Source organism: Tamandua tetradactyla, chromosome 13 (genome assembly GCF_023851605.1).
Source record: "Tamandua tetradactyla isolate mTamTet1 chromosome 13, mTamTet1.pri, whole genome shotgun sequence".
NCBI classification, from domain to species: Eukaryota; Metazoa; Chordata; class Mammalia; order Pilosa; family Myrmecophagidae; genus Tamandua; species Tamandua tetradactyla.
In genome coordinates this window covers 9,291,698-9,410,147 of record NC_135339.1, presented here as the reverse complement: position 1 = coordinate 9,410,147, position 118,450 = coordinate 9,291,698, and the positions used below count along the sequence as shown (strand labels likewise).

General features: G+C 46.8%; 2 protein-coding genes, 1 long non-coding RNA gene and 1 pseudogene across 7 annotated transcripts in view; 3 read left to right on the top strand and 1 right to left on the bottom strand.

The window, feature by feature from the left end:
- Nucleotides 1–19,806: 19,806 nt before the first annotated feature.
- Nucleotides 19,807–46,140, bottom strand: LOC143653576 (uncharacterized). 2 transcript variants are annotated; one of them, XR_013161376.1, is made up of 4 exons: nt 46,053–46,140; nt 35,507–35,647; nt 28,132–28,193; nt 19,807–19,889 (listed from the first exon to the last, which is right to left on the bottom strand). It is a non-coding gene; the product is annotated as an uncharacterized LOC143653576 (long non-coding RNA). The 2 variants fall into 2 exon arrangements; XR_013161377.1 differs by having other exon boundaries at nt 46,048–46,132.
- LOC143653573 (anthrax toxin receptor-like) lies at nt 41,938–77,308 on the top strand. 4 transcript variants are annotated; one of them, XM_077124699.1, is made up of 17 exons: nt 41,938–42,313; nt 42,602–44,095; nt 48,242–48,313; nt 48,979–49,050; nt 51,011–51,092; nt 51,201–51,234; nt 52,280–52,359; nt 52,437–52,505; nt 52,831–52,911; nt 53,028–53,088; nt 56,770–56,868; nt 59,826–59,895; nt 60,228–60,306; nt 61,730–61,990; nt 63,555–63,584; nt 67,725–67,808; nt 73,987–77,308. In XM_077124699.1, exons 2-17 carry the CDS (start codon nt 43,863–43,865, stop codon nt 74,212–74,214), a joined length of 1,635 nt encoding a protein of 544 aa, XP_076980814.1. In that variant the 5' UTR covers nt 41,938–42,313; nt 42,602–43,862; the 3' UTR covers nt 74,215–77,308. The 4 variants fall into 4 exon arrangements, with proteins under 4 accessions (XP_076980814.1, XP_076980813.1, XP_076980815.1 ...); XM_077124698.1 differs by having other exon boundaries at nt 41,938–44,095; XM_077124700.1 differs by lacking the exons at nt 41,938–42,313; nt 42,602–44,095 and adding an exon at nt 44,109–46,559.
- A 6,402-nt stretch (nt 77,309–83,710) lies between these two features.
- LOC143653011 (ras-related protein Rab-11A pseudogene) lies at nt 83,711–84,243 on the top strand (annotated as a pseudogene).
- Nucleotides 84,244–103,071: 18,828 nt separating this feature from the next.
- The window catches only part of LOC143653572 (annexin A8-like protein 1), a 15,984-nt gene continuing 605 nt past the window's right edge, over nt 103,072–118,450 (top strand). The window contains exons 1-11 of the mRNA XM_077124697.1: nt 103,072–103,210; nt 107,173–107,263; nt 108,807–108,901; nt 110,105–110,218; nt 111,007–111,097; nt 111,788–111,867; nt 112,295–112,354; nt 112,800–112,893; nt 113,107–113,202; nt 114,757–114,815; nt 115,927–116,049. Of these exons, the coding sequence (XP_076980812.1) occupies nt 103,190–103,210; nt 107,173–107,263; nt 108,807–108,901; nt 110,105–110,218; nt 111,007–111,097; nt 111,788–111,867; nt 112,295–112,354; nt 112,800–112,893; nt 113,107–113,202; nt 114,757–114,815; nt 115,927–116,049 (924 nt within the window). The 5' untranslated portion in view covers nt 103,072–103,189. The remainder of the gene's footprint in view (nt 103,211–107,172; nt 107,264–108,806; nt 108,902–110,104; nt 110,219–111,006; nt 111,098–111,787; nt 111,868–112,294; nt 112,355–112,799; nt 112,894–113,106; nt 113,203–114,756; nt 114,816–115,926; nt 116,050–118,450) is intronic.

Here is a 118,450-nt window from a genome sequence, read left to right as displayed (position 1 = left end):
AAGGGGGAGGGTATTTGGGCCAGGCCACTCCAACTAAGCCATTCTGTAATTTATACACCGACAAAAGCTGCCTAGACCTCCAGTTTGGAAGCTCAGAATGTCAGGAGGTTGCCACAGTGGGTATTTAAAAAGAAATGGGAATATAGCCAAACTTCAGTAGAGAAGGATGGAGGGTATGCAGCCACACAGGTGGAAGCTGAGCTCTGGGCCATTGGGCTGTCATCATCCTATTGGGCACCTGCCCCAAGTATGCCTAGGCCACAAAGCCGGGAGCTGCCATGCTCAGGTGGGTATTCTGTTGTGCTTTTTAAAAACATAGCCCAAAAAAGTGTTGCAGCAGCCTAGTTAAATGTTTTTTCCTTTTCTGGCAAAAGTTATAAAAAACTATATAAAGTTATATTTTATAAAGTATAAAGTTATATACTTTTCTTTTACTGACTCCCTTGGAGGAAAAGATCATATAGAACATGCTTTCAAGTTACTTACACATTATAAACAACCTTATTCTCTGTAATTTCTTATAGAAACATGTATTATGACAGAGCAAGTTGTAGTGTCATTTCAAGTTCATTCAGCAATAGATTTAGAAGACAGAGCATGTGAGGCTTTGGTGACCCAAGAAAGTAGCTGGCTCAGTGAAGGGTAGGGTCTGTTTTAATAGTGGAAATAAAAAGGAAAGAAAACCTCAATTTTTATCTTAAGCATTTTGATTTTTGAAATAGGAAAGGTTGCAGTTGGGGTTTCTTTCCCAACCCTCCAACATGCATTAGACAATTATAAGTTGCCACACTATTCTGTTTTTGCTCATAAAATGTTTCAGAGCCTCTTAGGGGTGTTGCATTCTTTGAATCCAATGTGACTAGTTGTGTGAACAACTCCAGAAATATCCTAATATAGGAGAATGATACTGGTTTTCTAAAGTAGAACTTGGCAACCTGGGGTAGAATTAGCTGAAGCTTAATATTCACTATTTTATAAAAATAGGATGGCTTCCTGCCCAGTCAGTCACATCCCACCCACAGCCTGGCAGAGGTGGAGAGCAGCTGCAGTAGGCCAGGTTCCATGGCAGCAGTGTGGATACAAACCAGGTCTACTTGTCAACTTACCTACGATGACATTATTTTATATCAGGAATCTTGCTGGTGAAAACTAATGCTTGTTTGTACTAAAGTTACCACCTTTAGTATTACTATACTTAATAAACATTACTAATAGTGGGTGCGTAAGAGGGATGTAAGCACTTAAACAAAACAACTCATAATATACTCTATTAGGTAAATATTTAATGATAGAATGCCCAAATTCCTTTCATTCCATTTCAAGTGACCATATTCCTTGGTCTGAAATGGTGCAAATTATACTCCAGTATTAAACACAAATCAAGCAAATGAATGACAAAAAAAAAAAAAAAAAAAAAAAAACCTCCCAACTTAAATCCCTTCCGCTCATTCTCCTCCTCTCCTACTCACTCTTACATGCCTGAAATTATTTCAAGATACCTGGTTAAATCTTTAACAGACAACGTGGAAGCAAAAGTTCTGTTAACAAAGGCTGAGGTTGGCCATAGGCCTGTGCAGGGTACCGTGGACTCAGTGCCTGGCCATTTTCTACTGATTTAATCCATTCAGCTCAGATGAAGCAGCGCTTGGGAGGTACTGACCATTTGAGTATAGAAAGAAAAGTAAAATAGGAAACTGTTTTCTTTTAGAGAGAAATCAAATGGAAGGCCAGCCCACAGCTCTGGAGCACCTCAGGTACCAGGCTGAGCATCCCCTCCAGAATGTCCACATGTCATGTCCATGTGTCTGCAGCAGCTTGCTTCTCTGACCCTCTTGCTTCTGTCACTGTGGGCATAGCTACCAAAGAGGCCTCACGGAAGGCAAAAAGTTTTAGGGAAACTGGAGGTCTGCGACAAACCGGCAGTGACAGACACATGTGGTATGGCTTGTATTAATCGTTAGCCCAGCTGTTATGAACACTTTTTACTGAGAGACTCTGCTGGTCTTAGAGCAGCATGGAATGATGAGGCTTACTTTAGTGGGGTGACAAGAACAACCCACTTAGAGCACGGCCAAAAAAACAGCTATCCATCCCCAAGTCTGTGGGGTTTTTGTGTCGGTACACATATGCATACATATGGGAAAGTTTAAAAGAATTGCTTTTCTTTTGTTTCGTTACTTATTAAGTCACACCCTGTATAAAATCACCATTAAAATTCACTGACTTCCGGTATCCAATTTTAGAAGGTTCCAGCATGGCAAAGAATTAAGGACCTCAAGGTACATTTTAGGATGGACTAACCCTGACATTACTCACTGCCTAACACAAGCCCTAAGGTCCATTTACTCCTATCTGAGAGGAGAGGACTTCATCTACGAGTACTGTCACTCCATAACTAAACAGGGGACAAAGACCTCTTGAAGGTTTGGCCACTTTCCCAGGAAGGGTTTATGATTGGTAGAGGCAGTGAGGCTAGAAGGTGGTCCAGGGTAGCTCCATGACTCCTAGATGGGCCATCAGGAACCAGAAGCTAAAAGCTGCCCTCAGTCATTGGGTCTACATCCCAGCAGAGCATCATGGCCCCTCCCCTAAACTCCTGCTGCGATTTAAAGCCCCAGCAGAGTAGAGGTTCTCTGGGAGAGGTAAGAGAGGAAGCTGACATGGGTAAGGGTCATGCTGGTTCCCAGAGGCCGGATGCTTTAGGCCACACCTAAGAACACAGGCCGAGTGAGGAAGACGATCCCACTTAGGAACTAAATTGGCACTATTTCAGTAAGAGTGGAAAATCTTGGGAAAATAAGATGCCTACCCCAAACCTTTAATTCAAGAATATGGAAGCCACAACAGTAGACAGGTATACTCCCCCTCTTAAAAATCTAGATGCCATCTGGAGAAGCCTCTGTTTGTTCCGACAGCCCCAGGGCCAAGAGGGTAGGATGTGGATAAATAGCATATTGTGGATGGGGGCATGCCACACCTGCAGCAAAAAGAGAACACACTATTCATTCAATCTAGTGCTGAGGCACCATTCAAATCTAGGGTATCCTTGTCCAGGAGGGAACCGCTGTATTAGTAAGGGTTCTCCAGGGAAATGGAACAGACAGGAGAAATATACATGTGTATGCAAGTATTATGAGATGCATTATAGTAATAGGTTCACAATGACACCATGTCGGGGTCCAAATTTCATAAGGCAGGTCACAAGTTGGGAACTCCGATGAACGTTTGGATGAATTCTCCAGGAGAAGCTGGCTGCCTGAAGTAGAGATGGAAATTCTTCTTTCTGACTGCTGAAATCGGCTGACTGAATGAGACTTCTCCCATTGCTGAAGGCACGCTCTTCTGTTGATTGTAGATGCAGTCAGCCATAGATGCAATCAATTGACTATAGAACCATCTATGAAATATCCTCCCAGGAACAATCAGGCCAGTGCTTGACCCAACAACTGGACACCATCACCTGCAAAGGTGCACATGAACTTCACCATCATACCCTCCAGACTGTTACAGGTGATTTATAGAGCATGCATCCTCAAGTCTTTGTGAATTTGGAACCCTTTTCCTCATCATCTAGGCTATTTCCAATTTCATGACTGTTGGCGACTTCTCAATTCAACCCTGCCCCAACTTTCTCCATTTTCCAGAATGACCTCTAGACCCTTTTGCAAAAAGCCCTCCCTCATGATTCAAAGACAGCAGCCCTGGAAGGCTTGATGGCATGCCCTAGGCAGATGGTGGAAACCCAGATTGGGTTCTGTTGGTTTCCTGTTTATAGCCACAGCTGCCATTTCTCATCATATCAAGACTCTAACATGGGTATTATAGCTCTACTTTTATTCATTCATTCATTCATTCACTAACTGGCTGGTTCAGTTTCACCCTTTCTTTTATTTTCAGCATTTCTTCCTTGTCAAGAGCAAACTAATGAGGTAGAAGTAGATACAGTACGTGTTCATATGATGCTTTCAAATTAGTCAGGAAGCTTAAAACACACTTTTAAAATCTCATAACTACAAGTTGACATCAGATGAGAGGTATAAAAGGAAGAGGACACCAAGGGGAGATGTGGCAGGAACTTAACCTGGTCTTAGGGCTCAGGGCAAGTGTCCGGAAAGACGAAGTGTAGGAGTTGAATGCTGCAGGACACATAAGAGGTATTTTCATGACACGAAAGCGGTGCTGGCTGAAGAGAACAGTGACAGCAGCCTTCCCCAAGGTCCCCGCGAGGCGGAGGACTTGGAAGAAGACCCCGGCCTCTGGGATGTGGGCTGCGGTCATTGGCTCCTGTTGCAACGTAAACTATAATGAACAATTTGTCCCTTGTGGGAAGTAAGAGACAAGGCCTTCTGTGCAGGGTGAGGGGGAGAGAAGATTCCAAATAGTCATTTTGAAGGGCTGGAGAGCAAGTGGCCAGGAAGACCTGGTTAGGCTTGAAGGGCAGGGCATTTGAGATGGTCGGCAACAAGGATTCAGTGTGGAACCCACAGGGCCCAGGACGCAGGTGTGGAGAAGGCAAGACCAGGGTTGCTGGGTGGGCGGTTTTTTAAAGGACACAGGGAAAGGCTAGGCAAGGAGTCGATGGCCTTGGCATGAGTTTCAGTTGATGGGTGATGATAGAAAATGTGGGAGGAGGGCAAGCATGTTGAAAGAGGATTTGGGATTGAGAGAGAAAAAGAGTGACAAACTTGAGGGCACGGGGAGGCGAAGGGTGGTAATTGAGGAGCTCCTGGGTCATCTCATGTCACAGAAAAGAAACATGCTGCTTTCGTGGTAAAGTGAAATCACGGTTTTCACAAGAGCCAAAAGTCTCTTCTACCATTCCCCTTGTCTGTTCTCTGCTTCCTCTTTTCTGTGAAGCACAAATGTTACTTGGAGCCTACCTGGCCCCCCCGAAAGGAAAATAAACTTGGCTCAAATGCCTAACGTCGCAGGTAGCCTGAGTCTAGGGTCCTTCCTCAGTCTTTGTGAACTCGGAACCCTTTTCCTCACGGTCGGGCTAACTCCAGTCCTACAATCATGGGTGCCATCTCACTTAAGCCCTGCACCAACTTTCTCCATTTTGCAGAAGAAATCCAATCTCATTCCCAATTCTGTCCATTTAGTAGCCGCACAAAAATTCTGAGGCGCTCCAGGGGAGGTCAGGTTACATGCAGTGTGATCTTCCCCGCCTCACGGGTAACATGCCCCAAACTCCTCCTTCCCAAAGCCCCTCTCCTGCACTGGGTCCACCTGCTACGTGGAGACAGCAGGTCCCCTGAGCCAGTTGTCCACCCTCTAAGCTCCAATCTCTGCTAAATGAAATCCTCCACTCCTCATATCTATGTTTCTGCATTGCCATATTTACTGAGCGAGTGAGTGAAAGAGAGAGAGAGAGATTGGTCTTCAGGTGAAACAGGTAATGTGAGAAAAGTTGCAGAGGCAAGAAATGATGGCCATGCAGTGCCTTCTGGGAGCTGCAAGGTAGTCAGCATGGCTGGAGCTAAGGGCGAGGGGGAAGGAGCAGCTAAGATGATGTCCCCCGGGGGAGAGTACAAAGGAGTAGATGGGACATATTAGCTTTGCAGGGCAAAGGTCACCTTAATTGGAGGCTCAAGGATGATGGCGTGTCACTAAACTAAGTGATGACCTCCCGGGTGTGATTTGCAGGCTGTTGGAGGGCCCACCTGTGTAAGCATCTCTCTTTGACTAGGGTTTGAAACCACCAGCCCCATGAGTCTGAAAATTAAATAATTTAAAGAAAAGAGTCAAAGAAGTTGCAAAGAAATGCTTCATCCTCCCTTCTTCTCCTTGAGAGTCATGTCTTTATTAAAGATTTCCTTGGAGAAGTTCTGCAGTTCAGCAAAACTGTAACTTTAGTAATCCCAGACTCAACCTTGCTTTTTCGTGCAGGACACCCCAGGAAGCTTGCATTCCCTGAGACAGGAACCACCAGACTAAGATGCCCTGTTTCCCAGAAGCTTCTCTTCAAATATGTTACCTGGGGGTAAGATGTTGGCACCTTCACACACATTCATTACTGGGGATGAGCGCAAAGTAATTCAATCTCAGAGCATCTGGTATCAGTTGGAGGGGGGGAGGGAATGGAGTGGGGGCCTCTGCCCCATCCCCCACCCCCAAGTGAACAGCTGGGACCCTCCTCGGGAAGCTCACATGGGGCCAGGAGACGGATGTGCAGAAGGCTGAGCGAGGCTGGCACAAAAGTCAGCGGCTGCCAGGATACAACTGCAGGGGAGATCATCATTGAGATGGGTTTCCAAGAAACTCCGGCACTATAATGGGGCCTTGAAGGAAAGCTGGGTCTTCTATTAAGGTGGGAGGGGGGGAGAAAGCCTGCCAGTTGTAGGGAAACATGGGGTGTAGGTGCAGGAACAGCAGAAGAGAGGGACGCCACATCAGCAGTACAGGGGAGCCTGAGGTTAAGGATAGAGATTTGAAAACAAGGTCTTAGACCTACCGTGACAGCATAAGCAGTGAGGGTGGGAGCATGCCAAGCGCTGGTTCTATACAGGTTTTCCTTTTTCCACTCTACTCAAGGGACATGGCCCACATGTATCAGCCACTGTGGCTCAGAAAGGTGGTCATTCTTATCTGGGGTGGGAAAAGGAGAGAGCAGAGGAGTGGAACAGGCACTTCCTGGAGAGCCCTCTTTGGTGACTCCGGGAGTCCTCTGCAGGTGGGGTGACAATTCTTCTCAGTTTCTCCAAGACAGTTGCTTCAACATAATCCTCATGGTGTCCCTTTCTCTCACAAGTATCCCAGTTTGGAGAAAAAGTTGCAATGAGCTATGCCTCCCCCTCTTGAGAATCAACAGGTGGAAAGTGGCAAGATGGAAGGAGCAGGGGCAGAATTCTAGAGGATTCTCCAAGGATGGGAGGTGGGAGGGGAGCCTGCCCATGTCACGTCTGGGGAAACCGAGACTGGGAGCTCCTGGGGAGATGGTGAAGAGAATGAGAAGGTCAGGAGCGTGAAGTGGAGCCTTTTCCCAGAAATCTCCTTTCCCATGGGGTCTGGACCCCACTGCCCTTGGACCCAGGGCCGAGGGCGAGTGGAGGGTGAGGCACAGGGAGTGACTGCAGAGTCACTTTTCCTCTTTATAATCCTGAAGGGAAGGAGCCAGGGAGACGGGACTGAAAAGCTACAGGCTCGAGGGAAGGTTTTGTTTTAAAAGCGTAATTTCATGAGGTTTGTGGAGGAAGATAGGAGTTATAAGACAGAAAGATGGAACAAGGTCAAGAAGGAATGGGGAAGGCAAGAGATCCAGAGTCCAGGGGGGAAAGTTTGTCTAGAAAAGAGGAAGGATATGTCTCAATAAAGGGGCGCTGGGGGAAGATAGAGGCATTCTGAGGAGAAGGGGAGGGAAGGTGAGTGCGTCGTTATCAGGTGAGATTCTCAGTAAATTATGACACACACTCATCTGCTGCAAGTTCAGGAAGTGGGGGTGGCTTGTGGGCTTGGGGAGAGCCGGGAGACCTGGAACAGCTGCTGAAGGAACTCTCCAGGGAGGCCAGCGAGGGCCAAAGAACTGGCTGTGCACAGCCCTGGGGCCCAGTGGTGGGTAGCAAGGACTGGCTGGTCAAAGCTGAAGGTGCAGAGTCATACCTTGTGCCCGGTCAGTGCTGAGGGGCCAGCAGGAGAGAGGAAGGCAGGGGCTGGGCTGGTCCAAGGTTGGCGCCTGACAGAGTGGGAATGGAACCGTGGCAGGAGGGCCAGGGATGTTGACAAGTGTGTGAGGATAGGGTTGAAACTGGTTTGGGGACGAAAACCCAGGGCGACCATTTGGGGCTCAAAAACCTGGAGAAAGGACTAGGGAAGAGGCAGGTGATCGAGCAGGTTGGGGCCGCAGGGCATGACCTTGGAGCCGGGGCTGTTCTTGAGGACTGCAGAGACCAGAGTGTCGATGTATGTGTGTGGCTGGAAGGAGGGGAGCAGAGGTCACCTGAGTGCCTGGGACGCAGTGAGCCAGAAGTCACCAAGGCATAAGATGACGTCCTGTCCTCGCCCTGCCCTGAGATTAATGGCAGTGAAGAAGAGACCCAAGGGCTTGGGGTTCCTATCCTCTGAGAATATGGCTTGGTCATCTGTGGGGTGTCAGAATTTCCTCTGAAAACTTTATGAAACCGATTTTATGTGGAATCTTCACCAACCCAGGAAGAATTCAGGACTCTCAGTGCCCCACAGTGGCATCCAGCTGGCTCTTTGGCAACAGGCTTCTCGCAAAACTTTGGCTGGGTAACACCATGATGGACAGGCTTGCCATAGGTTGCACCCTTAGGAACCGGGCATTTGCGGCCACCATGGCACACTCAAATCCTATAGATGACATAACTTTGCTTGGCTTTTTATCCCAGTCTGTGTGCTTTATCAGGCCAGGTGGGATGGGGGCCGCTGTGGATACAGCGTGCTGGCAGTGCTGCCAGCAGTGGACCTTCAGGATAAAGCGCATCACATCAGACTGCTTCCTCCTCCATAGCTCCCGTGTGTACTTAAAAGCACCCATCTTGGCTTACCAAACTCGCACCCCACAGGAGCTATGAAGACACAGGGTCTGAGAGTCTGGATAGCTGAGGCGAAAAGTGATTAGCGGCAGATGGATGAGCATATGTACCTGCCACGGATTTATAAAAGGGATATAAAACCCTTTTATAAAGGGGTTTATTAGGTTACAAATTTACAGTTGTAAGACCATGAAAATGTCCAAATAAAGGCATCCGGAAAAAGATACTTTGACTTTGAATAAAGGCTGCTGGCATCTGGAACACCTCTCTCAGCTGGGAAGGCATGTGGCTGGCATCTGCTGCAACTTGCTCCCGTTTTGTTGCTTTCAGCCCTTGATCCCAGTGGCTTTTTCTATAGGCATCCGTGGGTCCTCACTTAGCCTCTCTGGGACAAACTCTGGATTTCATCTCTTAGTTTAGCATCTCCAAACATCTGTGTCTGGTTTCATTTTTCTGGTCTCTGTGTCGGCCCTCATCTGTCTGTGTCTGTTCTTTTAAGGACTCCAGTAAACTAATTAAGACCCACTTTGAAAGTGCGGGTCACATCGCCATGGAAACAACCTAATCAAAAGGTCCTACCCCGGGCGGGCCACAGTGGCTCAGCAGGCAAGAATGCTTGCCTGCCACGCCAGAGGACCTGGGTTCGATTACCGGTGCCTGCCCAACAAGATTGGATCAGGATGAAAAGAGCATGGCTTTTCTGGGGTACATAACAGTTTCAAACCTGTACACCTACTGTCAACATTTGTAATGCTCTCAAATCCTATTTTATGTTTTTCTTTATTCTGTTTTGAAAATGTCCTTCTAGAGACATCACTTATTGTTTATTTACTGGTGTTCCTTCTAGTTTAGTATTCATTTAAAAAATGCTTTAGCCCCATTCCTTTGATTTATATTATGACTTGTTTTATGACCTAGAATATAGTCTCTCTTGGCGAACTGTGCCATATACACTTGAAAAGAAGGAATCCTCTGCTGCAGTTCCGTGCAGTGTTCTGCAGGTCTATAAATGGTCGATGGCGGTATTCAAGTCTTTTATATTCTTACTGATTTTCGGTCTACTTTTGTCTCAATTCCTGAGGAAATAATGTTGACATCTCCAGCTGTCCTTATGGATTTGTCTATTTCTCGTTTCAATTTGATCAGTTCTGTCAGTTCTGTATTTGGAAGCTCCGCGTTGGTAACATTTTACCTTTAGCGTGTGACAAACTCACAAGCATATACTAGTCTGTCGCACTTGATTCCTGACTCTGTTCTGTCCCGCTGACCCACTTCACACCCCTACAGCAGAGTTGCACTGTCCTACTGCTGTGACTTTAGACAAGACTTTGGTTATTGCTAAGGCAAACTCCCTCCCCTTCCCCCAATGAAATTTTCTTTTTCAAAAATCTTGGTTCTGGAAGATGGCGGCTTAGTAAGACGCGCGGATCTTAGTTTCTTCTCCAGGACACCTACTAGGGGAGTAGAAACGATACAGAAAGCGCCCAAAGCCACAACAGAGATAAAAAAGACAGCGTACCCCATCCTGGAACGGCTGGCTGGCTGAGAGAAGCAGCTCGGGTGAGATCGCCGAGGCGCGCGGGCCTTACCGGGCGGGGTGGCAAGCGGCCGGAGTTACTCCCTTCCCCCTTCCCGGGCCGGCTGGGAGAATTGGAGAGGCGGTCCCCTGAAACAAAGACGGCTGGTGCCCACACCACGCGCAGCCCCCGGAACAACTGAGAGAATTGGATCGGAAATCCCCAGCCCGCGGAGAACGGTGACGGGTGGGGGAGGCCCCTTCCAAACCCGTGACTCCCGGGGAACGTGCACTCTCTCGGGCGGGCCGCTGCCGCTGGCGCCCTCCCGCCACGCTTGTTGCCCAGGGCCGACTAGGAAATTCGGACGGGCTCTTTCCCTGGCTGCGGCGACCAGCAACCCTCCCTGCGTTCGGACCGAGGGCCGGCTCAAGCCGCTTCGGCTAGAGAACCCCCAGGACGGCGAGAGTTTTCCAAAGTTTAAGGTCCCACAGCACCTTTTACTGGTGGGACCCGCAGACAAACGTGTGCCACGAGCGCCACCTACTGGGCAGGATAAGAAAAACAGAACCCAGAGATTTCACAGAAAAATATTACAACCTTGCTGGGTCCAACACCAAGAGAAATCTGAATAAATGCCCAGACGCCAGCAGCAGAAGATAACTGTCCACGCTCAAAAGATTGAGAATATGGCCCAGTCAAAGGAACAAACCAATAGCTCAAATGAGACACAAGAGCTGAGACAACTAATCCTGAATATACGAACAGAAATGGAAAACCTCTTCAAAAATGAAATCGATAAATTGAGGGAGGACATGAAGAGGACATGGGCTGAACATAAAGAAGAAATAGAAAAACTGAAAAAACAAATCGCAGAACTTATGGAAGTGAAGGATAAAGTAGCAAACATAGAAAAAATAATGGATAGCTACAATGATAGATTTAAAGAGACAGAAGATAGAATTAGTGATTTGGAGGATGGAACATCTGAATTCCAAAAAGAAACAGAAACTATTGGGAAAAGAATGGAAAAATTTGAACAGGGTATCAGGGAACTCAAGGACAATATGAACCGCACAAATATACGTGTTGTGGGTGTCCCAGAAGGAGAAGAGAAGGGAAAAGGAGGAGAAAAACTAATGGAAGAAATTTTCACTGAAAATTTCCCAACTCTTATGAAAGACCTAAAATTACAGATCCAAGAAGTGCAGCGCACCCCAAAGAGATTAGACCCAAATAGGCGTTCTCCAAGACACTTACTAGTTAGAATGTCAGAGGTCAAAGAGAAAGAGAAGATCTTGAAAGCAGCAAGAGAAAAACAATCCATTACATACAAGGGAAACCCAATAAGACTTTGTGTAGATTTCTCAGCAGAAACCATGGAAGCTAGAAGACAGTGGGATGATATATTTAAAATACTAAAAGAGAAAAACTGCCAACCAAGACTCCTATATCCAGCAAAATTATCCTTCAAAAATGAGGGAGAAATTAAAACATTCTCAGACAAAAAGTCACTGAAAGAATTTGTGACCAAGAGACCAGCTCTGCAAGAAATACTAAAGGGAGCACTAGAGTCAGATACAAAAAGACAGAAGAGAGAGATATGGAAAAGAGTGTAGAAAGAAGGAAAATCAGATATGATATATATAATACAAAAGGCAAAATGGCAGAGGAAAATATTATCCAAACAGTAATAACACTAAATGTCAATGGACTGAATTCCCCAATCAAAAGACATAGATTGGCAGAATGGATTAAAAAACAGGATCCTTCTATATGCTGTCTACAGGAAACACATCTTAGACCCAAAGATAAACATAGGTTGAAAGTGAAAGGTTGGGAAAAGATATTTCATGCAAATAACAACCAGAAAAGAGCAGGAGTGGCTATACTAATATCCAACAAATTAGACTTCAAATGTAAAACAGTTAAAAGAGACAAAGAAGGACACTATATACTAATAAAAGGAACAATTAAACAAGAAGACATAACAATCATAAATATTTACGCACCGAATCAGAATGCCCCAAAATACGTGAGGAATATACTGCAAACACTGAAAAGGGAAATAGACTCATATACCATAATAGTTGGAGACTTCAACTCACCACTCTCATCAAGGGACAGAACATCTAGACAGAGGATCAACAAAGAAATAGAGAATCTGAATATTACTATAAATGAACTAGACTTAATAGACATTTATAGGACATTACATCCCACAACAGCAGGATACACCTTTTTCTCAAGTGCTCATGGATCATTCTCAAAGATAGACCATATGCTGGGTCACAAAGCAAGTCTTAACAAATTTAAAAAGATTGAAATCTTACACAACACTTTCTCGGACCATAAAGGAATGATGTTGGAAATCAATAATAGGCAGAGTGCCAGAAAATTCACAAATACATGGAGGCTCAACAACATACTCCTAAACAACGACTGGGTCAAAGAAGAAATTGCAAGAGAAATTAGCAAATACCTCGAGGCGAATGAAAATGAAAACACAACATATCAAAACTTATGGGACGCAGCAAAGGCAGTGCTAAGAGGGAAATTTATTGCTCTAAATGCCTATATCAGAAAAGAAGAAAAGGCAAAAATTCAGGAATTAACTATCCATTTGGAAGAACTGGAGAAAGAACAGCAAGCTAACCCCAAAGCAAGCAAAAGGAAAGAAATAACAAAGATTAGAGCACAAATAAATGAAATTGAAAACATGAAAACAATAGAGAAAATCAATAAGGCCAGAAGTTGGTTCTATGAGAAAATCAATAAGATTGATGGGCCCTTAGCAAGATTGACAAAAAGAAGAAGAGAGAGGATGCAAATAAATAAGATCAGAAATGGAAGAGGAGACATAACTACTGACCTCACAGAAATAAAGGAGGTAATAACAGGATACTATGAACAACTTTACGCTAATAAATACAACAATTTAGATGAAATGGACGGGTTCCTGGAAAGACATGAACAACCAACTTTGACTCAAGAAGACATAGATGACCTCAACAAACCAATCACAAGTAAAGAAATTGAATTAGTCATTCAAAAGCTTCCTAAAAAGAAAAGTCCAGGACCAGATGGCTTCACATGTGAATTCTACCAAACGTTCCAGAAAGAATTAGTACCAATTCTCTTCAAACTCTTCAAAAAAATCGAAGTGGAGGGAATACTACCTAATTCATTCTATGAAGCCAACATCACCCTCATACCAAAACCAGGCAAAGATATTACAAAAAAAGAAAACTACAGACCAATCTCTCTAATGAATACAGATGCAAAAATCCTCAATAAAATTCTAGCAAATCGTATCCAACAACACATTAAAAGAATTATACATCATGACCAAGTAGGATTCATCCCAGGTATGCAAGGATGGTTCAACATAAGAAAATCAATTAATGTAATACACCATATCAACAAATCAAAGCAGAAAAATCACATGATCATCTCAATTGATGCAGAGAAGGCATTCGACAAGATTCAACATCCTTTCCTGTTGAAAACACTTCAAAAGATAGGAATACAAGGGAACTTCCTTAAAATGATACAGGGAATATATGAAAAACCCACAGCTAATATCATCCTCAATGGGAAAAATTGAAAACTTTCCCCCTAAGATCAGGAACAAGACAAGGATGTCCACTATCACCACTATTATTCAACATTGTGTTGGAGGTTCTAGCCAGAGCAATTAGACAAGAAAAAGAAATACAAGGCATCAAAATTGGAAAGGAAGAAGTAAAACTATCACTGTTTGCAGACGATATGATACTATACGTCGAAAACCCGGAAAAATCCACAACAAAACTACTAGAGCTAATAAATGAGTACAGCAAAGTAGCAGGTTACAAGATCAACATTCAAAAATCTGTAGCATTTCTATACACTAGTAAGGAACAAGCTGAGGGGGAAATCAAGAAACGAATCCCATTCACAATTGCAACTAAAAGAATAAAATACCTAGGAATAAATTTAACTAAAGAGACAAAAAACCTATATAAAGAAAACTACAAAAAACTGCTAAAAGAAATCACAGAAGACCTAAATAGATGGAAGGGCATACCGTGTTCATGGATTGGAAGACTAAATATAGTTAAGATGTCAATCCTACCTAAATTGATTTACAGATTCAATGCAATACCAATCAAAATCCCAACAACGTATTTTTCAGAAATAGAAAAACCAATAAGCAAATTTATCTGGAAGGGCAGGGTGCCCCGAATTGCTAAAAACATCTTGAGGAAAAAAAACGAAGCTGGAGGTCTCGCGCTGCCTGACTTTAAGGCATATTATGAAGCCACAGTGGTCAAAACAGCATGGTATTGGCATAAAGATAGATATATCGACCAATGGAATCGAATAGAGTGCTCAGATATAGACCCTCTCATCTATGGACATTTGATCTTTGATAAGGCAGTCAAGCCAACTCACCTGGGACAGAGCAGTCTCTTCAATAAATGGTGCCTAGAGAACTGGATATCCATATGCAAAAGAATGAAAGAAGACCCATCTCTCACACCCTATACAAAAGTTAACTCAAAATGGATCAAAGATCTAAACATTAGGTCTAAGACCATAAAACAGTTAGAGGAAAATGTAGGGAGATATCTTATGGATCTTACAACTGGAGGCGGTTTTATGGACCTTAAACCTAAAGCAAGAGCACTGAAGAAGGAAATAAATAAATGGGAACTCCTCAAAATTAAACACTTTTGTGCATCAAAGAACTTCATCAAGAAAGTAGAAAGACAGCCTTCACAATGGGGACAATATTTGGAAATGATATATCAGATAAAGGTCTAGTATCCAGAATTTATAAAGAGATTGTTCATCTCAACAACAAAAAGACAGCCAACCCAATTACAAAATGGGAAAAAGACTTGAACAGACACCTCTCAGAAGAGGAAATACGGATGGCCAAGAGGCACATGAAGAGATGCTCAATGTCCCTGGCCATTAGAGAAATGCAAATCAAAACCACAATGAGATATCATCTCACACCCACCAGAATGGCCATTATCAACAAAACAGAAAATGACAAGTGCTGGAGAGGATGCGGAGAAAGAGGCACACTTATCCACTGTTGGTGGGAATGTCAAAGGGTGCAACCACTGTGGAAGGCAGTTTGGCAGTTCCTCAAAAAGCTGAATATAGAATTGCCATACGACCCAGCAATACCATTGCTAGGTATCTACTCAAAGGACTTAAGGGCAAAGACACAAACGGACATTTGCACACCAATGTTTATAGCAGCATTATTTACAATTGCAAAGAGATGGAAACAGCCAAAATCTCCATCAACAGAAGAGTGGCTAAACAAACTGTGGTATATACATACGATGGAATATTATGCAGCTTTAAGACAAGATAAACTTATGAACCATGTAATAACATGGATGGACCTAGAGAATATTATGCTGAGTGAATCCAGCCAAAAACTAAAGGACAAATACTGTATGGTCCCACTGATGTGAACGGACATTCGAGAATAAACTTGAAATATGTCATTGGTAACAGAGTTCAGCAGGAGTTAGAAACAGGGTAAGACAATGGGTAATTGAAGCTGAAGGGATACAGACTGTGCAACAGGACTAGATACAAAAACTCAAAAATGGACAGCACAATAATACCTAATTGTAAAGTAATCATGTTAAAACACTGAATGAAGCTGCATCTGAGCTATAGGTTTTTGTTTTGTTTTGTGTTGTTTTGTTTTGATTTTACTATTATTACTTTTATTTTTTTCTCTATATTAACATTCTATATCTTTTTCGGTTATGTTGCTAGTTCTTCTAAACCAATGCAAATGTACTAAGAAATGATGATCATGCAGCTATGTGATGATGTTAAGAATTAATGATTGCATGTGTAGAATGGTATGATCTCTAAATGTTGGGTTAATTTCTTTTTTTCCGTTAATTAAAAAAAAAAAAAAAAGAGAAGGGATAATTGGAGATGAAGGGATACAGACTGTACAACGGGACTGGATATAAAAACTCAGAAATGGACAGCACAATACTACCCAATTGTAATGCAATTATGTTAAAACACTGAATGAAGCTGCATGTGAGGTATAGGTTTTTTGTTTTTGTTTTTTTTGTTTTTTTTTCTTTCTATTATTGTTTTAATTCTTATTCTGTTGTCTTTTTATTTCTTTTTCTAAATCGATGCAAATGTACTAAGAAATGATGAATATGCAACTATGTGATGTTATTAAGAATTACTGATTGTACATGTAGATTGAAATGATTTCTAATTGTTTTGTTAATTCTTTTTTTAATTAATAAAAAAAAAATGAAAAAAAAAAAATAAATAAAAAATCTTGGTTCTTTTCATGCATTTATTGCTCATGTAGTAGGTGAACATCAACTGGTTAAGTTCTAGTTAATTTAATCCTAGCTATTTTATCTATTTGTTGCTCAGGGATATTTTTTTCCAATCAAAGATGTACGACAGCAACTAGCAAAGCTTTCTTTAAAGGGCCAGATAGTATCTCAAGCTCAACAGAGCTTAAGATTTCTGTCACTCTGTGGCTGCTCTGAACTCGCCTAGCTGTTATGGCACAAAAGCAGTTGCAAACAATACGCACAAATGAGCATAAAACTTTATTTACAAAAACAGACAACAGGTCAGTTTTGGCCTGGGCTATAACTTCTGCCCCGATATGGAGAAAGATTAACTTTTACATAGGTATCTTGTATCTAGACGTATTGAATTTTCTAATAATGCTACTCTTTTTTTAGTTGAGCCTATTATTTCAATGTGGGCAAAAATTGAAACAAAAGATGACTTTGTTCTAACTTTTCAATATTTGTACCAATTTTTCGTGTTTGTAGTCTTGTGGCATTGGCTGGATAAGTCTAGAGCAACACTGGACAGTAAAGCTAATCGGAGAGATTCTTGTTTTGGTAACAGGAAGGCTCTATTTTTTTCACCATTAAATGTGATGCTGCAGTTGGTTTCTATTAAATGTTCTTTATTATGTCAAGTTTCAGATAGGATAATTGTGTTAGATTTCTTTTAAGATCCTTTCTAATTCAAATTGTTTTACTGGGAGTTCATTACTGACTGTTGTTTACTTACTGCGATGGACAAGGAGAGGACTCCACTGAGTAATCCATTTTCCCCAATGAATACCACGAAACCATTTCACTCAATGGATATTCTCCAAATCTTGTGGCTCAATTACTTGAACCTCAAGACAACCCAAAATAAAACTAATTATTCTTCCCAGAGATTAAAAAAAGTACGTAGGGAATGAAACTTTTCTGTTTTGGAGTTTTTCAAGGTGTCATCTTTTCCTTTGAGATTTTAAAATAAAAATAAGTTACTGAAATAAACTTTGAGTAGTAAGTGCAAACTTAAGTGCAAATTCTATAGTGTTTGGAAAAGACTGCATGGGGGGGAGAAGGGAAATCTAAAGGAAAATAAGTTTCTAAGACTTATGTGAGAATAAAATCTACAATATTTACTCTGAAAAACTTTGATCCAACATGTAAGCATCAAGCACAGACTTTAAAAATATTTGTATTTAAAGTTAAAAATTAATAAATGTATATATGGTTACATTTAAATCTTCTTAAAGTCCTTCTAAACCATCATTCAAATACAAAAGTATCAAGTAGAGTTTCATATCCATATTCCAGGCAGAAACTGATTAATTATTGATATAAAAGTTAGTATTTCAATTAATTAAACACTTTTAATTTGTAATTCACCTTCCAAGAATGAAATGAAAACAAATGCAATCAATATTTCCAAATGACTTATTTAATTTTTCTGGAAAACTAAAAATTGGTTCAGCTGTAAAAATATGAGGCACACATTAAAGAAGGGGCATGTTTAACATCAAGAATTATGGAATTTTTCTTTACTAGAACATTTCAAGGCCCAGATAAATAAAAATACTTCAAGCCATACAACATAAATATTTTCATTGGAATAAAAGCACAGATGCCTTTCTAGGAGATTGTTGCACATTAGACCTATTATTGTATAATAACAAAAGTAAGTAAAATTAGGGATACAGATATTAAGGGTTGATCATCAACATTAAATTACTGTCTAACATAGACTATTATTTATACTAAAATGTAAATTGCTGGAATCATCAATGTGATTTAATACAAAATGCATCTTAGGCATATAATCATTTTAAAATGAGAATTAACAACTTTTATTCAACCAATTCAAGTATTCATTCAAACAAGGAAACAAAATAACTCTTAAAAATTCAGGATTTGCAGAGTACTGTTAAAAATTTTCTCCAGAAAATAAATGCATAGAATATTCTGATCCTCACTGAATTACACTTGTATAAACAGGCATATCAATGGCTTTGTAGCTTAAAGGAAGTTATAATTGGTCACTAAAACTCCTAGACAAAAATTAGCACTATAGTTTCCTGAGGCAAAGTCCTAAAATAAGATGAATATAATAGTGGCTATAGTCTTTTCAAAAAGCAGAGTATGGAAGCTTCCCTTTTCACAGCTATGAATTTGATTTTCCAAAATTTGTTCTCAAACCCAACTTCTAAATATTTCAATAGTGGTGTGGCAGTAATGGAAAGAAATGATTTAATGGAACCCTAAGGAAAAAATGACTTCATAGATCTTAGTTTGGAAACTACATCTAATATGAGATACCATGAATGACAGAATTACTTAACTAAGGCTTTTATCAGTTTACTGATAGCTAAAGGGCAGAGTAAGTGTTGAGTAAAATGTGGTATTTGCTCTTACAAAGCAGACTGAATAATATATTAAGTGTTATGGTGCAACAGGAAAGAACTTAAGCCAGGCAAAAATTTCCTCTTGGACTTTCTATATAAGCAAGCATCTGTTTTAGTTTTGGATGCGTTTCCAGTGTGACAAAAGGGAGGAACTCTGCACCCCCACGAACTACTTCCCGGACCTACAAATCCTTGCCCAGCTGCTCTGTAAAGAGAGCTCTTCTCAGAGGCCCTGGGAGTCCATGGCCTCATGTAACTATATGAAGATGGAATCCCATTTGCTTCAAAAGTTCACTGGACTCTTTTGAAAACTGAGTTATTCAAATATTGGCTAGAACTACAGACTCTGGAGCTAAAGAACATGGACAAGCATCATGATGTGGTCTTCAGTTTGTGGGCCCTATGCCCTCCCAGAATGATGGAGATGTCATCATTTCCTGCCAACATGGCTGCCATGGTTAATGCAAGGCAACACAAAATGGCGTAGCCCGCAACTGGATTTCTTCCCGGAACTAGGGGTGGCTCGCGCCAGAAGTGCTAAACCTCGTGCCAAAAGCACTAACCTGAAACCTGCCATACGCCCTAGCAACAACGGTGACCAATCCCAGCCTGACACGTGTCCCTGCATGCTCCCAGCCTATATAAGCCTGTGTACTTCCTCAATAAAGCAGACGCCTTCGATTCACCCATGATGGTAGTCTCCTGAGTCGTTTCTCCATGACTGTGTGCTGTGTGCTGTGTGACTGACTCAGTACGGCCACCTACCCACACCAGAATAAGGAGTTTATAACTTCTTAGAAATCCTCAACTTTAGCTGCCTGTGCAAATCAAATCTTAATGAATACAGTTAAAGTCCTATATTGGGTTACATAATCCCTTCAACCAAAACAGCCAGGCTGAAGTCATTTTATATAACTTTTGTTTCACTGGAAAAAGAGGGAAATTATTTTGATATTTTCTAATAAATTCAATGGGTAAACACTGTTCACCCCAAGCCAAATGATACTGCTTTCAGGGAGTTTATAGAAAGCAAATCAATTGAATACACCACCAAGAAAGTACACGGTATACTCAGCAAATTTTATATATTGGCACAGTTACAACATATTCTTGAAGAGGAGGTTCCAAGCCAGTTGGAAATTTCTAGGGAGAGGAGAGAAGTCATCTTTAATTCAAAGTCAGAATTTTCTGAAGAACTTCAAGCACAATTTTATAGCAGAAGTGATACTGCTCCTATATACATATGAAAAACAACAGAATTTAAGTAATTGATTATCAATATACACTCAGAGAACACATCCATAGTTTTCACCATAAAAGAAAGTTCCTAAAAACAGCACATAACTAAACTTCTTAATGCAAATATATATATATATATATATATTTAAATATCAGTAGGATAAATGACCATAACACAATTCTTGGTCTAGAACTAGTTCACTGACTCTCAATCTCAATCTCCTTTTATCTTCCCCGGCTAAATCAAATTTAAAAGTGTCTTGCATTAACTTCGACATTTTGTTATTTTTTAAAGATTTAACTTCAGGTCTCTCAAGCAACTCTACTTCAAATTGTAAGAATTTGAGAATTTTGCCACGCAAAGGAGGACTCCAAGAGACGTTTTTTCATGCAACACGCAAGGGGTTTATTTTCCACACATGTGTGGGGCTCCCTGAACACGCAGGAACAGAGAGCCCCGAACTTAAGTCTGCAAAAGCTTTTTAAAGGGTAAGATGAGGGGGGTGGGGGTTGAGCATGGGTCACAGGTGCTGTTTTGCAAAAAGCAGATAAGAGCAGCTTTACAACAAGCACTTTTAACAGTTTCACAGCGAGCATTTCTTGAGCATGAGTCATGGGAGTGGCTATTGCAGATAGCCACAGTTTTACAACAAGTGATTTAGGCGCAAGGAGTCAGGGGGGGGGGAAGGACGAGAAACAGATAACCGCCTTGGGAAAGTTTCGGATTGTTTATTTTCAACCTGATGGGGCTCATAATTCTTTTCTTTATAATTCTTTTGCTGGATATTTCAGAAGCTAAAATATATGTAAATAGCTAAATTAAGCAGGAAAAATTAGCTACTGTTAAACTTTATAAAATCCCTTTTTACATTCCCCACTCTTTTTCGTATAAATCTCTAATCTTAGAGATTTTCTGGATTATTTAACACTGAGAACTGTTGTTTGATGAGCATTAATTTGACATTTCTAATTTGCCCCTGTAAAAACTGTATAATTTTATTTAGAATACATGGTCTTATAGTCATTATTAAAAGTAATACAATTAAAGGCTTAACGAGAGCAGATAATAGCGTCGTTAACTAGGGGGACTTAGTAAACTATGATTCAAACTACTCTTGTTGCGCTTCTCGTTCTTTTTGTCTTTCATGAAGGCGCTTTCTGAGTTTTGTCATGGACTTTTTAACAACACTAGAGTGATCCGCATAGAAACAGCACTGTTTTTTTAAAGCTGCTTATAGTCCCCCCTCTTTGAGGAAAAGTAAGTCAAGTCCCCGCCTATTCTGCAGAATTACTTCTGAAAGGGAGGTTAGAGAGTTCTGAAGGGCTGAGACAGATTTTTTTATTTTTTTTAAGTCTTGATTTATCGCGGCTTGTAATTGACTGGTTTGTTGATTGCTATGTACAATGGCAGCAGTCTTTGTGCTTATACCGGCAGTGACAGTTACCCCCAGAGTGGTAAGATTACAAGGGGTCACTAGAAAAGAAGGCTCCCCTGCTCCTTCTCAAGTTTTTATAGTCTTCTCATCATCTTATCTGGTTATTGTCCATTTCCAAGGCTTATGCGGGTTGGAATTGGGTTCTTTTAGGGGAAGGAGGAGAAGGAGTAGTAACTTTACGAACCCGCAGCTTGAGAGGATTGTCAGTCTTTTCCAGTTTTTACTGGGACTCAGAGGGCGAAGGCGCAGGTTTGAGATGAGACGCATGGATCCAGGATGCGATGCTATCAACTTTGACTGCGGTGGGGGTGGTTAAGAGTACTTGATACGGTCTTTTCCAGCGAGGTTTAAGAGTCTGTACTTGGTGGCAGCGGACGTAGATGAAGTCTCTCACCTGATATTGATGCAGAGTTCTGTTGTTTCCTGGCTGGTAGGAGGTGGAGAGCTGCCGCCACAGGAACCGCTGGGCTTTTTCTAAGGCTCGCAGCCTGTCAAGCAAGGGGGTATGAAGGGAACTATTAATCTCTAGAATGGAGGACATGTCCTTGACTGGAGGTGGCGCTCTATACAAAATTTCATAAGGGGTTAGATTACACAAGAGAGCAGAGGGGGTATTCCTGGCTCTGAACAGGGCATAAGGCAGGAGCATGGTCTAATTTTTCAAGCCAGTCTTTATAGCTAATTTGGTTAGGGTTTTTTTAATTGTCCTGTTCATTCTTTTTACCTGTCTTGAGCTTTGGGGTCTGTATGCGCAATGCAATTTCTAATTAATCCCCAATATCCTGGCTACACCCTGACTTACTTGGGCTACAAATGCGGGTCCGTTATCTGACCCTATTACCTTTGGTAGACCGAACCGGGGAAAAATTTCTTCTATAATCTTCTTGACTACGACCTGGGCCGTTTCTCTCTTAGTTGGGTAGGCTTTAACCCATCTTGAAAAGGTGTCTACAAAAACTAGTAAGTATTTAAGTCCATACTTTGCAGGTTTAATTTCAGTAAAGTCGACTTCCTAGAACTGCCTAGGTCGAGTTCCTCTTAGTCTTTTTCCGTTAGGAGTTTTTGTGGGGTAGGCGTTCACAATTTGACACGCTTGACATTTTTTAGCTACGCGATCTGCCAGCTTTTTCTTTTTTGAGGCTGTCAGAGGGTACAATTCTCTCTGGTCTTGCAGGAGCTGCTGTAGTTTCCCTGTCCCCAGGTGAGTGAGCTGGTGGACTTGCTGTATGTAAGCTAGGGCTTCCGATTCTCCTAGGGGTGCAACTTCAGATAGTGTTTCAGGGGGTTGCTGGTTTTTTTTGGTTACTAGGACTAAGTTCATAAGGTCCTTTAATGCTGCCGCTTTTGCTTCTTCATCTGCTTGTTTATTACTCATGGTTATTGGGTCAGAGCTTCTTTGTGTTTGATTTTTTTTTTACTAGCTGAGGTTAATAGCTTTCTTTGTTGGTAAATTGCCCCATGTACGTGGGCAGTAGCAAAGGCAGAACGGCTATCTGTATAGATAGTTGCTCGCTTTTTTTTTGCTAATTTTAGAGCTTTTGTGAGGGCAATTAGTTCAGCCTTTTGGGCAGATGTTCCCTCCGGGAGGCTAGATGATCAAATAACTTTTGTCCCACTGACTACCACCGCTCACGCTCGTCTCTTACCGTGTTGGAGAAAGCTGCTTCCATCCGAAAACCAGGTTACTTCCGAGTTAGGCAATGATTGGTCTTTTAAGTTTCTGCGGATTCCGGTTTCTTCAGCTAATATTTTTTGGCAAGTGTGCTGCACAGGTCCTGCGGTCTCGTCCGGGAGCAGGGTAGCGGGGTTTAAAGCTGACGGGGTCCCGAAAGTCACCCTGTCTTTGTCTAGGAGGATGCTCTGATAGTGGGTAATTCTGGCATTTGACATCTATTTATCTGGAGGCTGGTGGATTATGCTTTCCAGGGCGTGAGGGGCTATTATGGTCAGCTTCTGTCTTAGAGTGAGTTTGTCTGCGTTTTTTGCCAGGAGGGCAGCTGCCGCGATGGCCTTGAGACAGCGTGGCCATCCGCTGGCAACTGAATTTAATCGCTTGGACAGATAGGCTACCGGTCTCTTCCAGGGGCTTAAAGCTTGTGTTAGGACCCCTCTAGCCACGCCTTTCTTTTCTTTTATGTAAAGCGTGAAAGGTTTAGTCAAGTCTGGGAGGGTTAAAGCTGGAGCTGACAGGAGCGTTTTCTTAATGCTGTCGAAGGCTTCTTGCTGTGTTATTCCCCACTGGAAATCAGCGCTCCTTTTGAGCAAGGGGTATAATGGGGCAGCAAGGGCTGCAAACCCTGGGACCCACAACTGGCAGAATCCCGCTGTCTTTAAGAACTCTCGCAGCTGCTTTCGGGTTGTGGGCGGGGGTATCTGTGTTACAGTTTTTTTTCTAGCCTCGGTGAGCTATCGCTTTCTATTTTTAAGAGTATATCCCAGGAAGATTACTTCTTTTTTACAGATTTGGGCTTTTTTGGCCGAGGCTCGATACTCTAGTGCGGCTAGCTCACTTAACAGTTTTCGGGTTTTATACTCACAGTCTTCTTTGGTGTCTGCTGCCAACAGTAAGTCGTCTACATATTGTAGCAAGGTGACTTTGGGATGCTGAATTCTGAAGGAGCTTAAGTTTTTATGAAGAGCTTCATCAAAAATGGTGGGGGAGTTTTTGAACTCCTGGGGCAAGCGTGTCCAAGTCAGTTGGTTCGAGGATCCCGTCTCTGGATCGATCCACTTGAAAGCGAATAAGGGTTGGCTGTCCTTATGCAAGGGCAGGCAGAAGAAAGCATTTTTTAGATTAAGCACAGTATACTAAGTCTTTTCAGGAAGGAGAGTGCTGAGCAGGTTATAGGGATTTGGCACCGTAGGATGTATATTCTGCACTCTGCTATTTATTTCCCGTAAATCTTGCACCGGTCTATAGTTTCTAGTCTCTGGCTTTTTGACCGGCAATAAGGGAGTGTTCCAGGCTGATTGACAGGGCTTAAGTACTCCTAAGCTAAGGAATTTCTCTATATGGGGCTTGATTCTTTCCCGGGCTTCCTTGCTTAAGTAGTATTGTTTTACCCGAATTGGAGAAGCGGTGGGCTTTAGGGTCACTACTACTGGGGGCTGATCGACTGCCAACTTTAACTTAGCAACTTCTGCCCAGGAATTAGGGAATTTTTCAAGCCAGGCCTGAGGAATAGAACTGCGGAGCTGTTCTGATTTTACATACAGCTGATATTCTTCTTCGACTGGCAAGGTGAGGGCAGTTATTACAGGTTGGTTTACTAGCGGGTTTAAAAATTCCACCTTTGGCCCCTTAGGATTGAAGGTGATTCTCGCTTTTAGTTTAGTTAACAAATCTCTTCCCATAAGCGGGGCAGGGCACTCAGGAATGACTAGGAAGGAGTGTTGAAGCTTCCCCTTCCCCAGGTCCATGGTTTTTTTTGGTAGTCCAGGTGCAGTAGCGACTGCTATTTGCTCCCCGCACTAAGGACTTTTTTGTAGAGAGCGGGCTTATAGGTTCTTGGAGGGCCGATATTACTGTTCCCATGTCGACTCTAAAATTAATTGGTACCCCCTCCACATTAAATTTTACCCTGAGCTCGGGGAGGGGTGCCAAGCCCTGACTCCTCTAGTCTTCACTTTCTAGAGCCAACGTGGCCGGCTGTTGCCAATTTGGGGGCTTAGTACTTTTCCGTTTTTTTTTTTGGACAGTTTTTGGCCCAGTGCCTAGTTTCTTTGCAGTAGGCGCATTGGTCTGGATTAAGAGGGGTACGATAACGCTGACCTGAGGGATTTTTTCTAGCTCGTCTTTTACTTTCAGTGTTTTTTTCAACTACTGTGGCTAGGATCTTTGTTAATTCTTTCGTTCTCCTTTTTTCTCTCACTAACTCTTTTTCCTCTCTCTCTCTCTCGTTCTTTTGTTCTTTTTCTTCCTCTGTTTCTTTCTTATAAAACACTTTTTCAGCTTTTTTGACTAAATCTCGCAAGGCTAGGTCCTGCAACCCGTCTAAGCGCTGCAGCTTGCGTCTAATGTCTGGAGCTGATTGGCCGATAAAGGCCATGGCTACTGAGGCTCTTTGATCCTCTGATTGAGGGTCAAAGGGAGTATACTTGCGGTATGCTTCCATTAGTTTTTCTAAAAAGACTGGGGGCGATTCGTCCGCTCCCTGAATAACCTCTCTTACCTTGGCCAAATTGGTGGGCCGGCGTGCGGCTGCTCGGAGACCCGCTACTAGAGTCTGGCGATAGATGGACAGATGCTCCCTACCTTCAGAGGTGTTCGGGTCCCAATTAGGGCGGCGCAGCGGGAACCGATCGTCGATGACATGCTGCAGTTGGGTGGATTTCCCGTCTTGTCCAGGAACTTGTTCCTGGCTTCCAGTAGGATCCGATCTCGCTCCTCCGTGGTGAAGAGAGTCCCTAGGAGTTGTTGACAATCATCTCAAGTGGGCTGGTGAGAGAACATAAGGGACTCTACCAATCCAGTCAGCCTAGTGGGAGCCTCGGAAAAAGGAGGGTTATTATTTTTCCAGTTATATAAGTCAGAGGAGGAAAAGGGCCAGTATTGTAGAGCGGGCATTTCTCCCCCGTGTCCATCATCCACTGGAGGCCCGTACGGTCTGAGGGGGAGAGTGACCGCTACATCAGATGGGCTTAGTGCTTGTCTGCTTCGTGTACTATGTGCCGGTCCTGGTTCATCTGGGATCGTTTCTTGGTGAACTTGCGGGGAGAGAGAACTAGAGGAGGGAGAAGGTGAGCTAAGAGAAGGGGGGTCCTGTACCGGAGCTGAAGGGTAGAGAGGAGGGGAAGAAGGACCTGCGTCGAAGAGGAGTAGATCCGATTGGGATTCCAGTAGGACTGCAGGAGGCAAAGAAGGATAGAGTTTCAGAGCTTGAGAAGGACCCGGCTCTTTGATTGGAAGTACAGAGGGAGAGTCATGTTGACTACGAGGAGTAAGAAACGGCTTTACCCATGGAGATGGGTTTTCACACAGGTCCTGCCAAACCATGATGTAGGGCTGCTGGTCCGGGTGGCCATACGGGTCAGGGCGGAAGATGACTGACTTGACGGCCTGAATCAAGGGTAGATGAAAAGCTCTTTCACAAGGCCATTTCATGTTAAAAGAGGGCCACCCGGCTGAGCAGAACGTCTGCTATTTGCCTTTTTTTACAATAAAAGATAGATTCTGACCTCTTTCCCTGACCTCCGACCAGTGTCTTAAGGTCAGAGAAAGTGGAGTCGACATTCCCTGACCCATCTTCGGTAAAACAAAAACAATTCCTAACACACAAATACAGACAGACACACACAGAGCCGGCACACCACGTTTACACAGTTTCAGAGACACAGCTCAGACTGGCCTGATGACTATGATCGAGTTTCCCCCTGTCAGAAGGGAAACAGAATCAGAGTCGGCCCTGTAGGAAGCCTCCAGGCGTCCCCGGAGGTCCCCCAATTCTGAGGCGTCCTTCGGGAGAGTGACTTGCAACCCCGGACACGTCTGTCGGTTGCGGTCGGGGAGTGCTTACGCGACTCTCCGACAGTCACTGCCAGTCTGACAGACTAAGCGATCGCACTTCAGACAAAAAGGCCTCACTTACCCCGAGAGAAAGAGCTGTTGGAGCCTCCCCTTACGAAGAGCCGATCTCGGTGGAACCTCCAAATGTAAGAATTTGAGAATTTTGCCACGCAAAGGAGGACTCCAAGAGACGTTTTCTCATGCAACACGCAAGGGGTTTATTTTCCACACATGTGTGGGGCTCCCTGAACACGCAGGAACAGAGAGCCCCGAACCTAAGTCTGCAAAAGCTTTTTAAAGGGTAAGATGAGGGGGGTGGGGGTTGAGCATGGGTCACAGGTGCTGTTTTGCAAAAAGCAGATAAGAGCAGCTTTACAACAAGCACTTTTAACAGTTTCACAGCGAGCATTTCTTGAGCATGAGTCATGGGAGTGGCTATTGCAGATAGCCACAGTTTTACAACAAGTGATTTAGGCGCAAGGAGTCGGGGGGGGGGGGGGAAGGACGAGAAACAGATAACCGCCCTGGGAAAGTCTCGGATTGTTTATTTTCAACCTGATGGGGCTCATAATTCTTTTCTTTATAATTCTTTTGCTGGATATTTCAGAAGCTAAAATATATGTAAATAGCTAAATTAAGCAGGAAAAATTAGCTACTGTTAAACTTTATAAAATCCCTTTTTACAAAATGAAATACTTGGTATCATTGGGACACTAAACTAGGCTAACCTAAAGATTGAGAGGTTCGTGCATATGTTCATTATCCATACTTTCTTGACTCCTGTCCCAATGATTAATATCTAAATTGTGCCATAAAAATATATTTTTATTACATCAATGGCTTCGATATTTTAGTAGAAAGTAAATATCCCAAATTGATATCTAGAAATTTATTTAAAATAACTTCAGGTATGTTACTTAAATAATATAGCATTATGGGAAAAGCATCTTTACAGACAGCAGGGCACCTGAGTTTCTGTCTTGGCACCTCCAATGGCTATCTGGATGATTGTATAGAACGAATGCTATTTTTGTGAATAAGAAGTACTTCATCGGTGACTTTAGAACAAAATTAATGTCTCCCTCAAAGAGTGAGAATTAAATGCGATCATGAAGGCACATGAGCCTTATAAATTGTAATGCCCTATTCAATGTTAATCCTCATGTTCATTATTCTTCTTAGAACTTATGTGGTGAGAGCTTACCTTCGTTTGAATCATGCCAAACGCTGTTCCCTCATTTGAGCCACTATAGTCTTGATGTCGAACTGTTAACAGGATGGCAGTAATTTGTATTATCCACATGGGGGACACAAACCCCACAGACTGACAAATGAGCACTCTGTACTTTTTGCCAGTAAGAGAGATGTCAAGATTTAACCAAAAAAGCCTCATTTTCAGTCACAAGAAAATATACTATTTTTAACCTAGCCTACCAGATAAGACTTACATAAATAGGTTTCCAGGAAAAAGCAGGAAGCAATCATTTAATGAGAAATGCTCTCCAAAAGCAGTAACAACAAATGTGCCCCTAGTATTCCTTTATGTTCTTCCAAGAGTGAAACTGAAGCAGCATTGTAATTTGGGAAAAATCTGAATCACAGACTTTCCCTTTCTAGGAGAGTGACCCAGCTGCTCTTCACAAAAGAAGTCCCTCAGTTCAAACAGGAACCAGAGGCAGCTTTGCCCATGCTACTCAGAGCACAGTAGGTGAGCTGGGGTGGATCAGCAAAGGTTCTGGTTCTGGTCCAAGATGAGATTAGGTCAGGACTTGAGAGTAAGTGCTCAGAAACCTCTATGTGATCTTGATGTCAGTGCAGCATCCTACAGGGATCCAGACTGGACCAGGTAGTGCTGAGTCACCTGGAGCCCTGCAGGTGCTACAATCCCAGTGCCAGGCAGTATAGCAAGACCATGATGAGACGTGATGTCTTAAAATTAGTTTATCAACTGTAACCCAAAAGCACACAAAAATCTGAGAAAATGTATGCATTTATTTTTATAACTTGTCATTTTGATAATAATTTAAAGTTTTAATCAAGCCTTTTCAAAAAAATGTTTTATTTTGAAATAATTATTATAAATACAGAGAGCACTGCAAAAAAAGCACAGAAAAGTCTTGGGTATCCTTCACTCAGTTTCCCCCATTGATAACATCTTATATTTCTTGCATTACTACAATATAAATATCAGGAAAGTTACATTGGTACAATCCACAGAATTCATTCAGATTTCACAAGTTTTACCGGCAGCTGTGTGTGTGTGTGTGTTCTCTGCAATTTCATCACAGGTGAAGATTCACGTAAACATAACTACAATCAAGATGCTCTCTTTCCAGCTATGTCCTTGGCAACTACTAATCTGTACTACATCTTTGTAATTTTATTATTTCAAAGATATATGAATGCAATCATACAATAGCTAACCTTTCCCCTACCTCTGAGCACACTGCCTTGGGATCCATCCAAGTTGTTGCATAGACAGACAGTTCAGTCCTTTTTATTGGTAAATACTGTTCCATGGTATGGGTTGCTCCCAGTTTGGGGCTACTGTGCATAAAGATGCTATGAACACTGGTGTACAGTTTTTGTATAAAAAAAGTTTCCATTTCCCTGGAATAAATGCCCAAAAGAGTTATTGCTGGGTCATATGGTAAGTCTAGTTTAGTTTTAGTTAGTTTTTCCATGTTCCTACTTGCAGCTTATGGGTTATCCAGCTTCTCCAAACCTTCTCCATCATCTGGTGGTGCCACTATTTTTTATTTTAGCTATGCTGATAGGTATGCAGTGATATCTCATGGTGGTTTTCATTTAGTTCCCTAAAGGCTACTGAGATTGAGTATCTTTTCATGTGCTTATTTATTATCTTATAACCTCTTTGGAGAAATGTCTGTTTATGTCTCTTACTCATATACTAATTGGATTTTTTTACTGTTGAGTTTTGAGGGTTTTTCTATATTCTAGATATGAGATCTTTGTTGGATACATAGTTTGCAAATATTTCTCTCAGTCTGCAGTTTGCCTTTTGAACCTCTTCAAAGAGTCTTTCATAGAATAAATGGTTTTAATTTGCTTTCTCTATAAAACTGGAAAGAAGTCAAGGATGTCTCCTCTAACCACTCTTACTCAGCCAGCACAATAAGGCAAGAAAAGGAAACAAAGGTCATACAGATCAGAAGGAAGAAATAAATCTGTCAGTATTTGCAGATGGCATAACTGTCACTAGAGAAAAGCCCAAGGAGTCTATAAACAGAAAAACACATATCAAAAAACTCCTAGAACTATTTTGGAACCATATATCTGACAAGGGTTTGATATGCAGTACATACAAAGAAATCCTATGACTCAACAATAAAAAGACAACTTAATTTTAAACATGGGCAAAGGACACAGACATTTCTCCAAGGAGGAAATACAAATGGCTAAGAGATGCATGAAAAGATGATCAGCTTCACTGGCTTTTAGGGAAACGCCAGTCAAAATCACAATAAGACATCATCTCACACCTACTAGATCAAACAGGCAACTACAAATGTTGGAGAGGATGTGGAAAATTGAACACTTATTCACTGCTGGTGGGAATAAAAAAGGCTTCCAGCTGCTATGGAGGACAGTTTGGTTGTTCCTCAGGAAGCTAAGTATAGAGCTGCCTTGTCACCTGGCAATCCTACCACTCAGGATATACCCAGAAGATCTGAAAGCAGGGATGCAAACAGACATTTGCACACTGATATTCACAGCAACATTATTCACAATCACCAAAATACGGAAACAACCCGTGTCCATCAATGGATGAATGGATAAACAAAATGTGGTATATACATATGATGGAATATTATTCCACGATAAGAAGGAATGAAATCCAAAAGCATGTGACAACATGGGTGAACTTTGAGGACATTAAGTGAAATAAGGCAGACACAAAAGGACAAATATTTTATGATGTCACTGATATAAACTAATTATACAAGCTCATAAACATAGACTATAGGTTATCAAGATATAGAATGAGGCTACAGAAGGGGGAACAATTGCTTAATAAGTGCAGAATGTTTAGGTTAAGCAAACATTTGGAAATAGACAGAGGTGACGGTAGCACGTTACTGTGAGAATAACTGATGGTGCTGAATGATGTGTGAGTGTGGTGGAGAGGGGAAATTGAGAGTCATGTAAGTCACCAGAAAGAAAGTTGGAGGTGAAAACATGGGAATGCATAACACAGTGAATCTCATGGTGGACAATGTCTATGATTACTATACAGATAGAAGAAAGTTCTTTCATGAACTAGAGCAGAAAGATGGACGACACTATTATAAGGAGTTAATAAGAGGGGTATGTGGGGAAAATGTACCTACTGCAAACTATGGACTACGGTTAACAACAGTATCTTAATATTCTTTCATCAACAGTAACAAATGTACTATACCAATACCATGGGTCAATAACATGGGGATAAGGAGTATGGGAGAGTAGTTTTTTTCTCTGTTTGTCTGTATTTCTTTTCTGAAATGATAAAAAAGTTCTAGATTTGATCATAGGGCTGTATGCACAAACAACTATGTGATGATACTGCAAACCAGTGAGTGCATATTTCGGATAATTTCTATGGTGTGTGAGTATATCTCAATAAAATTGCATTAAAAAAACTCCTAGAACGAATAATGGTTTTTCAGCAAAGTCTCAGGTACAAGATCAGCACACAAAAATCAATCTCCTTTCTACATATTATCACAAACGTGGAAAATGAAAGTGAAAACCCAACACCACTTACAACTGCTCCAAAGAGGATGAGATACTTAGACATAAATACAACAAAACATATGCAAGAGTTGTATGCATAAATGACAAAATGCAGATGGAAGTGATCAAAGACCTAAATAAATACAGAGATATACTGTGTGCATAATTTGGAAGCTTCAAATTGATCAACAGATTTAACACAATTCCTATAAAAATCCGGGCAATGTTTTTGGTAGGCATAGACACACTTATTCTAAACTTTAAGTGGAAAGGCACAGGTCCTAGAATAGCTGAAAACATTTTGTAAAACTAGGATAAAGTGGAAGGAATCACTCTACCTAGTGTTTAGGCTTACTAGATAACTAGTAGTCAAAACAGTGTGGCCACTGCCGAAGGAGTGACACGAGGCAACGGACGGGAACAGAGAACCAGAAACAGGCAACTCAGTGCGTCCCACTGATTTCCCACCAAGGCATAGAGAGGAAGTCGGCAGGGGAAGAAGAGCCTTCTCAACAAGCGTTGTGGAGCAGCTGGACATCCAGGTGAAAACATGCTTCTTGGCCCCAGCTTATTCAAAATGAACTCAAAATGAGTCACGGACTTAGTGTAAAACATGAAATTACAGAACTTTGAAGGAAAAAATCTTTAGGACCTAGGGAATGAGTTCTTAAACTTGACATCAAAAGCACAATCCATGAAGGAAAACAGATACAATTAGATCTCATGAAAATTAAAAACTGTTGCTTCTGCGAAAACATATTTAATTTTATAATTTAAGATTGTTAGTCAAATTTTGGAAATACATTTGTATTATTAACCTTTTTTTTGCATTATTAACTTTTAACCTTAATTTAATGAAGGCAAAACAAGCATCACTGAACTGTTTCGTGATGAATGGACACTATGACTTTTCTGAATGTGGCTACAGCATTAAACCAAATGACGAAGATGAAAGTGATTGCAATGAAATGAAAACCAAAAGACCTCACGTTAATTTTACCTGGAACTATGATTTCTCCTATATGGAGTTTTATGGCCATTATTGGTTGTGAAGTGCTAAAATCATAGTGTATTATTTGCAGACGTACTGGCTAACAAAGCAAAGTTCAAAGCCCAAACAAATATTTTAATGAATATTAGATTAAAAAGCTGATGTTCAATCTTCCAAATGTAAAATTAATGCTCTGTTGACCTCTTATAATATAGTGCTTTAAATAAGTAAGACTAAAAAACCATATACAAATGCCAAAGTGAACAGTTACACAAAGCTATTTTCTTGGAAATGTGTAAATATATGGCAAAAAAGAAAGTTAAAGTAGCATTTTCTAACTTCTATGGCAATCTTGATGAATTCAGGAACTGGCTAATGACAGCAAAGTGGGACTCCCTCCTAGAAAGAGCAGAAGTTAAGTTTATCATCAAATTTAATGACTGCACAGATATCACTACCATTGCGATGCCTTCAGTATATGTGTGTACTGAAAATGTGATAAAAAGGAATAATTGCTTCCTTTTTTTCAGCTCAATTACTGATGAACACTAATTTTAAATTATATAAAAACTATGAAGTACTACATTGCCAAAAATTGTCATTTGGAGCTTAAACTATGTGCAGGATTCTTTTCTGATAGGATGGCTGCAATACCAAGAAATCACTGAGGTAGATCCACAAAGTAAGGGATCTATGTTGGAAGGTAACTCAACAAACTGCTACAAAAGATCCATCAGATGAACTAAACAGTGGGCTTAGTGACATAGTGAGATTTTTAATTATGTAAAGGCAATGTGTTAAGCTCTGTATTTCTCTCTTCATGGTGTGATAATATTGTAACCGATTTATTTTGTTAGTTCTTCAGAGGAAAGGCAGCTAACTTTCCACTGAGGTTCTTTCTTACATGGGAAGACTCAGGGTGATCTCGCTGGCCTTCTCTCCAGGTCTCTGGGTTCCAACAACTTTTCCCGGGGTGACTTCTTTCTGTATCTCCAAAGGCCTGGGCTGAGCTTTGAGTGCTGAGACGAGGAATGCCGAGCTGCTTAGACTATGCTATGTTGAGTCTCTCATTTAAGCACCAGCCAATTAAGTCAAACATCCTTCATTGCAGCAGGCACGCCTCCTAGCCGACTGCAGATGTAAATCAGCAACAGATGAGGTTCGCGTACCACTGGCTCATGGCCATAGCAACAAAACTAGGTACGCTCACCTGGCCAAGTTGACAACTGAATCTAACTACAATAACATACTGCACAGGAAAACCTACTAATAGTCTGGAAAGAGAAGTAAATGAGAGAAGCACAATGCCATGGTGCTAAATCCTAGGTTTGAAGCTGAGACCTCTTATTTGCATGTAACCATGGCGAAATTCCTTAGTCTCTTTTAGCCTCTGTCAAATGAAGAGAGGAAGACTAGTAACATCATAGGGTGGTTGGGAGGATTAAATAAGCTAGTGAAAGGACTAGATCAGGCAGTACTAATATTATCCCTACTAATCATAGACTACTACTAGTTTATTATTTACTATTTAATATTAATAACAGTAATTACTACAGAAACATACAGTGACTTCACTATAGTATGGATGCTTTTTAAATCTCCACCTTAAAGAGCTGGGATTTTTCCAGCAATCTACATTACAATGGTAAAGTTTGCCAAAGCTGTTTAAGTGTGATTTACCTTTTCTACTCAAAAATGGTATTTTTAAGTTTATTAAGATCAGACTGACACACATGTACACCCCCGAAACCATCAGTACAATGGAAATGGGGAATGTTATCTGTCACTGCACACCACACTCTAATGTATCCTTCCTGCTCTGTGCCTGCCTCAAGGCAACAGCGGATAGACTTCATGCCAACAGAGATTGGCTGGAATGTTGTAGAATTTTATATAAACGGAATTCACACAGTACGCACTCCGTTGACTGACTTATTCTACTCAGCAGAATTATTTTGGTATTCATCACTACCACTGAAGAGGCGGTTTGCATGTGTGTATTGCTGAAGAATATTCTGTGGTATGGGCACACCACCATGTGGTCATCCGCTCTTCCACTGGTGAACACTTGGCTTGTTCCCAATTTCGGTTATTGTAAATAAGGCTATAAACATTTATGTACAGATTTTTTGCAGACGTATTCATTTTTTGCAGATATTTTCACTTTGGTAAATATCTAGGAATGGAATGGCTGGACCATGTGGGAGATAAGTAAGTAATTTTATCAGAAACTATTAAACATGCTTCCATTTTATGGGTGTGAAATGGTATGTCACAATGGTTTTTAAATTTTTAAAAAATGTTTCACTATGGTTATTTTTAGAATTTTCAATAATAATTTTATATTAAATAAATTGATTTATAAAACATAATAAATAGAAGAAAATCTAAATAAACAACAACAAGGAGACCAGAAGTGAGACACAGAGAGATAAAATAACATCACTTCTTAGCCATGTGGCTCTAGACACCTCCCTATGGGGCCTCAGTTTCCTTATAAGTAAAATGGGGGTGGTTATCATCACTTTGGGGGTTATTGTTACGGTTACGTGGGGCTCTGTACCAAGCAGGTAGTAAGAGTTCAATTCCTGGCTGATCATATGACTAATAAAGTTAGAAAGTAGCAGCAGTCCCACAGCCAGGGGTGTCAGTTCCAGTGGGGGCCTTCAGAGGAAAGTCCACACATCAATCTGCTGAGCCAGACCCTCCCAAATGCCATCAAGGGCATCATCGACCAGAAGAAAGGACAGTGACATTCTAATCAGAGACACAGCCACTTAGGGAAGTAAGATACTCTTAAAAGCATTGTAGCTTGAGAATTAGGGTGGTATTAAAAAGTTGGTCTAATTACCTGTTTTTAAGAAAAGTTGCCACCTCTGGGATTTCTGGATCCTAGAATCCTTCTGCTAAGCAAAGCAGACGTGCTGATTGTAAAGCCTTTGAAAAGCATCCCTTTTACCTCTCACAATTAAGATAAACTGGAGGTCACAGGCTAAAGATTTAAAAGAGAATAGCTTGTCAAGTCAGAATAGTGTCCCCTAATGAAAGTCCCACATATATACCTATGAATTTGTCTAATGTTCTTTGATCTAATGTGAAAAAAACCTTCCCTCCTCCATCATGTCCACTTCTTCTGCGTGATTTATCAACTGTCAAGTTCCTTTTCTACATCGCTATAGAGTCAAATAAGCTGATTATCATTAAAGACCATCACAAACTAAAACAGGTCAAAATGTTCATATGAAGCCAAAGCTTCAAGATTTAGCTGATAATTAACATTCTTAAAACAAAAAAGCTTTCTTTATATAACAGCATACATATCTCCACATATTACATATGTCTGTGCATATCTGTGTTTGAATATATATTTTCAGACATACGAATCCCAAGGCGTTTACTACCCACACAACCTTGGTGAAATAGTTATTTAGGAATGTACTTAAGAAGGAAATGGGACTCACATGAAAGGAGTAGGCTTCAAGAAAAAGGGCTGAGCAAAGGAACTGAAAAAAGCATGCTGATTATGACAAATAACTATATACTGAAATTAACCAGGATAATCAGCAATTTGGAGAATTATTTGAAAAGGAGAGAGGGAACAGTGGAGGATGGGTAGTTAGAGTCTCAGAGGGTAGAAGCCTTCCATGTAAGTTTCAGCCAGGCCAATGGGAGTCCTTGGGCTAACAGAAGAGACACAAGACTCCTAGGAATGGCCTGCCTTAACATCTGTCCTGGGCTGGGTCACTGTCAGGAAGCAGCGTCAGTGGCACTGCCTGGTGTAAATGTGGTGGGTGACCAGTGGATTCCAGGAAACACTGACCCCCTCAGCCTTTCATACCCCTTACTTTAGGAGATCTGAGTGGTACATTTTCATGAGCTCCACCAAATAAATGGACTTAAGTTACCATAGCATTTGTCAGTTTTTATTTTTCTAAATCTGGTTGTATACTTTTTAAAAGAGACACATCTAATGTATAAGGACATGAAAAAGTGGAATATAATAGAACGGAAAAAGATTTGCCAGAGATGCCGGGCAAATGCCAATCAAAAAAGCTGGAGTCACTTCACTCATTAAAAAGACAAAAGATTTCAACACACATACACAAATATTAGGGTTAAAGAAGATCAGTTGCTAAGGATAAGAGTTTCATTTTGCAGAAAGCTATAAACATTCTAAGTTTGCATTCTCCTAATAAAACACAATGAGTGATAGAAGTATAAAAAGAAATGGACAAATCCACTATTACTGTGAGAAATTTCAACGTATCTGGTCAAGTAGACAAAATGCTATTAACATTTGAGAAGATCTGAATATCACAACAGAAAGAACTCTTTGAAACAATGTGATAAGCACATAACAAGAAAGCCATAAATGCAGGTGATAACTCTTTAGAAACAATATGAACATCTGACAATCACTGGCAAAAATTAAAAATTACTGTACGCTAAAGCCCCTATAAAACCAATCAACCTTATCCAACCCAATGCATGGCTCTTGAGCTTGCCTTTGCTAATTCCTTTAGCATGTACTCTTTATTTTTGATATATATGTATATATATATATAAAGTTTTTCATTGTAGAGTATAATATATATACAAAGCAAAGAAATAAAAAAGCAATAGTTTTCAAAGCACTCTTCAACAAGTAATTACAGGACAGATCCCAGAGTTTGTCATGGGCTACTATATGGTCTTCTCAGATTTTTCCTTCTAACTGCTCCAGAATATAGGAGGCTAGGCTTAAATATTTTTTTATCATCACAATCGACTTTTCTTCCTTCTTTTTTGTGAAAAATAACATATATGCAAAAAGCAATAAATTTCAGAGCACAGCACCACAATAAGTTATTGAACAGATTTCAGAGTTTGGCATGGGTTACAACTCCACAATTTTAGAACAGTGAGAGTTTAGCAGGATGGCTGGATATATCAATAAGGAGAACAATTCATTACTTCACAACAGCAATAAACAGTTGGGAGATTTAATTTAAAACTACCAAAGCAGTAGCAGTAAAATACAAGGTATTGAGGTGTGCTGATTTGAAAGGAAGTATGCCCCCTAGAAAAGCCATGTTTTACTCAAAATCCTATTTCATAAAGGTAGAATAATCCCTATTCAATACTATATGTTTGAAACTGTAATCAGGTCATCTCCTTGGATGATGGGATTTAGTCAAGAGTGGTTGTTAAACTGGATTAGGTGATGACATGTCTCCACCCATTTGGGTGGGTCTTGATTAGTTTCTGAAGTCCCATAAAACAGGAAACATTTCAGAGAAAGAAAGAGATTCAGAAAGAGCAGCACCACACAGCAGAGAGTCCACAAGCCAGTGACCTTTGGAGATGAAGAAGGAAAATGCCTCCTGGGGAGTTTCATGAAGCCAGAAGACAGGAGAGAAAACTAGCAGATGACACCGTGTTCGCCATGTGCCCTTCCAGCTGAGAGAGAAACTCTGACTGTGTTCACCACGTGCCCTTCCACTTGAGAGAGAAACCCTGAACTTTACGGGCCTTCTTGAAACAAGGTATCTTTCCCTGGATGGATGCCTTAGATTAGACATTGCTATAGACTTGTTTTAATTGGGACATTTTCTCGGCTTTAGAACTGTAAACTTGCAACTTATTAAATTCCCCTTTTTAAAAGCCATTCCATTTCTGGTATATTGCATTCCTGCAGCAGCAAAGTAGGACATTAGGGAAGATGCCAAAGAGGTCAAGACCTTTGAAAATAAATTTATGTGGAATGCACCCAGGAAGACCTAGATAAATGGAGACGTGCCACATCCATGCACAGAAGACTTCATTCTGCAAGAACAGTTCATTGCCCTCAATGAGCCTACATCATTAATGTTGTTATAATCAGTCAGGGGCAGGAGAGCCCTTGAAGAGCTGATTCCAAAAGTTTTATGAAAGAGCATATGGCCAACAATTACAAGGAAAATAGGGCTTCCCCTATGAAATATCAAGAAGTGGATCCATGGGTCAGAATTGTCTGGGCTATCTTCTGGTAATGAAACTTCCTAAATCTTACCAGCAAGAAATTTCCTTCTCACTCACCCTCACAACCATCCCAGGTCCCAAAGGGGCCTTGCCCACCATCCTCACTCAGGCACCAGGCAGTGAGGGCCACTGAACTCAGGATTCTGTCTCCATGTCACAGCGCACGTCCCTTCTATAAGCATCTCAATGGGTGAAGCAAGTTGTGGGACCCACCTGTCATACTGTGGGGTTATGGGGCCCACCTGTCATGCTGTGGGGTCGTGGGGCCCACCTGTCATGCTGTGGGGTCGTGGGGCCCACCTGTCATGCTGTGGGGTTGTGGGGCCCACCTCTCATGCTGTGGGGTCGTGGGGCCCACCTCTCATGCTGTGGGGTCGTGGGGCCCGTCTGTCATGCTGTGGGGTTGTGGGGTCCACCTGTCATGCTGTAGGGTTGTGGTCTCTGTCTGTTGTGCTGTGGGGTCGTGGGGTCACCTGTCATGCTGTGGGGTCATTGGGCCCACCTGTCATGCTGTGGGGTTGTGGTCTCTGTCTGTTGTGCTGTGGGGTCGTGGGGTCACCTGTCATGCTATGGGGTTGTGGGGTCCACCTCTCATGCTGTGGGGTCGTGGGGCCCACCTTTCATGCTGTGGGGTCGTGGGGTCCACCTGTCATGCTGTGGGGTTGTGGGGCCCATCTGTCATGCTGTGGGGTCGTGGGGTCCACCTGTCATGCTGTGGGGTCGTGGGGCCCACCTGTCATGCTGTGGGGTCGTGGGGTCCACCTGTCATGCTGTGGGGTCGTGGGGCCCACCTGTCATGCTGTGGGATCGTGGGGCCCACCTGTCATGCTGTGGGGTTGTGGTCTCTGTCTGTTGTGCTGTGGGGTCGTGGGGCCCACCTGTCATGCTCTGGGGTCGTGGGGTCTACCTGTCATGCTGGGGGGTCGTGGGGCCCACCTCTCATGCTGTGGGGTCGTGGGGCCCACCTGTCATGCTCTGGGGTCGTGGGGCCCACCTGTCATGCTGTGGGGTCGTGGTCTCAGTCTGTTGTGCTGTGGGGTCGTGGGGTCACCTCTCATACTGTGGGGTCGTGGGGTCCACCTGTCATGCTGTGGGGTCGTGGGGTCCACCTGTCATGCTGTGGGGTCGTGGGGTCACCTGTCATGCTGTGGGGTCGTGGGGTCCACCTGTCATGCTGTGGGGTCGTGGGGTCACCTGTCATGCTGTGGGGTCGTGGGGCCCACCTGTCATGCTGGGGGGTCGAGGGTTCGTGTCTGCACCACTCTCCCCCAAGAGGGGACGGGGCAGTGGAAGCAGCAGCACCACTGTCCACACCAGCAGCTAAGCTTTGCAGTACAGACACAGCCGACCCAAACCAAGAGACACCCAGAAACTGGGACTGGAGCTGGGAAGATGGAGCTGGAAACAGCCGAGGCGGCAGGTGGATCAGTGAGGAAGGGCAGAATGTTCCATGAGTGGGGCTGGGACAATTGGTTACCTCCAGGGGAAAAAAAAATGGGAACTGATCCCTAGCACAAATCATACTTATGAATTACTCCCACGTGGATTAAAGACATAGATAAAGAGGCAAAACTTGAGCACTTTTAAAATATAGGGGACTGTTCTTTTCTCCTTTAATAGGAGAGAATTCCCTAAACAGGAGACAGTACAAAACAGCTGAAATCTTAGTTTCAAAAGTGGATATGTTCAACTAGGTTGAAATTAAGGATTTCTGCTTGTTAAAAGTCACAGCAAAGGAAGCAGAAAAAGCAAACCACAAACTGGAAGAAGATATTTGCAACAACACTTAAAGGATTAGTATCCGTAATACATAAAGAATGCAAAGGAGTCAATGCAAGGAAGATAAACACCCAAATCAAAGAAAGATGCAGGCATGGAGAGGCCCTTCACAGAGCAGGAAACATGAATGGCCCAAAATCATGTGAACAGATACCCCACCCCCACCAGAAATTAGGACAATGCTGGTAAAAAGCCAAAGAATGAGACGCCCAATAAATAGGACAAACTGTTAAAATATGGCAATATGAATGACATGATGGATGTCAACCAGGAGACACCTAACAGGGAAATATGTTCGATTTCAACAATTCTGAAGTGTCCTATACTCCATAATTTTGAATACCACTCCAAAGAGAGGGAGAAAAACAACAATGTAATTTGTTTAATCACCTTACTATTATGTTGTTACATATATTGCAAGCTATTTTTTTTTATTGCATAGTATAGCATATATACAACACAAAGAAAGAAAGAAAAAAGCAATGGTTTTCAAAGCACCCTTCAACAAGTAGTTATAGGACAGATCCCAGAGTTTGTCATGGGCAAACGATCCACTCAGATTTTTCCTTCTAGCTGCTCTAGAATATGAGAGGCTAGAAGGAATGAATATTTTTTTTATCATTTATCATAACAAAAAATTGACTTGTTTGTGTGTGAAAAATAACATATATACAAAAGCACAGCACCACAGTTAGTTGTAGAACAGATTTCAGAGTTTGACCTGGGTTACAATTCCACAATTTTAGGTTGTTACTTTTAGCTACTCTAAGATACTGAAGACTAAAAGAGTTAGTGTAATGATTCAGCAATCATATTCATTTGTTAAATCCTATCTTCTCTGTATAACTCTACCATCACCTTTGACCTTTCTAGCCCTCTTTTTAGGACTGTTTGGGCTATAGCCATTCTAACCTTTTCATGTTGGAAGAGGCTGTCAATAATATGGGGTAGGGAGATGGAACTAGCCGATGTTCTGGAGAGGCTGGGCCCTGTAGGTTTCAGGACTTATCTGGTCCAGGGAACCATCTGGGGGTTGTAGGTTTCTGGAAAGTTACCTTAGTGCATGGAGCCTTTGTAGAATCTTATATGTCGCTCTAGGTGTTCTTTAGGATTGGCTGGAATGGTTTTGGTTTTGGTTTGGCAATTGTGTGCTAGGTAGCAATGTCTAACCGAAGTTTGCATAAGAGTGACCTCCAGAGTGGCTTCTTGACACTATTTGAACTCTCCCAGCCATTGATATTTGAACTCTCCCAGCCATTGATATTTTATTAGTAAAACTTTTTTCCCCCTTTTGGTCAGCTTGGAATTGTTGATCCCATGGTGCCAAGGCCAGACTCATTCCTGGGAGTCATCTGCCATGCCACTCCGGAGACTGAATGCTATCTTTTATAATTAATTAATTAAAAGTTTTTATCATATTCATTCAAAAAATAATTTTGTTAAGATATTTTTAAATATTTTTTTATATTCAGGTCTGACATTTTAAAATTATCTATAATTCAGAGTTGCCTATGCCCTTTGGTGCACAATGTAACCTCCAGGCCACTGAAAACATCTGTGAGGCTGCAGTTTTCAAACCCAGTGGAAGTATCCGGACATTCTCCCATGGAGAGGCGGGTCCTGGGTCCCTCTCCTTGATCGTGGGCCAATAGAGTCCAGCTGGAGTGACATGGTCTGATTGCCAGGTGATGTCATAAAGGCCCTGCCGTTTCTGCCTTTTTCCTGGGAAGTGGAGATCATAGAGGCTGGAGCCAGCGTGTAGAGCCTGTAGTCACCCCAAAACCACCCAGCTGGAGGGAGCCCAGAGCTCCTGGGCAGGCCCCGTGGTGGGCTCCATGACAGTCCCAGCCGAGCCCGCCTTCCAGTCTTCCCTGCCCAGGTGCCAGGCCCGGGGAGGAAGAGGCCTGAGGATACCCTGGTCTCCAGCCATTGGGGCCATGTCCAGCTGCTCACGTCTTTGTACCTGAGCCAAGACAATCCAGGATTTGAGAGGCGCCACCTCTGCTCTGCCCCATCTGATTCTCTGCCCCTCCATATCGTTAGCTCAGTCACAGGGCTGTTGCTGCAGGGCATTCAGGCCAGGGGGCTCCTTCCTCAGCCCGGGGACCCCAAGTGTCCCTGTGCACAGAGGACTTGGGTCTCAGTGAGCCTTCTCTTCTCCAACCAGACCCTGTCACCCCTGGTGGCTTCAATGTTCCCCCGAGTGACCCGTCTACTCTCTGGACGCCTAGAGTTGGCCTCCCATTCACCTTAGAGAGACCCTGCGGATGACACTTAAGGCACAACTCTAGCCATCATGAACTTCTTCACAATTTCATCTTTGAACCTGTGCTTTATGGTGAAGTCTGATGGGACATGAACAGGAGCTGGGGCTTGGAGGCTCAGTTTTCAGGCTGCTTCCTGGACTCCCCCAGACAGGTTCCTCCATCCTCTGGTCTTAGGCCCTGTTCGGCCTCCCCTCCCTTCCTGTGCATAGCACAGGTGACATCCTGTGTCAGACCTGCTATGTGCTACCCCAGCCCTGGCAGCACCCCTGGGTGCCTGGTGAGCAGACTGGTGGGTGGGTAGCTTCTCCCTCACCTGGGTTGTGGATCTGAGAATGTCCTGACTCAGAGGGTGCAGTGCCTTGTTCTGGGTGGGGATGGCTGTGGTGGGCAAAGGGACCCTCACGGACTTCTCCATCTTTGGCCAGGACATGGCACATTGGTGGGCTCATGGCAGGATGGAAAACTCAGCAGCTGTTGGCTGCACAGGGGGCCACAGGTCACAGGGTGGACAGAGCTCCCACTCCCCTGGGGGTATCCCCAGGCCGAGGAAACATAACATTAAGTTACAAATGAAAAGCAGCTTGACTGCTTGAGAGAAAGACTGCAAGGGGCTCTCTTTGAGCAAGGGATTCAGCCTTTCCTTCTGCACTGGGCCAGGAGTTACACAGCCAGCTCTGCCCTGGCATCTAACACAGGGCCTGCTGGATGAGAGGAGCCTAATAAGTGTTTACTGAATTAGAGAACTATAAGATCACAAGTGTCCTTTCCAGTCCTGATGCAGACCCGCCCTGTCCTCACACAGCCTGGGGGCCTGTACTCCAGGGGGCTGCAAGGAGCTCCCAGGGAGGGCCCCGAGACCCTCAGGCAGGCGTGGGCTGCTCCCAGTGCCGGTCCCACACTGGACCCCGCCCCTGCCTGTGCTGACGGCCCGAAGGTGCCTCCCCAGGCCCAGCTGGTGGTGCTTTCTGAGGCTGGGTGCCGTCCAGGCTCTTTCCCAGAAGCACCCTCCCAGCTCCGACCCTCAGACTGCATCCCCGACCTGCCGGCTGAGCAGGCCTGTCCCCCCAAAACAGGGTGGGTCTTCGTGCCCTGAATGTGTGGAGTTTCAGTTTGATGGGTGGAGTTTCAGGCAGTCATTTGTGCTGATGCACCACCTCTGCAATGAGGGGAGACTCTGCCCCTCTGCAGCCAGGAAGACTGAGTGCCGGACGCCCTCCAGGAGCATCCTGCGGGCAGGAGAGGAGGGTGGAGGCCGCCACTAGCTACAGGGACCCGCCCTCTCATCAGTCATGCCTGTCCCAGTGTCCTATTGACCAAACACCCAGTCAGAGAGAGGGGCAAAGAGGACAAGGTGCACGGCAGCCTGCCTCGCCTCCACGGCCCACCTCGTGCAGGTGGGTGCTCAGACTTCACGGGCTGGTGAGAAAAGCCAGGGGCACACCCAGGTGTTCTTTCCCCAGTCGGTCCTGGTCCTGAAATTCCTATGTATGTGACCTTGGCCTTGGCTTTCACCTCTCTGAGCCTCAGTTTCCTCATCTTCAACATGGACAAGAGCACCTTCAGGTCCCTAAGGATTAGAGATCATGTGCCCAGCCTGGGGGAGTCTCCATTTCTCGCCTGGGGTGGGCATCTGCCACCTGGAAACAGGAAGAGCTGGGTGATTCCACGGAGACCAGACCTAGGGTGGTCTGGGGGTCTTCTCTCCACTGTAGTCCCCTGCCCCCAACTCCATGATTCCTAAACGCTTCTTAGGTTTCTCTGCAGAATTCCACTCAGTTGTCCCACGGAGGCCACAGTCACCAAACTAGGCTCTGAAGGGGTGGGTCTCCCTGCTGGGACCCCCCAGTGGCATAGGGGGTGGAGACAGTCTGCCACCATCCTTGGGCTCAGGGAGGAGAGAGGCAGGGACAATGCTAATGCCTAGGGGCCCAGGAAGAGGAGCTGCCAGGGTCCTATGTGCTGTGACCTGCCGCATTTCTTCCTTTTCTCTGGCTAAGGACTTGGTCCCATCATCTGTCCTTCAAGCAGGGTCAGGAGTCTTTGGAGCCAGTGACAATAAGACCAAGTCCCAGAGCTGAGGGTGTGAATCCCTGCCTTACAAAATCTGGGGCTGCAAGTTCAGGCTGTGCTCCCAGTTTAAACATTCTCCATCCATTGCTGACCAGAGGTGTGCTGTTGCTTTAACGAGAGAGGTGGATTGGGGGGTTCTTACAGCTCCTGCAGGACAGCCAGACTGCCTCCTTGACCCTCACCCAATCTCTCGCGAATTCCATAGAGATGCCAGATGCATCTGGGTTCATGAAAAAGTTAAGGGCCCCCTGAATGAAATTCCCCTTGAAAAATGAATTGGGTCTGTCATTCAGGTAACTGAAACCTGGGCCACGTGAGCCCAGAGGCAGGGAGTCCCACAGCCCATCACAGCTTCCTGTGGCTCACGGGTAAACCCCTCTTGAAGCCCATCAAGGCCCTGGTGGTCCAGGACATGTGATGACCCCACCCCCACTGTCCTCATGGCTCCTTCCCTCCCTCTGCCCACCGAGAACCCTGTAGGGCTGCGCTGGCTTCATGCCCCAACCCCCTTTTTAACAACTCTGCTCTCCCTGCTGCTTTCCTTGACAGCACCCTGGCTTGCTCCCTGGCTGCGCTGTCATCTTTGCTTCTTTCTCTGATCCTCTGATCTGATTCTCTCCATGCCCCACCCCACTCAGGTTGGGGTCTGCCTCCCCACTTCTCCTGACGGCTTTATCCTGTCTCTGGTCCCTGAAACTTGGTGCTTTGTAGGAGCTCAGTAAAGGTCAGTTTAGTGGCAGCTTAGGTAAGTCACAGCTGAGCCTCCAGGGACTTGCCTCTTATGGAATTTCTCATCAGGCAGGGGTGGTTGGAGGCTGCAGGAGGAACACAAGAAGGGGACCCTGTCGGGTGCTGTGACTGAGGGTCCCCTTTCTGAGGGTGTCACATTGTGCACACACTCTCCCCAAGAAGAGTCCTGCAAAGGGCAGGGGCAGGGGGATGTGCTGCTTGGGCACGCAGCCCCTAGAGTGCAGCCTGAGGGGCTGTGTGGATGTCTGAGTTCCTGCGGAGTCAGGGGAGGGTGTGGGTCCAGGGAAATGGTCATGGTGCCCGCAGGGCCTGGGGAAGGAAGGGAGGGTGGTGGCGGTGGGGAGGGAGTGAGGGAAAGACTGAAATGGGTTGGGGGTGGAAGGACCCTTGGGCTCATTGGGTTCCCTCCTACTGCAGGTTTCTGGAGGGTTCTCCCATGCCCCCCACACCTGCCCCTCCCCTTCCCCTGAGGCCTTCCTCCTCCTCCTGCTTCACTCCCCTGTTCTGGCCCTCTGGGACCACTGACCTTACCTGCTGGCCCTGGGGTGCTGTACGCAGAGCTGCAGGTCACAAAGCCTCCTGTCAACCTTCATGGCCGTTGTAATAAAGGTCTCCGGGGGATGTCAGGGCGGGGCACTACCGGGAGTCAGCTGCGGGTGCCCCGAGCCAGCAGTTTCCCCCTGTGTGTGCGCTGAGCGGGTGTGCGGTCAGGGCGGAGTGTGTTTTGGTAGCGAGGAGGTGGTCGTGTGCTTTTGTTTATCTATATATAGGTATCTATATATAGGTAGACATTTAGGTCCTGGGCCGCGGCAGAGCCCAGCCCCAGGATCCCATTTGCGGGGCAGCCAGAAAGGGAGGGAAGATGGCGAGCTGTGTCCTCCCGGCACCCTTCTGGCTGCTGCTGCTGCTCCTGCCGCTGCAACTGCCTGACGCTGAGGGCAGACCCCAGGGTCTTTTCAGCAGGGGCAGGAGCGGTTTAAAGGCCGCTGAGGAGCAAACATGTAATTCAGTTTTCGATCTCTATTTTATTCTGGACATGTAAGTAGCCAGTGGCATCTGGAGCAGGGACCCGGGGGAGGAAACGGTGTGCATTGGGGATGGGTTGAGCAAGACGGAGCTCTGCAGGTGGAGCCCTGAGGCCCTCCGATCCTGGCCTGGGGACCCAGAGAGCCCCTTTGTCTCCTGGGGGTTCACGGGTAGTCCCAGGTTCAGGTACAGCAGAGGTGCCCCTGCGAACTCCTTGTTTCCTGAGGCAGAAAGAATGCACTAGGCTTTTCTCCAGATGCTTCTTCTACGGAGGGAAACAAAAACCATCATAGTGTTTCTGGAGGACTTCTGGCTCTCACCATCAAGTGGGGTGATTGGGTTGAATTCATATTTTATTAGACACTTGTTTCCACCTTTCTGCTCTAGTACAAAATGCTGCTGTGGATAATACAAAGGTATCTGGTGGAGTCCCTGTTTTCACTTTTTTGGATTCTATAGTTAGGAGTTGAATTGATGCACCGGTGATATGGCATGTCTATATTTAACTTTTGGAGGACCACCATACTGTGGTGAGCAGGTGCGCGGTGAGGGCCGAGCAGGTCTCAGTAGCGAGCAGTTTCGGGGCACCCGCAGCCAACTGCCTGGTAGCGCGCTACCGACACACGCTCCGCCCCCACCGCGCACCCGCTCAGGGCGCACTGAGGGGAAGGGTGCAAAAAGAGAGAAGAGGAGTAATGAGAGGGGAGTGAATAGTGTCAGCATTAGTTAGGAAAAGGAGTGGCCTTGCACATTAGCTTGGGGACTGCTGAGTGTAAAATCTGTACTGTAGGTATGTTTCCAGAGGCTAGTGCATTGCTGCCAGCAAACTTCAGGTGCTGGGGCATCACTCAGGGTGTTTGCACCTCTGGCAATGAGTAGAGCAGGGGCTTGCAGTTGGAGGTAGGTTCACATCCATGCTAGCTCTAGAAATTGTGGCAAACAGCTTGCCCTGCTTTATCCTCAGTTATTTCATGTGTTAAATGAGAGTAATGCTGGAATCATGGGGTGGTCCTAGAAATAGGAGGGAGAAGGCATAACTTGAGGGTGCAGTGAGGAAGGCTTGGCAGATCAGAAACAGACTCCCAATAGATATCCTACCTTCGGGGTCCAGTCGGGCAGTGTCTGAAGCCCATGAAGGCAAGAGTCCAGCAGAGGCACTTCCACATTAGACCTGGGTAACCTGCAGAGCTGGGCTGTAGCTTACAAAGGACTTAGGGTGGGAGTGGTGCAGAAGAGCTCCTGCCCTCACTCCATCACAGACACCTTTAAAGGGCCAGAGAGGAGCCGACAGCTGGGAATGGTCATTACCAAGGAGAGGTAGACCCATGAGAAGGCAGCCCCTCAGAATCCACTGGGGATTTGCCCTGAAATACATCCCCCCTGATTCCTTGTCTAAACAACTCCCACCTAGGGGCCACCTCTCCTGGTCTGCCTGGGACTGTCTTGGTTTCAGCCCTGGAAGTCCCAAGTCCAGGGGCTTGTCCAACCTGGGCAAACGGGTCAGAGGGCCACTCCAGCTCCACTGTCCACCATGATGAAAACCCTTGGCCAGGGCCGTGCACCCTGGTGCCTGAGGGCTGCTGCACTCCAAGGCTGTGCTGGGAAGGGGAGGGGCTTGTTGAATAAGAGGATGGAAGAGGGGGAGAGCTGGACCCATGTGCCACATCTCCCTGGCCCATGTTTTCTTTTTTCAGGTCGGGCAGCATCAACAACAACTGGATGGAAGTTTATAATTTTGTGGAGGACCTAGTAAATAAGTTCAAGAAGTACGGCTTCCCCATGATGCGGGCTTCTCAGTGCTGTAGGGTACCTGTCCTCTGCCTGGCAGAGTGCACAGCCTTTTTAGACTTGGGGGGCCTGCAAGTCCCTCGGGTGGGTTTCCTGAGCCCAGGGCACTGATGAGGAGTGGAGAACGGATCCCACTGAACAGTCCATTGTGGTCACTGAGGGGTGGAGCACCTGGGGGTTGGGAGGAGCTTGTTAAAGACTGGGAAGAGCAATGAAGGAGAGGGACGTCTCTGACCCAGTCCCCAAAGGGAGAATAATTAGTTTGAGGTGGGAGGAGGGGGAGGAAAGGAAGGAGGAAGCTATGAAATATATCACAGTAGAAGGGAAATATGCTGCGGCCTGAGGGACAAGAGGGCAGGTCTTGATGTCACTGTAAGAGGTGACATAGGTATGGGTGCGTGCATGTATTTTGGGGTGTTGGGGTTTATGGATGGAGCAGATTGTCATCCCGGTACCCTCTCTTGAGTTAAAGCTCTTGAAATCCTTTACTAAAGGTGTGGGCATTACCTGGTTGGGATCGAGTCCCAAATGGAAGAGATGGGGGTGGGCAGGAGGTATTTGGCCTGTTCCCCGGCCTGGCTGTTTGCTGGTGTCATTTCCATCTGTGTGAATGACTTCTCACGAGTGGGTGCTTCGTCCCCAGCCCGAAGCTGCGGATGTCGTTTATTTTATATTCAACCGACGGCTTCACTCTCATGCCGCTCACATCAGACAGGTAAGTGCCATCTTACCTTTTCAAAGCAGATCTAGAGGCCTGTGCAGAAGCAGGGGAATGGGGCTTGCAGAGCTGCTGATCCATGAAAGGTTTCAGGGCACTCAGGGACACAAGGGCCTGGAGCCCAATCCAGAGTGGGGACACCCAAAAGAGAGGGGAGAACACCTCAGCTGGAGGAAGCGCCTGGGTTCTGGATGCGGAGAGCGCTTCAGCACCTTGGAGAGAAGCTCGGGCAGCAGGGGAGGCTGTGGGCGTCCTCCAGGGAGAAGGGGGTGCAGTAAAGGCAGGAATGTGGACAGCCTGCCAGGCATCTGGCTCCCAGAAAAGCTAGAATGCGCTGAGGTTCCGGGGCTGGGAGAAAGCCAGGTGGGGTGCACGTGGGCGTCATTTGGGTTTGGGAGAGAGGACCCAAGTGGGTTTGAAATGGGAAAAGGTCCATGGGAAGGACCCTGGCAGGGGGCAGAGAGGAAGGAGACAGGAGAGGGCATGGGTGTCAGGAGGAGGAGCTGGCCTGTGGCATGGGGAGGCTACTGCTTCTTCCCAGGCAGGGAGGCTTCAGGGAGCAGGGCTGGGAGGCTGGCAGTGACCTCCTTGGTCTCCTTGGGCAGTGGAGTTGTTGGGGGGGGCATGACAGGAATGAAGGGTGGGGGACAGGGGAGTGGAAAAGATGCAGTGTACATGGAAGGATGCAGCGCCATGGCACTCTGAGTCCTCCGGCAGCCAGCCCAAGGAGGGCCCATGGGATTTCCATCAGAGCTGGGCTCAACCTAGGATTGGTTATTCCCAAACGTGTCCCACTGCCCAGGAGCTGAGGAGGGAGGCACAGAGGGGCAGGAGTGGGACCTGCCTGGCGGGGTCCTCCAAAGGGGGCCCATGGAGCCTGAGAGGAGAGGCAGGAGGGCCCCCTGCATGGTCCGTTGAGAACCCATGGCCTGGGCTGGGCTGGGGTGGTGCATTCCGAGGTGATGCTGACGGGCTACAGTTGGCTGAGGACCAGGGTCCTCAAAGCAGGCTGCCCTGCAGGCAGGAGGCCAGAGTGCAGAGGGGCTGCAAAGCTGTCAGGGGAGGGGGAAAACCAGGAAGAGGGTTTCTCAGGATGAAAGTGTCTTCACAAGGAGAAGGCTTGTCCACAGAGGCGGGGGGTTGCAGACCTGCCTGCAGGGCAGCCCCCTACAGGGATCTGGATCCAAGGCCCCCTCACCTCCTCAACTGGGCCTGAGCCCCTGAGCACTCACCCCACTGCAGCAGACCCTCTGCCCCTAGCCTGAGGCCAGCCTTGCTGGGCCAGGTCCACCACATCATGTCAGATTAGCCTGACTGCAATCCCCCCCGGTCCCCAGCACCAGCCCTGCCTGCCCTGACCTGTGCATCTGCTCTAATGGCACCTGACAGGGTTGCACAGACACCTTGTGGGGCTGACTCCTCCCAGCCTCTGGCCTTTTTCTCTGAGGAGCACAGGAACCCAAGGGGCCCTGGCACTCTGATTAGGAACAGCCTCTCCTTCCTTTAGTGCTGACTCAAGGGGAAGCAGCCAGTGGGAATGAGCCCACCCCAGGAGTCTGTGGCCGTGGGGGGGAGGACAGCAGACAAGCGGGGGGCACTTTCCCAAACCACCCCCATGGGAGGGGCGGGTGCTGCCCTGAGGACCCTGAGGACTTTGGTGGAAACTGATCCACGCTGAGTCCTGACTTACAGCTCCCCATGCTGGGAACGTTCCCCACTTGGACTGTGGACATCAGAGGCCGGGCCCTGGGTAGGGTCCCTGGGGGCTGGAGGCTGGGAGCCATGGGACATGAATGAGCCCCCAGCAAACCAGTCCAGTCCCATGGGAACAGCAGAGCCGCCCCCCACGGTGCTGACCTGCCCGGGGGTCAGTCGCCCCACATCCTTGCTCAACCATGCAGCACGATTGGTTAGCAGCACCCCCCAACTCAACCCCTTCTTCTCTATTTTGTTTCAGAAAAGAAATCGAACGTGGCCTTAAAGACCTTCAGGCTATCATACCTGAGGGATCTACATTCATGCAGGAAGGGTTTAAAAAGGTACACACTGCTAGAGCTTGGAGAATGTTTCCAGATTGATAAAGTTCTTAGAGTATTCCTTGGATCATCTAACCCGCCTTCTCCCAATGTTTCTTCATTTCGTTGCAGGCAAATGAGCAGATTGAAAAAGAGATCGGGGAAGGTAAGCCACCTGTGGACTGCGGTGTTCTCAGGTGTAGAGGGCAAAGCCAGGCTGGGGCATCGGCGAGCTCTGGGTTCCAGTCTCACCACAGCCACATTCTAGCTGAGTTGGAGAAAATTCCTTCACCTCATGGAGCCACAGATTCCTCATCTGTACAGTGAGAATAAGGAAACGCTGCATCTAGTGATTTATGAAAGATGAATGAGATCTGCCTGTAGTTCTTGGTCTTGATAAGTTCAAGACGCTTCCACATGAGGCCGTGTCCCTCTGGCGACTGCAGCTCGACTGCATGAAAAGCGAAGGAAGCAGCCAAGGGCACCTTGAGCAGACTTAGGTTTCTGTTTACAGATTTTCACCCTTTCCTGAGCACATTCTCCTCTGAGCTATACATTTAGCTTTTGGCTCCTTGTCCTTTTACCCTGTGACTTCATCCCTGACCATGTGAGAAGCTATCCTCAGAACAGGACAGACTTCCACTTAGGCTTAGGGATTCAACCTTTGTAAGGGGAGTTGCACCAGCATTTGCTGAGGCCTTGATCTGGGCATGTGGTCCTTTCTCAATTGGCCAGGTGTCTTGAGCCCCAGGACACTGGTGGGGACCCCCCCAGGTCCTGCCTGGCCCTAGTGTCCCCTTGCCATGAGCCCTGCAGCACACCTTCCACAGGAGAGTCTGGCTGCTGCTCTGGTGTCTTACACCTGTCACATGTATGGACTCAGTGTCCTGTCCTGGCACAGGCTGTACCATCTGTTGATGGGGAGGATGTGGGCAGCCAGCGAGGAGGGGCCCTAAAGAGGCTCAGTCTCCTTGTCTGCAATGTGGGCCTAGGCTGAGGGTCTTCTCACTCCGGGGTCTGCTGCAAAGCCTGCAGTTGGATGTGGTGCTTGTGTCTCCCAGGGAGCTGCCCACGCCTTGCCCATGAACACTTGGTGTCAGGGCACTGGGCCATGTACTGGCCTGGGCATCTCCATGGCCCTGGAAGCCTGTGGCTACCTGATGCACCCCTGGTGCCTTTCTCAATGCAGCCAATCCTCACTTGTCCCACAGGTAAGAAGGTTTCCAGCATGATTATTGCTTTTACGGATGGAACGCTAGAGCCAAAGCCGTATGAAGAAACCAAGTTTGAAGTAAGTTCAGTCCATGGTTATGTGTGTTTTCCTGCACACGTTTTGGTGCATTATACTTAATTTCTTCTCTCTCTTAGGCTCAAAAGGCTCGGTCGATGGGGGCCACTGTTTATGGCGTGGGCGTAAAAGATTACGAACAGTCACAGGTAAGTCAGAACAGGTAACCCAGGGACCACCCTTGGGCCTGGGGAAGGTATCAGAGGCTGCTTTCCCAGGGGTTCCCGGGATGATATTGCAGCCCACATTATTTGGAGCCACCCATGCCCACTGCAGAGCGTGGTAACAGGGGCTTGGCCAAATGAAGGTGCAGGAGTTTGCTGCTCCTTAAGAGGGTTCTGCTGGCAGACAGAAGGATCTAGTCTTCGAGTGTAGCACTCCCTGGGCCCCGGACATGGTAGCCAGAGACTGTCTCCTGTGTGAGCCCCTTCAGTCCCCTGGCTGTGAGTCCAAGCCACCTCCTCTCCCTTGTAGCTGGAAGGATTTGCAGACAGCAAGGACCACGCTTTTGGAGTGACTGGGGGATTCAATGCCCTGACAAGCATCACTGACAGGGTGAGTGGGTGCTGGATATGGGGGGGGGTGTGAGAAGCTGCAAGGAAGGAGGGGCTTCTGAAATATGTCTCCATTGTTCACTCCCCCTGCCCCCCCTGCCCTACTCTATATTCCAGCTTGCAGAAAGGAGCTGCATTGAATTGAAATCTGTGGACCCTATCACTGCTTGTGTGGGAGGTAAGAGCTGAGGATTCACCTGGGCTCCCTGTCCCCACACCCTATAGCAGCTTCGTGGCATTTTGCCTCCATCACATGTGGCCAGAGTCAGAGCCTCCCCCAGGGGACCCAGGCAGCTTGTCTTCTCAAGCCTGCACCTGTCAGGTTTGGGACCCGCCCACGGCATGTGTGCTGAGTGCCCGCTGGAGGGGCTTGAGGTGGATTCTGAGCATTCTCTGTCCTGTCTGAGACTGGTTTTGTCCTGCCCTGTGCAGCCCTGTGCAGCCCTGTGGTCCTGGTAGCCTGTGACGAGCCAGGAACTTCTGAGGCTCATTCTTGGTGCCATTCCCCCCCCAGCCACTCCCGGTTGTCAAGAACTTTTAGTTTCAACTTTATTGTAGACTTCTAGCCAATATTTGGCTCCCTTTTATAATTTCTATTAACCGAAACTCTCTTTCTTTTTTTTCATATATTGTTTTCCAGGTATCTTTCAATTCTTTTGTCCATGTTTTCCGATAGCTCTTTGACCATTTTTAAACATCTATCTAGTATGTTCATCGTCTAGTCTTCTTTGTTGGTGCTTTCTGATATTTTATTTTATTTCTTTAGATGAGCCGTTGTATCTTGTTTCCTTGTATGCCTTGTAATCTTTTGTAAATTTTAATGTTTTAATTTGTTACCTCTGGAATTTAGTCTCTGAACTGTCCCTTAGGTTTTTTCTATTTATTTTATTTCAAGTTTTTTCTTTTGGTGTTTTTTTTTTTTGCCTGGGCAGGCACTGGGAACTGAACCCAGGTCTTGGTATGACAGCTGAGAATTCTGACTGTGGCCTGCCCCCCTTAAGTTTTTATAGTGCTAGTGATGTGCCCAAGATTTCCTTGAATGTCAGAAGCTAACAAAAACAAAGAAATGCAGAATACACCTTTCATAGCCTTGCAGATTGGCTCTGTGTTGGTCGGTGTTGCCCTCTTAAACATGAACCTAAAGAATAGCCCAGGAAGAATGCACAGGGTCCTCTCCAGACTTTTCTTAGCGTATGTATTCTCCTGGGTGAATGCTTGTGGCCTTAGGAATACCTCCATTTATAAGGATCTGAACTCTCCCTCTTTTCTCTCTGAAATAGTCTTTCCAGTCCTGGGAGCAAGAATTTGTTCCTTGAAGGTGGTAATCCTTTGCCCCAGGCTGCTGAGATTTGATTCTTTCCTACACAAGCTGCTTCTGCATGCAAGGCAAATTCTGGGACAGTGAGCCAGAGAGTTGTGTCCTGATTCAGTCCTTCCTGCTGCCACCTGATATGTTGGCCTGTGCATGTGTGCACCCCGGTATGCACATAGGGGTGACTGTGTGACAGAGAACTACCCTAAGAGCACAGGCCTGAGCCAGGAAAGGGGTAGGGAGGGATTAGCAAGGGTGCCAGCACCTTTTCTGACTGTTCTTAAGTTGCTCTTTCCTTGATTTGATGCACTCCCATCTACTGCAACTGCTAACAGTTGTTTTCTTGAGCTCTGAGGAAGATGGCTTTGCCCGTTCTTGCTAGTTGTTCAGAGAGTCTATGGGGAAGCAGAACTCTAGAGTATCTCCTCTTGCTCCATCGGAAAGCCACTCACTCTCTCTTAGTCTCAGTTTCCCTCTACGATAAATTGGGATACTGATGCCTAGCTCACAGAGTTGGTGGGAGGTTTGGGGGAAACTGTTTTTTAAAGATCAGTGCATGGGAGATGCTCAGCAAGTAGGAAATGTTCTTTTGGATGAATGTGTAAGTACAGCCCTTGGTTGGGTAGAGGTTTGCCGATTCTGGGTTCCTCTTGGCTTTTTGTTTGTGGCAAAGGGACTCGCCTCATCTAGAGCCTGATTTGTCTGCAAGCAAGGAGCTAAGCTTTCCCTTCTCTGGTTCCATCTAGTTACATCATGCTTTGTTAAATTTCAGTTCTGCCTTGCAAAATACTTTGTTTGCAATAAGTACTCTGAAGATGTAAATGGGAAATGACTCTTCCAGGAGATAGAGGGGCATCTTTTTCAGTTTGGGTTGGGTCAGCTGGTCAAAAAGCATCCTGTGTGGGGTGGGGGAGGGGGACAAGTTTAATGATCCCGCCAAGGCAAAAACTGAGCCTGCATCCAGCTGTGGGGTGGGGCAGAAGGGGCCCTTGAGGGACGCTGAGAACGGAGGAGGCTGAGATCCCACCAGAAAGCCCCATCCAGAAGAAGCTTCAAGCCTTCAGTCCCTTGATGGCCAAGACCACCACTGCCGAGAGACACGCAGCCTGTCCCTGGGGCCTGCATGTGGGACTCAGCACAGGCTAGCGGACCCTGGAGATTCCCCTTGCTCCCGCATGCTCAAGAGCCACCCAGGCAGGGTCACTGCCAGCAAGTGCTCCTGCGAGCAAAGGGAATGGGCCTGGTGGCCAAGCCAAAGAAGACTGGCTATCCAGGTGGGAGTCTGGGGGTGAAGGTGGGCCCTGCAGTGCAGCATCTACCCGTACAGCAGCCTCTTCTCTCAGCAACGGTCAACATGCAGAAATGCCAACTGCTGGGGCTGGATGTTTCCATTTCCCACAAAATCCAGAAATCGGGATTATTAGATTAAATGTCCAATTTGTTAGAGTTGGGCCCCTGTATTTTGAGAAGATTTCAAACCTAAGGGAACAGGTAAGCAGGCCAGTTTTGGCCCAAGGACCAAGAATGCCTCTGTCCTTTAAAACCTTGAATTTACAACCTCTGCCCTGGATGGATGGAAGGGAGAGGCAGGAGGGTGGGAGGCAGGAGAAACTGGAACTGTCAGATCCAAAGTCAGGCCAGTTCTTAGAGGAAATGCCCCTCAGTTCTCTTCCCTGGGAACCCACAAGTGCTGGGGCTGGAATTACCTGGCCTGGGTCAGGAGGCAGCACTGTGGAAGGAATGGGGTTCAGGTGGACAGACAAGCCTGGAACACCAGAGAACTCCCTGAGGCACCAACTGCCCCCCCCGCCGTGTCTGCTGTAATGTTTGCCTCGGGGTTGAAAAGCCCAGGAGCCCCCCTCCCAACCAAGCTACCTGGCCAGGGTCTCTGCCCTGAGCAAGCCCTCAGCGTCTCAGTCCTTCCCACACTGGGTCAAGGAAGTGTCCACTGAGCCCCAGCATGGGCCGACTGGGGCCTGGTGGGCCAGGAGGAGACAAGGGCTGACATGTCATCCCAGTTCTGGAGCCACAGCTAAGACAGAGCCACCCCTTCCATGACGGATTTTCCTGATCGGCGTGCAAGGTGCCTCCAGGCTGCACTGGGCACCAAAAGCACAGAGAGAAGGAATAGCCGCCTAAGTGGTCAGAAGCCCCACGGGCCTCCAGGCCTGGGTGCCCAGCTCAGACATGTGACGGGTGCCTGGGGCGTGCTCGGTCAGCTCCTTTCTCACCTGTAGGCCAAGGCCTGGCTGAGCCCACTGCTATACCCTTGGGCTATAGGGACCCCTGTGAGATTTCAGGGCCAGAAACTCCTGGCTGAGCCTGCCCCTAGTGAGGGGCCAAGCCAGGCATGTTTCGGGGACCCCCTCTCCCCAACACGAGGCCAGCCCAGCCCCCTCTCAGCCAGGACGCACAGGGGTGGTTCCCACACAGCTGCTTCCTTCCTGAGCCCCTTGAACATCCTCTGGGGATGCCCCACCCTGAACGGCCAGGCCAGACGGAGCACAGCCCGGGTCCTCCTCACAAGCCTGTGCCTTGTCCTTGCAGAGGAATACCAAGTGGTGCTTAGAGGAAGTGGCTTCCTGAATGCACAGGACAAGAAATTGGTTATTTGCCGGTTCAAGTTCAGTGACAACAGCTTTTCAGGTAAGTCCAACTTCGATGCCTCTGAATCTCGAACCACCCCACGCAGGGCTGCGTTGCTTCTGAGGCAGCCACGTCTTCCCAGCCCTTGCCGAACTCTCGCTGTAGGTGCAGTGCAGTTGGAAGCAACACGGCAAGTGGGGGACAGGCCAGGCTGGGGGGACTGGCCGCCCCTCACCTCATCTGTAAAGTGGGGAGCCTGCAAACTCCAGTGAGCATCTGGGAGCAGGGCTGAGCTGTCGGCCGAGGTGGGTGCAGGGGCTGGGCTGCCCTCACCGGGCGTCGTCCCCGAGAGCCGAGGACAGATGTGCAGCGCGCTGGCTGGTGGGAATCGTCGGCAGCCAGCCCGGGGCTCTGTGCCTTGCCTGGTTAGTGGCAGGTCTGGGAAAGGTCTGTTTGTCCTGAATTGAGGGAAGGAGACCCTGCCAGGCCTGGGCTTCAGAATCAGAGGCTCAGATCCCATTGAGCCTTCCCTTCTGAGCCTCTGTTTTCTTGCCTGTAAAATGGGCCTGGGGGTTGTTGCACTAACTAAGCAAGATCATGTATGTGGATCACGAGGTGCACACAAACTCTTAATAACTGTGTGAAAATTTAAGGGGAAACCTGTAAGTTGGAAGTCCTCAGGCGTCAGGCAGGCCCCATGGATGGTGAAGGGTTTGAGGAGGCTGAAGGTCCAGGCAGGATACGCCTCTGAGCTGAGGTGGGGGTGGGCTTCCATGGAGCCTGGGGACTGGTGGGCCTCCTGCCCCCTCCTCACCTCCCCAGCTGCCTCCTTTGCTCCTGTGAGAGCTTTCTGTTCAGTGCGGCCATCTGGTCAACCCAGAACAGCTCCCCTCTCCTAGCACTTCTGGGCATCTCTGCTGCTGTCTGGGAGCACCGCTGGCCCTCCACCCTGCAGCGTGAGTGACGGCCTCAGGGACTGACCTTCCCCTTCCCCTGCACTTTCTCAGGGTGGCCTGGGGACCTAGCGCCCCATTAATACTGACCAGAACCATCGGAGGACTCCCCACGGTGGTGAGGCTCAGTGCTGGAGACACTGTCTCTAGAAACCTCACAGCCGCCCCCTGGGGACTGCGATGTGTGGGTCCGGAAACAGGGCCGGGGATGGAGGGGTCAGTCCAAGGGCTCCTGGCCAGTGTCAGCCAAGCTGGACATGGTCCTGGGCACTGCGGATACGGAGGGCGGCTTCTGTTAACTGAGAAGCCAGGTCCGGGGGCAGGTAGAGCCCCCCAACTGCCCCGGAAATGCGTCCAGATCCCTGATGGCCGGGGGGTCTGGGCCCCACCCCAGAATTGCTGCTCAAGTATTTTTGTCAACTTTGACAGAAGAAAAGGAAACTGAACTGGAATTAAAGAAATTGTTGTGTCCCACAAAAATATCCCAAAAGAGACTTTTTAGTTCCTAAAAGACACCCCTAAAGTTAAAAAGAGACTATAAAACATGAAGGGTTTGGGGTTATAACTGGAGAATTCTATTTCACTTCTGGTCTGTGATTTAAAGGTTAAATGCCCAGGAAGTAACACCTGGACACCACCCCCACCGAAATCAGTGAGCATTTTTAAACAAGCTTATTTTAAAATCCATTTTAAGAGAACCCCCTTACATTCCCTCTCCTTGGGGACAATGTCCCCTGAGAGCACCTGTGGAGGGGTGGCCCGACCTGCAAACGGGCCCTTCTGCTGCAGCGGGCAGCGCGGCTCCCATCTGCTCTGCTCTCATCCTTGGTGGGGTGCACGGCAATGGGAGACCTGGCCTCCCTCTGCAGACAGACAGGCAGACAGCGTCGGCTCACCCTCATGCCCAGGGTGGGGCAGTGGGCCCAGGCTCTGGGATGCAGAGGTTGTTGCTCCTCCAGCCTTGGGGGGCCTGGGCAGCCACCGGCCTCTGGAATCCTGGAGGCAGAAGGGCAGAACTCTGTGGCCTCTGAGACCAGTGGTCCCAGCTGCCAGGGAAGCAGGGGACGGGAGCAGAGAGCTGGGAGCCACGTCTGTGCAGGAAAGCAGCTTTGTGCTTGTCCCTTTATCCCAGTTCAGGGGCTTATGAACAGGTGTGGGTTGTGGGCCCAGCAGGTTCCACCCCACAAGTTATGGGACTGTTCAGAGCCTCATGTGTCTCAACTCCCAAACCCACAAAGAAATCGAAAGCAAAAGCCAAACCCAGCCACCCAAAATCCCTTCCTGTCTCATGCTTCCCCCTCACAGGAAAGGGCACCGCCGTCCTCTCAGTCCTCTGGTCACAAACCTGGACGTCCCCCGATTCCTCTTCGCTTCTGCCCCACATCCAGCCACCGAAGTCCTGCTGCCTTTATATCCAGGCCACATCCAGAATCTGTCAGCCCCAGACAGACTCGCTGTCCTGGGAATAAGACCCAAACTTCCCATCCATGCTTGCTTCCTCCCTTCCTGCACAAGCACAACCACTTAGGACCTCAGGACCTTGGCACATGCCACTCTCACAGCCTGGAACTTTCCTGCCTTTGATCTCTCCCTGCTGGTTTCTTCACCTTTTTAGGCCTAGAACAGGCATTGCCCCCTCAGAGAGCCCTGATTTTTAATAGACGTTTCAACAATGTTCAAAAGTTGTGAGACTCATCTACTGAGCTTGAAGCACCCCTCACCTGCTTCCAGTAGTTGTCAGCCATGCTGAGCTGCTGTCATTGACATCCCTGCTGCAGGTTATTTGAGGCAAATCCCACACACTGTATCAATTCACATGCAAAAGTCCTAACTTCTCTACATGATAAATTGTACCTGTAAAAGGAAGGCCAGGTTATCCGTTCTAAGTAGCTGTCCCTTCACCTCCTTTCTCTGTCCTCCCTGTTTTCACTGTTGTCATAGCGCTTTTCACGCTGGCATGCATTTCTGTCAGCGTCAGCTCTGCTTGCCGAGGGCAGGCGGAAGGTGAGGGATGGAAGGACGGACATGTGTTCTGACTTGCTCCCCATGTGATTTCCCTTTTAGATGAAACAGCCATCTCTGTGGAAGAGAAAGTCATAACTTGCCCTGGAGTAGATCTGGAGGAACCTGGAGAGTAAGTGCCCCAGTCTGGGGACCCTCATGGGCAGGAGACCAGGTGGGCAGTGTGGGTGATCTTTAGGGGTCCTGCGTATGGATACCCTCGGCCGGGCACCCAGGGCACCCTCCATCCCTGCCCTGCTGGATGGTCCCTGGAGGTGGTCAGGGATCCGTGTGGCTGACCTCTCCTGAGGACATCAGGAGGTGAAAGGGTGCCTGCCTTAGTTTCCCCTCTCCACCAGCCCCAGAGGCCTTATTGGCAAAGCCAGCACACCTAGGAGGGCTGTGGGCCAAGGCGGGAGCCCAGGGCGAGACCTGCTTGTCACCCTCTGCCCTCTCTGTGCTCAGGTCCATCGCGGTTGAAGTGAGCCTCAACAACGGCATTTCCTTCTTCAGCAACAACCTCAAAATCACTGGAAAACAGTGTGTGAGTGCCTGGGTGGGGCAGCTGCCATCTCGGCCTGTTGGGAGCCCAGCGCTGGGGGCAGACACACCCCAGGGGGTCAGGCTGTCAGCCAGGGTGAGTGGGCGGGATGGGAGGGGTCCCCGTCTGCCAGAACCGAGGTCCAGGACTCTGACAGCCCCTGGCCCCGCAGGACCTCAGGGCTGTCCCCTCCAGGTCGGGGTCCAGGGCCAGCAGGCTGTGCCGAGCCGTGAACTGGTAGCCCTGCCCTGGCCCGCCCTCACCCCCCTATAAGCCTGCACGGCCCCCACCTCCCGGGCCCGCCTGGTCCATGTCTGCTGCCATTGTGCAGTGCTGGGCTCCTCAGCTGTCCCCTCTGCTCACTGTCCCTGACCCTGCAGGAAGGTTCTCTCCTGTGGTGGCTGGGAGCTCAGCAGGTCGGAGGGGAGGCACTGGGGCTCGGCTCTGGGGAAGGTGTCCTGGCATGAAGGGGATACTGCTGGGGGCCGGCTGTCCAGAGCTCACGTCCGGTGGGTGTCTGCACCCAGGGCAGCAGATCTTGGGCGGGTGAGTGTGAAGCCCGAGCAGTGGTGCCTGGAGGGGCAGAGAAGAAAGGGGCGTGATGCCGCCGCCCTGCGGACCCGAAGAGCTGTTAGCACTCCCCTGTCTCGCACACAGATCCCCGCGCCTCCCTTGCCAATCCCTGCACATCGCTCACAGGCCATCAAATCGCACCCCACCCCACCCAGCAGTTCACCCCCAGCCTGCCCTGGACACACACATGCTAAAGGGCAGGAGCCACCCTGAGGTCCAAGCTCCTGGGCTCTCCCTGCAGCCAGCCTGTCTCTGGAGGGGGTGGTTCCCTTCCCCTCTTCCCCGGTGGGCAGTACCAGGTCCTCCCATACCCTGGCCCAGTGTCTGGTTTCTCTGAACCTTCCCTCCATGTCCCATGTGCCCTCCAGACGTGGGACATGGCCGTTTACCCCGGAAGGGCGTGGAGCGTGAGGCTCAGTGGGCGGCTCAGGAGCTTTGCCCAGGGCTGTAGAGCGGGGGGCGGGGGGGGGGGGTTTTACAGGACGTGGGACCGGGCTCAGGTCTCGTGCCTCCACCCTCCCTGCCAAGCCTCCCAGTGACCACCAGTGGCCTTGCCCATCCATGTAGCTGTACCTTTTGCCATCCTCCACACCTCCTCCACTGTCAGCCGAGGTGTACCCTAGAGGACAGGACCTTTAGAGCATCTGGGCAGGGCTCTGGGCAGGGCTTGGAGCAGGGCCAGAGGCCGCGTCCATGGTCCCTCTGTGGTCCTTGGAGGTGGGCAGCTGAGGAGCAGGGGAAGTGGAGATGGGTTGTTTCAGGTGGAATGCCAGGGGCTGGAACCCAGCCCAGCCCACGGCCACGCACGTTCTCTGCCCAGCGAGTCTGGACAGTGACTGGGCTCTTTCCGCAGGGAAAGGACACTCCCGTCACCGTTCGTAGCACCAAAAGAATTCATACCACCAGGGCTACAGAGGCTCCCCCGGAAGTCCCACCTGAGGTTCCCCCCGAAACCACCACAGAGACTGAGACAACCACAGAGACAACCACCCATGCTGTCACTGTGCGTGTGATCAAGACCAAAAAATTCCCAGTGGTCCCCGTGCTCGCCGGCGTGGTGGGGCTGCTGGCCCTGCTGCTGCTGCTGCTATCCCTCTGGCGCCTGTGCAGCTGGGTGAGTGCCCCTCCCCAGCCACCCTGCCTGCAGGCAGGTCCCCTCAGCTCCCAGGTGGTCCCTGGAGCCACCACTGAGGCTCAGGCTCTGTCGTCCCCCGGGAGCCCACTGGGGCCCCGAGCTGCTCTGGGGCCTCCTGTCCTGTCTGCTCTGGGGCTTTCCTGGGGACGCTCGGCCTGCTGGCCAGGCCCGTCCCGGTGCCCACAGTCTGGGGCCCAGGAGGGTGACACGTGCCCAGAGTGAAGCAGAGCAGGTGCAAGGGACAGGGGTGAAATCCCCTGGAGTCAGGAGCAAAGAAGCCTGTGAGGGAGCTTAGGCAGACCCTTGCTTCAGAGCTGGTGGCAGAAAGTGGAGAAAGCAGGGCTGTGCAGGGGACAGGGGCCCGCAGAGAACATGCAGGTGAGTCTCTGCTCAGGTGGAGCAGCAAGGAGGGAAAGCCTGGTAGGGGACTGTCCCCGAAGGAACTGAATTGTGACGGCTGCACAGGGAGGGCAGGGAATTCTAGGTGGATGGACAGGGACAGCGTCCTTCTGTCTCCACAAGATGTGTGGGCTGATGATAAACCTACTGGGTGCTGTGCCTCAGTCAGGGACGGAGCCCCTCAGCCTGCCTGGTCTGCCCCCAGCCCTCCAGGGGTGCATGTGTCACCATGACAAATGGAGAAACTGAAGCTCGGAGAGAACCTTGCCAGCTGCAGCCCCACAAGTATCATGAGCCAAGATTAAACCCCAAAACCCATGGCCTGCCCCACTGTTTAAACCATGGGCTGTCCCTGATTTGCCCATGATCTAACCCATAGTCTGCCCGTGGGTTAACCCGTGCTCTAACCCTCTAACCCGTGGTCTGCCCGTGGGTTAACCCGTGCTCTAACCCGTGGTCTGCCCGTGGGTTAACCCGTGCTCTAACCCGTGGTCTGCCCGTGGGTTAACCCGTGCTCTAACCCGTGGTCTGCCCGTGGGTTAACCCGTGCTCTAACCCTCTAACCCGTGGTCTGCCCGTGGGTTAACCCGTGCTCTAACCCTCTAACCCGTGGTCTGCCCGTGGGTTAACCCATGCTCTAACCCGTGGTCTGCCCGTGGGTTAACCCGTGCTCTAACCCTCTAACCCGTGGTCTGCCCGTGGGTTAACCCGTGCTCTAACCCGTGGTCTGCCCGTGGGTTAACCCGTGCTCTAACCCTCTAACCCGTGGTCTGCCCGTGGGTTAACCCGTGCTCTAACCCGTGGTCTGCCCGTGGGTTAACCCGTGCTCTAACCCGTGGTCTGCCCGTGGGTTAACCCGTGCTCTAACCTGTGGTCTGCCCGTGGGTTAACCCAAGGTCTAAGTCATGGTCTAGCCTATGATCGACCCCAAGATCTAACCCGTGTCTGCCCGTGGTGGAACCCCTGGTCTGCCCCATGGTCTAAACTGTGCTCTGACCCACGGTCCGCCCCATAGCCTAATCTGTGGTCTCACCCATGGACTCCCCCATGGTCAGCGCTACGATCTGCCTTGTGCCTCCAGACCAGGGTCCCAGCCGACCCGCTGAGGTGCTGAGGCCAAGCTTCTGTCTTTTTTACATTCTAGTGCAAAAAGAAGCCGCCGCCACCACCTGAGGTAAGTCACGGCTTTGATGTCCTCTTGGGAGCAGGTCTGATGTGTGCTGAGGCCCCACGAGCGGCTCCTGTGACTTGCAGAGATGTTTGTACTCCCTGCCCCAGAAACTTCCATTTCTCTCTGTAGACCAAGATAAGAAAGGAAGGTGCCAGGGGTATGGAGGGGCCCTGGGCAGGTAAGGGAGTCAGGAATTTCTAGTGACAAAACGAGAAATGGGCTCCCAACAACCTGGTCGGGCATCCCATGGAGTAAGTGGCTTGGGCAGGCCTCTCTCGGGGTCTGCTGTGATCCCTCCTGAGATAAGGGGGAATCTGGGGGCTGGCTGGCAGGATGGTGCTTCCTGAGAACCCAGGAGAGCTTCTGCAAAAGGAGACTCAAGTTACAAGGACCCAGCTCCTGACTGTTGCTGTGTCCTTGTCTTAATCCCAGTCTCCTGGCAGGGTGGAGGGTTTGGGTGGAGGTCAGCCTGTGGCCTGCAGGCCTGAAGAAGGCGAGGGAACCTTAGCTGGCATGGGGTTGTGAAGGACACCGACCCAGGGACCCATGGTCAGGGCAGTGGACTGTAGAACGCGGACTCTGCTGTGAACAGGCCTCGCTGCTCAGTGCGGACCTTGGGAATTGAACTTTTGAAAGGCCAGAGCCTGGTGGCTGCAGGGGAGTCTCCTTTCCATGCATGGACTCATGGCAGGACACGTTTACCAAGCCTGCTGTGACAAATACCAGGCTCTGGTTGGTTTGAACAGGAATTCCTTGTCCCCAGGATTAGAATGTGTGCTGGTTTGAAAGGATGTATGTCCCCTAGAAAAGCCCTGTTTTAATCAAAATGCCATTTCATAAAAGGCAGAATAATCCCTATTCAATACTGTATGTTTGAAACTGTAATCAGATCATCTCCCTGGAGATGTGATTTAATCAAGAGTGGTTGTTAAAGTGGATTAGGTGATGACATGTCTCCACCCATTTGGGTGGGGCTTGATAAGTTTCTGAAGTCCAATAAAAGAGGAAACATTTTGGAGAATGAAGGAGATTCAGAGAGAGCAGAGCAGAATGACATAGCCACGAGAAGCAGGGTCCACGAGCCAGCAACCTTTGGAGATGAAGAAGGAAGCTTCATGAAACAGGAAGCCAGGAGAAGAAGCTAGCAGATGATGCTGTGCTCGCCATGTGCCCTTTCAGATTAGCGAGAAACTCTGTGTTCTCCATGTGCCCTTCTCACTTGAGAGAGAAACCCTGAACCTCACCGGCCATCTTGAACCAAGGTATCTTTCCCTGGATGCCTTAGATTGGACAGTTCTATAGACTTCTTTTAATTGGGACATTTTCTCGACCTTGGAACTGTAAACTAGCAACTGATTAAATTCCCCTTTGTAGAAGCCATTCGTTTCTGGTATAGTGCATTCCAGCAGCTAGCAAACTAGAACAGATTTTGGTACCTGAGAGTGAGGTGCTGCTGCAGTTTGCAAATACCAAACATGTTGGAATGGCTTTTTAAATGGTAAGGGAAAGAATCTGGAAGAGTTGTGAGAAGCTTGATAGAGAAGACCTAGAATGCTTTGAAGAGACTCTTGGTAGAAAGATGGACTCTAAAGATACTTCTGACCAGGCTCTACACAGAAATGAGGCATGTGCTATTGCAGACTGGAAGGAAGTTGATCCTTTTTTAAAATGGCAGATAATCTGGCAAAATTGACTAGTGGCTTTGGCTAGAAGGCAGATTTTAAAAGCCATGAACTTGGATATTTAGCAGAAGAGATCTCCAAATTAAATGTCGAAATTTCTCCTCACGGCTTATAGTGAAATGCGACACAAAAGAGATAAGCTGAGAACAGAACTCTTGGGTACTAAGAAAGCAGGAATTGATGTTCTGGAAAATTCTGGGCTTCCAGGTAGCGAGACCCATTTCAGAGAAAGCCAAGATGGAACATGGAGTAATCCAGGAAAGATTTGTGGAAACTCCCTATGTCCAAGTCTACTGCATAGAAACCCAACGAGAGTGCCGTGGGACTTGTATAAACAGAGCCACTGCTAGTCCGGACTGGAGGGTTCAAAGAAGGGACACATTGAGGAAAAATAATTTCAGAGGCAAAACTATGGAGGCCAGGGTCTGAAGCCAAGAAGCCCTGGGCCAGGAGAGCGGACCCCCCCAAGCCCTTGGAGAGGGTGAGTTTGCCCTGAAGGCAGAGGATGGGCCTTCCACCTCGTTGCAGTGGAAGAGTCATGCCGCCTCAGGCCTTGGAGAGGGTGAAGCACATTCCTTGGGGTTTGGGGAGAGCCTGGCTGCCACCACATTCTGGGATTGGGCGTGTGCCCCGGAGATGGCAGAGAGCTCGGGTGCAGCCCTGATGTTTGGAGAGGGCGGAGCCGAGAAAAAGGCGGTCTCCCCAGTGTCCCCCAAGGTTGCATTTGGAGAGAGCAGCCTCTGCGTAGGCCTTTGGGAGGAGTGGGACTGCCACTGCCTAAAACCCCGAGGACGAATGACTCTCAGACTTTGAAATCTAATGGACTTTGCCCCGCAGGTTTTCGAAACTGCTTGGGTCCTGTGACCCCAGTGTTCCTTCCTCCCTAAGGAAATGGGTACATATATCCCATGAATGTTCCTCCTTTGTATGTTGGCAGCAAATAACTTGTTTTGAGTTTTTATAGGTCCAGAGCCAGAGGAGAACTTTGCCTTAGAACAGACCATGTCTGTAACTAACTTTGATTAGTTACTGTTTCTAGTTTTGTTTTTTGTTTGTATTGCTACTGAAGTGGTTTAAGGATTTCTGATATTGTTACAGAATTAATGTATTTTATATATAGGGAAAACATGTCTGTTTTAGGGTCCAGAGAGTGGAATGTGCTGGTTTTAAAGAATGTATATCCCCTAGAAAAGCCATGTTTTAATCAAAATCCCATTTTGTAAAGGCAGAATAATCCCTATTCAATACCATATGTTTGAAACTGTAATCAGATCATCTCCCTGGAGATGTGATTTAATCAAGAGTGGTTGTTAAACTGGATTAGGTGATGACATGTCTCCACCCATTTGGGTGGGGTTTGATAAGTTTCTAAAGTCCTATAAAAGAGGAAACATTTTGGAGAATGAAGGCGATTCAGAGAAAGCAGAGCAGAACGACATAGCCATGAGAAGCAGAGTCCACCAGCCAGTGACCTTTTGAGATGAAGAAAATGCCTCCCGGGGAGCTTCATGAAACAGGAAGCCAGGAGAAGAAGCTAGCAGAGGATGCTGTGTTCACCACGTGCCCTTCCAGATGAGAGAGAAACCCTGAACTTCATCGGCCTTCTTGAACCAAGATATCTTTCCCTAGATGCCTTAGATTGGACATTTCTATAAATTTGTTTCAGTTGGGACATTTTCTCGGCCTTGGAACTATAAACTAGCAACTGATTAAATTCCCCTTTTTAGAAGCCATTCCGTTTCTGGCATATTGCATTCCAGCGGCTAGCAAACTAGAACAGAAGGTGACAAATCCAAAACCAAGGTCCAGCCAGGCCATGCTTTCTCCCAGAGCCTGTAGCTTTCTGGAGCTGGCTCACTGCAATCCTTGGGGTTCCTTGGCTGGCTTCACTGCCTCTGTCACGGAGCAGTGTTCTGTCCTCGGTCTCCTCCTGTGACTTCCTCTGACTTCTGGTTTGGGGCTTCTTCTAACTGATGGAGTCCACATTTTCTCTTTTTTATGAGGCCTCCAGTAACATGGAGAAGGTCGGCCAGGCTCTCTGGCCACGCTTTGCCTAGGAACCTCACTGTCACAGGTCCTATTTACAAACAGGCTCACTCACCCCCTCAGGGACACGGATGGACACTGGGACTCTTCTTTTCTGGGGCCCATGATTCCATCCCCAGCACAGGGCTCAGCCTCAACACAAGGCCTCTGCCACTGGCAGGGCCTCAAGGGGAGTGAGAGGGGAGGGGAGAGCTGCCAGCATTTTGGGGACGAGTCACATGTGCACAGCCTGAGGGGTTGGCTTGTTTGCCCCAGAAGATGCTCCCTGTGGCCTGGAGGCGACGTGATGGGAATCCCAGGTCACTCGCCCCCGCTCAGTGGTTCTTTCACTCACCCACAAATGTTTGCTGAGTGGCAGCACGGGGCCACCGCAGTTCCCTTGTCCAGTAGTGGACAACTGTGCTTCTCTTTCTAGGAGAGAGTGTGCCCGCCGCCGTGTCCCATCGTGATTAGACGTTGCTGTGCGTGCTTCAGATGTGGCCGCCTGATGCACATGGAGGTAAGCAGGGCTGCCCCCACGCCCGACTGAGGCAGGAGAGAGGGTGCCGGGTCAGGATGCAGAGGCCTGGCCGGAAGGCTCCGCCTGGGGGGAGACGAGTGTCCTGGGCGCCTGGACATCTGGACTTTGTCTGCTGGCCCAGGACTCCTTTCTGGACTGTTCTGTCTCCCCGCTTCCCACACTGGTATCAGGAATCTCTCCCCAGAGCCAGGAATGGACTTCTTACCTCTTCCACACCTGCCCTTCTCCTCAATCACCCTCCTCCTCTTAGAGTTCCTGCCCAGCCCCCTGTGTCCCCTTCAGAACTTCTCTTCCTTCCTCATGTAGCTCCTCCAACCTTTGAACTTGTCCTCTAAAAGGAGCCCCTGACCTCTCCCCCTGCCCATCAAAATCACCGTTTTGTTCCAGATTCCAAAGCTGAGCCTATAGTGCCCCCTCCCCTTCCCACGAACACGCCAGCTGCTGGGCTCCTGCTCCCCGGGCTGGTCACTTGTGGCATTTGCCCATGGGTTGTGGTTCAGGAAGCCAGACCTGGTCCCTGCCAGGACAGAGGGTTCTCTGGAAAATGGGCTCGGGTGCATCCAGGTAGGGTCCAGACGTGGCCACCAGCTTGCTCTTTGCTTCGTAGTCTCAGGGCGTCAGGAAACTGTCAGAGCTGGAGGCTAAAGGGCCAAAGTCGAGGACAGAGGGCTGCAGAGCTCTAGAGGCCCCAGTCCCCACCCCTTCCCCATGCGCCTCGGGCCCTGTGGGTCTGCTGGCTTTAGGCCGTCTGGAAAAGGGCCCCTGGTGAGACACTCAGGTGCAGGAGTGGGGGGTGGATTAACTCACCCCCAGTGTTTCTGGCCAACCCTGACTGGTTTTTACCAGGCTGTAAAGAAACCCCCTCTAGCTTTGCCTCATAACCACGTGGGAACCAAATTCCTGAGGCCCTACACATCTACACGCCTTGCCTGACACCGCACAGCCGGGAAGCAATCAGACCCACTGGCCACTGGCCTGGGGCCGGGACCTAACTTCTGGGCCTGTCTGCCTCCTTGTTCCACAAAGTGCACCCCCCAGATATGGACACCGAGCTTCTGACATTTAGTGATGGGCTCTGCATCACAGGTGACGGAGAGGGGTGGCAAGCTGTGAATTGATCCCAGGCTGGTCTTGCCGCAGAACCCATGTCTGTACATTGTCAGGATGATCGATGGAAACTTCTGGAAACTGCTTCTTTCTGTAGTGTAATGTGTATGTGCCAGACATCTGTGGTTATTAGTCTATATCCAATTTTTTCAAGTGTCCAAATAATGTCCCTTTGGACATTTTCTCCCCCATCATTAGATCCAGTCCAGGATCACATATTACATTTAATTGCCATTGTCTTTTTAGCCTCTCCCTCTCTTTTTTAATTGCGGTAACATACATACAGCCTTAAACTTCCTTTCTTGACCCCTCCAGAGCATACCGTTCAGTCATTTTAATCACACTCACAATGTTATGCTCCTGCACCACCACCATTTGCCAGTGTTTCATGCCAAACAGAAACCCTATACCCACTATACTTTAACTCCCCGTTCCCTCTTCCCTCACCCCTGTAAACATGTACTCTTTTGTGTCACTATGATTTTGCATGTTCTAATTCATATAAGTGGAGTTATACAGTATCTGTTCTTTGTATAATCTGGCTTATGTCGCTCAGCATCTGTTTTCAAGGTTCATCCATGTTGTCGCATGTGTCAGAACTTCATTCCATTTTAAGAGTGCATCCATTGTGTGTATGCACCACTTTTGTTTATTCATTCATCTGCTGATGGACACTTGGGTTGTCTCCACCTTTTGTCTATTGTGACTAATGGTGCACTGAATGTTGGTGTACAAATATCTGCTTGATTCCCTGCTTTCAAGCCTTTGGAGTTTTCCCAAAAGTGGGATTGCCAGGTCATATGATAGTTTTGTGTTTATCTTTTTGAAGAACCGCCAAATTGCTTGCCACAGTATTTGCACCATTTTACATTTCCACCGATTATGTATGAGTTCTTGTTCCTCTACTTCCTTGCCAGAACGTATTTTCTGGTGTTTTATTTTTTTCTTTAATTAAAGCCGTTCTAGTGAGTGTAAGGTTTGGTATCTCATTCTGGTTTTGATTTGCATTTGCTAATGGCAATCTTGAACATCTTTTCATTTGCTTATTGACCAAAGGTATATCTTCTTTGGAGAAATGTCCACTCAAATTCTTTGCCATTTTTTAATCGGGAGGTTTGTCTTTTTAGTTGTAGGTTTTATTTATATATTCTGGATATCAAACCCTTACCAGCTATACAGTTTCCAAATTTTACTCCAATTTTGTAGATTGTCTTTTAACTTTCTCGATAATATCCTTTGATGTACAAATGGTTAAAATGTTGATGAAATCCATTTAATCTATTTGTTCTTTTGCTGCTTGTGCTTTTGGTATTAAGTCTAAGGATCCATTGCTTAACATATTGTCTATCCCAGAGTATGATCCATATGCACTTGATAAGAATGTATATTATGCTGTTGTTGAATATAGTGTTCTATATATATTCGATAGATGTCAAGTCTAGTTGGATTAGAGTACTGTTCAAGGCATCTATTTCCTTACTGGTCTTCTTTCTAGAGGCTCTATTCATTATTGAATGTGGTGTATTGAAGTTTCCTACCATTAATGAAGACCCGTTTACTTTTTCTTTCAAATCTATCAATATTTGCTTTATATGTTTTGCAGCTCAACCCTGAGGTGCATAGATGAATACTTCTTGAGTAACTGACCTTTTTGTCAATATGTGCTGAACTTCTTTGTCGCTAACAGTTTTTTTTTCTTTAACTCAATCAGATATTAATATAGTATATTGGTATATTAGTATATATCCCAGGCTGGGGATCCTACTTGTGTCTGAATTTAAGGAGACTCTCTTGTTAACAACATATAATTGGGTCATACTCTTTTATCCAATCCACCAATTTCTGCCTTTTAACTAGAGAGGTTAACTCATTTACATTTAAAGTAACTACTGATAACTCAGGGCCTGAGTTATTTGTAATTCTTATTCCTTTTTTGTTCCTCAATTCTTCCATCCCTGCCTTCTGTATTTGTTTGAACTTTCCCAGTGAGCCAGTTAGACTCTTTTCTATTTATTTCTGTGTATATTCTTTTGATACATATTGTGGTCACCATGGGGCTTAAATTTAACTTCTAAGTCTTTAACAATCTTCTTAAGTTAATACCAGCTTCATTTTAAAAGCTTGCACAAAGTATGGTCTTTAGCCCTCTGTCCCCCACTCCACCCTTTATTTTGTTCTTTACCTATATTTTATTCTTATGCATTGTTTCCCACACCACAGATTTATCACTACTTTTATGCATTTGCATTTTACATCCTGTAAGATGTAAAAAGTGGAATTACAAACCAAAAATATAAAAGTACTGGTGTTTATAATTAGCCATGTAGTTACCTTTACCAGATCTTTATTTTATGCAGCTTTGATCTACTGTTGAGTGACCTTTTGCTTTCAATCCGAGAAAGCAAAGTATTTCTTCTGGTGTAGTATAATGGTGACAAACTGCCTCTGCTTTTGTTCATCTTGGAATTTCTTAATCCCTCTTTCATTTTGGAAAGACAGTTTCATGAGATAAACATTTTTGGCTGGCAACTATTTTCTTTCAGCACATTAAATATGTCATCCCACTGCTTTCATACCTCCATGGTTTCTGATGAGAAATTGACATTTAATCTTACTGAGGCTCCTTGTACATGTTGTGTTGCTTTTCTCTTGTAATTTTCAGAATTCTCTCTGTCTTTGGCATTCAACACTATTATAATGTGTGTGGTGGGTCATTGGAGTTTATTGTGATTCTTGAATATGTGTATTCATTTCTTTCCTTAAATTTGGGTAGTTTTCATGCTTTATTTCTCAAATATTTTCTCTGCCCCTTTCTCTCTGTCTTCTTCGGAGAATCCCATAATGCATACGGTTGATACTGCCCCCCAATTCTCTTAGTTTCTCTGTTCACTGTTCTTCATTCTTTTTCCTTTTTTTTTTAAGTCCTTCAGCCTAAATACTTTCAATCATCTTCTCTTCATGTTCATGGATTATTTCTTCTGCCAGATAAAATCTGCTGTTAAACCCATCTAAGTAACTTTTTATTTCCATTATTGTGGTCTTCATTTCCAGTAATCCTTGGAATTTCTTATACAGAATCTTTTTAATTTCTGTCTCTTTATTGAAATTATCATTTTTTCATATATCATTTTCATGATATCCTTCAGTTCTTGTGCCAGTTTGAAACTGTTGTGTATCCCAAAAAAAGCCATGTCCTTTAATTCTGATTCAATATTGCTGGGTGACATCTTTTTTATTAAATGGTTTCCATGGAGATGTGACCCACCCAGTTGAGGGTGAGGCCTTTTGATTAGGCAGTTTCCATGGAGATGTGTCTCTCCCCATTCAAGGTAGGGTTGCTTACTGGAGTTCTTTAAGAAGGAACCATTTTGGAAAAAGCTTCAGAGCACACATAGCCAGAGACCATTAGAGATGCAGGAAAAAAATGCCCCCAGGGAAGCCATTTGAAGCAGCTGGGAGAGAAAGCTAGAAGACATTGTCATGTGCCTTCTCAGTTTAAGAAAACCCCTGAACATCATTGACCCTTTCTTGAATCAAGGTATCTTTCTCTGGATGCCTTAGTTTGGACATTTTCATACGCTTAGACTGTAAAGTTTCAATTTAGTGAATTCCTTTTTAATTTACTAAGTTTCTGGTATATTGCATACCGGCAGATTTAGCAAAGTAGAAGTTCTTTGTCCTTGTTTTCCATTAGCTTCTTGAGCATGGTTAAGATCATTTTATGAAAGTCATTTATGATATGTCCAAAATGAGGTCTTATTTGTTGATGGTTTCTGATGTTTTATCTTGTGTTTATGAATGGACCATCAATTCCTATTTCTTTGTATACCTTGTAATCTTCAGTTGCACACTGGGTGTTTTCATAGTTTAGTTAATTCTGTTAATTCTGGAACTTAGTCCCTGGAATTTCTGTTCTTTAAGTTGGTATCCAGATGGTTTAATGACAGAGATTTCCTTGAATGAAAGGAGCTAACAAAACAGACAAGCAAAAACACCTTTCCCAGTCTCTACAACTTGATTCTGGTGGTTGGTTGGTGCTGTCATTCAGCGCTTAGCCCTCCTAACAATAAACTTGAAAAACAGACCAAGTCAAGATCATAGGGTCATCTCCTGTCTTTACTGAGCATGCATCTCGTCCTGTACATGCACTTTTGTCCTTAGGAATTCCCCCATCTACATGGATCAAATCCTATTTCTCTCTAGGAAGTAGTCTTTCCTTCCCATTGTACCCCTCCATAGTCTATCTTAAAGCTGTTGAGCCTTTTCCAAAGGTGGCAGTGGTCCTTACACTGATTTACCTATCTGTGAGCTCTTCCTGCAAGCAGGTGAAATTCTGGGATAGTGAGCCAGAAAGAAGCATCATGCTTCAGTCCTTCAGGTTGCCACCAGACAGATAGGTGCAGACACACACGCACACTCTATGTGCACTGAGCTGCAGAATAGGGGTTCAGGAATGCCAGCAACAGTGCCATTAGGAATTCCTACTGTTTTTAAGTTGCCTCTTCCATGATTCAGTGCTCATGCAATCATTGCCACCCTTTAACTTTTTCTGGAGTGATGAGGAAGATGGCTCTGCCAGTTTTACTTGTCATTTAAAGATTATTTGGTGGAGATGGAATCCTAAAGCATCTCACTCCAGCATCTTATTGACATCACTCTTAGATCCACAATTCATCTTTTTTTTATTTTTTGAATTTATTTTCTTACTCATCTGTCCATAAACTAGATAAAGGGAGTGTCCGTTACAAGGTTTTCACAATCACATGGTCACACCATAAAAGCTATATAGTGTACAATCTTCTTCAAGAATAAAGGCTACTGCCTTAGGGAGGGCAGGGAAGCCTCTGCCGAAGGGGTGTGGCCAAATCTCATCTCCCAGCAGGATTGAGACTGGAGGCCAGGGCTCCAGGGAGTTGAGAAGCATCAACAAAGGCCCACCCTGTGGGTCCAGGTGGGATGTGAACCCAGCACATGGACCAAGGAAACTGCAGCCTCTGTTCCCAAATCAAATGGCTTCTTCATGACCTTCTCTCTCTTCTCTGCCCTACAGGAGAGGTGCCTCACTCTCACCCCGGTGAGGTCCCCATGCACACCCATGGTCTGCCGCCCAAGCCTGTGCCTTCCACCCTGCCGAGAGCAAGTCCCCTTCCCCAACTGCCCGCCGTGCTGCTATTCTCCTTGGTCCTGCTCCCAGTCCTCCAGGATGCTGCCGCTGGTTCCTCCCTGCTCCCGGGCACTCCCCAGCTGCCCTGTGCAAGCCTTACCCCCAGAGCCCTAATAATTGTTAAGCTTGCTGAGTTGGACACACCTGCTAGAAAAAAGCACCAGGGGTCCCGTGGGTCCTGGACATGGGTTGTGCCACTCACGACAGCCTTGTCTTCATCCATCTCTAGGGGCTGTGATATGTGGTGTCTCTTGCAAAATTCTGCTCTTTGACAAAAGCCGAAAAAGCCATGGACACATGAATCCAATCTTATGTCACCCTCCCTAACTTTTTGCAAAGAGATACATTTGAATTTCTCATCTCCTTCACTTCACGTCCTTCGTTTCCAACTTTGGACTCGGCATTTCTGAATGCGTCATGGAAGGAGGTGAGACTGCCCCAAAGGTCACAAGCTGGAAGTCCGACTTCTCTGTCCAGATGTCCCAAACTGTCCCCAAGCCCAGAGGAACTTCATCAAATCCTCTCCACTCCACTAGAAATGAAAACCGACTCCCCTTCTGCGTCCCATCTGCCACCGTTGGAGGATCCATGCTCGACGAGGCTGTTTTAGCATGCAGCATCCTCCCATCAGACGTGTGCCCTCCGTCTCCGTGTGAGTGCCCAATCACCAGGCCCATAGACGCTGGGAACCTGGCGTGGGGCCCTGAGCCCCTGCAGAGGACCTCCAAGAGCAGCTGTGACTAAACACAGCCTCGTCACTGCCAACTGATCTTACTAGTCAGGAAACGAAACTGCTCTCCGCACCAACCTCCGTCCCCTTGATTGCTACAGTTCTGCCCTTCAGTTGAGTCGCTGTAGGACAAGAACATGGAAAACTATGGGAAGTTCTGGTGTTTAATCAATATCAATTGATTTAAAGAACTACGGCAGGAAATAAGCCTGATTTCTCCCACGTTTAAAAACCAAAAGTTTTTTCTGGGAGGGCTTGTATGTTTGTATGTTGGGAGTATTTGCAAGCTTACCCTAAGTCAAATACCATTAAACTTTACAGCATTCAATCTGGGAGTTGCTGTTTCTTGTAGGAGCCTCTGCCACTCTACCACTTCCCTGCCCCGCACACTCCTGTGCAGATGAGAGTCCACCCCCATCGTCTGTGTCCAACCAACTCCCAGGATGGGGGGTGGGGTGGGGACAGCATTTCCTGCCATGCCTTCCAAGCCTGCCCTGTCTGCCAGCAAATTGTCTCCCAAGCTGGGTAGAAGGTTGTTCCTGCGACAAGATGCCAGGTATGAGGTCTATCAGAGCAACAGCCCAACTCGGAGCCAGGACCACGGAAGCAGGAGCTTACAGCCTGCGGGTGGAACTCGGCTGTTCCATTGTAGCCCCAACTGAAGACTGGATCCCAGAGCAGCTGCACCTGCTTAAGGAGACCATGTGGCCTTCCCCACACCTCCCTTCCTGGCAGTCTTCGTGCGATGTGATGTCTCTGGTTGCATAAGTACAGAGAAAGTAACGGGGAAGAACTGAACGTTTCCACTTCACTGCTGGTCTGTCAGTGATACTCATTACCATGTGCGACTCCACAGGGTGGGTCTAGATACCCATAACGGGTGAGAGGGAGACAAGGACCCCACAAGTGCCACCATGGGTCTAGATGGGCTTTGCCAAACTGCATACCATGTAAGGGTCATGTACAAATGTGCCCAGAGCAACTGCATAGAATGACACCAGATGCTGGAAAAGCTGGCTCAGGACTCGGTTGTTTTCAGAATTTGGGAAAAATTGTTTATTGTAGTCATGATATGAAGAAAGAATATGATAGCTAAAGATAAACATGCAAAAATCCATTGTGTTCTGGGGGTGCAAGGGTAGTTCAGTGGTAGAATTCTCACCTGCCATGCGGGACACCCAGGTTTGATTCCCAATCCATGCACTTCCAAAAAACAAACGAAAGAGCAAAAATTCAACAAATGGTGTGCAAAATAATGCCATACTCACATGGAAAAAGAATGAAATGTGAACCCCGCCATACGTCACACACAAAAAACTCACTTTTATTCCTATACATTAGCAATGTACAATTCAAAGAGGAAATTAAGAAAACAAGTCCATTTACAATAGCACCTAAAATTAAAAAAAAATCTAAGAATAAATTTAGGTAGGGATATGAAAGATTGTACCCTGATAACTGCAAAATACTGCTGAAAGAAATTAAAGGAGTTGTCTGCTCTTTAAGTTTGTGTCCTAACAGTGATATGACAGATTTTCTTAAAGACAGGACCTAATCAATACAAACAAAATAGGACAAAAATCACCTTTTGCCCCTGACAATGTGGGATATAACTCCCAGGGATGAGTCTGGCCCTGGCACCCTGGAAGCAACAATGCCTTCTGAACCAAAAGGGGGGAAAGAAGTGTAATAAAACGTGTTGTCAGTGGACGAGAGAGATCATACGGAGCCAAGAGCCTATTCTGGAGGCTACTCTCGTGCAAGCTTCAGTTAGATAGAGCTGATGGTGGTGGTCTGCTAAACCCCAATAAGCATCATTCCTGTTGACTGCTAAGAACACCTAGGGCTTGACGCTATAAAGGTTTCATGTACTCAGTTTGCTTTCCTGGAACCTATAATTCCCAGAGGGTTCCTAGTCAAATAAATCCTGAGCTCAGAGGAACCAGCCTCTTCAAGACTGTCTACTAATTACACCCCCCTATCCTTCAGTGTGGACACCCCTTCTCCACTTGGAAAAGTCAGAATGGGTATTGCCTGAAGATTCCTATAGATTAGAAGAAGGATTAAAGGAGAAGGAAGAAGTATAACAGAGAAAATAGGATTTAACAAGTATGACAGCTGAATCACTATATTAATGTTCCTTCCAGCCTCCAGTGTTTTGGGGCAGCTCAAGGAAACATTTGAGATGGTAGAATGACAAACTCTGGGATCTGTTCTGTAACTACTTGTTGAAGTGTGCTTTGAAAATTATTGCCTTTTTCTTTCTTTGCTTTGTATATCTGTTATATTTTACAATTAAAAACATGTTTTTTAAAAATCACCTTTTGCAGTCTCTGCAAATGGGCTCTGCTTTGGAAGGTGACCTCCTTCCAAAGCCTCTCTCTGTTATCTGTGCCTCAGGGATCCAGATCAGCTGAGCCTGCCGATTTCCCAAGGCTGTGCTCACCAGAGGCCTTAGCAAGTCTCCCATTCACGGTCTACAGGAGTTCTAGCGACTGCCCCTCTGCTCCCTGTCAAATAAACCTCCTCCCCTTCCCGGTGCCCTTTAGCATGACTTAATGCAGGTGGTCCTTTGCCCCAGGCCACTTCAACGTAGTTGTTTCTCACACTGTCCCAGCTGGCTACAAGGGGCTTCTCTGCCCTCAGCTCAAACTCTGGGAGGGGCAGCCAGAGACAAGTTCTACCCTGTGGATTGGCACTGCCATCCATGCAGCCCAGTATGCACACGGGGGCTTCTCTGCTCCCTCTGGAGCAGGATAAGGGACCTGCAATGAGAAGGCAAGCTGGCGCCACCCAGTGCTGTTGAGGAGTGGGTGAGAGGCCAGCAAGGGTGCCAGGAGCTTCTTTTATGGCTCTGAAGCTGCCTTCTCTGGATTCGGCTCTTATCTGTTTAATGCAGCCCTTCAACTCTTTTCCTTAGTTTGAAAGACAGCAGTCTTTGACACCCCTCTGCCACCTCTGCCCTAGGAGTGCTGGAACAATGGCAGCCCTCAGAGCTGCCTCCCAGCTGCTTGATACTTTAATTTGGACATTTTCAGAGCCTTAGAACTGTAAACTTATAACTTATTAAATTCCTTTTTTAAAAGCTGCTCCCATTTCTGGTATATTGCATTCCAGTGGGTTAACAAACTTATACAGGCTCCAAATAGTGAAAATAACTTTGAAATAGAAAAATGAAGCTGAAGGAATCTCACTTCCAGATTTCAAATTTTACCATAAAGCTACAGTAATCCAAACGGTGTGGTACTGGCCTAAAGGTGGGCAAATAGACCAATGGCATATAATTTAAGGACCAGAAGTAGATCCACATATCTATGGTCAGTTAATTTTCAACAAGGGTGACAAGGACAGGCAGTGGGGAAAGAATAGTCTCTTCAAAAACAGTGCTGGACTGAGTGAAATGAGCCAGAAACAAAAGGACAAATACTGGATGATCTCACTAATATGAACTAACATTAATGGGTGAACTTTGAGAATTGAAGTTAAGAATGTAGGTTATCAGGAGATAGAATAAATTGGGCAATTGGTGCTGAAAGAATCTAGATTGCACAAGAGGACTGATTGTAAAAATTCAGAAATGGCTAGCACAATACTACCTAATTATAGCACAGTAATATAAGTACATTGAATGAAGCTGAGTGTGAGTATGTTTGAGGGAGAAGGGCTGAGGGCACACAGGAAACCAGAAGCAAAGGTAGAGGATAAAGACTGAGATGGCAAAATTTAGGAATGCCTAGAGTGGACAATGACAGTGATTAAATGTACAAATAAAAACGTTTTTGCATGAGGGAGAACAAATGAATGTCAACATTGCAGTGAGCTGAAAATAGATGGTATATGAGAAAATGTACAATCAATGCAAGCTAGGCTCTGTAGTCAATAGTAACATTGCAATACGCCTGTTAACTGAAGCTAACAAAGGCTTTAAGCCAAAACTAAATGTCAGCAGGTGGGGGGCATGGAAGAGGGGCAGGGATTCTTTGTGGAAGAAAAGGAAAGGTCTTCATATAGATTATGGTGGCAGAGGCATGTCTATATACTTAGGTTGGATGGTATGATGTGAGACTAAAACTGTTTAAAAATGAACAGAGAGAAACAGGTGCTAGAAAAAAGGCAGTGAGAGAGACGTACCTACTCACTGTTGGTAGGGAAACGGAAAGCTGCAGTCCTTTGGAAGGTAGGATTAGTCATAAGTACATAGAACATTAAAGAAAAATCAAGGTGATACATAGGGGAAAACAAAAAGAGCCATATGAAAAGAGATGTAGTCCCAGTACACTACAAGCTAAATTGTGAATGAAGACATTGTCAAAATTAAAAGTTGAGAATTGATACAGTCAGTCATATGACATTGCTAGATTTGGAAGATGGGAAAAGGGCATAGGTGCCAAGTCACAATACAGCCAACTCCCTATCTTCTTGTGTTAGTTTGGAAGCTGCTGGAATGTGATATACCAGAACTGGAATGACTTTTACAAAAGGGGAATTTAATAAGTTACAAGTGTACAGTTCTAAGGCAATGAAAATGTCCAAATTCAGGCAAGGCTATGAAAATATCCAAATTAAGGCACCAAGAAGAGCTTACCTTAATTCAAGGGAGGTCATGGCTTAGGAGCACCTTTGTCAGCTGGGCAGTCACGTGGCCGGCATCTGCCTCTCCAGGTTCTGGCTTGCTTAGCATCTCATGGCGGCATCTGCTTGGCTCCAAGGATTCCCCAACATCCGTCATCTCTGCTCTCCACATGCCCGCATCTGCTCCAGCTCTGCTGTGGCGTTTCTGTCGGCTCTGAGGCTTCTCTCGCTTCTGTCGTTTCCCTAGGCTCTGCCATTTCTGTTGTTTCTCCAAAATGTTTCCTCATTTAAAGGATTTCAGTAAGCAAATCAAGACCCACCTGGAATGGGTGGAGTCACATCTCCGTCTAATCAAAAGTTAATATTTAGAATTTAAGAAACTCTGTTTCTATAGATTTCTTCCTTTCTTGCTTTAATTTTAAATCAGTTTATGAAACATATTATACAAACAAGCTTTAAGATGATTATTTAGAATTCTTTTAATACCCCTATAGATATGCTAAGTAAGATATCCATTTTTAGTGGTTAAGACTTTCATGTGTTAATTGTGATGAATTTGTACCTTTAGTAACATGGGTCATTACTATAGCAATGTAGGTATTTGTAAGGACTTTCTGCTTGATATTTTGAGAACACTCACAGTTTTGACAGCTGATCAATGGTATCTAAGTTAGCCTTTAATGCTTAGAATTTTAGAACTTTGCTATCTGAATTTGTAGATTTTTTCCTTGTTGCCTTAATTTTAAATTGGTTTATGAAACTTACTGCACAAACACAGACTTTACAATGACTATATGGATGCTTTATTTAAATGTGCCTATGGTTAAGCTAACTAAGATATCCATTTTTGGTGGGTCTAAGTGTATTGTTTGTTTTCTTAAATAAAAAATTTTTTGAAATGTTCATAACCACAGTTGGGCATGTCACATCTCCATGGGGAAAACCTAATCAAGTGTCCAACCTACAGTGCTGAATAAGGATCAGAGGAAATGGCTGCCTCCACAAGATGGAATCAGGATTAAAATGTGGCTTTTCTAGGGTGCATAATAAGACTTTCAAACCGGCACACTTCTCAAATAGGAAATCAATAGGTAAGAACTAAACTGAAAAAATTAGGAAATAGTGTTAGAGGCACAGTATAGAAATCTGAAGGTAAAGCTTAGAAGAGACGGTTAAGAGAGATGTTGCTTTTGGGGACGTGCGACTCTATGGTGTGGAAACATAAGGCTTAGATAACTTGACTTTTGGAAGGACTGCCTATGTTACTTTAATGAAATGTAAAATTAAGTTAAATGAAAAGAACTACAGGCATGCTGGAAGTTAACAGAATTGAAGAATTTTCTATTTTCTTAAGTGTTCACGAATTGCATTTTTTAAAATTAAGAAATGCAAAAACGACTGAACTACAGGGCAAAACACTTAGAAACCATGAAAGGCACACTCATGAGACACGAAGGAAGAGAATGAGTAAACCATGAGGCCAAATGAATTTCACAGGACATAAATAACTGAGCAATCCATACTTTAAAAAAGAAGACGTTTGGGTTAGGATCACACAACTAGTAATAAATATCTGACCAGGAGTCCGAGCAGTGCGTCTGCCTCCACAGTCTACGCTCATCATCGCCGAGCTGTAATACCTTCCTGCTTTGTCTTTGCATCAGTTGCTCCCACGAGTCTAGACATGCAGATTCATTCACAGGAGTTAGACTTACTTTTTGATAAAGAACACATATTCTTTTAAAAAGTTCACCTGTAAGAATTTGAGAGTTTTGCCACGCAAAGGAAGACTCCAAGAGACGTTCTCTCATGCAACACGCAAGGGGTTTATTTACCACACATGCGTGGGGCTCACTGAACACGCAGGAACAGAGAGCCCCGAGCCTGAGTTTGGAAAAGCTTATAGGGGTAAGATGAGGGGGGTGGGGGGTCGAGCATGGGTCACAGGTGCTGTTTTGCAAAAAGCAGATAGCAAACAGTTTTACAACAAGCATTTCTTCAGCATGAGTCATGGGAGTTGCTTTTTGCATGAAGCAGATAGCCGCAGTTTTACAACAAGTAATTGTGGCGCACGGAGTCATGGGGGTGGCGAGAAGTAGATAACAGCCCTGGGAAAGTCCCGGATTGTTTATCTTCAGCCTGATGGGGCCCATAATTCTTTTCTTTACAATTCTTAACTCACACCAAATGCATAGCCGTAAATATAAAATGACACAAATGCTTTTGCTGGATATTTCAAAAGCTAAAATATATGTAAATAGCTGAATTAAGCAGGAAAAATTAGCTACTGTTAAGCTTTATAAAATCCCTTTTTACACACCCTTCCCCAAATATTAAATAGATCAAATACCCCAAATGAGAAGCAATTGTTTCTGACGGATGTTCAAAATTTCTACTCACTTTCTAGGTTTCAAGTTGAGAACCTGTCAACAACCTTAGCAGGCTAGTTGGAGACCGTGGCGCCGCTAGCCCCGCCCCTGGTCTGCTAGCCCCGCCCCTGGTCTGTAGCCCCTCCCCACAGCCCAAGCTGGCTAAGCCCCACAAGCCCAGGATTTGGGGCACTGGAGTAGGATGGAGCCAGGCTTAGGTTGAAGCCCAGGAGAGGCTTCTGCCCAAGGGAAGATTCATTTGCACACTCTCCCACAAAGGTGCAGTGCTCTTAGGCTCTGCCTCCAGGCTAAATGCCTTTGCAGAAACACAAGAGTTTGGAGAAAAGTGAGCATTTCCTCCCTGTGGATCAGGATATAAGCGCAGGCAGACAAGAAATGGCAGGAGCTGATGGGGAAACCAGAAAGGCCCAGGATGCGGAGCAGACACCTGGCCCTTCAGAGGCTCCTGGAAGTTCCTCTCTCAGTAACAGCAGTACCACAACCTCACAGGAGCAGGGGCCCAAGCATCTCATTCCCAAAGGAGATGGGGGGACTCCAGGTGCAGAGTCCGCAGGGATGAGGGACCAGCACCCAGCAGCGGAGCCAGAGTCCCTGCTCATCCAGCCAGAGAGGTCCCTCAGTATCGAGCTGCAGGTCAACGCTGATGACCGTTTCTTCAGAGCTTACAAAAGATGGCAATTGTAACCAAAGCTAGCCACATTCAGGAGAAGTTACAAGTTCTGATAACTTGGCAGACCTGCATGGTGGGACTCGGAAAAAAAGCCTCTTTACCTGGAAGTGCTAGAAATGTGGCCAAAGCCCAGTGCCCCACCACATACATTTAAAAGAAATGCATTGTCTTCACAAAACTGATACTGGGCAAACACAGGGTTCTCTTCTCGATATGCATAACAGCCAATCTATGGCACCAGAGTTTCCAAAGCAGACAATGTTTATTGCTCTTTCAAGTAAAGTTGTCAGATGGCCTGTTGGCCTAGAATCTGTCTCCCCAAACTGCAGTAATTCTGATAGTTTCATAGTATCCAAAGATGGGCAGGTTTTAAGATAATGAGCATAATGGCTCCAGAAGACAAAGCCATTTGTCTATACCTCATTATTGCACCTGCACAGATTGATTACATGCTCAGTCACAGAACATATGTTAAGAAAATGATGGCCTTAATATGCTGTTGTGTGTGCTTTTTAATATTATAGTGAGGTATAGGTCACTTAGAGGTTAAAGTTTAAGTTCCTGCACATGTCAGACAGGCAAATTTTGGTTAGGTCTAACTACATCTAGTAAGATAATTTAGGGTTAGTTCTGGGCTGATTCAAGTTCCTTCATTAATAAATATGAGGTGGTGTGATTATAAGACTCTAAAGTTGTAAAACAGGATAAGGGGGTCCAAGTGGGGCCAGTCACAAGGTTTTCACAATCACAGATAAAGGCTACGTAGTTATAAAATCATTGTCAAAGATCAAAGATTACAGTTCAGTGGGTTTTTGTAATTTCAGACATTTCTTTTTGGCTATTCTACTACTAAAAAGTAAGAAAAAGACATCTATATATTGATTAATTCATCCTAATTATCTCTTAATTTCTCAATTAGAATTCCTCCATTTTTCTTTTGTCTATTCCTCAATCTTGAGGAATATCTGGGAGACAAACATTCTTACTTCTTCATGCTGAGAAGGGGCATCTACCTGTTGAGTTAGAGAAATTAAACTGGTTGTTGTTCCTGGAGAAACCGGTACCTTTGGCTTTCCAGACTTAACCTCCAGAATGACCTCCTGATTCTATTTGAAATCTCTTAGCCATTGAAACTTTATTTTATTTCTCCTCTTTTGATCAAGAAAATATTGCTAGGGTTCCCCCTGCACGATGCCACTGGCTCCACGGATGCCACTGCTGCTCCTGCCCCTTCATCTCCGCCGTGCAATGGGCCCCCGTGACAACAAGTGCAACTGCCTCCCCAAAGTTGTCCTCACTGGAGATTCTGGTGTTGGAAAGAGTAATCTCCTGTCTCAATTCACTCAAAATGAGTTTAATCTGGAAAGCAAGAGTAGTTTGCAACAAGGAGCATCAGGTTGATGGGAAAACAATAAAGACACAGATATGGAACACAGCAGGGCAAGAGAATTACCGAGCTATAACAGCACACTGTCGTGGAGCTGCAGGTGCCTCATTGGTTTATGACACTGCTAAACATCTCACATGTGAAAATGTTAAGCAATGGCTGAAAGAAGTGAGAGATCATTAACTGTAAGCAATAGTGATGTTGTTATCATGCCTGTGGCCAATAAGAGTGATTTACGTCTTATCAGGGCAGTCCCTACAGAGGAAGCAGGAGATTTTGCAGAAAAGAATGGTTTGTCATCCATTGAGAAATCTACCCTAGACTGTACACATGTGAAAGCTGCTTTTCAGATAATCCTAACAGAGATCCATCACATTTTTTTTCTCAGAAGTGAATGACAGACAGATGTGAAAATGGCATGTCTCCAGGCAACAAGGTGTTCCCTCTTCATGTCTCACCAACCACTGAAAACAAGCCAAAGGTGCGGTGCTGTCAGAACATGTAATGTGTCTCTCTTCTCCCCAGGAAGGCTAGGTATAGTCCGTTTCCCACTTCTGAGGTTTAAATATATGTGTAATTCTTGCAGTAATCTTTGAGTTTTATTATTTCTTCATAATTGAGAATTTTTCCATGTCTCAAGTCTTTTGATTTCAGCTTTATAAAATCATCCACTTGTCCCAAATGACTGCAGCTTTCTTTCATGCTGTGGCCTCAATAAACAATATTTGGATTCCTGAACAAAAAAGAAAGTTTTGCTAATCCCACAGTGCCAGGGAGGCTCACCCCTAGGAGTCATGTCCCAGGTAGGGGAGAAGGTAGTGAGGTCATTTGCAGAGTTTCACTTAGAGAAAGGCCACATTTGAGCAACCAAGAGGTTTTCAGGGGGTGACTCTTGGGCATTTCTTCATCACAGAAATAAGTTTGACAAGGCAAGCCTAAGGATTGAGGTCTTGGCTTATTAGCTTTTTTTTTTTTTTTTTTTTTTGATGAGGCAGGTCTTATATCTTCTAGAGTTTATTTTCATAGTCTTCCTGTAATAAGTTATTTAGGAGATAACTTATGTTTTCTAAAACGGAGTGGATTTTAGATTTAGAACTTGCAGCATTTCTTGATTACAGTTTTAGTAAATTGAGAGCCCCTTACTGCTTGAGAGAATAGCAGGAATGCCCTCAGATGGAAAGGTTTAATAGTTTTGTGCTTTCTTTCTCCAGCCCTACAAGGGACCTTACAAATTCTTTTTATTTCTAAAACACTCTGAAATGGATCAGGGTATTACATTATCCTGTACAGAACACTAAAATCTTATACTTTATCTTAGGTTCTATGTTAAATAAGGCAGAGTTTGGCTGTTTAAATGAACTGATGAGACAGGTTAAATTAGATAGTGCATCATAGAAAATTAAAATATTTTGATAAAATACATTTCTCCTTTCTGGTCCCTCTCAGAAATTAAAATTTTAACATACAGATAATATTGTTTTTACCTTGTATTCTGATTCACCTTAGTCTTTAATCAGATTAGCCCCATCCACCTCTTCAATTGAACTTTGATTCTTTCTTTAGCTTCTTTAAGAGTTGTATGGACTCATCTTTTTTTATTTATGCTGCTTGTTTAGCATTTTTTAAAGTTGAAGAACCTTAACTATGAGTCTCAATTGTCACACATACACCCAAAATTCTAGGGAGCTACTAGGTTACATGCATACACCAAAGAATCTCAAAAGTTAGAAATAATAATGGGTGCACGGGCAGTTCAGTGGTAGAATGCTTGCCTTCCATGTGGGAGACCCAGGTTTGAATCCCAGACCAGGCACCAAAAAAAGCTATAAATAATCATTAAGGGCAGGCCACTGTGGCTCAGCAGGCAAGAATGCTCGCCTGCCGTGCCAGAGGACCCAGGTTCAATTCCCGGTACCTGCCCATGTAAAAAATAATAATAATAATAATCATTAAAACTTAGGAAAAAATGTGACTGCTGCAAGAGCTTACAATGTGAGTCCTACTCCATCATGAGTTTTTTTTAATGATATTTCTACAAAGAAAAAGTATGTTTGACAATTAACTCATTTTGAAATCGTTAATTATAGATACAGCTGATGTTTGGTTTTGTTTTATCCTTACATTTTAAACAGAATTATGTTAATTAACAAGTAGAACATAATTTATAGATTTGCCTTACTTCTCTTTTAAAATCTTTTTGTTGAGGATGAAGCTCTGACTTTCAGTTTACTACATGCATTTTTAGAGAAACATCAGAGTAAAACAATGTAACTGGTAAGGAAATTTTGTTGTTTCTGAGACTTACTTTTTTTAAAAACTTTTTTTATTGTATAGTATAACATATATAAAAGAAATAAAGAAATAAAAAAGGAATAGTTTTCAAAGCACTCTTCAAATAGTGGTTACAGCATAGATCCCAGAGTTTGTCATGGGCTACCATACCATCCTCTCATATTTTCCCTTCTAGCTGCTCCAGAATATAGGAGGCTTCATGGATTAAATATATTTATATCATCATAATCAACTTTTTTCCATCTTTTTTTGTCAACAATAACATATATACAAAAAAGCTATAATTTTCAAAGCACAGCACCACAATTAGTTGTAGAACACATTTCAGACTTTGACATGGGTTACAATTTCACAATTTTAGGTTTTTACTTCCAGCTACTCTAAAATACTGGAGACTAAAAGAGATGTCAACTTAATGATCCAGCATTCATATTCATTTGTGAAGTCCATTGGGGCTGTTTGGACTGTGGCAATTCTAAATTTTTGATATTAGAAGGGTCTGTCACTAATAGGGAGATGGAATTATCTGATGCTCTGGAGAGGCCAGGCTAGGTTTCAGAACTTATCTGAAAGTTATCTGACCAATCTGGAGTTTGTAGATTTCTGGCAAGATACTCTAGTGCCTGGAACCCTTGTGGAATCTTAAAAATTGCCCTAGGTGTTCTTTAGGATTGGCTGGAATGGTCCTGGTTGGGAGTTGGCAGGTTATGATAGGTAGCAAGGTCTACCTGAAGCTTGTGTAGGAGCAACCTCCAGAGTAGCCTCTTGACTCTATTTGAATTCTCTCTGCCACTGATACTTTATTAGTTACGCTTCTTTTCCCCCTTTTGGCCAGGTTGGAATTGTTGGTCCCACAGCTCCAGGTCTGGATTCATCCCTGGGAGTCATCTCCCACCTCGCCAGGGAAACTTTCACCCCTGGATGTCATGTCCCATGCAGGTGGGATGAGACATACATTTTTTAAATAACAAAAACTATTATTAATATCATTATAATGTTGTCTAATAGTATGCAGGTCACAGACCAGTATCAGGACATAACATGGACAGTGAGAACATTGTTAATTCTTTAAGAATCTTACAGAATTTCCAAATATATGAACAACATTTCACCCAAACAAATTTAACCAACAGCAGATTAGAAAAGCACTTTTAATTTCATAATTCTTCCCAAACTTCTCATTCAACTTATAGTATATCAAATCAAACTGCTTTCAGCACTTCAGTTTTTACAAGGTGAAAGAACAAATCTTTTGTAACAGTTTGAAATAAAAATATATCTTTTAGGGTTTGATTTAAAATGTTAACAGAGCATTTGTTTTTTAGATAGAATACTTAGATGGTTAAGAAAAAAGTTTTCATAACTTTTCATTAAGAACAAACTAACAATTTAAGAAAACGTTGTGACTTTAACAGAGACAACTAAATTTTAGTTTTGTGTGAGTGTAAGCAGGAAGTTAGGATTTAAGGGATGACTATGGTGGCTGAATCATTATACAGATACTCCTCTTCACTTTCTGGTATATTAGAGGCGACAGAGGGAAATCCCTGAACCCTTTGAACGGTAATCCAACTGTGTTGATCTCTGATGATGCTTGTATAGCCTTATCCTGTGCCCTTGTGATGGAAAAAAACCTTGTGGTTGAGCTCACTTATACCTATTTTATCTGGTTTTTCAACTTTAGAGTCTTGTAATCACTAAAGACAGCCCCTAATGTTTATTAATGAAGAGTCCTGGATCAGTCCAGAGCTAACCCACCTCAAATCCAAAGTCAAAGTAATCCTGATAACCAAGACTGGGTCTAACCAAAATGCGCCTGCCTGACACGTGTAGTAGCTCAGACTTCAACCTACAAGTCACCTATATCTCATTATAATAATAAAAATCATACCCACCATCATATTAAGGCCACCATTTTTTTACATACATTCTGTGACGAAGCATGTAATCAGTCTGCACTTGTTCAATAATTAGATCATCTCTAATTATATCCTAAGGAGGCATTGTGCTCACTATCCTGAAACCTGCCCATCTTTTTTCTAATGAAACTATCAGAATTGCCGCAGTTCAGGAAGACAGATTTTGGGGCTGATAGTAGGCCATCTAATTTTCTGCATCGCATCTGGCAATAAACTCTTCCTCTCTCTTTGAAACTCCGGTGTCTCAGGAATTTGTCAATTGAGTGCATGAGCCAAAAATCCACCACCTTTGTCCAGTCACATTAGTATACTATTCAATAAATAAGTTCACCAAATCTTAGCACTGACCACAACAGATAAGCTTTGTTTCCATAAACTATAAACTTTTATATTCGTTTAGATTTTGTCTTACACATTTCTGCTTTACATTCTGAGAAAACCAGTTATTTCCCCTCAGGACAAAACCACACCTTTAAACATGCTTATTAAATGTTAGTCAGCATCGATGGCAATACGCAAAATTCACTTTTATAAGCTTTCTACAACTCTTTGTATTTATTCAGTTCTTGTCTTTTATACTCCTGCTTCGTATTCTGTGAAAACTAGTTATTCTACTTCAAGACAAAACTAGTTTTTTAACATAGCACACCTCGCATAATTCACATATTTGCACACTTTTAAGTTGCAGAAAAGATTTTTGGAACTGTCTTTAAACATCTTACAAAATATAATTATTCTTAAAGTTTATCAATATAATAACAATTTCATTAAACTCAAACTTGCATTTGTATTCTCTGTGCTCTTAAAGATTTAATAGATACAATGCCAATTTATTTTATTTAGTAGACTTGTATACATTTAGGGAGACAGACCCAAGTAGAATAAAACTTTATGCTTATTAATGATAGTTCATAAGGGATGGTTTCCAAAAATATCGCTTTCTTTGGTTTACTATTTTATCAGTATTTTAGTGAGATACAAGATGTGTAATTTCTGAAACAGCTCTCTTGATAACGGCACAGTCTCTAGTAATGCAAATATATATATATCTATTTTCTCCCATTGGAGGTTAAATGCATCTTTGTTTTTATAATATCTTAAAATTATAAACAGCTTCAAAAGCATACTGATGATTGGCTTTGCAAAATGTGTTATAATTTTTAAATTTCTCCCAAGCATAATCCAGGAAAACTTTTTCACAACTCTTAATGATATTTTCCTTTACTTACTGGAGCTTTTACATTTGGCAATGGAATTTTATTCAATAATCCTTATCTCAAGATTATGAATATGTTTTAGTAATAATGTGTTTTTGCAGCTACTATTGCAAAGGTTATTAGTAGAAAAAAATTCTATATTGGGACAAACAACACAAAACACAGCCTGTTCCATAACATTTTTCTGTCCTTATTACTTTTAATCTCCAGATCTAGTAGAAAGAATTGTTAAACCAAACTGTATCTCCCCTGTCTTTTCTGCATTTGGCCCTTCCCCTATAGCTGCCTCAACTGGTTTACTTTTTACTATTTCTGTTTGAACTGGGTTGAGGTTCAGGAGAAGGCCTGGGAGGCAGGAATAGGTGAGATAGAAAGAATGTGGAGGATCTGTTTTTCTTAGTTTTTGTTTCCTTTCAAATAGTTTTGTCTATTTAGAGTTCTACATGACCTTCCCCACAGCCCTTGCAGAGCTGGGCTTTGAATTTCAGAGCCCAGGTTCTTAAGAACTTTCACACAGCATTGCCTCCCAATCTTCCTGGCTTAGAGTGAAACAACTGAGTATCTAGCCTTAGAGGTTTAAATGAGAACGTTGAATTTTCTCTAAACCCACTGAGCCTTCAGTAGGATTTGGGAATTAGGTTAAGCCAGGACCCAGAGTGGGCAGGCAGGAGGTGTTTTAAAAGCTCTAGTAGCTCAGTTTTCTTAATTTCTGGGACTCTGGGAGTATTAATTAATTTACTTATTTAGATAGATAGATAGATAGATAGATAGGTGATATACTTAGTTATCTGTAACTTATTTGAATGGAGCTCTTTTCAGAATTTTTATTTGTTAATTTGCTATTACCATCCAGAGGTAGGAAAGTATACATCGAACAGACAGGCACAAATAGAATGTTAGAAACACAAAAAAACAGAAACACAGAAATAAAAAACTCATGAATTTGTTGATAATTTTTCTTTTTCCTGGCATGATTTGTAATGAAGGTGTTATCCACATCTGTATGAATGGAATAATTCCTTTTCTGGATTTTAGTTTAAGTGGATATTGTTTAATACGTGTATTGGACCTTGCATTGGAGTTTTACTTGAATTGGGTTTATTTTATTATTGTTATTATTATTATTTTTTTTTTGGTATGCTGTATGGCAGTGTCACATTTCATCATTTTTCCATGTGAGTACACTGCTATTGCACCACCATTTGTTGAATTTTTTGTTTGTTTGTTTGGTTTATTTCTTTGTTTTTGGGGGAAGTTCAAGGACCAGGAATTGAACCTGGGTCTCCCACATGGCAGGCGAGAATTCAACCACTAAACTACCCTCGCACCTCCCGAATTATTTTGCACGTCTGGTTTTCCGTCAGTTTATGTCTTTGATTTTATAGTTTAAAGATTTATTCTGGGACAGGGATGATTTGTTTATCTTTCTTAGCGAACAGCCATGCAGCTTGCAATGCACAAGTTTGTCCTGGAGGCTAGCCTGTTCATAAATAACCTGGAGAAGTTAGTTAGGTATCTGGCTTGCTACCTAGCAACAGAACTGGACATTTTAGGTATGTACAGGAAGCTGTGTTTAAATATTTGGATTTAATTAGACAGTCTAGTGGCTGTAGAAAAGGTTTCTTTGCATTTTTTTTACTGGATACTCCTGTTAGAGCAGATGATTGGTTGGAAATCACATGAGCTTTTGATTTCATCTCTTGCATTAATAAGAAAGTCAACTGATTGTTTTCCTACCTGTATGGCCCCTGAGACTTCTGGTGGGAGGGGGAGAGAAGCGCTGTTTGCCTTTGAAGTACCCGGTCTTTTAACTTGGTCCCTGTTATAATCTACTTTCAAGGAGATTTTAACTAATTTAGAGATAAGTAATCTTAGTTCTCCATCTATTTTCTGTAGCTCTCTGTTTGTATCAAGACAAGTTATAATGTAATAAAAGTTATATTTAAATTTTCGGCATTCTCTGGACTTTTCAGATCTATCCAATGTGTTGCTGATAAGTAGTACGAATACTTTCAAGGAAAACTGAGGTACTTTCCTTGGCTGTTATATTGTTTTATTAGTTTTTGTAAGTTTATAGGTGTAGGAACGCCTTTTGCAGACTTGCAATAATATGCTTTTTATAGAGCTCTGATGTTGCCCAGTCATTAGCATTATGTGGATTCTACTTGGTTCTCTTACTGGTGCTGCTAAATTTACTTTAACATATACTGGGTTGTCGGGATTTTCTCTTCATTTTTACCTTTTTCCTGCTTTGCTTTTTCTATCACTATTTTCTGTTCTTTTCCTGTTATTAAGGTATTTAATAAGGCCTGAAGATTCGTCCCATCTGGGTTATAAGTTACTAATATCGAAGCAGCTATGCTTTTTGGGGGGCGGGATCTTCTCTATAGAGAGGGGTATTATTTTCCCAGTTACATAAAATTGAGGTGGAGAACAGGGTATTTACATATATAAATCTTCTTGGGTCTCTCTGCTTGCTAGCTGGACATTTTGCCAGTGTTCAGCTGCTTGTTTTAGAGAGCAAACCCGGGTGAATTCAGTGTTCTGGTGGGGATTTCTAGCTCAGGCTGTTCTCTTCTGATAAAGGGAGATACCAAGGAGGAACAGGGGGTGGGGGAAGTTCCTCCTTTCCTGATCTACTGGCCCCTCGGTTATAGGGCGAAGGTGGAGCAGGTGAAGGAGTCAACATAGGCTCCATTGGGCCCCCTGGATTTGAGTCAGGGAAGACTTTTATTTTCTTTTCTCTGCTAATCTGTACAGGTAAAATTTTGCATTTTCTCATTAACACTGATTACAGAAGGAGACAAACAAAGGATTAATACACATCATTTCATCCCATTTCTGCTCTCTTTTGCAGAAGTAATGCAGTGTTCTTTTCTACAGAACTATTCTCAGGCTATTCTTATTCTGATTTTATATTATACTGAGGCCAGACTGTGTTACAGAAATAAACCTTTTCTTAAAATAGGTTTGTAACTAAAGTCTTTCTAATTTTTCAAAATACAGCTCAAGGAGCTACATTCAGAAATGCTATTAGAATTAGAACTTCCCATTTTAAAGGGAAGTTAATTAATAACCAACTAGGAACAACTGAATAATACAAATGGAGTAATACACCAATTAACAATTTAAACAGATACTTAACGCTATATCTAAGTAGCACACCAATTAACAATTAGACATTCAATCCTTCCTTAATTGCTGGATTCCTTATACGTCAGGTGTACACTCAACAGACAAACTCAGGTGAGGGCCTTGAGCCTCACACAGAGTGATATTCAGAAAACAGAAGGTGTAGAGGTCAGAGTAAGGGAGCTCACTCTGGAAGTGGGACTCATGGCTTCAAACCCAGGTCCAAGGGCCTTGAACCCCTGGACTACCTTCCCAGTCCACCTTTACCTTGATGACCCAGCCACTCACTCAGAAGTCTGGACCTGGCAACTCATTCTCTCTTCGAAGCTTTAAAGCACCAAGGGGGCTGGGGCGCTGGCAGGGCAGGAAAAAGCCCAGTTGCCAAGCCTCTAGACTAAAAGAGTCCAGCAGCTGCAAAAGGCTCAGTTACCACGACGGAGCCTTTATTCTTTACAGACATCCACATCCTGCCAGAGTCACCAAATTGATACGAATCAAATGTGAGTTTCTCTGCCTCATGCACATGACAGCCTGTCTATGACACTGGTTTCAAATGGAGAAAGAGCTGACTGCTACACGAAGCAAGGAGAACGGAAGGCCTATCAGCCAAATATCTGTCTCCCTGAGAAGAAGGTGCAGGGATAAGAAGCATCTTGCTAACAGCCCAGCAGCTCTCGTCACCATGTGCACCAAAAAATTTTGCACTTCTGAAGCAGCTGAAGCGGAGTTATGAGGAGATGCTAGCCAAGCTCAGCACAAAAAAAAAAAATTAGTTGGAAGACTGAAAATTAAAATACAGAGCTCTAATTGAGAAGGGGAGACGTTGGGGAATTGCCAAGAAGTAAGGGATGAATCAGGTCCTCGGAGGCTGGATTCTAAAGATGGGACCTGAGATTGTCTCCTAAATCTCCCACTGTTGAGATGTCACTTCCTTCTATCAAACTTTCTAACAAGTATCAACACCAGTGGTAGACTTTGGTGATGGAAATAATTTTATAAAATTCAGTAAGGGGGTGTTTTAGTTTGCAGCTGCCAGAATGCAATACACAAGAAATGGGATAGCTTTTAAAAAGGGGAATTTATTAAGTTGCAAGTTTGCAGTTCTAAGTCTGTGAAAATGTCCAAATTAAGGCATCCAAGGAAAGATATCTTGGTTTGAGAAGGCTGATGATATTCAGGGTTTCTCTCTTAACTGGAAAGGCACATGGCAAACATGGTGACATCTGCTAGCTTTCTCTTCAAGCTTCTTGTTTCAGGAAGCTCCCCCAGGGGCGTTTTCCTTCTTCACCTCCAAAGGTCTCTGGCTGCGTGGGCTCTCCTGGCTCTCATGGCTCTAAAGGTTTTTCCAAAATGATTCCCTCTTAAAGGTCTCCAGGAAGCATCCTCACCTTGAATGGGTGGAGACACATCTCCATGGAAACCATCTAATCAAAAGTTACCACCCACAATTGGGCAGATCATATCTCCATGGAAACAATCTAAAAGCCCCCACCCAGCAATATTGAATGAGGATTAAAGGACATGGCTTTTCTGGGGTATACCCCAGATTCAAACTTGCACAGGGGGTTATACAAAGAAAAAGCCCAATTCATCTTTCAGAAGATGACTTTCAGGTACTTTAAATGTTGAATATTTGCATATCATGCTTAACCATATTGTATTGAAGTCTTGCTGTAATTCATGGGTTGGTCTGGAATTATAATATGTAGGTAAGCACTTTTTTTCTTTAAGTCAAATAAAAGCAGATAACCACTTTTATCCTAATTCTCAACTCTGTGAAATGATATTTACTATATGCCTTTCAGTGAAAATCAAGCAGCACCTGAAGTGATTAGGAAAACAGTTTCCTTCTTTATGGCATGGGAAGAAGAGAACAATCTAGAGAATTTTAAGCCTGGTTTCATGGGTCTGTTGAGATATGGGGTGTGAAGTACCCATGAAGAGGCTCATGGGAGGTGCTTAGGAGGCATTCATCCCCTTCGACTGCCTTCCCTTAGGAAGAGCGTTGTCTGTCTTCTCACTGGAATACACCCTCCTTTTGGGAGAGGCTGGAGGATAGAAGGTCTTTTTAGATGACCAGATTGGAGTCACATGGGGTCTAGGAAATTCCACGATGACTGACCTAGAGGAAACCCCTGTGTGTGCTGGATTGAATCTATTACGCACCCCCAGAAAAAAGCCGTGTTTTAATCCTGACCCAATCTTGTGGAAGCAGCCATCTCTTTTAATCCTGACCCAATCTGTAGGTTGACACTTGATTATATTATCTCTGCGGGAATGTGGTGTGCCCAATTGTGGGTGTGGTCTGGATTAGATGGAGATGTGGCCCCCCATTTCAGGTGGGTCTTGATTAGTTTACTGGAATCCTTCAAAAGAGGAAAAACTTTGAAGAGTCAGAAAGGACAGAGCTGACAGGAGCTTCAGAGCAGAGATAACACAGATGCTGACACTTGGAGAACAGAGACACAAATGTTTGGAGATGCCTAGAGCCGAGCAGATGTTGCCATAAGATGTGAAGCAAGTCAGAACCTGGTGTTCTAGTTTGCTAGCTGCCGGAACGCAACACACCAGAGACGGATTGGCTTTTAATAAAAGGGGATTTATTTTGTTGGTTCTTCAGAGGAAAGGCAGCTAACTTTCCACTGAGGTTCTTTCTTACGTGGAAGGCACAGGATGGTCTCTGCTGGTCTTCTCTCCAGGCCCCTGGGTTCCAACAACTTTCCCCGGGGTGACTTCTTTCTGCATCTCCAAAGGCCTGGGCTGAGCTGATAGCGCTGAGATGAGGAATGCCGAGCTGCTTAGCAGTGCTACGTTGCAATCTCTCATTTAAACACCAACCAATTAAGTCAAACATCACTCATTGCAGCAGACACGCCTCCTAGCTGACTGCAGATGTAATTGGCACCAGATGAGGTTCACGTACCGTTGGCTTATGTCCGCAGCAACAAGACTAGGTATGCTCACCTGGCCAAGTTGACAACTGAATCTAACTAACACACCTGGTAATTCAGAAGCTGAAAGCACAGAGGCCAAGAACAAGAGACCAGCATATGCCAGACTGTTCTGACATGGAACTGTTCTGTGAGGTTCACTTATCAACTAATTGCTTAGTGATTAAACTGTGCAGTACTTTGTGCATTCTGGATTTTAAAAGTTTTTTATTATGCATTATATTAAATCTACCACTGAATGAGTGGAGATTAAGACTTTATGTAGTTTTTATATGTCGTAATATTTCTTCAAATAAATCTCTCCTGTAAACAAAAAAAAAAAAAAAACCTCCCAGCTGACAGAGGTGTTCCTGATTCGTTGGCCTTCCTTGAATCAAGGTATCTTTTCCTGGGTGCCTTAGTATAAACATTTTTATAGATTTAGAGCTGTAAACTTGTAACCTATTAAATTCCCTTTTATAAAAGCCATTCCAATTCTGGTATATTCCATTCTGGCAGCTTATAACCTAACACACTGTGCTTGGGCCCTCCTGAGACCCAGCAATGCAGCAGCTCCCAGGCTCCTCCTATCCCTCTCTAGAGCCCCCAGGGAAAATACAGGATGCTTCATACAAATCTGCCCCGCTCCACCCCTCAGGAACCTGAGAAGCAACCTGAGGCTGGGGGAGGGGAATGCTCTGAGGGTGACCCCCACAGGGCTGTGGAGGATGCACCTGTCGGAAACACACCTAGGGTCCTGCACGGGAGCCTCTGCCCGGACCCTAGGGCTCCCAGCTGCTGAGTCTTGTAGGGAGCCCGATGGGCAACTCAGCCTCTGTCAGTCCTGTGGCCAGTGAGGGTTGACCTGGCTGTTAGAACTGCTCACGTGGGTGCTGGGGACAGCTCCACAACACTCCCTGTGGGTGTTGTCTGTCTACGATGTCCTCAGAGCCCCCGAACCTTCTGCCCCAGAACCTTCTCATCGCCATCCAGCAGTGCCTGGGATGTCTAATCAGATCACTCTGCTCAGCCCCAGTTCAATGAACATTAACATGTTGTACGCGTGACATAGAGGGACAGTTGTCAAGAAATAGACAAGCCTGCGAGTCTGAGAAGCTCTATAAAACATGAAAAAGGGTGCTGTCTCACTCCCCGGGATATTTAGGGAGCTGCTCAGAGGAGGCATCCTTGAAGTTGGGACTAAAAGGTCAAGTTGTGGATGGTCCCCCAGGTGGAGAAACAAATAGAAAGGAAATAGGATGCTCAAACCAGGAAGGAGCCTGGCATTTTCACAGGCTGATAAACCAAGGGAGGTGACTTTAAGGATGAGATCAGGGAGCAGTCATGAAAGATGCAATTAGAAGGGAAAACAGAAGCAGGAGAAGCATTGGCGTGATGTTCGAAGGTAGAACCTTCAGGATGGTTGACCAGGAGGACCTCTGGGGGAGAGGAAGTGTTAAGATTCTGTTTCATCCTAAAGGTCTCTGGTTTGAACAACAAAGTGGATGGTGTTGGTGATTAGATTGCTTCTCTGCGTGTAGTATGGTGGAAGACCTGGGAACGAGGTAGAAATACCAAATACCTTACTCAGAAATGTCCAATATCAAGATGTGAATGCGGCAGTGAAATTGGCATCCTTGTGCTATGTGCAGTCACTAATGGGAGAGATAAAGATGTTTAGAAAAGACAGGAGGTTAGGGCAGAACCCTAGGCAGCCCCCTCTTCACAGAATGGGTAAAAATTGTCCTGAAATCATATTTAATTGGCTTATGTATCCATTCACCAATTAACTACTGTCTTTTGCTGTGGGGAGCACATGGGAGAGACCACTGGGCCCTGGTCTGTCCCAAGTTACTGTAACAGAGAGGGCCAAGGACATTGAAAATGCATTTGGTTGTGACATTCATGGACCTTTCAAACCCTGGGTGGCAGCTCTGGGATGGATGATGGAGGGTGCCCGAGGCCATAGCACCCAAGCTCGGGCTGAAGTGCCTGGGACAGTCAGTATCATAAAGTGTTAGGAAGAAAGAAACACACAGACCTCTTGCAGGTATGGAGCAAAATTATCACCCTCCCCATACCCTTCTGGATTCCTCAAGTCCTCTCTTCCATCACTGTCACCATCTTTGCCAGCACTGTGTGGCCGCTGCAGAGTGCTCCTGTGCATAGGGGAGAGAGGTGTGGGAAGGCTGGGCTGTACCAGGCAGTGCCATGTGCATCCAGTTTAGAGATGGGGAAGGAGCCCCATCTAAATGATGGATCTGTCTGGGGGGCCCTTCTACTCCTGGCCACCTGCTCTGGGCAGCAGGACACAAGGAGACTGTGCAGGCATGAGCCTTCACGCTTGCAGGTGGACACCTCAGGTATAGGATGAAAAATAAAGAACTAGAAACATCTAGGGTGGATGTGTGGCTAAAATGTGACCCCATCTGGGAAGAGGCAGGATAATGTGGGCAGGGAGAAAGCAGGGACCATGGAGGCTGAGAATGGCATCTCCACAGGAAAGCATGATCAGAGGACAAGTCTGTGTGCCCTGGGAAGGTGGGCTGGGGTGGGGGGAGCAGAGGTGCCTCAGGGAAGAGGCTGGGGTAGAAGTTGGGTGTCCTGAGCTCAGTGAGACAGCCCTGGTGGAAGCAGAGACCATGGGCAATTGGAGTCTCAAGGTGCCCGGTGCAAGGCAGCCCTGAAGCTTTTCCATGGCCACCAGGCTCCCATGTGAGGCTCCTTGAGCATGAGCTTACCCCTCGGACCATGGGGAGAGGAGTCCCAGGCCCAACCACAGCCACCAAGCCTCCCTGCAGTCACACTGAAGTCCCAGGGCCTTCAGGGCTCCAAGCAACCTGCACAGCTTCAAATTTGGACGCCCAGTAGACTGGCTGGTTCCACCTTCTCCCAAATACAAGCCCTCAGATTCTCTACCTTTCCTATTCCCTTTCTCCCACAGTCTTTCCTTACCTAGTTCCCCAACTCTTCCCTTTCTGTTCCAGATTTCCCCACTCTGTCCTATAGAGCTCTTGCTTCATAACTGTTCATAGCAGCTCCCACTCCTAGCCCCTACTCATCCCTCTGGACCAAAACCTGTCAGTTTGATGTGTCAAATTGGCTAGGACACAAGACCCCATAATCCCAATCAAATGCTAATCCAGTACCATTGACTCATGTCCACAGCAACAGAACTAGTTGCTTTCACCTGGCCAAGTTGACAACTGAATCTAACTACCGCAATATTCTTTTATACTCTGTTTCTTTTTTCTACATGAATGGAAATACAACATGCACACTGTTCTGCTCCTTGCCTTTTGTCAGCCTCCAGTGTATTGCAGGGCTTGTTCCATATCAGCACGTATGATTCTGACTCATTCTTTTTAATGGCTACATGGTCCTGACATTGGTGCTCTAAAACCATGCATTTAAATGATTCTTCCTCCATTTATTTAGGTCTGAAGTATATAAGCACGCAGACTTAACCCTGGCAGCCCCTGTAACAGCCAGGTAGCACTTTTCTATTCCAGCCTGTTTTATAGCTGATTTATAGGTCCAAGAGATTATGAGTTTTTTGAGCACCGGGATCTAATTATCTGCAGTTGTCTCCCTCATTGCAAAATAAAGTTCTGTTCTGCAAATAAAAAAAAAAAATGCTAATCCAGGTGTTGCAGTGTTGTGTGCTTGTGATTGAAGTCCACAGTCAGTTATCGTTAAGAAGGGAGCAGGTCCCAGCGAATCCGGGTGGGCCTGGTTTGATCTGGTGGTGGCCTTAGGAGCACATCCAAGAGTTCCCAGAGGAAGAAATTCTGCAGCCTCAGCTCGTGCGCTCCCTGACCCTAGTCCAGAGAAGAGTGGCCACTCAGCAACCACACACACCCCTCCATCCTTTTCTCCTACTGTCCATCCATCCCTGACCCCTTCTCCTCATTCCTGACCCCTGGGCTCCCAGAAGACCCTTTCCCCTTCCATCCCAAGGCCCACTACCACCCTCAGGGCCTCCCGCAGTCACATGATACTCCATCATACGCCATGACTGCTCAACTCCTCGGCCCCTTACCTGGGCTCCCCACACCACAATTTATCTGCCTGACCCATTTTACCATCCCATCCTTCAGTGTCACCTATGCTCATGATTCCACACATCTCATTCCCTCTCCAACACCATCCACACATCCAGGCTGTTTTCTCAATTCCTCCCTCCACATGATGAGTTTAGCCCCCCCATTTTCTTTCAGGTGGAGGTCCCAGGGACTATCCCTTGGTCACACTCATTCCCACCTGCTGGTTCTCCCTAGGCACTCTCCTTCCTGTCCCACACTCAGGGTAGATCTTCAGGCTCTGACGGATGGAGTCCAGGGTTTGCCTTTTCTGTGCTGATGCAGGAGCCGCTGAATTTAACTGGGGGAATCCCACCACCGAGCAGGTGGCACCTTGTGCCGATTTGAAAATATTAGGTACCCCAGAAAAGCCTGTTTTAATCCGGATCTAATCTTGTGAGAGCAGTCGTTTATTTTAATCCTTATTCAGCACTGCAGGTTGGAAGCTTGATTAGATTATCTCTGTGAAAATGTGGTGCAGCCAATTGTGGGTGTGACCTTTTGATTAGAGGGAGATGTGACTCCACCCATTCCAGGTGGGGCTTGATTAGTCTACCGGAATCCTTTAAAAGAGGAAGCATTTTGGAGAAACCTCAGAAACTACAGAGCCTAGAGAAACGACAGAATTCTCAGAGCCAATAGAAACTACATAGCAGAGCTGACCCAGATGTGGACACATGGAGAACAGAGACAAAAATGTCTGGAGATACTTGGAGCCCAGCAAACATTGCCATGAGATGAGAAGCAAGCCAGAGCCTAAAGAGAGCCAAGGGAAGCCAAGAGATGAAAGCCAGCCCCGGAGAAGCAAAGTGAGGAACCCCCACAGGAACAGAGGCTGAGAGCAACGGAGCCCTGGAGCCAGGGACCAGCAGATGCCAGCCACGTGACTATTCAGCTGGCAGACGTGTTCCTGAGCCATCGGCCTTTCTTGAGTGATGGTGACCTCTTCTTGGTGCCTTAATGTGGACACTTTTACTTCTGTAGAACTGTAAACTTGTAACTTATTAAATTCCCCTTTTAAAAGCCATTCCAGTTCTGGTATATCGCATTCCAGCAGCTTACAGAGTAACACACACCTCTATACGCTGACACACGTCAGCCCCACCTGGAACCCCAAGGCTGGACGGGAGTGCCCAATACAAGGCTCGCCGAGAGCAAGAACAGCAGTTCTCTAAGTGGCAAGACAGAAAACGCGACGACTGAAGGTAAAATAGCGAGGGGCTCTGTCCCGTGGTGAGCAGGAGCTATGGGGGCTACACCCCATCCCCCTTAAACCGGACCGGGAAACCTCGTCCCAGGCCCCATGTGTGGCCCCTGTCCTGAGCACCTGTGGGAAATCAGAATCCCAAGTCCGCAGTCAGTTGCTGTGGAAAATCTGAGCTGAGAAACTATCATTAAAATTCGTCTGGAACAGATCAAATTTGCCAGGCCCCAGCAAAACGAAACATGAAACTGTCTCCCTAGAGACAGTGTCCCCATCCAGGGCAGGTGAGAGTCTTGTGAAAAATAATTCCTAGTGGAGAGGAGCTCCGAGAAAGAACTTCCTGGGTATCTAACACAAGAGAGTCAGCGGATGCAAGAAGGAAAATCAGGGTCCAGGATTGTGTGTATGTTCAGAAAAGATGAAGGAAGGAATAAAATGAGATGCAATGACAGCTAATTATGAAAAAAAAAGCAGAGTTTAAAAAAATGACCAAAACAATGCTCTAAAAGGCATTAGATTAGAAATTAAATGACTAGACAAATTTAAAGATGAAAAATGAGCATTTGCAAGATCTAAAGTCGTGACCCACGAGGCAGCACCAGAAATGGAATTGAAACATGAAAGGAAAATTCATGACCATGGAAAAAGCATGTGTCAGCTCACCCCCTTCTCAGAGGGCAAAGGATAAAGCAGAGACCACTAGAGTTCAGACAAACAAAACAAAGCACATTTGTGGGTTCTCCCTGATAAAGAGCAAACCCTGGTAGAGAAATTCAGAGTCAGCGTTTTGTAAGTTCTACAAGGAGCTTCCTGTTCAAAGTAGAATGAGTTCCCAGTTAGTGCCTAGTTGGTTAAAACAAGTTCCCCTGCTCATTGATCAAGAAATAGTTTTTAATCAGGTCTGGTATAACCGAGTCCCACGAAGTTTATCGATCGATATTCAGGTTTGCTATCTCCCCAAGGTTAATTTTCATTTCATGCCACTGAGAAGCAGACTATGAAATGAGCAGGACTCTCTGACCAGCTGTAACCAAACCAGGAAAATCTGGCCACGACCTGTAGCAATCTGCCCCAGAAGCAGGCTGTTGCCTGCAGCAAACATCCTGTGAAGTCAAACCACAATCCCTGTAGCAATCCACCCAAAGTGGCCAGGGTATGACTGATAATCATCAGCGTCCCTAAATTTTGCCCCCACTTCCAACTTAAGAACAACCAGAGTAAGTCAAACCTGCTCCCATAACCAATCACTTAGAAGGTCCTGCTTCTAGTTAGCCTGCCTCTAGCCTCCCCATGCCAGTGGCTTCCAATCAGAGGACGGTAAGCAAGGGGGGACCTGGAAGCCCTCAGCCAGGAAAAAACTCTGCTCTGGGATGCAGGGTCCCCAGGGAGTGGGATTCTCGGGGCCCAAAGTCTCAGAGCAGACCCTTCACCAGGCGAAGAGGCAAGGGGTGGGCAGCGACATCTCGCTCCAGCTGCATCTCAGTGTTGTGCAAATGACACTCACCCCCGACACACACACAAAGCATCTCTCCCTCTCTCAGCATCTCAGTCCTGGGCAGGGGAACCCCACCAGCATCTCTCCCTCCGGCTGCATCTCAGGCTTGTACAGGTGACATGTTCCCACTGCCCGTGGCGACATTCACCTGTGTGCCCTGCCCTCCCTCATCTGCGGTGCAGGGAGCCCCCTGATGAAGAGCCTCTGGAACTGGCAGGTGGTCCCTAAGGCAGGGAACTTGGGCTGAAGGATGGTAGCAGCTGGTTGGACTGAGGTTGGGAGGAGGGTGCTGGAAACATTTCAGGCAGGAACCACAGGCTGGGCAAATCTCAGGGGGAAGAAAGACCCTCTTTCTGGAGCGAGATTTCTTTTCCTTGGCAACCAGTGGCCCGCGGAGGGAGGGGGAGCTCGCGGGTCAGAGAGGCATGGGTGGGGTCACAGCACTGCTGTCTCGTGAAAAGTGACCTGGGCAAACTAAATGAGGGAGTCCCCCTTTCTTACACGAAATCCATACCTACCTCTTAGGGTAAAGCAGAGATATAAGTGGAGGGGACAAAGAGGCTTCTAGACGTAATACCACCCCAGTAAATGGAAGCTGTTATTTATGTTCTTTGTACAGCTCCCCTTACGTTGTTCTTGGCACAGAAGCTGCACAGTCAATGAGATGGAATACATGGTATTGTTCTATGTTTGCGTGGATTAGGTTGGGCTGGAAGCAAATGAAATCATGGCCATGGTTTAATAAACGAGACTTTGAAAGCTTGGGAGTCAGGATTTCCAGTCTGCATGGCAGCCACAGCCCAAATGTTTTGCCAATGGAGTCATCCACAGAGCAGGCCTGGGCTGAACCTGGGTGGGGCCTGGGAGCGGCAGGAGGAATCCCAGAGCCCGACTGAGCCAGAGGGGCTGGGCAGAAGGCAGGGCGTGGGTGGGGTGGGCCCCAGGCTTGGGCCGAGGGTGGTGGCAGCTCCACCCAGCTGTAGTGTGCAGCAGAGCCAGCCGCAGAGATCCCCGTGCAGGGCTGAGCAGCGCGTCTTCACCTCCTGAGGAAGGTGCCACGAGTAACACAATGGCCTGGTGGAAAGCCTGGGTGAGTGCACAGCCAGCTGGGGTGAAGGGTTCCTGGCCAGTGTTGGCCACTCGGGAGGCAAGAGAAAGAGAGAGAAATAAATCAACATGGCAGGCAGTCCCTCCACTGGGGCTGGCTGCCTGCCACCATCCGGGGCCAAACACTGGGCAGCTTGCAGAGTGGAGGTAGACAGGAAGAAGCTGTGCCAGCTCTAGAGGCACTTATGGCTGGGAACATGAGCAGGGGAGACCCACAGGTCAAGAAACCCTGAAATGCAACAGGGCACGTGAAAGGAGTGGGAAGCTCAGAGGAGGACCCTATAGGGATCAGGCTGCTCAAAGGGGGTGCTATCATGGTTGAGCCATGTTTGTGTACGTACCTGGTGGCGTGCATCTGGGGAGAACCAGCGGAGCTGTTCCTTGCAGAGGGAACAGTATGTGCAAAGGTACAGAAGGATGAGGCATTTGGCTTTGGAAGGAAGTGACTTGAGAGTCCTGGGTGGGAGGATAAGGAAGAGGGGATGATGATGTACTTCCTAGTCAAGGGGCCAGAGTGGCCTCCAGTTTCATGTGAGTCCCAGTTACCAGCGGCAGGTACTGAGCTGCTGCTGCCTTGCTCCCAGCCTTGCCCCCTTGGGTTTTGCTCTCCGGGATGGGAGTGAGTGTATGTGATGTCCCAAAGGACGTGTGGCCCTGGCTGGTGTGTCCTTGGTAGCTCAGTGGGTCAGCGGTCGGGGTCTACCTTGAGTGGCTGTCATAGCATGTCCTTTGGGAACATAGCTGGGCCAAGGACAGGACCAGAGGGGATGAAAGAGCAGCTGGAAGGCCCAGCTGTGGGGTGTGACCCATCCGTAGTGGGCAGTCAGAACTCTGCCCACCTTTTGTGGAGACCCAACTGTGTCCCCCAGATTTTCCAGGGCAGCCCCACGGTGGGGATGTAAAGGGGAAGCAGAGGGCTGGGCAGGGCTGAGTCACCTCTTCAGCATTCAGATAATGCTGCCGCCTCCGGGACTAGCTCACCCAGAACCTTTCCCTTTTCTCTAAAACCCCAGAGTAGGAATGAGATACCTCCCCTAGGCCAGGACTTCTCAGTGGGGAGACAGGACTACCCAAGGAGCTGCTTAAACACGCTGGCACCTGAGCCCTCCCTCAGCCCTGTGGGTAGTTCAGACATGCCAAGACTTCCTAAGTGCTGGTGTGGGGCAAGGAGGACACCCCTATGGTAGTCCCTGAGGTGAGATGTCCCCACGTATCCCATTACAACCCGCCATCCTGGGGCAAGTCTTCCTCTGGCAAAGAGGTCCTGGAAAACGCCTTGTCTGGATAAGTTTGAGTCATATGTCACCAGCTTCACCAACACAGTAGGGATGTAGACAGAACTGGGCTCTGAGTCAGGCTGTGGTTTAAATCCCAGCAGCACTACTTACTAGCTGTGCAGCCATGACATGCTCTCTGAACCCAAGCTTCTTACCTGTAAAATGGTGTCATTGATACTTACCTCATGCAACTGTCAGGAGAAGGCAAGGAGTTCATGGTTGTAGCCAGAGCACCCAGCCCAGGGCCTGGCACACAGTAGGTGCTCAAATTGCTAACAGTGGCAACAGTGACTTATAGTAACTGCAACATATAGATCCACAAATGGGGGTACAATGAATGTGCACCACACAGTTGAACACAGCTGGATGAAAGTTTTCTATACTAATGGGTTTTCCACAAGGAACAATTTCTAACAATTACTGAAGCACGGTCCTCAGAAATGAGATAGGAGGATCTGTCACCAACACATTCAAGCAAAGGGTATAGAAAGTCCTTACCTCTTACTCAAAAGGAAGCTCCTTACTGACCTTGGGTGGGAATCTGCTCTGTATTTTCAGCATCTAGCCCGGGTTTTGGATGGATGGATGGGTGGATGGATGGATGGATTGGTAGATGGATAGGTAGGAGAGTAGGTGGGTAGAGGGTGGATGGATGGATGGAAGGATGAGTAGGTGGGTGGAGAGTTGGTGGACGGATGGTTAAGTGATTGGGTGGGTAGATGGGTGGGTAGATGGATGGGTGAATGGGTGGGAGGTGGATGGATAGATGGATGGATGGGAGAGTAGGTGGGTGGAAGGTGGGTAGATGGATGGGTGAACGGTTGGGTGGGTGGATGGGTGGGTGAATGGTTGGTCGGGTGGGTGGGTGGATGGACTGATGATGAACGGATGGATGGATCGGTGGGTGGGTAGATGAGAAAACTGATGGAATGGGCAGGTGATTGGGTGAGTGGGAGGCTAGATTCAAAGCCCTATCTCTAAACACTTCTCCACTCGAAGGTTGTCTGAGTCTCCCCAGAATTCAAGGCCCACGTCCTCCACCTCCATAGCATCCCTTGCCCCAAAACAGATACTTAAGAGGAAGCATCCGTTTGTTTCTGAGAAACTCTGTAGGACGTAAGTCTAACAGCCCTCAGGCAAGACAGGGACTGGAGGCTTGGAAATCCACTAGCTACCTGGGTTGTCTGGTTTATTTCACAATTTGCAGAGCTCTGATGTTCTTTCTAGACTAAACCCTCTGCCACCCCCAGAGCCTGTAGACTTGCAATGCCCTGAGCTTTCAGGATGCTCAGCTGGACCCCTGGCTCTCTAATGTCCTGCGAATACCCACTTCTCAGCAAGAGGGCAGAAGGAGCTCAAAGCCATTTCTCAGAATCTGATTCCCCAGCTGCAACTGTACCCTCCAGGCAGCTCACTCAGCTCCAGGAAGCCTTTCCTACCTGCTCACAGTTCCCACAGCTCTGGGTGAGTTTCTCCTTCCCTGCCCTCTGTGGCTGTGTGTCAGAAGGAGCTGGGTGGGGCTGCATCCACTGCCAACCCTCAGGCTACACGGGCAGGAGGGGCCCAGCCTGACCCACAGCCCACACCCAGTGCGGGGGCAGGGACTGGCAGGGCAGGTTCTGGCTCTGGCAGCTCCAGTCTACTGGCCAAAGGACCGTTCTGCAGAGGAGACATGGTTACCCCACAGCAAAGCCTGGAGCAGTGTCCCCAGGAGACTGGCAGACGCCATCTCCCAGCGTGCTCTCCCTTTCCTCATTATCAAATAGGCTCCCTACAAAACCAGTGTCCAAAGGATGTCCCCCAAGGATACTCCTCACACCCCATAACTATGCCTGACCTCTAGAAAGCCACCCCAGAGGGCACAATCCCACTGGGTCTCTGAAGCCCCTGCACTCCCACCTGGAGGTGCCCCATTCTTCTCCCTCTCGGCCACCACCCCAGGAAAACCCTCTCCCAGCCTCAGGAGCCTCATCACAAAAGAACCTCAGACCCAGCCTAGCAGGACGGGAGAACTGCAGCTCCTCAGGACGCTCCTGAGGACAGCGTGCCTGGACACATGCGTGCGGTGACCCATTCTGCTGCCAGACCAGTGAAACTACCACTGGGCTCTGAGAGGGGCCCCTTCTTACACGTGGGCCTCTCCAAGCCCCCGCTGGCCCTCTCTTCACCCTGCCCGGCCCCAGGGCTCCTCCTGCATTTTCCTTCCTCCTAATGCCAAAGGCTGGAGGCCACCAGCCTCAGCCCCCTCTTCTGGCTGCCCCCCGGGTAAGGTAGTCGCTCAGGGAAACGGCTCCAACCCCACCCCAGGACAGGCTCCAGAGCCATGTGCTGGAATTCCACTCCCTGGGGCCGGCTGGCAGGTCCAGCCTCCCCTCAACCCATGGCGGCTCATTAGCATGGGGGGGGGGTCGCAGCCCTGCCATGAAGGGTCCATATGACAGCTCAGCACAAAGCAGACAGAGGCACTCCTGCCTCAACGCACACTTGCTGGGACATCATTGTATCCAAGGGCTGAGGCCATGGGCCAGAAGGAATTCCTGGGGCGGCTCCTCTCCCGCGATGACAGGCAGAGGCGACCCCAGACAACAGACCGGGAGGCTCGCCGTCCCCGGGGCCACGCTGTCCTCCCTGCCCCTCCCTGCTGTGACAGGCCTGGGCTCTCCTGCAGGTTGAACAGGAGGGTGTCACGGTGAAGGGCAGCCCCCACTTCAACCCGGACCCTGACGCGGAGACCCTCTACAAAGCCACGGAAGGCATCGGTGAGTGGGCGTCTGAGCCTCGCGGGGGGGTGCTGTCGCCCTCTGGGTCTCCTCCCGCCCTGCTCAGGGACCTCGGCTCACAGCCCGGGGAAGGGGCTTCCAGGGGTGCAGCCAGGAAGGGTGGGGTCTCCCATCGCACGCAGGGCTGATCCCAGCCCCCAGGGAGTCACACAGGCCCTGGCATCCCCAACGGTGGTCTGCACCCCCCACCAGTGACCCCAAGACCAGAGAGAGGGAGGGCAGTTGTGTCTCCCTGCGTGCGAGCTGCCATCTGCTGTGTGTCCTTGTACACGTGACACTTGACTCTCGGGCTCAGGCGTCGTACCCATGACATGAGCCCAAGAACTCGGCACCTGAGCCTGGCTGTGAAGTTGGGAAGGACTGATGCCCATCAGAGGCTGGCTCATCACCTGGCACACTGCACACGGGAGTCTGTGGGGCCAGACCAGGTCCAGGGGCACCCAGCCATGCAGGCTCCCCTGTGGCTTCCTAGGAAATGGAGCTCGAAGGATATTAAGGAATGACGAGAAAGAAAGAGAGAGACTGAAAGAAAGAGACAGACAGACGGGACCAGAGGGTCTGATGCTTAACCTTAACAAACAGACCACTTTATTCTCAACCAGATCCTGCTTATTTACTGCAGGGTAACAAAAGGCAAACCTGCATTTCCTGAGGAAACAAAGTACTTGACTTTCTTCATACTTAATGTAACCATTTGGGGGTAAAGAACATTCTGTTCCTCCCAGACTGTTCCAAACAAAGCAAGTAACTATCTCCTCAGTTTCCTGTCGCCACCCTAAGGCCAGCTGCTCCAAACAAATTCTGCAGGTCTTGTTTTAACCCTTTGGCTCCTACATTCCCCCATGTCCCTTGCTGGCTGCCCCTCCAGTGGCTTCCTTCAGCATTCTAACGTCCTCTTGGTGCCCCGTTCGCATTTCTGTGCTCAAGCAAGGGGCTGGCCCAGAAGATCTCATGAGTCGCATGGCATGCGGTGTTCCCGCCCCAGGAGGAATGGACCCCTGGCTGGCTCTGTACGGGCATTGGGTCATTAGCAACACTCACCTTTTGTCCATCAGCATGCAAGGCAGCTTCATGCCCTCTACTTCCTGGAACATCTTTACTATCATCTACATTTCACAAGTGGGAAAACTGAGACTCAGAGAGGTGAAGCTTCTCACCCAAGGCCATGCAGGCAGGGTGTGGCTCAGTCCCATCCTTCTCCCACCATGTCCCATGGCCACCACCCACAAGGAAGGCCAAGCCAGGAGTCCCTACTTGTCCAGTTTAAAGGCCCAGGAGTAGGTGGCATGTACAGACCCCATGCTTCTCGGATTCCATCACTCCAAGGTTGGGCCTGGCCACCCCCCAATATCCCATAGGTGGGAGGTGGGGACAGAGAAAGATGACATATCTGTCCAGGTGTCTTGTCTCCACCATGAAAGTCAGTATTTGGAGCCATCCAGGAGGTGTTTCCCCACTGCCTGGCCATCCTCAGCCCCGCTCGGTGAGGGAGCTTGGGGTTCATGCTGGGTACCGCCCACAGGCACCAACGAGCAGGCCATCATTGACATCCTCACCAAGAGAAGCAACTCGCAGCGGCAGCAGATCGCTAAGTCCTTCAAGGCTCAGTTCGGCCAGGTAAAGGGAGGACTCATGATGGGGAGGGATGTGGGAGAGCAGGGGATGGGGGGTTGCTCGCTTCCCCAGACAGCCTGGCAAGGAGCTTTGTCTGGATAAGGCCCTTCCCTGGTAGCCAGCCCACTGGAAACACAGTTCTCAGCTCATCCCTCCACCACTCAGAATCTTTGTGGAAGGGCTGCCAGATTTAACAAATAAAAATAGAGGATCCCCAGTTAAATATGAATTCAGATAAATAAACATTGCATGGGACATATTTATACCACAAAATCATTCAAGATTAGGCCGGCCACGGTGGCTCGGCAGGGAAGAATGCCTGCCTGCCATGCCAGAGGACCCGGGTTCGATTCCTGGTGTCTGCCCCTGTTAAAAAAAAAAAAATCATTCAAGGTTTATCTGGAACCCAAATGCAACTAGCCATACTTTGGCAACCTTATTTATGGCTCCCCAGCCCCCTGGTCCAGCTTCTCAGCTGTCCACAGTCTGCCTTCACCTTCTTTCCAACCATCTCCCTCTCTTTCAGTGCCCCTCAGCCCCACTTGACAGGAGGCTACTTCAGCTGAAAGCATTCCTTTGGAGAGTCAGTATAGGATGGTCAGTGATAAAGTCCAATCATTCTGTTGGAGAAACTAATATGCATTTTTTACAATCTTTTGCAATGAATGCATGGTTCTCTGCATTTGTTTTTGGAGAGACTGATGTCAGAGAGGTTAAGTAAGTCTTCCAAGGATGCAGAGCTTGGAAACCAGAAGGTCAAGATTTAAATCCAGGTCTGACCAAGCCCTGTGCAGATCAGTTGGGGGTGGCACTGTAGCTCCTTGTAGAAACATGTGCCCTTAGGAGAACTCGTTTACTGAGCACACATGGACTCCATGAGGGCATTCCGTAATGAGCCAGCCAGGTGTGATGACTGCCTCAGAGCTTGCATTCTGGTGAGTGGCAGGCACCATGCTGACTATTAAGTCTTTGGTGGCACAACTACTCGTCAGCCCTCTGCACCATGGTATGAAATGGGAAGGCCATCATCCCTGTTTAACAGCTGTAGCTATTGATGCTAGAGGAAGGGACTCCAGAAAACCCAGCCAGCCCAGGGCAGAACTCGGATGAGAGTCCAGCCAGAACCCCTCAGCCCCCGCCCTTGCTGCTGCCTGCACCGAGTGGGCCCAGCCTGCAGTCCATCACCTTTCCTTGCTCCTGCATTAGGACCTCACCGAGACCTTGAAGTCGGAGCTGAGTGGCAAATTCGAGAGGCTCATCGTGGCCCTCATGTACCCGCCATACAGATACGAGGCCAAGGAAATGCATGACGCCATGAAAGTGAGAGACCAGGGATGGGGACATGTTGGGGGCATGATGGGAAGGCACGGGGTGGGTGGGACAGGTGGGCAAAGGTGACACAAGGGGAAGGAAGGGGTAGAGAATGGAGTGGATTGGAGCGGGGCAGAAATGAGTATGAAGATTTAATGGAGAGGGTTTCCAGAGCGCCCTGGCTTTGCAGGGAGCCTGGCCTTGATAGTTCTGAGCTCCTCTTGCATCCCAAGTTTTCCCTGTGCCCTTTGGACTGGCTGCTGGGCAGATCCAGGCTGAGCCCAGAGAGCTTCAGCCACCGGCCAGCCTGCCACCAAGCCCCAGGATGACCAGCCTCCCCCGGGGCGTGTCCACGTGGAGCCCAACCCCATGTTTCTCAGGACATCAGTGAGCAGGTGGAACTGGAAACCAACCTCAGCAATTCCGGGTGCAGTCACTCGATTTCCCTGGGCCTCCTGCCATTTTTTTGCACTTGGCAGCAACAATTAGGAGGGACACAACGTGTGTGGAAGACACCAGGCACTTTAATATGGCGAGGGGCTGCTTATCCTCACGTACAGAGGGGCACAATTAAGCTCAGAATAGTGGGGATGTGTCTGAGACACTCCCGGCAGCCCAGTGTCCAGACCCATCACTGTGCCTCAGTCACCCATCATGCAGAAATCCCCATGTGATCACTTGTAACCTCCCCCAGTGAGTTCATTCTTCCTAAGCCTTAGCTCTCCTGAGGAGGGAAGGGTGGGCAGGGCAGGGGAGCATGGACAGGGGCCTCCAGCATGCAGAGTGTTCTCTCACAGGGCTTAGGAACCAAAGAGGGCGTCATCATTGAAATCCTGGCCTCGCGGACCAAGAGCCAGCTTCGGGAGATAATGAAGGCATATGAGGAGGGTAGGTGGCCTGCAAAGGGGCAGTGAAGGCCTGATCTGAAAGCTCCCTTGACAGTGGCCAGAGCTGTGGCAGCCTGGCAGGGTCCAAGAGGACACATTGGAAAGAATCTTTACTGGGCTTTTCTATGCATGGTCCGGGCATCTACTGTGAGACACATCTAGATGTGCCACGTCCTGAGCCTAAAGCTGAGAAGGGTGTGACTCCTCTGGATCCCTGAGTCCCCTGCTCACTGGCTGCTGGGGGAGAGGCACACGTAGAATAACACTCTGCCGTGGAAGGTCGTGCAGTCAAGGGCCACAGGCTGGCCACTTCCTGGCTGGACACAGGTTGCTGCAGGGGCCCATGGTGATATCTACCAGGGCCTTCTCATGGTGGGGTGTAGGCCTCCAGACCAGCTCACAGGAGGGGTCAGTGGGCTGCAGGGTCACAGTGCAAAGACATGAGCCTGAGTTGGCTGCCGTTGGCCTGGTCCAGCTTTGAACTTGGTTACGGGTTCACATTGATTCCTGGGTCTGAAGGCCCAGCAGATGGTGGAGCCTCTGCCTTCCAGACACTAGAGCTCAGCGTCCTCCTTCCTGCCAAGGATTTGCCTCCTGGAGGGCATTCATCCAGAGAAGGGTTGGAAACCAGCTGGGAAGAGGAGAGGGTCCTGGGAAGGCCCTGAGTCACAAGGTCCTTACCTCCCTGCAGACTTTGGGTCCAAACTGGAGGAAGACATCCAAGCAGACACGAGTGGCTACCTGGAGAGGATTCTGGTGTGCCTCCTGCAGGTAGCATGGCCCAGCTCCGGGGGACTCCAGGGCGGGGGATCTGGCAGCTCTCGTGCTGGGTGGGGCCTGGACTCATTGCATGAATTTCAGAATAAGGGAGGGCCCTGACTGCAGAGTCCCAGGAGCACTGGAATCAGGAGGACGATGTCACGGAAGGGGGAAAGGGAAGCCCCGTCTCTGCTTGGGTCCCTTGTGGCAGGCCATGCCAGCTGCTTCACTCCCCTCGTCTCCCTGCTTCCCTGACTCTGGGGTAGCTCCTCATTTCCCATTTCATGGATGAGAAACAGAAGCTGGGAGAGGATGCCTGATGGGCTGGGTCCTGTGGCTGCACAGCCCAGAGCCCCCTGCCCTGCGAGTGCACCTGATTCCTCTGCCCCCACCTGGCCGGCTGGCCCACTGCCTTACAGAGTCCCCCACTTGTCCTCAGGGCAGCCGGGATGACGTCAGTGGCTTTGTGGACCCAGCACTGGCCCTCCAAGATGCCCAGGTGAGGCTGCGCTTCCACGGCCACCCGGCTCTCCACCCGGGACCCAGCCCCTGCCGTGGGCCTTCCTTTGACACTGGGCTGGGCCATGTCCACCCCGCAGGCCTCGTCCTCTACTGTCTCAGAAGGAGGAATGAGAGCGACAGGGGTGGGGGAGACGTGGGTGCTCCATCCTAGAGGACGGGTGCAGGGAGCTGGGGAACCAAGTCTTGGGGGACAGGAAGTGTGGGCACATCTGTAGTTCTGCCTGGTGGCCGTGCTTGGAGCAGCTCAGTACTGCAGAAGGGTGATGCTTTAGGGTACCCCTGGCCCAGGGCCATTAGAGCTCTGAGGAGATAACGCCCCAGCAGAGGGATGCGGCTGCCCATCCCCCCAGCTCTGCGGCTTGGTCGGACTCGGGTGCGGGCCCCCCTTTGCCCTCCCTCACCCGCCGGCTGTCTGTGCGCAGGATCTGTACGCCGCCGGGGAGAAGATCCAGGGAACCGACGAGATGAAATTCATCACCATCCTGACCACAAGGAGTGCCACCCACCTGATGCGGGGTACCGGGGGCCTGAGGGGAGGGGATCCCAGAAGTGGAGAGAGGGGCGGCGTCAGCCAGGGCCCTCCCTTGGGGACGGATGACCAGGGTGGAAACTGGACAAGCCGTGGAGGCGGGAGGAGGGAACAGCGCGTCTCTGGGCAGGATCTGAACCAGAATGGGGGGGAGCGTCCCATGGGGCCACCACCACCCTGAGCGAGCGGCCTCCCCGCAGTGTTTGAGGAATACGAGAAAATCGCCGACAAGAGCATCGCGGACAGTATCAAGAGTGAGACCCACGGCTCCCTGGAGGAGGCCATGCTGACCGTCGGTGAGTGAGCCGGAGCCCGGTGCACAGGCCCTGTGCCCGCACGCCGTGGCGCTGCCCCAAAGATCCAGGCCTGCGGGCTGCAGCAAGCCCTTGACCCCTGTGCACCTGCCAGGACCCGGGACTCTTTCTGCTCTTCCACCGTGACGGTCTTAAGTGTGCTGTGTCCTGCCAAGGATCGTCCTCTGTGCAGCCCATGTGGCCTGGCGCTCTGTGCAAGAGCGTGAGTGCGTGCATGTGGGAGCGTGCATGTGTGTGCAAGTGTGTGCACCATTGCACACTCCAGCATCCCCATAGTGAGTGTTCTTGATTGTGGTTGTGAAGCCCCTAAAGAAAAGCAACTTTGCAGACCTTGGCCTGGGGTGTGGGACCTGATCCCAGCCTCAGCTGCAGAGTGAAGAAATGATGATGTGATTTAAGTCCAAACCGAGCAACTGATGGTCTGAGCTGGGGAACATTGCAAGCCCATCCCAAAGTACAGCCAAGTCTTTTTCAGAAGATCCTTCCAGGACACATTTAGGGCCCAGAGCTAAGATCACAGTTAGGGGAACCATTGCAGAGGGTAAACTGAGGCTCGCGCAGACACTCCCCCCCCCGTACCAAAAGATGGTGCTGCCTTCAGGACTCCTGGCACAGGAGGCTTCTGCCTCTACCCCAGCCTGTTCCGTGCTGTGTGGAGCCAGGCATGGGTCCCAGCACTCTGTCCCTGTCCCTCTGGGATCTACTGGAACATCTGACACCCTGGCCAGCTTTGATGCTGTGATACAACCCCACTCATACTAGGGCATCTAAACATAATCCAGCTCCAGTCTCAGCCCAGGCCCCAGTTTGAACAACTCCGGCAGGGAAAGAACAGGGCACGCAGGGCGCTCTGTGCTGGGCTTGTCAGAGCCATCCTCCTGGGACATCACCCATTGCACAGATGAGGGGTGTGCAAGTCAGGGGGGTCAGGTAATCCCCCAGGTCACCCGGCTGCATCAAGGCCAGATTTGCACACAAGGGTACCTCACTCCCACCCTTCCTGCCTGGGGTCCACGACACCCCAAGCAGCACTCCTGCCAGCAACCCCAGGACCTGCACTCTGGACCCAGATGCCCTGGGTTCCATGGTCCTCCGAGCCGAGCCCCCTTATCGAGTGGGATTCAGCATGCATGGGGCCTGCTGCCATCTCTGAGGCCAACACTCAGAGGCTGGTGGCCACCATCTCTGCGAGGAGCTGAGCACTCCTGATGGAGCCGTCTCTGGGAAGGAAGGTCCTGGGCTCCAGCTGTTCACTGGCTGGCCAGAGCTGGAGGTCTCCCGACAAGCCCTGCAGCTGTGTGTTGCACCCTTCACCTGCCTCCTCTGGGCACTGGGCCTCTGCCCAACATCCCAGCCTCCTTCCTTGTCCCACCCCACCTGAGACACCTAGCCACTTGTTTTGAAACAGGCAGGGCACAACTAAATATGCCAAGCCTTACACAAGCTCGTCTCTAAGGGCAAAGACAAGGCATAAATGAATAACATACAGGCTGCCACCCATCACCTCCAGCTCAACAGAGCCTTTCTGTTTGCCAGTGAAATGCACACAGAACCTGCACGGCTACTTCGCGGAGCGGCTCTACTATGCCATGAAGGTAACTGTTCCCTTCCCTCCTCTTGCTTCTTTCTTCTGCTCCCTTTACAATCAGCCTGCATGACACTAGCTCCGAAGCCAGGAGCTCAGAGCCACCACTATCTTCAACCCTTGGGTCCTCTCTTATCCCAAACTCTGAGGCATCAGGAAGTTTCTAGTTCTCAGAGGGGCAAGTGAGTCTGGGTAAGGGAAGCTGCACCTCCAGAAGGCTGACTGAGCAGGAGCATTCTCAGGTGTGCGTTATACTGAATTTTGCAACAATCCTGCCAGATCCATGTTGCAATTGCCATCCTGGAGATGGTGAAACCAGGGCTTTGGTTTGAGGTCACACAGCTGGCAGGTGGCAGAGACTTGATCTGAGCCCCTTTGTCCTTTTCATTGCGACACTTGCCTCCTTGGGAAAGTCATCTCTGCTGCTGGACATCACAGGCAGCAACTGTAGCAAGTTCAAGTTCAGAGGGAGCTTGCCACAGAGCAGCACAGCCCCTCTGCATGTGCCAGAGAGCCTGGTGTCCAGAAGGGACACTGTGCAAAAGCAGATGTCCAAGCTGCTCATATCGGGTCCAGACCTCGGTATCTGAGCCCAAATGTGCACACAAATGGTGCAAGTTAATTCCCTGAGACAAGAGGCAGTCCCCAGCTTCTCTGATTGAGGTGGCTGACGCCATCTAAAGGAAGATCCAGGCAGAAAACCCAAGCTGCCCGGCATGCCTGGCCAGGAACTGAGAGAGGGCATGGGATTCCCTCCCCTGACGCCGGGTGTGGCCAGGCGGGTCTGGACCCACCTGATGAGAGCCTGGCCAGGCCTGCCTGTGAAATGGCCCATTAAACTGACTGTGGTGCCGTGGCTACTGTAGGAAGAAGTGTCATCCCCTGCACACTGGGGCATGTGGCTTCTGATAAAAGAAAGTGGGATGAGCTTGATGGGGTGGAGACCCTGAGCTGCTAGAGCACCTCGGGGTGTGCTTCACCCCCCGATACCTCTCCTTCACCCTGTCCTGCACACCCAGCCCCCACCCCCAGGACCCCCCAGCACCCACTAGCACAGATACACATCACAAAAGGTGGACCTCAAAAGCCAGAAGCAATCTTTGCTGCTGTCTCGTCTCCAGGGAGCAGGGACGCGGGATGGCACCCTGATCAGAAACATTGTTTCAAGGAGCGAGATTGACTTAAACCTTATCAAGGGCCAGTTCAAGAAGATGTACGGGAAGACCCTCAGCAGCATGATTGCGGTAAGCCATGGGGCCCCAGAGCCCATGTCCAGGACCCCTGGATGCTACCACCAATATCCGGAGTGACCTGTAAGCCCTGTCCCAGTTTGCATCACCCTCTAGCATTCATTGTCATGCAGGGAAGGGCAAGTAGTCAGGGCGGCCGGAGGGCAGTGGGGGTGGAGAGCATGCAGCAGCCAGGCCCCGGACACTACGGTGTGTAGCCAGAAAGCTGGCTTTACCTCGGGGTTACGGTCGCCCCTTGCACCCCTTTGAGTTCGCACCTGTCAGGTCAGTCTTACGGGGAGACCAGCACTGCTTGCCCCAGCGTGAGCCATACTAAAGCACCGGACCTTGCAGAAGGACCCACAGCTGTTGTGACAGTCCGAGTATAATACTTCGGCTGAAATTGGGCCCACCACTCAATTCCAGATTTCAGTAGCTCTGGCAGTAACGTTTTAAGGAGAGTAAATCAGATGGGCTTCAGTGGGTTCTCTAACCAGATGGCCTAACCAGATTCCATTCAGTGAAAGTTCTAGAGCCAACAAGATGCAGAGCAATTATCACACTGCTGTAACTTCAGGAGAAATAGTTCGATTGGCTTTTTTTTTTTTTTTGCTTGGGCAGACACCAGGAAACGAGCCCGGGTCTCCATGCGTGGAGAACTCTGCCTACTGAGCCACAGTAGCCCTAATTGGCTTTTAATGCAGATTAGGAGGCCTTGACAATTTTGTTAACAGAAGTCAGTGGCTGAGAAACACATCCCCAAGTCTTCATTTGTCACTAAGTGAAGTCTCAACGTCTCCTACCAACGTTTAGCATGAACTGCATTTTCTAAGAAACACACAGCTCGTGACATGTTTAAAAGGCACTGCTGCCTTAGGATGCCTGTGGGTTGGGGGCACTGGGATGGGGAAGGGCTGGGATTATTCTTTGTTTGGTTTTGGGCTTCCTGAACAAAGGGAAGCCTTTTCTTTTGTCAAGAGACTAAAGAGCTAGACACAAACCAGTCTGGCCTGTGGCTCTGTCCTGGCGCACAGCCCAAGCTGAGCCGGTGGATTCTTTCAGCCATGGTTGCCTACTCGTGGCAGTGGAGATTTCTGTTCCTTCCCAGCATTCTAGTTAGATGGAGCCACAGTCATGTCACAGAAGAACAAACTGTTGGGTGAAAATGGTCCCCGTGGGTCCATGCAGCATGGAGACCCCACGACGGAGACGGCCTTAGCAGGCCGGTTATTGCCTGATCAGTGACCAGCCCCCATCTAGGGGTCCGGGGGGCTTGCCCTGGAGATTTTTGCTTAACGTCTGTCACTTAAGAAAATCCAGTTGGAATTTATAAGTTTACCAAATACATTTTAGCATAGGTCATGCCCCATAGATGTTATCAAAGCAAGAGATGACTGACAGCGGGGACCCCAGCTCCTGCCCAGAAATGAATAGAAAATACATAAAACTTCCATTCCTAACTTTATCCCCATAAATTTGAAAAGGTAGGCAAAATAGACACTATAATATTACAAAAATTGTCTTTAAAGGAAGAAAAAGGAAAAAATGTAGAACGGGAAGGGAATGAAAGGAAAGGAAGAAACTTAAAATGTCCATGAGAAAATATCAGGTCCAAATGATTTTCCAGGCAAATTTTACAAAGCTATCAGGAACAGATAATTCCCGTCAGACATAAACTGCTTCCGAGCGTAGAAAATATGGAACCTTCTCCACAACTCTGCCCCTTACTCACTGCACGGCCTTGGAGAAACCCTGTAAAAAGTGAGTTGGACGGCACGACCAGGCTCCTTCCTTTGGCCTCTGTTTGCAGATCTTGTGAGATCTGTGTTTTTATTATATTATAGTGTCTATTTTGCCTACCACTTACCAGGGAGTCTGCACCGGTCAGGTCAGTCTCACCGGAGGGCGAAGTCTTACCGGGCAGGCCAGCTCACATGTCTCGTGTCCTCACCACATCTCAGCCAGAGGCATGTCATCGACAGCATCATTCTATAGTCCAGGAAGCCAGCCTCAGAGAGACAAAGAGACCTGCCTCGGCCACTTGGCCAGCGCCTGTCACAGCCGTGGTACAGGTCCATCTGGCCACCCACTGTCAGTCTTGCCAGGGATGGGCTGGACAGTGTTGGGCACACGTGGGGCAGCTGGCAGAGAAGGGAGACAGCTGTGTGCATTCCTCATGGAAGAGCAGAACTGTCTCTGGGATTTGTTCTCCACATCAGTTCTCCCTGCAGTTGGCAAGGGAATCAAAAGGAGATGCAAGTGTGCAAGGGTAGTTCAGTGGTGGAATTCTCACCTGCCACACGGGAGACCCGGGTTCGATTCCCAGTCCATGCACTTCGTAAAAAACAAACAAAAATTCAAGAAGTGTTGCAGCAATAACGGGCTATTCACATGGAGAGATAATGAAATGTGACCC

What these genes read in the sequence shown, in the direction of transcription:
- LOC143653573 (XM_077124699.1), top strand. Translation starts at nt 43,863, where the DNA reads ATGAGGGGAGACTCTGCCCCTCTGCAGCCAGGAAGACTGAGTGCCGGA. An exon ending in CCACGGCCCACCTCGTGCAG is followed by an intron (nt 44,096 to 48,241) that starts GTGGGTGCTCAG and finishes TTCTTTTTTCAG; the next exon opens with GTCGGGCAGCATCAACAACA. An exon ending in ATGCCGCTCACATCAGACAG is followed by an intron (nt 49,051 to 51,010) that starts GTAAGTGCCATC and finishes ATTTTGTTTCAG; the next exon opens with AAAAGAAATCGAACGTGGCC.